Below are 144179 nucleotides of genomic sequence, written 5' to 3' on the forward strand. Positions count from 1 at the left end.
AAACTGGCAGAAAGTCTGTGGTAGGGAGTAGCTTTGGATACCGCCTCGATCTGATCATGCTACCTGGTGAGCGAGGTCAGTTGTGGCTTTCCAAGCTTGGTTCTGAAAACAGTAATTATTTGGCTTTGCTGTCTTGGTTGAATTCAAACAGTAACTTCATAAAAGTCCCTAAAATATTTTTATAATTGAAACTTTAGGGTTTTTTTAAACAGTTTTTTAAATATGGTCACTCAGATTTCCCCGGCAGGCAGCGGAGGGCCGCTCAGAGCGACCCTTTACAAGAAGAAGACCAGGGACGAACTGTCTGCGCGGATCAGAACGCACTCGAGTGCGTTAGGAACTTATTAGAGGCACCAAAGGACAAACAAACCAGACACAAACAAATGGCTAAAAGTCACAGCGTGACCGTTTTGGTGAATTAAAAGTAAAACATGACGCTGCATCTTTAGTGTATTTTTTGCTCATCTGCCCTCTCATCGTCATTCTTGGTTTTATGCACCAAAAATTCAGCTTAGATTTTATTCCGAAGGTCCCTGCTGACGAGACGTTTTATACTCTTTTAAAGACAAATTTAAAGTTTTTGTAATTTCTTTGTAGAGCTGAAGAAAAAAAATGTGAATTGATTTATTGGCAGTGTTAATTTCCATGTTGAATAAATTTTAAAGATTTTTTTTTGTTACTCTGATGCAAACAGTAAAGGTTGACCCTGTAATGTAAAAGCTTTCTGAGCTGTCATTCTGAAGGCACCTTGCCTGGGGAGCGTTTTCCCAGGAGCAAATCACCACTAAATTTGTTTTAATAAAAAAAAAGTTATTTTATTTTGCTTGAATCCATTCGGGAAGCTTTGTCCCTGAATTGCTGTCTCCTGAAAGTCCACTAAACACGAGATTGTAATTCTTAAATTGAGCCAGATAAAGTTGGGAGTCACACAGATGTTTCTTTGAGAGAGTCGCTCCAGGCGCAGGTCAGCGGTCGAGTATGGAGTTATATTTGTGTGTGCGTGTTATTGCACACGTGAAATCGTGCCGCTTCACATCACTGACGAATGAGCCACGAGAGAAACGCACGATCAGCTCTCAACTCTGTTGCATAGAAGCTCCCAGATTTTAAATTGAAACCAACATGGCTGCTCTGTTGGGCACCTGCTGTGCGTCTGGGTAACAGTTGGAAAACACCTATAAAAGCTGAGACAACTATAACTCAATACTCGAGTTAAACCTCCGAATCAAAGAACTCATTCGAGGTAAAATCCACCAAAATCCTAATTGGCCAAAAAATGTGCATCCATGAATGCAACTTCAGAGGTTTAATTAAACCCAAACCTGCCTCGAGGAGAAGTTCTGCCTCTGAGAAAAGTTTGTACAATTGCAAATTAACTCATTTCTTCTTCTCTACAATAAATTTCTACTTCTGGGCTGACGGTTTTCATGCATTAGTGTTAAAAGTCTGATATTTTGTACCTGTTCCTTTTGTTTTTAACTTTCCTGTACTCAAAGCATTCAAGTACTGAAATTCCTCCCAACATGTCACACGGGCAGGGTCCCCCTGATTTGGTCTGTGCCACAGAGTCAGCCCGGCAGCGCCTGCGATGGGCTCCCCGAGCATCTTTGTTTTTCTCTGCAGCTCGCATCACTTTCATGTGTCATCATTTAAGTCCGATCAGTGAAACTTAAGTGCAGAATAAAATATATTTTGATAAGAGCTTTGAGTTTTTATTTGTGTGTCTGTAGAGTGTCGGTGCTGAAATAGCGCCAAAGAATACGACTGAATGGCAATCATGAATACATGTTTTTTTTAATATATGTCAAACAAAAATAGCCGACTTTAATAAAACAGTAAATCTTTGATTTCAAACGTCCTCAGGCTGGTGCTTCTGCAGAAAGCAATCAAACCGAAGCGGCATGCTGCATTCCCCGCTAACCCTGACCCATCGAAATTAAATGAAAGCGAAGCGGTGAAATGCTCACAAGCCTGTACTATGAAGCTAGACCCTGGCTTTTCACTGCCACTGTCTTACCAGGACACATCTGCATATTAACTTGTGCTGCAGGCTTACCCTGCTCCGCGGCAGGTAAGATATCAACATGCACAAAATCACCGTCTACTGACCAATCGGTTCTCAGGAAAACAGCATCATCATTCCTGAAGATTCCTCAGAAACTCGCTGTTCCAGTTTTGTGAGGTTTCAGAGATAGGTTTGTCTTTCTCTGATGAGCATCGGTTAGAAATAGACTCAAAAGCAACTTTTTTTCTTTGCTCGCTGTTAACTAAAAGCGTAGGTTGAAGCTGAAAGAGTAGCTAAACCTTTCTTACATCAGACAACAGCCTGTTAATTTAAATAGCTGTAATGATGGGGTAGGAGAACTCAGAAATCAACAAGACGTGGATGTGCTGGACTTTGTAGGTTTACAGGTCCCAGGTAAACACGTCAAGCAACACAAAGCAAGTTCAACCTACCCCAGATATATCTTTTCCTTATGTAACAAGGATGGGAGTCATCCCAGAGTTTGGCATCATGTGACCAGACAAGTCAGCAGAGGCATTGATTGTAAAAATTAAATAATAAACTTGATTATTAGAGAAATTAAACAAGATTAAACTCACACTGTGGCCTAAACACAGCAGCTGCGTGGTAGGATAAGCCCCACATGAAAGTGTGTGGGCTTTCAAAGCTTTGCGTGGTCAGTAAAACCGGAAAGGTTGGGAAAAAACAGCAGCTCATGCCAGTAAGGAGGCTGACTTACAAATTTTATACAAGGTCAACAAGTAAAAGGCTTAAGTGCCCTGTCTGAGGATTATATCAGTATTTTAAGGCTTATGGAAAAATAGAGTGGCTTAAAAGTTGTTTGCAACCAGCACTTAAAAAAGCAGGTCAGGAGGTTGCTTCTAATACTCTCTATTTCTTATTGATGGTGTCACAGAGAGAAAGACTTCACATAGTCTCTTAAAACTAAAGATACAGTTATTTTGTGCCTACTGAGGTCTGAGGGATCTTCTGGGGGTGGTGATGGTAGGTGGTGATTTTTTTGCACTGCATGAGTTGATTTCTTATCTCCAACTTAACCTGCTGTGGCCTTAAACATCAGGCTAATCCTGAATCCCCAAATGCTTTATAGTACATGCCCTAGACATGAGTAATCAGTCAACTGGTTATAATAAAATACACATTTTTGTCAGGTTTAGCTTGTGTATTGGGAGGCTAAATGGAGCTCATGCCTGAACCAAAAGTTCTTGCATTTGTGAACATGCAAAGAGACCACTGGGAGCCTCTCTAGTCTAACTTTTCATTGTGCGTACTAATGCTGTGTGGAGTGCAGTGACACGCTGCCTTTAAGTCCTCTGTGTGTGTGTGTGTGTGTGTGTGTGTGTGTGTGTGCCTGTACTAGTTTACATATCTTTGTGGAGACCAAAAATTGGAAGTTTACTATACATGTGAGGACCAACAGCCCTTATGGGAACAAAATCCACGTTCCCACGAGTTTGAAGGTATTTTTGTGATTCAAAATGTGGTTTTTAGTTTCAGGGTTACAGAAAGCATTATATCAATTAGTTGTCCCCACATTGATATGAAAACATGATTGTGTGTAGGGCTGAACGATATATCGCATTTGCGATAATATCGCGACATGATCAAGTGCAATTTTCTAACCGCAAAGGCTGCTATTATACTCTGGACATGTCCAAATTCATGGGCTGCATCCTCCTGAGGCCGCATTTGTAGACCGATTACGTCACAGCGACGCGCCGAAGGCTGTCCAAATTACTACCATATCCCAGAATTCATAGCGCGGCCCAGCCAAACTCCAGTTTCCAGCAATGGCGGCCGCTACTAAGTTTTAAAATTACTCATACTAATCTTTCTGGGTCACAAAATAAACTTTTAAAATATTTTCAGGCGAGAAAGTAGTTGTGTAAACATCGAATATCTGCTCGGTTTATCAAGATATCCCATATTTTCAAAAGTGCTTCGACGTTTTCAGAGGCGTCTGCTACCCACCAGCTCGACAGCTAGCCGGGAGCTCGAGGGTTACTGATGCGGCCGAGAACGGCACAACTCCCGGCACATCATTTTCAGATCACCGCGGAGTTTCGCTGCTCGGGTTAAACGTAATATATAAGTCACTTAGACAACCTAAAAATGTTATTGTTGGGCTTTTTTCAGTGTTTTGTTTGTTCGTGAGTAAATCGGTTTGGCTGAGATTAAAGTTATTAGATTAGATAAAATAAAACTTTATTAATCCCCCGGGTGGGTTCCTCCTTGGTTTTCACACAGCTGACTAAACGTCAAACAGAAAACTTATTAAACAGAAGTATGAGACAGTCGAGAATTTACGCCAGTGTCTGGTTATATTTTAGATAGCAAGAAGCAGACGGCCGAGTTTATTAAACTCCACCGAGACAGCGGTGACGCTAATCAGAACTAGACCGTCCAATTTCACGCCTTTAAATTTTAAAGGCGTGTTTGTGTGTGTGTTTATACAATTGCTATTATGTTTGCACTTTATGTGTAATGTTACTGACTGCAGAGATCAGTAAGATGTGTGTATTTTTTATTTATTAGTTTTATTTATTTAATATTATTTTTTAATTGAATGACTGTCTAGTAGTTCACAGATGTCGAAAAACTGAGTGTGGTAAAGCCACTGATTTTGTTTATGTATATTTCTGCAATCTGCACATTGTACTGACTTTCATTTTAATGTTTACACCAGGGTTCCTTGTCAGCACTTTATGCTCAGATGTTTGTAAGCTAAAAATAAACTATTGTGTATGTTCAAATATACTGTTGTGATTGAAGAAGTTAAATAAAAATGTCAGTCATCAATTCATGCATCACCTCATGTCATCATAACAGAGGTCTGTCTTCCAGGAAAGAACAGTTTAAAATTAATGTAATATAGTATTGGCCATACTATATGATGTATTGCTTGTCTTTGTTTAATAATACAGAAGACAAAGACCTTAAAAAATAATCGCATATCGCATCGCAATCGCAATATTGGGGCAAAAAATCGCAATTAGATTATTTTCCATAATCGTTCAGCCCTAATTGTGTGTGCGTGTGCCTGTGTGTGCACTGCAATATTATTAGTATGAAAATAATGTAGACTGCAGCAAAGGCTGAAAAACCCTGAAGAAGAGATCTGCCTATGTCGTAACTATATAACTTACTCGACTATTATACATTACTGTTTAAATAAATGCCATTTTTATACTCTGCATAAGGCGTTAAGGAGTAAATCTATAACAAAGTAATAAATAGTACTGTGCAGAAGTTTCTGATGTTTAGTCCCATTTATCAGACAGCATATACAGCAAAGCAGCCCAGATTCATCATACAGCATGAAGATGTCTCGCAACAGCCAGTCATGAAAAACTAACTTCAGCCACAACAAGAACAAGAAGTCCTGTAACAGATGGTGTAACACCCACAGAACTCTGATCTCTACATCATGGAGTGAGTCTGGGATTACATGAAGAGACAGAAGACACAGGCAGTGGAAATCCACATGAGAACTGTTGGGATTCCTGGAACAACCTGCCTTCCAAATGACTTAAAAGAACTTTGTGCAAGTGTACCGACATGAACTGGTGCTGATTTAAAAGGCAAAGCACTGATTTGATTTAGGTTTCGCCCTACTTCACAATCTGTAAAACGTTAACAGCTGATAACTGCAAACTATCCTCACTTTACTTGCTTGAAACGTTTGCACAGCACTAAGAATTTCAAAGTGTATTTACCGTCAGACTGGATGCAAAAAACTAAGCACGCTGAAATGTTTCATCTCAGTAGGATTTAATCTGTCTCTCGCTTTTTGAACATTAATCTGATTTCCAATCTAAATATTACCCAGTTAGTCTGTGCTCTACCCATCACACAGACTGGCTGCAGCCTGGTTAAAAGGCTGTATAAAACACTCAAAATGAGAGTTAAGAGAAATCGACTCAATACGAACTAAGCACACCCAGAAAAATGGCACTATTGTACAGTAGAGACCAAAATTAGAGAATAAAGTCAAGGCTGTAACAATTCAAATTTAAAGTTACCCTAACACTAATAAAAATATGTCATTGAGGCATAGTGTCGAAATACTGTACAACAAAACTGCAAAAAAAAAACTTTCATGAGAATTTCTGAAGGAACCGTGATCAAAACTAGAGAACGCTTTGGGATCTGACAGACCCCCATAAAAATAGAGAACAATCATTTTGAAAGATGGGGAGCTGCTGGTTGTTGATGGCTGTGGTTCAAGTGGAGGCTGAATGTATTAGTGCTCTTTGGACAACCGGCTCCTCTGACTGCTAGAATATTCAAACAGTTTACCTCTAAAATGCTGGCCGTCTATACAAGCCGAAGGAGAAGAGGAGAAAAGTCTTAGTACAGATTTGATTCAACACTGATGCCGATTCTCGGCTGAAAAGGTGTAAGGTCCTTTCTCGGTATACAGAAATCAGACTGAAAGCCCGCAGGGACCAAACCAATCATGAAACAGGAGAAATCAAAAGCGTATACTGAAATCTGCAGAGGAACAGATCACGTGGACACAGAGGAACTGGTATAATAATAAGTTCACACAGCAAGCATCATGTTCTGCACTAAAACTGGAAAACAAATGCACCCACACCAGTGTGAAGAAGCCAGTTAAGTTTGGAGGAGGGAGGTTAATGGTTTGGTGGATGTTTTCTGCTGCAAAGTTTGAGCCTCTTACACATCCCCTCAGCAAGGTGAATGCTAATGTCCCGATGAAGCTCCTTCAACACAGATTATTCCCTCCCTGACATCAGCGTCTAATCAGCCAACAATATTTATGCAAGACAATGCTCCGTAATCACTCTGCAGAACCGGGAAAGCACTTCCTTGCAGCTGTTAAGCCTGAAATAATGAAATGGCAAACCCTGAATCCTGAACTAAACCCAATCGAGAATCTCCGGTTGACTGCTGAGGACAATGCTATGGCTAAGAAATCCACTACGGTTAGCAGACTGAGGACGAGATGAAGAAACAGCGGGACGAAATCAAACGGAGCAGTCGTGGAATTGGTAACATCCACGCTGCAGATCTGCCAGCCGCTCCAATTAAGACGGCTTCTGCAGTTCTTGATCATCAGGAATGTAATTTTTAGATGTCTATTATTTTATAGCAACAAAAACTTTTATCTAACTTTGATCACTTTAGTTACACACTGGGTCCACACTTCCTTATTTCCTTCCTAGATGAGTCCTAAATCTACAGCTAATATGCCATGAAGGCCACTGAAAGGAAAAAAAACAGTCTGAAATTTTGATCTCTACTGTGTCGCCAACTTGAGCAAGGACGGCCACCGTGAGATAACAAAAGAGAGCCCTCTTCAGCTGACTGTTAGATTGTTACGTACACGGTTTTTGGGAAAGTGCAGTGCACAAATAAAAACAAACAAAGGTGCGAAGCTTGTCATTTTGGCAATTTTAACTCCTACCAGTTTGTGCCTTAACTAGCTGCTTAGATCAGAGGAGGGTGGAGAGATTGGCTGCTGCTAAACTCCCCGTCAGATTGTAAATGTGTGGCTCCTGATCGTGGTTGTAGAAATGCAGATAATGCGCCAGATCCGCCAGGGTCTGCAGGACGTCGTAGGTTACTGCAAACAGGAAGTAGGTGGGCAGCAGCCAGCTGAGGCTGAACACGCAGTCGCCCAGTGGCAGAGGGATGGCAAGCTGTCTGGAAAGACAAGCAGAGAGAGCGAGGGAGAATTTATTATTCTCATTATCACGGTCGAACCGTTTCAGGAACGAAGAGCTGAAACAAGCTCCAACAGAAAGGGTGGAGCATGTATGCCAGTTAAACTGTGTGCTATGCCGCCAAAAATCCAACTCGAATCTGTTTCTGGAAACAAAATAAAGCCTTAAAGTTGTTTTTTAAGTTAATCCAATCCTGAACATCACAGGTACTCACTGGAATCTGTCCTCTCTGCATTCTCTCAGCATGATGAAGACAAACAGTCCCACTTCAGTGTTGAGGGAGAACGACACAACTTTGTCCAACATGACAACAAAACCCTGAAGCAGATGGAAAACACGGATGACTGGCAGAATTCCAGACAGCAGTCATTACTCCGTGTGTGTGTGTGTGTGTGTTATTTACCCTGGGATCACACACCGACACAATAAAGATGACAACGAACCCGAGCAGTGACATGAATCCTTTGGCCACGCTGGAAGGAAGAGGAAAAAAAAGGAGAAGCATGAAATTAACTTAATCAGTCGTCGTCTGAAGAGCGTTTCAGATGAATTATACGTCATGTCACAGATCGTCCTCTTCTTCATTTATGTGGAGGGGGAGAGAAAACACGCTGCAGATTAAATTATAAAGGAGAGAGGCAGAGACAGAGAGAACCTGAGTAAACAGCCTGTGAAATCGGTTCGAGTGGCTTTTTGGTGCAAATATGGTGCAAGAGGAGTGAAACTTCGAAGTCTTGTGCCCAAAGTGAATCTCCTCAATAGGCCGATGCAGTTTTTATGTTTGCTTTATACTAAAATCACGACGAGACAAATAAGTAATAACCTGCGGACGCGCCGCATGATTTCTGCAGTGACTCCTGGTAGTTCGAGTACTTTTTAACTGGATGTTTTAGACGTTTGCGAGAGTCTCCCCTGTAAATCCTGCAGTTATTTCAGGCTTTGAAGCTACAGGTCTGGGACCTGCTATTTCTCAGAGAGCAACTCGGTGTAAGGTTTGCTGTTAATTTTGATCTCCAGTGTTTGACGCTGCTATCCTGAATCAAAGGAATCATCATATACATCTTATAAGGATGTTAAACTGATGGCATGATAGGATGTCTGCAAATCTTAGCACCCTAAAGCAGAGATATTAAAGTCATTTTACATCATGGGCCACATACAGTCCAGATGAGAGAAAGTCCTTTCTTTCTCCAGCCTGCTGAATTATCCCCATAAGAGAGAAAACAAGTACTATTTCAAAATCATGTCTCAGTGTCCTTATATAGAAATCTGTCAGCACGACTCTGTAATAAACTGTAAGTAATAAATGTGTAAAATTACAGAAAAAGTAGCTCATTGCCCAGACTGTCCTCTAACAAAGAAACAAAGCTTTTGCTTCCTTTGTTCCCTTTTTCTTTCTTTTTTTAAGCTGTGTGGACCAACTGTTAAAAAAAACAAATCAATCGAAATTTCGAGTGTAGATAGTGAAAAATCGGAAACTTTTCTGCAGTTATTACTTCTTTGGTGTAGTATGAATGAATATGGTGGATTTCAAGCTTGCTTGCTCTTGAATCTCTTGACAAAGAAGGAGTGAGGGGCCACAAGACAAAAACAACTGAAAGTTAGATTGTCTTCTCTTTGCTCTGGTGTAAAAGAGAGGACACCAGCTGGAAGCCTTGTGGAGAGGAGCAGTGACCTGGGTGCCACTGCTCATCCACCAGCTGGAGAGTGTTGTGGATAAGGATCACACTCACTGCTGCGCTCAGCTTTGCTTCGCAGAGTTTCTAACTGAGTGAAGAGACCCAGAAGCATCTGCCAGACCCAGCTCAATCGTCTAAACGCAAAGAAATTAATTACGTCCTTCAGCGTAGGACCCACTGGACCATCCTTTATAAAAGTACAGAAGTGACACATACAGATGATGTAAATTACTGTCATGTTTCCATCAGATGTAGATACGTTGAGAACCTTCAATAAAAGGGACAAAAATGAATTCTAAGCTAAAATCTCTTTGATACGAAGAGGCCTGGTTTCCCATAATTACTGTTAAACCTGGATTAAAAATGTGCTCCATAATTAACTAGCTTCATTTAAACGATCAAAGAGAATTTGAGCTTTAGCATGCCATCATTTTGAGCGCTGTTGTGTTGTAGCCTTGGAGATTATTAATAACTGTATTTCAGTAACAAATGTTGAAAGCCTTAATGAAGCCAGGAGACACGCTGGATCATGGATCATCTGGATCATTCATCACAGTGAATGGACAGGACGAGCAGGTCATCTCAACGTGACGAGCATTTTATTTTATTTAACAGCCTCAAAATTAGTTTTTCTATTACGTTCCAACTGATGATGTGATAATCACCTGGATGTCTGCATGAAAGGTTCTGTGGAGCCCGGTTGTAATATGACATCTCTTTGTGTAATTATTTCTATTAAAGAAAAATATTACATTTATCATATAATTCCAAGAATAAGCCATTTTCAACCATGCTCTGCAGCCCTGAACTATGAATTCTGTGCACATCACCCAGAGGTCGTCCACATAAAAGCACAAACGTCTGATGTAATCAGCGGCGAATCTTGAACCACCCAGTTCCCAGTAGGCGGTGACTGTGCTGATGTGAGAATTGAGCAGCTTGCACTGCCAGCAAGAGGGAATCACATATTCTGCTTCCTCTGTGGTCTTCCCAGGCAGCACCCTCTCCTTAATCACATGGAGTATTTCCAGTAATATGCAAACCACTTCCTGCAAGGGGGCATGCATTAGAGAGCACAACCGTGGAAAACATCCCCACGTGATTCGCCAGAAAATGTCTAAAGTTTTTGTATGAAAAAGCAACTTCAACCAACTTTAACTTGTTTTTAAAGCAAAACTATAATTATAATTACATAACTGATTAAACTATTAACTTTTACATGTGAACAGCTGATGCTGATGATGCTCTCTGGCACATGAAAACTAAACGCTTTTACTCCCCATCATCACCTTCTTGCTGAGCAGATGTGCTGTTTATTTGGCAACTTTGGCTCCCAGGCTTTAGTCAGCCACTCCAGCTTGCTGCTCCACAGTGAGCTCACCAGACCATCGACTGAAAGAAACAGTCAAAACATAACATTACACAGCGTATTCCTTCAGTATAAATCACGACATAAACAAGAGAAACATCAACAATTGTGGCAGTACCACAGAGATGAACCACTAGTAAATAGCATACCCACAGCTTTCTGTTTTTCTCCTATAATATTAAATACAAAAGCAACAGCAACATCCAGAGCTGAAAGATGACGCTAATATCGAAGTTCCAAAAGATGCAGTTTTCTGAAACTGAAACCAACTTTCTTAAACCAATAGTGATGTCACAGGGTCTACCTTCGTCTTTCATGAGCAGTTTATGGGAATTAGTCAACTTACTGGTGTGCTTCATAGCAGATCCCATAACCAGGAAGGACACAGTGACGCTGATGGCTATAAACACCTGGATCAGCTCAGCCACCCATGAATAAGCCCTGTAACGTTCATTAATGATCTACAGGGAATGTCATGGGGGGCGATGGATGGCGGTGGGTGTGGAAAATGAGGACACAAGAAGAAGCTTAATACACCAAGCTGACCTAAGGTGACACCTACATGACGGTTAATTTCTTACGTTTATTGCCGGTGTTATTGCAACGTTTATAGGATTATGAATTTCACCTGAATAAAGTTCAGAACTTTTATGCAATCGCTGCATTTACAAGAATGTTTTAACGTTTTTTGTTGTTTTTTTTTTAAAAAGAAAGAAAGAAATTAATTTCCTGTTGCAGATACAGGTGATCAAACATAATGCAAAAGGCTAAATGAGAACGGCATCCCTCTGTAACATGTTGTATACTGAGCTCTGGTTCAGTAGCGCTGCGTCTGCTCGCCTTTATCGGCCCATCACAGCAAATGCAGCCAACAAACCAGAGGCCTCGCAATTCTTCAGAGATGGCCTGCACATCAAAGCTTTCTAGCAGGATGTCGCAGATAGCATCCCCACTACGTGGCTGAAATTAAAGTCGAAACAAGCTAGAGAGCTCACGTTCAGAGGGAATGTTGATGCTGGAGATCATGTTTTTGACCGCAGTAATGTTTCAGGGATTTTTAGGATGTTTTGTGAGGGCCTTGCAAAATATGAGGACCTGCTCCTCTGAAACCTTTTCACGTTTCTTTCATTTATAAAGGTATAGGTCTTCACATTGGAAAAGCTTATTGGTGCTTGTTTGTACACTGAAAAGCCGTGCATGCATAAAGGTAGACTTGGACCAGAATCCTCTCCGCTCACACTTTGTTGTGTCTATTGTCACGAGCTGTGACAGTAGAAGTCTATCTGTGATGTTATTGTTGGTTGCACTATAGACCACCATAAGTTGCAGTGCCAAAATGACACGATGACACAGGTGGATGCAGAACTGAATTTAGCAGATATCCTTGTTTGGTGAAACAATATCCTGCAGACTTTTGAACGTCTGTTTGTATAAAGTTTAATTTCAGTCAGGAAGCTTCATTTTTGCATTAGGTTGATAACGTGTGGATTTCTACATTACATTTTGCCTGGTGCAGCTTTATTCTCCTGAGTTATTTTCTCTCTAAAGAGATCAGGTCAGGATGGCTCCAAAGCGCGATCTGACTGCTAATTAGTTTTTGAGCTAGGCCAAGCCAAGCACTATAGCTAATTGCTGCATGTTTCCATTAGCTCCACAGGAAGCTGTTAGCAGGGTAAAATCACTGTTTCTTGTATTGTACTGAATACAAACACACTGTGATCACATCTTCCTGCAGTTGATCGCAACACAAACTATTATCTGGCCCAGCATGTGCTTCGAAGATGGGAATCTGCTACAACTCGCTGTCGTTTGCTGTCTTCAAAGAGATGCTGTTTTTTTTTCAAGGTGTTGATAAAATGGTAAAGACAGGGAGTCGGTCTGCTGTAGGTGTGCTACCCAGCAACCTACGGTAAATGGCCTGTATTTGTATAGCGCTTTACTCATCCCTAAGGACCCCAAAGCGCTTTACACATCCAGTCATTCACCCGTTCACCCACACATTGATGGCAAGCCACCCTGGGGCGCACTGACAGAGGCGAGGCTGCCGGACACTGGCGCCACCGGGCCCTCTGACCCTTGAGTAGGCAACTGGTAAAGTGTCTTGCCCAAGGACACAACAACCGAGACTGTCTAAGCCGGGGGTCGAACCAGCAACCTTCTGATTATAAGGCGAACTCCCAACTCTTGAGCCACAATCGCCCGGTGACTGAAGGGGTCACCGGGCACAAACAAGATCGCATGCAATCTTGTTTGTGATAACAGTGGATTACTGTGATGAGCAGGTGAAAATTGCATCTGCAGACACAAATGGCAACGTTGTTGCTGCAGGACAGCAATTTAACTACAAAAACAAAAACAAAAAAAGTCACTTGACAACCAGCTGAGTCAGATCCCCTATTGCAAAAGACAGATTGCAGACAAGTTGTGGTGATCAGTGCAGAGTTATTCTGAGTGATTGCAACATGTTAGCAATCTGTGTTCTGAGAGTAACTGCAGTCACTTCAAGTCAAACTGAGTTTGTTTAGAGACAGGTTGACGCTCCCCAGGGAATTTGTGCAGTTGCCTTGGTATTAAAAATGGTTGACCTGAGGTTGAGGGTGCTGCACGCTCCACCTCTGGTGAATCAGTTGGTTGTTGCAGCTACCTGTAATCTGTTTCAGACAGCAGAAAAATTCAATGGAACCAACGTGCAACCCTCGATTGTTGCCAGGAGGTTGCTGTTATTTATATCTAGCCTGCATGAGCCAAAGCACTTTATCAAATGAGATATGGGGTGTGTGATCTTTCTTTCAAATAGCTTCCTACAGGTAACAATTTATGCTTATTATTATTATTTAATCCACGATATCTGTAATATTTAAAAAAATATCTAAATTTTCCAGTTGACCAATACAAACACACAAAAAAGGTTTGGATAGTCATACCTTAGTCAGTGGAATAGTGGCAATCTCTCCTGCTTTTTCTGACCTGAGGGGAACAGACAAACAAATACATGGAAATAAAAAACAGAAAATAAGTTTATCTCAGTGTTACAGATCTGTGAGGAGGTGAGTTGACTGCTGTTAACCGGTCTCTCAGCCACAGCTGTAAATGTGCCACCGAGCAACAAAAATCTTTATCTAATGTTTAACGCCAGCAGTGACACTTTATCAGCATTTCTTAGAAATCTTATGAAATAACAAATAAACTACTTTTTAAGAGAAAAACCTTTAGCACACAATTCATCAGATTCCCCACAAAGAAGTAATAAAATGATTCAGTCTCAGTCAATTTCCTCTGATATATTTCATCTATGTAAACCTCACTGAACAGAGAAATTGAATCAGTGAGTAAGTCAGAAAGGGATTTGAATGTTATTAAGGGAGGATTTTCTCCCTGTTAACCCATACATACATATATATAGTCCGTGTGTCCTTTAAAGGTGAAGAAGTTTCTCTTCAAGGTTAGAGTGGCGTAAAACAAACCATACTATAATGCTAAATTAGGTTCACATCAATTGAAGCTTTTCATAACCACACCATAAATTCTAGCAGCACAGTTGCAATCCATTTCATTGTTCACTCAGAAACATTGTTGTCAACAAGCCGACCTCCACTTGCATTTCCAGAACCTTATTTTGTATGATGAGCAGGATTATCTACAGAGGAAGCGAAAGATAGAATGCACAATTCAGTTTAATTCACACATAGGACACAAAAAACTCTGATCTGCACTTCTTTTGCACATAAAAACCATGGATATGACCTGTGGCAGTGCATTAGCTTAACAGACACTGGCCACACCCCAGTATCATAGATAAACCAAGTAAAGGCTTACGTCTGAAAAATGTGTCTTGTGCACTGTTCATTTGACTGTTTTGAGTACAGACTGTATATAAAAGATGGAGGCACGTACCATCTGATAAAATCAGATGTCACAGAGGCGAGTTGGGGAGTTTTAACAGCCCCGCCTTTAACTGTACACTGCTCGTTTTACTTTAAATGCAACCATAATGATCAAATGTTGTATTCAGTAACACTTGTATGTATCTGTATATATGATAAGTTGCATGTCTTCATTTGACCGATTTCCTTTGATGTTTGTCTTTTGGGGAAACAACATTTAACACACTTGAAGCAGAGCATATGGTTTTGTACTGACATACCTGCGCTGTCTTATGCTACATTAATCTTTCTGACCCTTTACGTTTTTAATAGTAATTATCATTTATAAATGGCTCCCCTCTACATTAATTAATCTTCATTAGGAGTCAGTGAAATAGAGCCTGGCTCTCTCAGGTTTGCTGGGAGCTGGCCAACTCCCGGCCGGCAGAGGGATCTCCTGGGGAGAAACAAGAATACTACAGCAGGGGGAAAATATTGTCCTAAATATTAAATTAGCCACAAATGGTAGTAAAGCATATGGCAGGTCAGGGCTAAACCTATGAATCAGTGTTTCCATTTTAAACTCTAATTTCAGCCATTTGTCTGCTGCTGCTGTAATGTGCTGTAGGTTTCATTAGTTACTCTGTTTTTCTTTGCAGCCAAACTAACAGAACTAAATGTTGTGCTGTGAAAAGAGGTTAGAGAAAGTTAAAGACTCGAGAATATGACAACAACAGTCGGTGTGCACACGTGAAAACTTGGAGTTGCATCATAATTGCATAACAGTGAAATATAACATACCACCATAATGAAGAGAACAACCTTCAACTCAACTGAAACAAAACTAGGGAGCTGAATGAAACAATGAGACAAAGGTACGCCACATTGTTTACGTCACTGAAGCTGACGTACAGCAGCGTCTCCACCCTTAGAAGCAAATGCTTATCAATGAGACTGAAGAACTCAAAAAGTCTTATTAATCACTAAAGAGAAGAAATAGAAAGTTTTCTAACTGGAAGCTTCACACGATATGGGATGTGCACAGCCCAATATCAGAAAGCCCTGCTGTCGGGGGGATTGGAACCATCAGGGTTCCTGCCACATTTGTAAATTCAATCAATGACTCTAAAGACCTTTTAAAAACCTCAGTCTATTAAAAGAAACCTAGAACCAAATAAGACTGAAATCACAAGTTGGGATTTTAGGAAGAAAACACATAAACCTACATAAACTTCTGTTTTTTGTGGCAGACATGACAGTAAAGTCTTTGGATTTTGGACTGCTATGTAAAACAAGGAATCTTGGAGATAAAGTTAGGGAGGGCAGTCTGAGATGGCTGTAAGGAACGATAGTGGATATACTGAACAAAGAATGTTGAATATGGAGCTGCCATGTAGCGGAGGTTCAAGGATGTAGTGAAGGAGGACATGCTCACAGTTGCTGTGATAGAGGAGGATGCTAGGGATAAGGAGACACAGAGGCAGATGATCCACAGCATGGCAGTGCTTAAGGATGCGGCTGAAAAAAACTTGACGAAACAGTCACTGTTGTATGAGAAAGCTTAACCATGATTTGATGTTCTCTGGTTGATTGGGCCAAAACATCTTTCACTTCATGCTGAAAATAAACTTCCAGTTGTGTCTCTCTCATTCATATTTTTCCTTTGATGCAGGCAAACATCAGCAGCTGAATGCTGGAGTACTGAATGTTTCGGCGATGTTAAATGTTGAGGTTCTCCAGCCCTAAAAATCTTAGAACCATAGTGTCTAACCAGATTATTACTGTGTTACTGGCTTCCAGAAACATTGTGACATCCTATCTCAGAATGATGCTGATGCTGATGGAACTAGTTCAACTAGTTCAAGCATTTACTACTTCCAGGCTGGACTATTGTTATTCATTATTATCAGGTTGTTTTAAAAACATAAAAAGCCTTCAGTTGATCCAATATGCTGCAGTGAGACTGACAGGGACCAAAATAAGAGCATATTTGTCACTATATTGGCTCCCAAATAAATCCACAATTGAATATAAAATCCTTTTCCTCACAGACGAAGTCTTGAATAATTAGAACCTTAGCTTAAAGACCATATACTACCATATCACTCAAACAGTGCACTCTTTTCTCTGACTGCAGGCTTACTTGTTGTTCCTAGGATATTTAAAGAGTAGAATGGGAGGCAGAGTCTTCAGTTGTCATGCGCCTCTCCTGTGGAACCAGCTCCCAGTACGGATTTGCAAGACAAACTATTTATCTTTAAGACTGGGCTTAAAACTTTCCTCTTTGATAAAGCATATAGTTAGTCCTGGATTGGGTGACCCTGAATCGCTGCAATAGGCTTAGACTGCTGGGGCCTTCCGATGATGCACCGAGTGTCGTCTTAAATCACCTCTTTTACATTTTCACATGTGTTTAAACAGCACTGTGCATTTAATCATTAATTTCTGGGTGTCTTCCACAGTGTGTCTTATGTCTTGTCTCTCTCCCCTTACCCCCAACCAGTCGCAGATGGCGGCCCCGTCATGAGTCTGGTTCCACTGGAGGTTTCTTCCTGTTAAAAGGGAGTTTTTCCTTCCGACTGTCACCATGTGCTTGCTCATAGCAGGTCATGTCATAGTTGGAATGTTCTATATTTGTTCTGTATGATTGTTTTTTTCAACATTAAGTGCCTTGAGATGACTGTTGTGATTTGGTTCTATATAAATAAAATTGAAGTTAATTTATCACTTCTGTCGTGTCCTGTTGCTTAGGTAGAATTCTCACTTAAAGCATTTTTTTTAAAATGGAAAGAAGTGATTCAGCAGTGTCACTAAAGGAGGCGGCTTTGTGGTCACTTAACAAGTACAGTGTGAATGATCAGGCAACACTGGGGACTGACTGCTGCTCAAGTGTAGCATACACAGAGACAGAGCTTCTTAACAGCTACGGGAAGCTGCTGCTAGAGTGTCCTTTTCTTTACTGAAAACACAGGAGTTTTGGAGCTTTGACAGTCACTAGAAACACATTTATGGCCCTTTGGCAGATTTCCAGTGTGTGTTACTGTGCTGTAGTGAAGCCGGCTGCTTTATTACAAGAGGCTCTCTCACTGTGCGTCTGTGGAGGATTGTCAGTACAAGCTGGTTAATGTGGGATGCTTCCCCCCCTCTTAATTATCCGGAGAAGAAACACTACTTAAACATGTTAAAAATAAATTATGATTAATCGCACTGTGCACCCAGTGGCCAGTTCATTATTTTATTGCAGATTGTTTTTAAACTATGATTTATCTTTGTGTTCATTAGTTTACCTCCTATGTGAGGGGCAGAGGGCAGCAGTGTGTGTGTGTGTGTGTAGGTCTTTAAGCTTTGGTAAGCAGGTGACCCGTGGCTGCTCTATAATTGGTTGCTTCAGATTTCCCACAGCAGCTCTCTGTGCCCCAGACGCTCCCGTCTTTATTGGTAGTGCATTGGTATGTTTGCTGTTTTTTGACCTCGTGGGATTGAACTGCTGCCCCTCTTCCAAACATACAATTAACAGCGAACTGACCGGTACTGCTGCAGACTGACAGTTCAGGGATACCCTCACTTTTCAGAACAGGAGCCCGAGTATCTGTTTCACAACTCTCCCTGTTTGCTGTACTGTGATGTGTGTGACAATTGAGGCCGGGTTGCAAGACTTAAAAGAAAAAGAAAATGGCTACAGCCATCTAGAAAAACTGCTATGAGGCTAAATAACTATCTGAAGGCTAAAAAGCAATGAAGAGGTAAAAAAGCAAAAAACAAATCCCAAACCTCCAAAAACAAAATATATACATTTTGTTCAGAAAAACTTTAAAATATGGCTTTGCAAGAGAATTTTTCCCGTATATTGAAAGTCAACAGTGACACCACCGCTTACAGGAACTCTGAAAACTAAGCAGAATTAGTTCCTTGACTGTATGTTCTGAGAAAACAAAAAGGATCTACAAGGATATTTTTTTAAATTAATGCAGGCAGATGAAATGATCATACTGCCAAAACAGAGCCGAGCGTCACCCATGACAAAAATAGTGTGCTGGGATGATTATCAGTTTGCACCAGTCTGCTGCAACCAGTCCCTGTCATATAAATGAAAAGGAACCATGAGGAGAGAGTCGCATGCAAAGGAAACAAAAAAAAAGACAAACAGTTGATGTGTCAGAAAGGCAGTTCACATTAGTTATTTTGAGAATCCTCACGTCACACTTGCAGAATGTTTTGAATTCAGCACAGTCTTATTTCCACTGAGAACATTATGACACTGGCCTTGGATGTAACAGGTGACGTAGGAGTGCTAATCAGGAGCCACCTTCAACAACCTCTGCTTTCCTGATGACATCAACTTACTGGTAGGGTCATCAGCTGCACTGCAGCATCTGCTAAACTCAGTGAATACCAGGCAAAGCATGGAGCGACTCAAAAACACGTGCACGTGCACCAGCAAAGAGCATGAGCTTTTAAATATCAAGGTCAACGAAAGCAGCGATAATAATATTTTCAGCCTGTCTGAGCGTCATTATCAACCCCGCATGTGTTCTCTTAACACAATAAATCTTGACAGCGAGTCAGAGTTTCATGTTTTTGTTTGATTGTGGTGTCGCAAAATTATTTTGCAAAGATGTATTTCTTTTAAGCAAATTAAAATAAATGATTTTCATTTGTATCAAAGTCTTCATGAAAGTCAAATTTTACCTAACAGCAGTTTTTAATTTAAAAACAGGCAAATATAACTAGAGACGTGTCTCTTATGCATAAAGCCTGATGGATTTTCATCGGTGATTGACAACACTGATCTGCACCTCGCTGCATCCTTTTATACCAATGAGGGTGATAAAAATATTACAAATTTAACACTGTCCAGAGAAAAAAAACAACACCAGAAATCTGCTGCATAGCTTCATAGCTTTCATGCAGATTATAATTTATTAGACATTAGTTTTGGCTTTTTATACCCAACCAACTAACGCCTGGGCATCTAGGACAAAGCCAAATAAGCTTTCTATTATGATGTGAACAGGTTATCCCAAAAATAGATTTGTCATTGTGTGATCTCAGGAATTTGAATGCACGAACTTGAGAGAAAAGATCAAATACACACTGCTCCCATGCAGAATGTAAAAAACAAATATTCAATAAAGGTTGATCAAAGAAGAAGAACCTACTTTGACTGTTGCAATACCACAAGGGGTCACCACCGCAGCTAGCTCTGCATGTTTGACGTGGCAGACTTTTATACTGGATGCCTTTTCTGATGCCGGAACGAAACTTAAAAATGTTTGAGCGCTAAAGTAAACACCATTATATGTTCATTTAGCTGGGCTTCACATAATTTTAAAAATGCTTTGGAATCAGGTTAATCTAAAGCAAAATGATCCAGAAAACTCAGTTTACTGGTGAAACTTTACATAGTCATGTGATATTTGATGAACACAGATTATTCTTGCCTTTTCTTAAAGTATAACTTAACGTATTGCCAGACGGGCCTTAAATTAGCAACATCCTGGCTTTACAGCACAATAACTCACATCTGCCTTACTTTCTAATTCCTTTCACTTTTTTCCTCTGTCTTACTGCAGTGGCTGCGCAGCCAGTTTTGAAACTCTTGGTTGTGACATACTGAGTCACAGCGGGGGGATAAGGGAGACAAAGCTAATTAGAAGGACAAGCAACAGCAAAGACGACGCACCGTGCATCATTTGTGGTGTTTCAAATCACCAAAACTAATAAGCCTTAGACAGTCGGGGAACAGCTTTTGTTTCTCACTTTGAGCAAATTCTGTGAAAGGAAACAAGCTTCAGGACTGATGACAAATGTTCCACTTTTCAGATACACAGAGTCGCAGCACACACAACCAAATGGGGGACAATTTCTAAATAAACTGTGACATCAACACATGCACAGTCTGTGATCCAAGTCAAGGATGAGGACAGTTTTGAAACAGGGTGAGGGCCGCAGCTTTCTGCAGCCTTTTTTTCTGCAGTGGACAATTTGTCTGTGTTTCATGTAGTTGCAGAGCAGCCAAGTTGGCATTTTCACCACCCATCTTTTTCTGGCGCCACAGTATAAATCATAGACGGTATAAAAGATTGTCGTAGCCCTCTGATTTCACCCACTGAAGTATCAAGATTAGAATTTCAACTTCGTCATCTTGACTGTTGAAGCCAGATGTGACGAGCAAAGGCTGAACGTGTCCTTTGGCCAATTTATAACCAGCTATGTGAAATTTCTGGTTGATTGGATTGGTGATTGATTGGACTCCTTTGTTAGCCCAACCAATCACCAATCAGATATTAATTCAGATAGATAGTTATTAAGATAGGTAGATTTATTATTTTGTTTTTAGTTCATTTAGCAATTTCAAACATGTTAAAATTTAGATGAGATGTATTAGTTTGCCTCAACCCGAACAAGAATGTAAAACAATACAATTAAACTTCCTGCAGCCTCAGTGAGGTACGGGTAGTCCAGGTCTCAAATTAGGAGTCAACTTTCTAATTAACCTGGAGCATTAATTCCAGCTTTATATAGAAATATGCATGGAAATGGGTGCAGACGACCATGACCTCTTGCTGTACTTTGATGGCAGGTGGTTGAGGAAAGGTGCTGACCTGCTTGTTTTACCTTTTTCTGCACAAAGTGCCAAGCTGGCTTAACTGACGCTTGTACTCATCTGAATGAAAGCATGCAAGACTCAGGCACATCCATCCCAATGAACAGGGATCCATTTACAGCACTCACAGGCACGTGGGGCTTGTTTTCATGTTCTGACCTTGTAAAGTATGAAAGATGCAGTGTGTACTATGCTGCCAAAGGCAACTGTCACAACCATTTTAACCAACCCTGACATCCTGTTCAAGAAACCCACGGCTGAAGGCTCGGACTGCAGGTTCCACTGCTGTGAGAAATCCCACATACAGCCCAACACAAGACATGCTCTAAAGCATGAATGGAAATGAATATATTAATGCAATGAATATGGCCCAAAGCGACTAACAACAGTGGTTCCAACTTTGTGGCATCACAATGCTACCAGTTTTTTAGCATTGGCACCAAACTTTCTGAGTGGAAATACATGAAACTGATGTCAGGCTAGGCCTTGGCACTACTTTGGGTGAAAAAGAAGCAATCATCAGGTTGTCGTCCTGACAGAGACAAACCAACAAATGATGTTTAAAACAGACTTTTACCAAACTGAAAGTAAATCACCACTATGAACAGATGAGCAGATGTGTTTTCATTCATAACACAGAGTAAACATTTCTTTAAGCAAGAAATCGCCTTTTATCTTATTTCTACTATTAGATCAAGACCAATATCCATTTGCAGTTTGCATACATAACAAACAGCCACATTTAAGCTTCTTTCTTTTTGCTGATCATTCTTAACCCAGGTATGTTTTTCTTAAATGTGCAACAGTTAAAAAGCTATTTCAGAACAATTAGGAATTACATTGAAGTGGTTATTCACACAAAGGTATGGATTTTATAGCTTATAATGCCGTTTTTATTTGTTAATTTAGGGGCAAGTCAGTTGTGAAAGCTCTTTTTAACTTCATAGTGGCAACAAATCTAAACTGAGGAGTCAGTTGTCAACAAATTTCAAGAAAGCCCATGATTATCAAGGTGAAACTTCCTCAACAGCAAGGCCATTGGAACATTCAAAGGGATGTATCGACAGCATAAGTCACTGAAGGTGCCGTTTTCATATACATAAATATATATAAAGCACAAAGCACAACTAAAGGTGAAGGATGCATGGAAACTTTCTGTGTTTGCATGGACACTTCCAGCATGCACATCCTTTGATGAGCGAGCCAAGGACTTGATAAAGGCAGACTTATCAACAGCCCAGCACCTCAGGTGAGCCTTCCAACATTTTCCAGATGGACAAATGCTCTCCAATCACCTTTACTTTGACTTTCCAAGACTCCCAAATTGTCTTTTGTCTAATTGCAACAGTCTAAAAGCAAACAGTTGTTTCTGATCCCAGTGACACATGAGACTAGCGACAAGGCTGCAAAAATCCTCTGTCCTTACTTTTATCGTTTATATTCCATCCTTCATTCCACCATGGCTTTAAAAGCACAAAGCTGCTCTGAACGACTCAACAGATGAGGGGAACAAGGTTAGAGGACTGGGATTTGGAACAGTATAAACAACCATGTGATCTTAATAGATGATTTATAAAAAGCCACCAGGGGGCACTGTTGTCATAGAAAAGCTCTGCAAACGCAGAAGTGCAGGTACCTGTCACTGAGGTTGTCTCAACCATGTGGGTCACAGGAGCTCTGTTTTTTTCCTTTCCTTTTTTTTTTTTTTTTAAAGAGATGAACAATGAGCAGTGATGGGTAAGGGGGAAAGAATAACACAGAAATAAAAATTCATGCCAAGCAATCAGAATGAAAAATGGTTGTTCTGCAAATCAGTGTAATGAAAGAGGATTTAATGGAAAGGGAAAGCCTGAGCCAGGGAGCGATTACAATTCAAAGATGCTTTGAAATAATTACATATTCAGTACAAGAGCTGCTAATTGCACATATTCACACAATTCTCTGCTGATGTATCATCACTGTCAAACTTGGCCATCAACGAAATGGCATACTGTACAATGCTGATGACAAAAAGCCAACTTAGTATCAGAAATGGAAATCTGGTGCCATTTTTTGATGATCTCAGAATGGGTGTGGATAATGTAATAGCATAAAAAGAGCTTCATACCTGCCAAATTATTTAAAGGCTGACCTGAAATGACTGCTATTTGACACTGTTATTCTACTACAGATAACCCAGGACATTTAATCTGGAATATCTGCTATCCTCTGGTTCTCTCCTTTCAAGGTGCGGCATTTATGCCCTTCAACATCCAGATTTACATACTGTCCACTGAGTCTGTCTCTCAGTGCTTCATATGCTGGGATTAGAGTGGGATTTGGGAGGTGGGGACCAGAACTTCCAAGTAGCAATGCCTCAAGGTTAACTGACTCGAATAATCATTATTGTGAGCTCCGGTACATTTGCTCTCTTTATGTGAAGGCTATGACCACCTGACCGGTGCTGGTTTTGAGGTTTGCTTTAGCCACCAACATTCTACAATATACAGGCAGATGTTCCGTGAGCCTTTGTAGCTGCGTTCCAAATCATATTTTTAAAAGCGTCTTTCCTTCAAAGTTATACTTCGCCTTCATCTTTGCTGGTGAAAAACACTGTGGTCACAAAGGGATGGACATGATAAGCAACAATAATCTGACTTCCCGCTCCTCCACAACCACCCACACATGCAGGGCCTTGGAGTGGGGGTATGTCACCAGGGTGCAGAGGAGGCTACCCCCCCCCCCCCCCGTCCCCTTCTGGCTGCCTCTGCCTCAATTTTATCCCACAACTTAGACATTCACATTATTCACACTCTCATTACACATACATATAGGATCTTGGGGGTGGGCACAATCACGGAGTCCAAATCACCATCAGGGTGTACACCTCACCCCTGACGTCGTTGCCCACCTCTCAATTTTAAATACACGTAGACATTGAGGGCTAGCAGGAGGGACTATGCGCTTACCTGCTGCTCCTTGGCAGGTAGCTCCATGCCCTCCTGGGTTTTAATTGCACCTTAGAACACATATGCATCAACACTACAATGAGCGGGTGGAGGGAGGTTTGGAGTCTTCTCCCACCCCCATTCTCTGCGGCCTGCTGGAGCGGGAGGGCTAGTAGGAGGAGTTGGCCGTCCGACTGCGGTCTGGGGTGTGGGGCCTCCCTGCTGCTGCGGAGTCGGGGTGGTCTGCCTCTCCCCACCGCAGGGAAAAGGGTAACACCACCTGGGTCTGGGTGCAATTCCCCCCTCCAGGGGCAAGGGTACCTAGACCCGGTTTGTAGAGTACGCTTGGGGAGTGTGATTGTGTGTACAGCGTCTCTTTATGTCTGTCTCCACGTTGGTTGAGTGTGGAGTGAGTGCATATGAGAGCATGAGGGTGGGAATGGATGTTTGTGTCTGTGTGTGCCTGTATGTCTGTGTCTATATGTCAGGTTGGGTATCAGACGCCACCTCTCTGGGGACACCTCAGGCCCTCCAAGGTTTGGAGGCCTATCTCCACCCACCACCACTTCCCCTGCCGGTGGCGGACTCCCTCAGGTGTCGGTGTGTTGGTGGTTCTTTGTGTCTGGGGGTGGGCGTCCGGGTGCACACCGGCTCACTCCTTGGCGGCCGCTTGTCGGGGCCTGGGGCCTGGGGCTCGCTCGGGCCCCTTTGGAGGTGGGGTGCCCCCGGCCTCTCGGCCTGGGGCTCGGTCACTCAGGCACAGCTGGGGGCCGGCGGAGCTCACGGGCGCGTCACTGCAACTCCCCCTGACTTCTGCTCCGCGGCTGCTGGGCGAGCCCTCATCTGGGACTCTCCTCAGCTCTTACTGGAACAGTGGCGCGGCTGCCCCTCTGTTGGTCTTCCATGGTCTCTTGTGTTCTGGGGGCCTCTGGATGTCTGGAGTTTTGATCTCCTCCATACCCGCTTCACACCCTGGAGGACGGGGCTGTGGCCCCCCCACACTCCCTAGCAGATCATTACATGGAGAAACCTTTGGAATGCAAGCATGCTGATCCACACAGGTATGCACACATGGGTATTCACAGACGCGGACTAAAGCTTTCTTGGCTGCTGCCTCAAAGCACACTGTGCGCTGTCTATCTTGCGTGCTGCACAATATCGTTTATTACTTAGTAAATACTGATATCTATGACTAGCTAGTTTATTGTGATGGTGCTTTGTTTTCTCTATTATTATGTTGCTCTTTGTTGTTTGCTGTCTCCTCTGTTTGTTTTTGTTTGTTTGTTTTTTTTTTTTTTCTCTCTCTTCCCCCCCCTTCTCACCGTCTCTTCTCCCCTTTGGTTTTCTTTCTTTCTCTCCCCCTCTTTCTCTCATTCATTCCCCCTGTCCTATTTATTAAAAAAAAAAAAAAAAAAATGACAAAGGATGAACTGAAGCTCTGCCATCACGTAATGTCGCATACTGCTGTTTCTGATGTCATTTAGAAAAAAAAAAAAAAAAAAAAAAAAAAAAAAAAAAAAAACAATAATCTGACTGTTGTGTTTACACGATGCTCGGTTAGTATTAGCATTGCATAGAAAATATCCTCCTCCACCACCAGCCCGAACTGTTGATACAAAGCAGGATGGATCCATGCTTTCATGTTGTTTACACCAAATTCTGACCCCTCTATCTGAATGCTGACGCAAAATCAAGACTAATCAGACCAGACACCATTTTTCCAACCTTCTGTTGTCCAATTATGGTGAGCCTATGTGAACTGCAAGCTCAGTTTGCCGTTGTCAGCTGATAGAGTGCCACCAAGTGTGGTCTTCTGCTGGTATTCTAAACGCATTAGGTTTCTGCCATGTTATTAGCTCATTAACAAGCATTTGAACTGTGGCTGGAGTGCAGTTCATCACTATGAGCTGTACCACAGTACTGCAAACTGCCCAGTTAAGCCTGCACCTGCTGTCAGTATAACCTTCATAATCACTTCCAAGTTTGAATTAACTTCAGCAACACCTGTCCAGATCCACACTCTGAATGAAAAAATCCAACATAAATCAGGACGTTACATAGGTAAGCTTTAAATTACCAGCTGATCGGATGCCACTTGCTACCTTTGAACGTGATCTCTTATCTTCTTCTCTTAAATCGTTTGTGATTTCTGACAGCACAGTTATCACACATTGTTATAATTGCTTATTAAGTGAAGGTGAGAACAAAACCATCCCATGGCCCACTTTAACCCCTGTTCATATCTATTTCTAACTACTCTTAACTCTTTCTCAGCTATTGTTTCTCAAGGTCTATGAATCAACCATCAATATTCAAGCCAACATGAGTGGGAAATCTGAGTGTTCCTTGCATCCTGATGAGAGCCCTTTTTCTAAGCTAATATTAGCAAGATGGAAATCAAAGATGCACTGAGGCAAGGCACAAGCATGGACATCACTTCCTTTGGATTTTTATAGAAAATTTGTGTCTTTGTTTCATTCCAGTATCCAACACACAAAAAAGAGATTTTATGACAGCGAGAACGACACCCGCTGAAGAAACAACACTCGCACAAACTGAACCTCGACTGAATGTCCAACACCTGCTGTTTCTAAAGTAAATACTAAACGATTGGCCTGTATTTGAAACAAGTGATCTAGTGGTTCTGCAGTGAGCAGACGAATTTTGCAAAACCCGAGCAATAGGTTTACACATGAACATGCAGATAACAGTGAGCAAAGAGCTTTTTCTTGATAAAGAAACTTCCAAACAGCTGTTTAGGACAGATTTGAAACCCTGCTTTACATATTAGCACATATTTATTCAAAGGATACAACCATAAGTGTCAGGCTTGTGGCTAAAGATGGAAAGACAGAACAGGAGAGGTAAGCACTTTAAGTACAGACTCACTCTTCTAGCGAGATGTTAGAGTATTTCTGTGAGGAGACTGAGGATGGAGGACCAGAGGGGCTGCTGTAGTCAGGCCTGGTTGTTGTTGTTTCCGGTGTCATCCTCCTCTCTGGGAATGATGTCTGCGGGACAATTTCCAGCACTGCCCAGCACCTAACACACACAACAAAACCCTGTCATATTAATAAAGGGTATGTAATTTAGTGCTTGATGGTCTGTGACTTCTTTAACTTTGAATTAAATATTACAATTACACACAAAACCTAAAAGCATATATATGAAAAAACTCAGTGGTTTGTTAGCCGAGTAGTATTTCTATTACTCTGCAAGAAGCAAATGTATGCAAACCTTAAAAATGTAGGAAAACTGTTGAACAGTCCTACACACCAGCTTGGAGGACTTGTACACTTGAATTATCAGAACACATTCAGCTCTGGGATGTTTGTTAGTTTCATCACATGAATTGCTTGTTTCAGGCTGCTGGAAGAAGGTCAGGACTTTGACTCGGGCTTTCCAAAACATCATCTTGCTTCTTTGATCATTTTTTGGTAAAACAACTTGTATGCTGATGCTTTTTTTTTTTTTAACCCACTTTCTCTTAATGTTCAATTCATGAACAGATGTTGCTTCATTCTTTATAAATTTGCAGTAATATTCTATCGATGATGACCCGCCCTGGTGCAGATTAATTATAACCGTCTCAAACAGTCATAATGCGGCCACCACGTTTTACAGATGGGATAAGCTCCTGGTTCAAACAGCCTTCTGATTCATCCTTTAGTGTTAGTAAACTTCTCATTCATGAACATGTACACAATGTGAGAAGCTGCTTAGATGTTATCCTGGGCTCCCATGTGACCTTTCACACTATTAGACACCGTGCTCTGTGAGGGAACACTGGACACTCCAGTCGGGTGAAGCAATGTTCTTCATTTCCTTCATTTGTAGTCTGTCTGTTTGACTGCTGCTGAACATCAATAAGCCTTTTTTGAGGTCCATGGAGATCTTCTTTGTTCATGATTCACTTCCTAAAACAATGTTGTGAAGCTCAGACACTGGGCTGATCCCTGATCTTTACATAAACCAGGGCACACACTCACACCTGACTGTCATCCTGCTACCTGAAAACAATAGAATAATGTAAATAATAATAATAATAATAATAATAATAAGAAAGGTCAAAAACTTGAGAATTTTTTTCTACTAGGCTAATTATTGGAAGCATAAAATTGCTATATTATAATATTTAACACTTCAGAAAACTCTCTTTTGATAACTGATATATTAATAGACATGTACACAATGCATATTGTGACTGGCAGTTGCATTAGTAGAGAACAGCAGCCTTGGATCTTGGAAATCTCCTAACTGTAACTGCGCGAGCGTCCAAAAGTCTGCATTCCCTGACAACGACAGCAGTCGTACTTCTAACCGTAGCTTAATTTCTATCCTTTGGAAAATGAAACCAACCCCGAGTCTGAGTTGGAAACAGAGACTTTGTATCCTCTGTAGGCTTTAAAAGTAGTAGACAGCATGAATGAATGAATTAATTACAAATTTATCACAAAGACTGATATCATTTTAATTATTGATACATATTAAGCAGTGGCGAAGCCTCATTTTAGTTGGCAGAGCAATACATCAAGAAAATGAGGTGATCTTTAAAACCTGACAAAGCCTCTCATGATATTATTCTACACACATAACAGCTAGTTATACTATTTTCATCCAACTGCTAGACAACACCGTTACTGGGTGTGTTGATAATTTACTCTCTCCAACACCACAGGCTGCTGTTGTGCTAGTTTCCCATTGCTAAACTTGACAAGGGCATCTATTTCCTTGTGCATTATGTGTATAGGATCTCTCTGTGCAGCTTGTCTGCTGGGTTCTGTACTGCACAGCCTTGGAGCCGTGCCCCCTGCTGAAACTCCTGCTGCTCGATAGGTTGGGACAGAGTTTCAAAGGCATAGCTTATTCTGAAAAGAAACACAAGTTCTCGTGTGTAAATTTAGCAGTTTGTTTTATTTTAACTGGCTTCTTCCCCCCAAAGTAAATTTTTTTTAGTTATTATAAATATTAATGAAGCCATTTATTTGACAACAATGTGCCGAGATTAATTCTTTAATTGTTATAATTATAAATAATTCTTCTTTTGCTCATGTTTTAAACAAGATGACAACAAACAAACTAAAGAAAAGTCTGAAAAACTGAAATTGCCAATTTATGCTTACTCCAAAAGCAAGTCAGTCGCCAGGAACTCCCATGTTAAATTTTCCAGTATGCTTATAGCCCGCTGCAAAACGTTTGGTCTCTATAGCCAATTTCCCTGCTTGATGATAATTGGATAAGGGAGGAGTTGTATTATAACTCTCTTATGTTGTATTAAGGCTTGATCTGCCCACCAAACCTGGTTGTTAAAGTATTAAACATATAGAAATCCCTTGTTAATTTCTGATTGAAATAACTACGATTTACCAAAATTTTCGAAACACTTAGTTCAATTTCATTAGACAGATCCGGAGTGAGAACCATCAAACCTGTAGAATCAACAAATCACTTAAACAAAATCTGTCAGATAAACTAAAGTTTGCTAAAAGATCTAAACAAGCATCATATTAAAGCCACTGACATCTATCAGTGTGGAAAAGCCAAATCTAAGGCTTTGTGACTCCATCAAACCACAGGGAGCGTCATTATCCACAAATAGAGAAACTTGGAACAGTGGTGAACCATCCCAGGAGAGGCCAGCTCTAAGAGCACACGAATGACTCATCCAGGAGGTCACAAAAGAACATCGCTGAAAGAACTGAAGGCCTCACTTGCCTTTGTTAAGAACAGAGTTCATAATTCAACAATCAGAAAAAGTCCAGGCAAAAATGGCACCCATGGGAGATTTCCAAGGTGAAAACCACCACCGGCCAAAAAGAACAAAGGCTCGTTTCACATTTGAGCCTTTGTGTATGCAGTTTGAATCCTGCTACATCTGGCGTAAAACTAAAACTGCATTGTCTGATGTGTGCAGAATTATATAATGTTTTTTGCAGCTACCGTGTGCCACTGCATACGATTTAATCAATGTAAGCACGGTGGATTGCTGTGCAAAATAGCACTACCCTCTGGCGTGGCAATGCTGCAGATTTATGGACGTGAGTCACGCTGCCTTCAAAATGCTGCGGGGACCAAGTAAGAGAAACTTTTTATGCAGTATAAAGCTGCTGTGGACAACAGTAACAATCACTCAAATTAATATATGGATCAATATACTGGCATTCCTGATTTAACCACATTAAACATTAATATTTGATCCCTTTAAAGAAATCTACTGGTTCAGTAATGCTTAATTAAAATAGTTTATATCGGAGTCTCTACATAAAAATGGATTTCACATCACCAGCTTCTCTCAGTGCACAGAAATAAAGCTATAATATCTGCAGAAATGGGGACTGTCATCATGTGTTGGGGACTGCGTGTCGCTTAAAAAAAAAATCCAAGATCAATTGTGTGACCCAAGATGAGCTAGTTACGCTAATCTGCACGGTTCAGTTCTTCGAAGCCACAAGAGAATTAGATTAGCCAAGCTGGATTCAATCATCCAAGATGACTCAGCACTCTTGTGGTCACTGCCTGAGGGAAATATATCAATACTGGAAACCATCATCAGCAACACTGTGATTGGAGGAAGAATGAACGGTAAGGTTAAAAGTTAGAAGAGCTTCTAGGGGGGTTAAAGAGAGATAACAGATGTTTTACACACGAGTAGAAATCAAAAAAAGCAACAAAAATAAAAACATGTATGAGAAGCAAAAAGGCATCAAGTTTAATGCATTAGTAATCAATACTCCTGAAATTTTCAATGTACTTTTCTACTGCAGCAGAGGAGTCATCAGAAAAGAAAACTACATTACACTTCTCAGCTTCCATGCTCTAAAAGGGCATTAAAGTCATTCGTAAAAATCAACCTTAAGAGAATAAGACTCAGAGAAACTGAATAGCATGAAATTCCAAAAGCACACAGCAATGAGACGTATTTGTGTGCAATAAAGATCTTATTTCTTAATATTCAGAACAAGTAGCGGCACACTGAGGAGCTGGGAATTCACAAAATATTTAAACAGGTGTGTTGGATTTTTCAGCAGAACTTAATGGGCCGCAGAGCGATTAATGTTCTCTGTCCTTTTAAAGCAAAAGTGAAGAGGGAAAACGAGCTTAGTGTACACACTGATAATATTAATCTCTTCCTCTGAGGACTCCAAGGATAGAGCAGAGTCGACTTCTGAGGTAAAATAAGCTCACTGGACGCTTCTGCTGTTTGTGTATCACTCATCTCATAGCGTTACGTTATGTTGTGGGTAATTGGCAGAAAATACCACACTTTCCTCCTAATATGAAAGGTAATACATGTGAATGTAGTCCCTTTCAGCTGAAGCAGGACTTCTCTAAAGGACAAGGTGGAGGATCACGATGCACACTGTTTGTCCCCTTGAAATATTCCTTCCGATGCACCAGTCGCGGCTCGGTGATGCCTGTGAAGTCCTTCGCTTAATCTTGCTCTCAGGAAATTCTGACCTGATGCTGGTGTGACAACCAATCATCAAATGATTCAAAGAGCCTCTGACATAATTTGCAAGCAAATTTTGCGCAGTAGTGACGGGAGAAGGGAGATGAGATAACGCGATCCTGCTGTCGGCCAAAAATGCAAAAATGTAAGCACATTAAATTTCATTACATCAAACCAACAATGCAAAACTGTATGTCTGTTTTTTTTTTTTAGATTTATCATGAATTATATAAGTGCTATTTCATCACGGCTATACATATTCTCAACGTATTTGATTATCCTTGTTGACAAAAATCTGAATTTTAAACCAAGTTACCAACAGTTGTTTTTGCACAGGAAGAAAAATGTAAACATGAGGATTCTATTGCAATTCATCAAATCACCTTTTAAACTTTTACAGTTAAATGCACACAGCATTTCCCTTTGTTCTAATTAGGATATGTGATTTTACAGAAACTAAATAGAATTGCCTACATAAATTATTATTTCATTTGAATTATCAAATATATGATTGCTGTACCAACCTTTTGAATCTGTAAAGTTTGCAAATTACGTACTGCAAATTAGGGCGTAAGATGTTACATCTGTGCTAACAAGTCACTGTGTGACTGTGCCACACATGACAACGTTTATACTGTCATGTTACTCTAATTTCAACCACAGCCCAAGGCAACCGTCTCAGCTAGGAACCTTTTAATGAGCTGTCAGTCTGAAAATGCAGCCGTTTCACAAAGAATGAGTCGATCCAAAAGCTTTGTGAATAAAAGGGACCACAAGTTATTTGCTCATTTATAGCTCCATATTTTTGTTAATCTTTGTCTACTAGAGTAGCTTAATATGATTTACAGTTCAAAGTAATCTTTAAAAAAAAAAAAAAAATCTCATACAAGGCAACCCCTCAGTCTATCCACTGTTTGAAACAAGCTGTTCTAGCATCTCTGCTTTTAAACCTGGAACTGAGTGCATGAAAACCTGATCCATAAAACACCATACAGTTCTGAGAGTATTAATCTGTGTCCACACTGGAAGCGATCAATGGCAGCACATAGAAAGTCATTCAGAGTCACGTGGGTCCAAGAAGTGACCCTAAGGTGAGCGATTGATAAGACTAGCATTGAAAGGGCAGTATATCAGTGATCGGCATATGATGGACCCCCAGTAAATACATTAGATGGTTACCCTGGCAACCAGAGCCTGGTAGCTAGCAACCAAACATCAGCTTCAAAGTGATATCTGGTGGGGACAGCTGTAGTATGATCGAGTAACAGTTGAATTTTGGGTTTCCCATTGTCAGCACATGCGCCACAAGTCTGAAAAATATTATCCGACTCTGCACTGACCCACTGCAAAGACTTGTGCATCAGCTCTAGACATAAATCACAAGATCTAATAAGGAAGAATTGTTAATATTATAATATGTCAATATGCTATAGCACTGGTTATTAAACTTTGGTGCCCAAGTCCTATTTGTATTCATTATAGCCAAAAATAGCCTCTATGCCATCTGGCATGCTATCATTCTTTGGATTTAATTGTTAGATGACGGCACATTTAAAAGCCCATTTGCAACATCTGGACCTAGCATGACACTTTTTGCACGAGTGACATCATGGGATGAGGCTCTAGATGACCTCCATCAGCTGGTCAGGTATTTTCACACTGCCTAAACAGAAATACTGTCTGTCTGTTCAGATGCAGCACTCTTCTGAAGTAGTTTGTCTCAGAGGGAATATTCGATTACCAAGAATCTCTTTAACTCTCTTGGTATAATGTTAGCATTAGCCAAGGACTCCCCAAAGATGACACACTCAGGTTAAGAGAACTGATGCAGTTAGTAAATAAATGAGTTTTTGTGCAGTCATGTATTGTGATAATAACATATGGTTGTCAGAAAATGTCACAGCACACCTGAAAATGCCTCAGTGCACTTTAGTCATGACTCAGCATATTATTTGGAACCATATGTTCTTTAACATATATTTGAGAACTGGTGAAATTTCTCTGAAATAATCATTATATTTCTGCAATAATTCAAACTACACTAATATCTCAATTATGATATAAACAAACTGATACACTTCATTAATCTTGGTATCATGCTGAATAAAATAAAGCTATTTCCAGTCATAAAAACTACACAAATGGTGATGCCAGACACATTAAGACTCTTAATCTCACAAGGCATTGGTGTGCCCACTAAATGTGCTATTATTAGTGATAAACATGGCCGGCCAAAAGGCCGAATCAAGCCTCTGATGTGTATTTCCACTTGGATTGTCAAGGTTTTTAAAGTTTGGTGGAAATGAGCCTGATAATCCTTCAGGATATGAGTGGTCTTTGAAGATTTTTAAAACCAAACGGCAGGCTGTGAAACAGAAGACAAATCACAAGTTCTTTGTTTGAAACCAAAGGCCGTAAAGTTCAGCTGCAGAGAGAGAGAGAAAGCCAGTCACGAACAAGCAAGTTTTCTCCTCTCTCTGCGGCACTGACTGTTGGTCTCTTTGAATCGGCAGTGCCGAGTGCAGCTCTGAGAGATTTATCCATTCATTTGTTGTGGCTACGCTCGAATGCACCCAACAACACACCATTTCTATTTTATTCTACTAGTCTTTCACTCTGCAGGGTGGCTCAACAGAATTATGTCCCCAACGATAATTATCAATCAAAATTATGGTCTGAAAAATGGAGGCAGAGGAAATTGCTTACCAGGACGTCAAGCAGGAACAGGACCCCCAAAAGAAGTAGTGTGATAAGTGAGAGTGGTGAAAGAGAGCAAAGGGGAGAGAGCAGATTTGCATTCGTGCAGTAAAAGAGCGTTTTACCACCACACAACTTATAGTAACCAAGAGAAGTAGACTTTAAGCTTTTAAGAAACAAATAAGGTCAATTCATGGGCATTACATTAACTTTTGAGTTCAGCTCCAGCTGAGCTTTCAAATACTGGGAAATGTTTAAACCTTCAGCAGCATAGTGACATATGGGATTTAAAGAAAGCAATAACTCTTTTTAAAGGACGCGTTCAGTTAATTTGTTTTTCTAAGTCCCACATCAGTTTGAGGCAATGATTTATCCAGATCTCATTTCAGTGTGGGAGAAACTGCAAAAAAGAGTTAGCTACACACCTGAAAGGAGACAAATCATTTAAACTGAAAAACGCTATCTTTGCTGTAGCATTTCATCTGTTTCAAAGTAAAATGACTGCAGTTTGTTCCATTGTCTCTAAATGGAAACTGTTAATTTGTCCAATACGTTTTCTAAAACTAAAGGGCAAATGGACTGATTCTTATATAGTGGTTTTTTACTCCCCTGGAGCATTCAAAGCAGTTTATATGGCTTGTTCATACATATTTTTGTGCTTAACATTCACACTTTCATGGATGCATCCGGAGAGCAAGTTGGGTTTAGTATCTTATCCATGGACATTTAGTATGCAGATTGGAGCATCCAGGGACTGAACCACCAACGTTACGATTAGCAGATGACCTGCCCTACCTCCTGACTACAGCCACCCCGTGGCACCATAAGCAAGGACACAAATTACTGCATTCACTTAATTGAGAATTCTCTCCAAGTTCCAGTCATCCTGGAACCTCGAGAGCTTTTGCATCTTTTTACCTTCCTCTTAACTTTCCATTAATGCACCTCGACGCAGCGCTTTGCAAACAGTCAGGCTTTTCAGCAATGACCCTCCGCTGCTTACCCTTCTCACGGAGGGTGTCGATGCTCATTATCTGAATAACTATGCCTGCAGTCTTTCCCATGAGTGTAGTTGCATGTACAAAACTAGACAGATACATAGTACCTATACTGTAAATAGCAACCTAACTTAACTGATTGGGACCTGATGAATGTAAAAACAAAGACTTACCAGATTTTCATTTTTTACCTGATTTTTGTTTTTGAGAAAAATGACATATGAGGACATTTCTTTTAATTTCATTAGAACAGTGGCAGTATAACATCCTTGTAAGTGAATATCAGGCCCTTGTAGAGCTAAATTTAGTATTTTGGTCTAGACCAGCGGTCCCCAACCCCCGGGCCTCGGACCGGTATACCGGTCCATGAGTCGTTTGGTACCGGGCCGCGAGAGTTGAGGCTCAGGTGTGAAATGTTTGGTTTTCAGCGTTATTTTGTTATCGTTTTTATCGTTAACTCTGTTTTCCTGGGCCTTTTCACGTGTGTTATGAATAAATCTTATTTTTTTCGGTACCAGTGCTAGTTTTATTTTGTTGTATTTATCCGTGACACATTAAAGGCCGGTCCATGAAAAATATTGTCGGGCATAAACCGGTCCGTGGCGCAAAACAGGTTGGAGACCGCTGGTCTAGACAACCCAAACTGTGATGTCAGGTCCTAGGAAGTTACAACTAAAATGGCTCGTATGTGTTAGTTTTTGTGTAAAAAATATATTAAATAAAATGCAAAAAAACCCCTCCTTTCACAATATTCCTAATGTTTGAGATGCAATATATATATGTGTGTGTTGATTAATGTCACTGATACAGTAAGATACCAAGTGTCATCCCTCGGCAAAGGCACAGTCGGACTGCAGTGGCATCTTTTGGCAGGACAACGCACCCAGTTACACTACAAAAATGTCTCAGGATTACAGCTCGATCAGACCGAGCCCCAAATTTGGCCTCGCCTCCGCATTGCCCGGATCGGATTGAGCATACGTGGGCTGACCAGAGCAATCCTGATACCACAGCCTGATGGACACACTGCAAACGTCCCCATGCCTGATAACACCGTGCACTGTATCGCTGTGTTGATGCCCTGATGTGTCAGAGCTGTTTTATAGTACTGCTCGAGAACACAATTTTCTATGACAAGCTGAAGCTGAACTCTCGCAAAAGGACCAAATAAATTTACTTTACCTCTGTGAGAAAGGCCCTCAGACTGCATAAAGTAATCTCAGTGTGACTTATTTCCCATCAGTAAGAGGACTGTAGGCAAAAGAAACATTGTTGGGTGGTGACCTCCAGTAATGGCTGCACTAAACTGGGATCACACGCTTAAAACATAGCCTCTTGGCATGAAGATTTGCAGTGCTGCAAACAATCAGCATTAGCAAACACTCTTACCGTGCATTTCCTCTCACTCGGGTCTACTGCGAGTCATACTAAGTCAACATGGTGGAGGAAATAACCTCAGTGCTGCATGAAAATGCTTGTTTGTCTGTTCAACAATGCGTTCTGTAACCTGCAGCGACCGGAAAATAATGTAAAAGCCTGTTGTACCCATGTGAAGTATAACACTTAGCTGAGGTGCTATAGGTCTGTAAAAGTGCATTTATAAAACTAAAGGTATAAGCTGAGTTTAGGTTTTTTGCAGCGCACGTGTGTTGACCAAAGGGATCTATATATGTGGAAGGAAAAGCAAACCTGTTTGAAATAACTCTGAAATGTTATCATGATTCAATAAATGGAGCCCCTCTGTGAAAAACCTGTTATTATGGAGCATTATTTTGCCACGCAACACTGCTTTCAGATTCTGGTGTATAGCTTGAACACAAAACAACAAGAATAAAAAAAAAGAAAAGAAAAAAAATTCTGCCTGAAGCTCATAAATCTTAGAGAAGCATCCCAGAGGAGAGAGACTTATTGTGTGGAGCTGCTGCAAGTTGTTTTGCCAGAAGCCGATCAGTAAAGTACACCAAAGGTCAGATACAACCAATTGTGGGTTGTAGCTCAGTGAAATTTGTCATGGGTGTGCAGAGAGCATCTCATACAGCAGTGATACATTGTATTTGCTTAAGTTTCACATGTGTTCGCCTTGCCAAACCCAATTATTTCCAGATCGGAATTTCCAGATTTGATTGATTTTGCGCCGTGCATACCCGCCTCACTTTGTTTTAAGCTGTAGTGCCAGCACACATGAAAATGTGCCGTTAAAGGAGATACGATCAAGCACTGAAACATAGAAGAAAAGAAGACAGAAATGAGCCTGAGAGGCAGATTTAAAAAAACAATAGGGAGAGATGGAGTATCCTGACCTTTACAGCAGTGCTTAGTTATATCCTAGACTGCCCATAAGGCAAGCAGATAAAATGAAATTGGCAGAGTGCTCCTTTAAATTTCTCCATTTTTTCCCCTTAATAAAAAGTTGACTTTTTTCACAAATGGACGGGATGACACACACTGTGAGATACGACCAGATTTCCTCAGGTAATACTCTGGGAGAATATATTTCTGTTGTGCTGGGTGAAGAACAAAATTAACCACGCAGTGGCTGCCTACATTACTCACTATGTTTACAGACTTATTTACTGAGTAGAGGGAAGTTAAATACCAGTTTAAATATACACCAGGTGCAGTGTGACTCCAAACTCCATCCTGTTGAGGCTTGTTTCTCTGTCGCGAGAAGGGCACACTAAACATTCTTCCTAAATGCAACTGACTCTTCAGCTGCAAAGTGGGGGTTCAATAGACAGTGAAGGGTCTGTGCTCTCTGGTGCATTTCGAGTCCTTTGTGGATGGTTATTTTGCCAGATGGCCTTCTTAAACTCTGGGCCACCGTCCTTGCTGCTGCTGCTTTTACTCTTTGCTCTCTTCAAACGTCTGCTGAAGGTCTCAGAGGATCCCACCTTCAGAGCCAGCGTATGTGACCCTGAAGTGGTCATATGTGACCATCTGGCCATAATACCCTATGTCAATCATACTGGATCGTATACAGCTTTAACAGTTGACATTTGACATATGGCTTAAATCATTCTTTCTGAACTATTTCATTCTTTCTTAGGAAGACAGCCTTGCAGCCACTTATTCCTTACCTATGCGGAATTACCCAGTAAAAGCTTATTTGCTATAACTACTAGCAAAATTATAATAAACGACAAAGACTTTAAGCTTAATGATGATTGTGCCTAAAAGATCCTGCACAGTTTCCTTCCTCAATAGTACCTGACCCTCAACCAGGTTGAGAGTAGGTTGTGGGCAGGTTGTGGTCATTGTTCACAGAAATAGTCCAGCACCCTGTTGTGCTCTCTGGGTGATAATACACCAGATGGTCTTCTGGGGGAAGAGAATTTCTATAGTTAATGGTTAAGAAGCAGCAAAAGTGCCAATTGCTTGCCTTACATTTTAGTAAGTACTGAAAAAGCAATTTATTTCCACATAGACTGCAAAAGAAAGGGAAGGAGCTAAAGGATAATTAAATATAAATAGAGCTATAGCTTATAACTCTTAACCGACTGGAAAGTCTATCCATGCTTCTTTGTTAATCTCTTATTCTTCCAAGGTTGCAGTATGGCTGGACCATATCCCAACTGACATTGTGCTCAAGTCAAGGAACCCTGGAGCCTGGACTGGATGCCAGTCCATCACAGAGCTAAGAGAGAGGCCTACATACAGTCAACTTAGAATCCTCAATTAACCTGGCATACATGTCAGAATTGAAACCACAGCACCTGAAAAACTTCCTTTTTCAGACCACAGTTCTAACCATGATATGACTGTGCCAACCAATATCTGGAAAGGAATAAAGAATCAAAGATCAAATAACGAGTAAAGTGCTCACCAGAGGATGTTGAGCACAGTGCAGGTTGTCAGACCTCCAATCACTGCTCTCCGAAACCACAGGATCTAAAGATGAAGACAAGAGAACACGATAACCAACATCCGGCTCAAGCAGCGTAACAGGAGAACATTGTGGAACAATTGCACTACGTAATCACATAACTGCACAGGTGATAATACAGAGTTCCTCAAAAGCAAACTTAGTTGCTACTATTCCAGTCGTGCACTTCATCTAAATGATGCTTAGGCAAACTGATCAGTGGCAGAGAGAGAGCATCTTTGTGGGTCTGACTCTTTGTATATGGGCCGTGGATGTGACATGGCAGTTTTACTGTATCACAAGAAATAAAAATTTAATTACCTAGTACTGTCCTCATGGTTAAGAACTTCTCGTTTGGATTTAAATTGACCTATTGTTATAAAACCTCACTTCATTTTTCATTTTTAAAACCTTTTTTTGGCCTGATTTAAAAGGTATTTAACTGTAACTGTAAATATCATGTAATAACAACTGCATGTAACCATGTAATTGCCACCCATGAATTAAGAAGGGGCAGCTTTTATAAATAACATGCTTAAAAAAGCTGATACACACCTCTGGCATAACTGTAACTATTTTAGTAAATGACATTTTTTTTCCATACATGCATTTCTAAAAATGTAGTTATTTTAGGTTGAAACACAATATAAATGCTTCAAATTTTTTTATATACCTTTATATTTTTTAATTTTCTCTTTCAATATGATCTTTTATAAAACACAAATATTGTTAGTTATATATTTGTATATATATTTTTATATGACTCCAACTTAGATGCTAGCCTCTGTAGTCATGCAGGTGCTTGTTTATATGAACGATTCCATGTTATTCTGACAATGGCTTTGAAACATTACGGCAGCAAAATGCAGGCCTGTAGTCAGGAACCCTGTGATATGAAGATATTTACATCAGGATACTTTTTTCATTTCAGAGTAGCAAGTGTGTTTCTATTCTGTCTTTATGTATATTTTCAATTGGAGGATTTTGGAATGGCAACAAAGTTATATGGCATATCTCCACTTATGAAGAATGGAAAAAGCAATCAATCTGCATCTTCTGTACCTGGTTTTCTAGACGTGTAGTAAATGAATAGAATTTCTCATGTTATTTTTTGTTAATCACTAAGCCCTTTTACTCTTATTTATTTATATTAATAAATGCTTTTGCATGTGTCCAGATGATAGTCTGAGACAGGAGCTTGGTCAATAAAAGACTAGACTGTGTGGCTGGGAAAGAGCCGTGACCTAACAGCATTACTTCTGACCTGACCAATAAAGACTGACCCATCCTGCAGGTAGGGTTAGTGGCCTATCAGAAATGGTGAGATACAGAAAAAGAAACCTGAATTTTTCCTTCCACAAACAATACCTATCAAGAATTCTTTATTTTGAGACCTGGGGTCTAGTTTCCCGTCATTCTGTATGGAAGTGGGCAAAACTCTCAGCCGACTGTTATTCTGCATACACCACAATCTGCAGTGCATGCCTTTTAAACAGCAGAGAGACCGGCTGGAGGCAGTTTTCCTTCCTCTCGTAACACTCAATAGGAGATACTGGAAATACGACATTTGATTTAAGCGATTGAGTTTAACTGTTTTTTTCTTATATGCCATTTGGCACATGACCCTTGTAGTAGGAAGCCCGGCAAAGCTGTTTAATGTCCAACCTGAGCGTGCCAGACACCTGCATTTCCAAATGCACCATCATGAAGGTAACATCTCAAAATTTCAGGGCTGCAAAGCATATGTCTGGACCGTACTGGGGCCAGCTTACTGTGCATCCAATATCTAGATGCATGCAAAGTCATATATTAACATAAAATCAGAGTAAAACAGCTTAGTGTTGTGAAATGATTTTAAAAGGAATAAAATAATGGAGCAATTTTTGTCCCGATTATGACAGTGGGTCGACTCCAAACACTTCTATCTGATGCAAAATAGGCTTGATGAGTAAGGTCTCACAATAACTTAATATTTCTTTAATATTTCTACATGAACTGTTTGCATCAGCGTTAATTAAGGAGTTGAGATGTTCCAATTATCTAGTTAATCTAAGGAACACTTTGTTGTCAAACCTTTCTGCTTCAGTGCTGGAGCTTAATACCAGGAGCCATCAGTAGAATAATAATATGGTTGACCACCTGTGTAAGAGCCTTTCAGTCCTAATTCTTCTCCGAAATTCTAGTTTATTTCTCACAGTGATGCTCGCTCTCTCTTTCTACGACCAACTCATGTTGAAGAATACGAATACAGTGCTTCCCAAGCCATTTCTGAATTCAGTACACTGAGTCCACAGATCAGCGGGTAGTGCCAGGTGCAGTCCTAAGATTAGATTTACCTGTGTTCTGTTGTGTGAGATCTGTGAGAAAAGCAGAGGCATCACGTTTACAATCCCACCTGTCAAGACCAAAAACAGAGCAGCGCGTCATTCATATGATACCTCCGTCTGTAATCTGTGGGCTTTTTTACTGTTCCTCAGCACAAAAATGTTGATATTCAATATGAGAAGGGAGGCACAGAAAATACCCAAATAGGTTTCCAGATATCACTGCTTGAAATAAAAACATCCCAACAGTATTAACTTAGTAAGGAAGCAAAACGAAATTATGGAAATACTGGTATCATGAATCCCACCTTCTTTTATTAGCATTTTAAACATTTTTTTGTCAGAAACTTTAGTTTAAATTCAAGCAACTCAAAAATTAAGCAGAAAATATAAAGCTGAAAGTGTCAAAAGCTGTAGTTCATTGAGAGGCCTCTGGTTCCAAAAGTGAGTCCGGTCCTCTAGATTCCCATTTTAAAATGCACCTTTTACAGTAAAAGAAACTATGTTCTATATTTGGTTCAACTTCACATTTAACGACAGCTGTACAGCATTTATTAAGGCTTAGTTTGCATTATAAGGGGCGTGGCCATGTCAGATAGCTAGAGCAGCTCCCAAAGCTACCATGTGATTGGCTTATGCTCACTAAATATTTCATCATGAGAAGCAGCAGATATGTTGGGTCAATTTTTTGGAAAACTTAATTTCTGAAGATCTGAAGATGTGTCTTTGCAATTATGGTATTTTGTTTCTATATTAGCCAAATCAAGCGCTGTCACCAAGCTGCAAAAGTTTCCTTGCTTGTTTGCAGTTCAGTTCCTCAATATCATGGCACTTTCTCCCTTTAAAATTCCATTTAGAGAAATCAGTCTCCAAAGGTAGCAGAGAAATAGGTCCCACCCTGCTGAGCTGCACCGCATTAGTCTTGGTTTTGGGGGAGTAGTTTTAGAGTTTCAGCATAGTCTGAATGTTGTTTGAGAAGCTTTTAAAATCCTGACCGGATTTCAGAAGAAAAAGTAATCCACTTTTAATCTTGGGAAAATGATTTAAAGTTGTTCTGTATACTGTTCCACACAACTAGCAGTGACAAACTGCAAAGCAGCTGTCATAGCTGGCAGTTTGCATGTTCAAATGGCTCTCTGAAGTAATGGAAGCGGGTAGGAAGTACAGTCAGAGCTGTCACAGAGATGCTAATGAAACAGAGCAATCACCCCTTAGCCTGCCACAGCTGATGTGTTGCAGTTACTTCAGGAAGTCAGAGTACTCGCTGGTACCCAAACGCACACACTCACTGACACACACACACACACACACACACGACTCTCCATCCAGCTACCTCCATCTGTTAAGTGAGTCTTAACAGTTGTTCTGACTGAGCTTGCTCTAACTTTTGTTAGAATGCATTTTGGGATATTCCACCTTCTGTTTACTTTAGTCTGATATTTAAGGCTGTGCAGCGAAACCGACCGAAGACACTGACTCATCCTCTGAAAATGTGTTTTTGTGAAAGGAGAAGCTTAACATAAAATGTAGTGTAAATGTAAATTGCTGAAGTACTTCAAAGTTTGTCATTGCTTTGTGAATATTTAACACTGTATATAAAGATGGATGAAATTACGCCTTCCCAGAAGTGTTGCCAATATGCGCCCTAAATGGGCACAGGCTTCCTCTTCTAACAACAAGCTGGGATGTGGAGAAGTGGCAAAAATCTGTCTATGCAGACATATCGTTGGGTGGCTGGACAACTAGTAGGTAGTAGTAGTCCAGAATTTGATGGATGCACTACACAAAGTTCAACACACATCTGTGCCGGGCAGCAGGCAGGACTTTGATGTCTGGGCTCCATCTCCCAGTAATTCCTTAACAGACTTTGGTTTCAAATGACAGCCAATATTGCAGTGTTCATTTCTATTTCTTCCTCACTTCGAACAGTAGGAGAAGATGGCGATGGATCATCCATCTGTACAGTCTGTGGTTTAATGTTACAAAGTGAAGACAGACGGATGAAAAGAAAAATTTGAAAAGAGTGAAAAAGAGCAGACTGGACATATGGAGGTCACAAAGAGCAAAAATCAGCACAGACTACCATGACGTCACAGATCCATTACTAGCTGGTGCACTAGATTTTTAAAGAAGATTTATAAACAGTTTAATAGATTTGTATTCTAAAGGGAATTAAAGATATTCTCTGTCGACGCTAGATGTTTGTTCCTAAGTTTAAACAACGAACAATCAGAGGGCTGGACTTCAGAAGCAGTGCTTCTTATGTTCTTAATCGCATGTTTAAAAAGAAAATCTTTGATGTAAAGATGAAAGTTTGACTTTTCCAGCACTTTTATTGTTTGTATCATTTGACTGTAGAAAAGAGAGATTACAAAAAATGAAAAAAACAAAACAAAAACAAGAACAAGTGATAGAGAAACAGTTTTTGTTTTGGTTGTGTCTATTCTGAATATTTCCCTTCTGTTCGGATGTGCAGGATATGCGAGTATGCCTGCGTGCGTCTCCTCCAGCGTGTTAAATTGGCGATCCTCCAGCTAAATTTTCACTTGGGACAAAGTCACAGCGAGGCAAATCTGGTGAATACGGCAGCTGACAAGCAGACTGTGTTGGTGTGGGTTAAAAAAAACAAACCTAAAAGCACTCTGAGTCAGCACATGATGGCACTCTGCACACACCACAGTTCCCGTTGATTCTTCTGAATGTTCTGCAAATCACTCAAGACGCTACAGTAAATGCCCGTCAGTCCGACTCCGGGGAACAAAGATCAGGGTGAACAACTCGAAAAATGTTCCTGGTTTTGTCCCTTATTTGATGAGCTGCTTTCGTGCTTTAAAACTGGACTTTTCCACTGAAACTATTGAAAACTGCTCATCCTGGCCCACCTCATAGTTTTCTAGTATTATAACCATCCTAGTTTGTAAGATGACCTTGAACAATAAATTGACCAAATTTAAATTAGATAAGGTTCGTGATTTTTATGGTTCTGTTCCCAAATTCTGGGAATAACATTGAGCTGACAAGATCTACTTGGTGCAACTGTAGATTTGGCGTCCCTGCCAACTGTTATATCTGAAAAGACCAGAGGCTTTTCTTTTGTATTTCCTCTATTGAAAGAGATATTTGCACTTTCACAATTTTCTGGAAAACTGAATCAAGTAAGGTCTTCCCAGCTATACTGAAATGAGCAATTCCCTGTTGCACATATGACTTGGCTCACTATTATTTATGTTGCTATGTCTGTAAAGTCTCATTCTTCAGTGTATCTTTGCGGTAAAGAGAGACAAGAGTAAGTGGTGAAACAGCAGTGAAGTCAAATGATCAGTCAGAATTCAAATAGTCAGCCTGTGCAAACAGTAGCTTTGCACACATCAGGTGCAGTACTGGGCAAAAGTTTCGAGCTGGCTCTGATTTCTTTATATTTTCCTTGGAAATAGCATTAGAGGAACAAGTCTTAAAGATACATCTACTCCAAGTATTCATAATACAGTCTGAGGATCATGCAAACTGTGGGAGAAACCACAAGATGGGGTTCTGCCAGGAGTTCAAAGGTATGCTTTGGTTACACTTGAAGCCCATTTAAATAACTTGTTTTCTCATTTCTTAGGAGATCTGTTCATGTAATGAAATTCCAATTTTGGTAGCAGCTGGAATGGAAAGTCAGACCGTCATTATCTTCAACATCCTTTGCAGTACAACAGACTGGAAAAGGGCCACAAAGACACAATGATAAAAAGAAGAAGACAAAAAAAAGGAAGACTGTGAGCTTTATTGCACAAAGCTGAAGCTTACCCAGAGCCACTGTGCCCATTAGGAAAGGTTTTCCCATCTGACTGAAGTCACTGCTGCTCTGAAGGCCGACCTCTGACCCCACTGCAAATGTCACAGCCACCTGAGAGACACACAGACGAGTTCACACACACAGGCCTTCTGTTACATCTCAGGCAGTATATTTTTCCCTAGTTCTAAATAAAAGAAGAGAAACATCAAGTTTTTCTTTGTGCAGGAAGATAATTAATTCTTCCACCGTAACACAACCGAGACAGGACAGTTACATAAAAAAAAACAACAACATTCATTTCTTACTTCTAAAACAAGTTATGTATAAGCACTTTGGGTGACTTGTTATGGTGCACCTGCCCCGCTGTAGGTACCAAAGCACTTTTTAATCTCTTAAACTTGCGAACCCTGGAGAGATAGCAGGTTGGAAGTTTATATTGACATCGAGTGAAACAACTCTGCTATCTAACAAACTTTCAGCATTGCTGTTAGTTTCTCATGCTGACACCACAACATGTGCAAAGGGAAAAAAAACGCAAACATATGAAGAGCACCAACATTTCATCAGCAATCAGACAAGCAAAGCTGTGCAAATTATGACATTTTTTTGTGTGTGTTAGTCATACTTCCCATCTAATATTTCAGATGCTATCAACTGTTTCTAAATTGCAAAAATACTTTAGGGCAAATTTACCACACAGCCCAAATTAGTAGGTTGGAAACATCTGGGGTTGATCTACTAGTAATATGCCAAATTATGAACTGAGGTGTACCAGTAATGACCAAGGCACTTTAAGAAGACCACAAAAATTGCATGGAGCCACGAACAAGAAGAACTGTGTCAGGAACCGAGACTGTGCTGGCAACACATATTCAGCTTGTAACTCGCCATCCAACAAAATACTCCAAGCGTACGTTTCCTGAATGAGTTTTTCTTGGAAAACAGCAGAGCAGCACAGACTGAGAGAGACAGGAAAAGAAAAAAAAAATCTGCAGTATAATTGGAGGTCTTAGTGGACAAATTGAACAATTTTAGTAACATCAAAATTGCAATGTCCAGCCTGGCCACAAAAGGGACGCATGAAACACGACTGAGGGCAGTGTGACTGCAGCAGAAGGAAATTTCTAAAAGGATATCACAAAATTACAACAGCAATGGATGACTTGAAGTGACACAAGTAGTAAATAGTCATTTTTTCTACTTTCACACAGCCCGTGTAGACTAATGTCTTTTTTCCAAACCAAGTTTAGCAAGCTGGAGGTCTGTGGTTCTGATGAAGTCATTTTCTGGCCTGAACAATAAGCCTCTTGCTAGTTTTCTTGCAGTTATGGGACAGCATTTGAAATAGTTATAATCGCGACAGATCATCACTACATTATCAGTAGTGTTAAAGCACTGGAACTTGTTTTTTCAAAATATCCAGACTATACCTGTAAGCATCTCAGAATAGTTTAGACAGGGGTGTCCAACTCCAGGCCTTGAGGGCCGGTGTCCTGCAGGTTTTAGATATCACCCTGGGCCAGCACACCAGAATCAAATGATTAGTTCAATACCAGGCCTCAGGCCACTTCAAGATATGTTGAGGAGGTAATTTAGCCATTTAAATCAACTGTGTTGGATCAAGGACACATCTAAAACCTGCAGGACACCAGCCTTGAGGCCTGGAGTTGGACACCCCTGGTTTAGAGCATTTGCACAGCCTTCCTCATAGTCATCCCAACTCATCAGAAGTCAGTCACCTCTTCCTTTGCTGGTTTTGAACAGTTTTATCCTTCTTAATAATGGCCTATTAAATGTAGACCAAGTGTAAAATGTAAAAAGTGTATAGATAAGAAAATATGAAAAGCATTGATATTTCAAGTTGGACAACAGACAGAGATTTCTTTTATTATATTAAGATTTTAGAATTATGCTACATGATAAAAAAGCATAACTTATCATGTTTATAATCACACCACAGACATGTCGTATGAGCCATGTAATACATACAGTGAATGCATATGTTTTATACATTTCTCCCCCCACATGTGGCCTGAGGGACACAGGATAAAGACTAAAACACAAATCTCAGCAGATTCTTTTGCGTTTATATTGTTCTATGTTTTGAAGTAGTGTGTAATGAATGCTCAGTATCGGTGCTGTGATTACAGGCTGTGAATTCTGAAAATGTGTGATTCTGACCACAGATGAAGCTGTTTTGTTGTGCTGGTTTGATTGTTTGGGAACACTTTGAGTTTTGTGAATGTAGTTTGAAAATTGAACTTGATGTTTACAGTTTAGAGAAGAGGGTTGAAGGTTTCAAGAAATGCGTCTTTGCAATCGTGAAAAAACTGTAACCCAGAAATAAAGAGTTGAATTGAGAACTGTCCACATTTGAAAGAAATGAGCTGGTTCAGTTTTTCCAGCGCTGACCGTAACCGCCAACATAACAGAGTGCTCATAAAGAAAGTGTACAGAGCACACTTTGTGCTGAATCAAGCTGGAGGGTAGGCTTTGACTTGATCTTTCATCCCTCCTCAAAGATGTTGTGCCGACATGACTCACTTGTTGACTTTGATTTTTAGGTTACATTGTGCTGTGTGATGCTTTCAGCAACACTCCAGTTTTGGCCTTTGGCTTTTTGAAGTACACAATATTTGCAGTATGCAAATATCGACTCCACAGAGAACAGCTGTAGTTACTGTACGCAGTATCTAAATTCTCTTACTGACCTTTGGTTATTTTTTCAAGAATGCAAAATACATTAACTTTATCATCAAACCATAAACTTTTACAGTCGCCTCATGCCCTGAAATTCTTTTTCTATATTATGATGTACCATATGCTCAGTGAGGTTTTTATTTGGCCTGAGCCACTTGGTTTTTAAACACAGATGAAATTGCTTTGAGGATATCGTTTGATTATTTTCCCGGAAAAGTCAATCATTCCATGAATGTCGTTTGAAAAATGGGTTTCTTGTTTACCGTTTGGAGTAAAAGATGGAAGGTTTCAATGAAAGAAATTCAAGAACTGAAAAACTTTCTGCAATTTCATGTCAGGCGGAAGAGGAAATTGGGGTGAAGGAGACCGGTAGTGTTAAAAACAAATGAAAAAAATAATAATAATAGCAGCAAGTTAATTAGAGGTGAGAAAAAAAAAGGGATGGGCTGAAAAGCAAAATGTGGAGAAAGACTAGAAAAAATGGGAAAGAGAGAGGAGGACACAGAACTGGTTTTAATGACTTCAAAGTCCTAGACACATATTTCAGCTGATGCTTTTAGGTTATTTCATAGTTGTTTGATCTAATGTTAGTCCTAAGAATTAAAAAATTAAAAAAAATCTCCCCCTCCTTAGTGACATGGCACCTGACTGTGTCCATGAAAGTAGCATAAGATTATGAAAAATAAATGCGGTTCAAATAAACCTGACCATAAGTTCCATAAATTCTGCCTCCTCTCACCCTATCCCTAACATCCTCCTCTGTCACACCAATCCTCTTTTCCTCCTGTCTAGCAGCTCCATCTTCAACATCTTTTGTCCGATACATCAACAAACCCCTTTGTACATGTCCAAAGCATCTGGGCCCTGCCTTTCAAACTAACTTTGTCTCTGAACGACTCAACCATGTACTCATTTTTAATCCCGTCCATCCTGGTCAATCCCACTGAAAATCTTTAGCTTCTTCAACTCCACCACCTCCTGTCTTTCTGTCAGTACAATAGTCTCCAAACCATACATCACAGCAGGTCTCACTACTTTCTTGTAAAGGCAAAATAATAGTCTGATCCAAAATTTTCCCCAATTTCTAGTCACGCACATGAAATGAAACAAAACTCCAGCTTTCTCAGCAATCCACAAATGCACAGCTTTAAAACAAGGAAGGATTTCCAAGTTCTGTTTTGTTCACCTCAACCAAGGAAAAATAAAAATTTGGAAAAAAAAGTAATGAAAGAAAAGAAAGCTAAACATTTTTAGGTGCAGGATATCTAAGACTTTGAAGCAGCGGTCAAGTCACTGGAGAGCTCCCATCGAGGAGATGATCACCCAGGTTACGCAAACCATCGTGAGGTTTGTGTAAGAACAAAATAATTGGTAATATTTCGAGAAATTTCCTCATCGTTCCACAGGTGGAGCACGTTACATTAGAGAGAATGGGTGAGTCTGTGGGGTGACTGCTTAAGTAAAATATGGTCCACCCTAACACAAATGCACCACAGGCCTAACTACATTGTCCTCTTCCAAGTGATTTGACCCCCTTGCACCAGGCTGCAATATTCCCTTGCTGTCATGGGAGCGAGTAGCATTAAAGGTTCAATGACAACTTTATTAGAGGTGAGGGTCTGGAATCTTAACCAATTATAAAGCCTGAATAAATGTCACGCTAATTATTTCCAGAAAACCGTGAAATTGTAGTCGATTCTCCGTGAATAATCTACCTTCAAACATAATTCCACAGCTCAGTGCATGAGATTCATTTAAAAGTGTGTGTGTGTGTGTGTGTGTGTGTGTGTGTGTGTGTGTGTGTGTGTGTGTGTGTGTGTGTGTGTGTAGCATTGCTATGTCTAGCTGATGTAATGGCTAAAGCTACATTCAAGCCTATTTCACAATGACTTAATAGAGCTCTTATCAAGGTGCATAAACTTCATTTAGGCTGCCCTGTTATTTTATTTAGCTGCAGGTTTTTGTGTGGAGCAATCAGTCAGACGTCAGGCCTGAAGGAGCTGCTGGAGCAGCACATCGATTCGGATGAAATTACATAAAGGAGGGAAGAGAGAAGGAATGAAAAAGAAAGGAGAAGAGGAGTGGAGAGGAGGAACAAAGAGGAGAGAATGTGTTTTCATTACAAAGTGAGAGATCCCATGTGAGTGAAGCAAGTGTGACTTTACACACTGTATGTGTAGTTTTTGCGTTTCCTGGCAACTGAGAGGGACATGCTATGATATGAATGGGAGATAAAAGTTGAATAATATGTCCAAAAGTACGCAACCAGGAAAGGGGTCAAAACAGTTTTCATATGTTGTGGGGAATCAGATTGAGATGAGCAACATGGCTTAACCGGAGTTGCATGCTAGCATCTGCTATCTATAGTAGCACTAAGAGGCAAGCTCTGGGAATACCAAAAACTGCAATTCTTAGAATGTCAATGAGGGTGGCACCAATCTAAGCCAAATTAAAGACCCCTAAGTTGAAATGCTCCACTTCAGCATGAAAACATATGTTTCCAGCTTTGTAGAAAACTAATTTAAGCCTTTAATACTAATCTTGCCCTTCATGACTTTTGAACTAGAGTAAATTTAAGTGCAATAAAGCTTAAGGCTACGCCCTTTGAAGGGTGAATGACAAGTAGGTGCCATTTCAGTATTTAATTAGACTAAGAGTTAGAGGCTCTCTTTCACCAGACAAAATTGGCATCATTTTATAGCACAGTGACATTGATACAACCTGTCAGCCAAGCTAGCTAGCAGCACAACAATTAGTTTGTACCCTCCTATCATACTCTGGTCAAGCTTGGTTTCAAAATAAGCAGGATGGTGAGGGCGTCCTGCCTACAGTATGTGCATCTTCCAGACTGTTTAGCAGAAGGTGGCAGCAATGTTACCGTTTATGTACCTGATCATAAACTATTGGGCAAATAAAAGTGTTTGATGATTTCATTTCCTGGGAGTCAGGATTGTTGTAACAATAAATTTCAGTTCATCTAACAGACAACTGGCCAAACAAATCTTTGACCACTGCTGCTAGCATGCAAGGAATACAGCGAGCTAAACATTCACTATTAATGCCGCCATCAGGTTACTTAAATAGACCTTTGTCTCACCAGAATCAATCCAAATCAACATGCCTTAAGGGCTTACTTACATACTCCCCACTCTGCCTCTCAACAGACCCCAAAACAAACAGTTATTTAAAGCCTCCTCAAAACATCACTCAACTTCATAAGTTGTTTACTGCCAAGGTTTCACATTGACTTTTCATGAATTTGACTTAAAAAAGCCCAGATGCAAAGTGAAAGTGGTTTTGCAGTGGAAAAACATCTCCCTGCGGCCACCATTTCTAATGTGGAATAAATTATGGATGGCTTTATTTAGGATTATGCTCCTGCAAAGGGAAGCAATCAAAGAGACTGCAGCGCTGATTTTGTTCTGAGAATGTCTGGAAATCCTGGTAAACGCTGCAAAAGACTTCTATAAACTGACTGTAAATGTGGAAAATACACAGATTTGAGGTCTGTTAGAGTTTAACCACAAACCATAAATGGATGAGTCCCATCAGCCACTGAAATATACATATACATCCATAGAGTGATTTTATTGTACACATGCAACACTTAAAAGTATTCATGCACCAGTGACAGATTGAGTGCAGTTTTGGTATTTTAACAACTTCGTTTTAAAAACAATCGTGAAAGGACCTCACCGATAGCCTGATGAAGTAATCGCCGAGTTGTGGCAGCAGTTTGTTGCATTAAGTATTAATTCAGTCAGTTTACCCTTTTGGTTTCGCCCACTTACCAAATAATGCCAATTGTAAGCATCTAATGCTCTGTATGCTTTTTTAATAAACACGGCAAAGAATTGAATAAAAAAAATGTTTGAAAAACATTTTGTTTATGTCTGTTACATTGGCTTTGATGTTTTACAGTGGTCACTGAGTGAAGGTCATACTTTATCCACCCTTTTATTTGCCAATGCATTACTTGTTAAATTCTCCAGTCTACCTCTTTTCATGCCCTTCTATCCTGGCAGCTCAGGGCCTGGAAACTGCTGTTTTCTTTCTAAGTATACCAAGATAGAAACATTAATATTTCAGCTATAAAGAGAAAAATCACATTTGGTGGGCCATAAATGGACGGTGCTTGACGACAGTGTTTTATTCTGGTGCAGTCGGCCTTGCCCGCCCAGCTCTCTCTCATATTGATGCAGAGTAGAGGGAATGGCTCTCAGTGCCCTGCTCCAGAACTGAGCCTCTAAATCTTAACGCCTCCCCCTGTTTGGGATTTGGCTTTAGGTCACATTTCTTTCATACTGTGTGTGTGTGTGTGTGTGTGTGTGTGTGTGTGTGTGTGTGTGTGTGTGTGTGTTTGTACACATCTCCATCTACAGGACGTGCAGGAAAAGGCGGCTTTCCAAAACAGCATCACAGAGGAAGCATCACCTCACAGAGGTGTCAGGATGATTTTATCTATTTCCTTTTAAAATTCGGCCTCAGTAACGACGGCAAAATTGAACCACAACTTCTGTGACGCACGCTCAGTTGACATTAGTGTGGGTTTGTGCATGAAAGCGCTTATGGACTTGTGTGCTATCAATGCAATCTAAAATCAATCTGCGCAGTTTCTCCATTGTTCTTCAAGGACAGAAGATCCTTTGGGGAGACATAAAGGTTCCACTGAACGCCTTCTGCTCTGGAGGGACGTCATTGATCTGATTCCGGTGTCTGGATAGCTGCTCACCAACAACCCTGACATTTATTCTTATATTCCCATAGTTTTAAAACATATCTTAATACTTAGGCTAGGGGATGTCAGATATTTTTGTCATATTTTTTACTGTAAAATATGCAAAGGGAAAAATATTTACATGTCCTACTAATGGCTAATAAGAAGTAACTCTATAAAAACAAATAGCTATCAATTTGCTACTGCTGAACTGTACTCCTACTATATTGTACACATTTTGCATGTGAATTAGCTTATTCATTTCAACATTTTCCCCTTGTTTTTCAATTTTTCCATGGCATATTGAAATTAGTATGACTCCAGCATTTCAGTTATACTCAAGGGTTCACGCCCTGTGAGATTCATTCAGACAGAAATAAAGATAAGGCGGAAGTAAACAAGCAAATAGCTGAGAGTGAGTTTGAACTCAAACCTTTTGTTTGGGAAAGAGCTGTTCAAACAGCATCAAGCTTAGAAACTCAAACCAGCAGCTCCCCATGGAGAGGTTTCAATTGTAAAATACTACCGAAGTCAAATACATCGCTTTTTTGGACGAGGACTTGAAGGAACAATGCGAGTTTCCACTAGTGTGATGTATATTTCTTCATCAGAGAGTGCAGCAAAAGTAATAAAGACATACCAAAAGTAGTAAAATTAACAAACTATCATTGTATGGCACCATCCTACAAACTGAGTGTGCTTGAATCCTGGGCTGTGCAGCAAAGTTGCATCTTTAGAAAACTAAAAAAATAAATAAGCAAAGTTGTCTCACAGCTTCCTTTTGTTTAAAAAAACATCCTGGTCTATCTAAAGACGTATAAAAGTGTCTTGTAAATTTGAACTGTGTATATTTTTCATTTAAAAAAAAAAAAGGTTTAAGCTACAAGACAGCAAGTCCTTTCAGAACATGTGGATCAGCGTTTGTTAAAACTAGTCTCAAATTCATCCGGTAATTCTATACACTTATGGTCAAACACCCCAATTCAACACATTTATGAGTACAATGCCGACATTATTTTTATTTATATTTATATAGCCACCTGTGACGGGTACCTCTCAAAAGACCGTGAGCTGCTGTAGCACAAAACCCACACCTCACTCTCTTGCTGCCAGCAAGATAAGACTGAATAACACTGGCATCGATCGCCGCTGTTACTAATCCTCGCTGCATTAGTTCATCTGCCAATACGTCAATAATTGAGCTGAACTAATGTAGAATATAAACACATTTACAGGGTACACAAAAAAGACATTTCTGTCCTTGGGAAGAACGAATATCATGGAAAAAAAAAAAAAAGTCTTCAGCAACAATAGTGGAGAGAAGTGAAACCTTTAGAAAGATGGTGAAAAGCTGTCGAAGTATTTCTTCCAGAGACATTTCTTTTGCCAATTAGGCAGTGATTTTTAAGAAGATGGGGGAGAGAAAAGTGTCAAAAAGGACACATTTAATATTTTCTATCACTGATTGGCTGCAATTTTGAAAAATCTGCATCCATTTGATTTTAAAGAGACACTGGGGATTTTCCTGTGCCACGCTAGGAAAGAGCTGAAGGGAAAGGCACATTAAATACAGAAATTTTTATCCATTAACTAGCATGAATATCCCTGAAATTGTTTAAATGCAAATTTTCCGACATAATTGCTCACATTGCATAATCACAGAAAGTTGTTCCCTGGTCCTAAACATAGGCTCCAGTTACATGGACATTCAAATATAGCGATTTGGTTACTCACAGAGAATTGTGAGGCACTGCGATGATACTTTTATCGACTATACACGAAGAACTGTATATTGTCCCATAAGAAAAGCTTTAATTTACATATAAATAAAATGAGCTTGCTAGGATTACGCTAATGTAGGCGTTCAAAGTATTATTATTAATCATTTGTGTCGCAAAGGGTTGTGTCCATCAAAAGCTTGGCTAACACTGAATATAATACATTTCCCTGCAGCAGATGTACAATTCACTGAGGCAGTGTAATCTTGTGGGATGTGATGGTGGTGTTAAATGGACTCTGAGCCAAGCCTAAAAATGTCTTTAAAGAGCACCTACTGAGATGCTGACATGCCAAGATGTTGGCAGGAACTGACCTGGAAAGGCCCAAAACTGCCACAGACACACTGGGAGCTCCTTAAGTACAAAGCTTCTGCATAGAGTAGAAGTGTAGAGTGCCACCTCCATCCATTTTACCAGCATGACCTTTCATTTGCTGCAGAAACCAGCATTTCTTATGTCACTGCAGTCATCAAAAAATATACAAAGCATATTTTTAGGCGGCGAATAAGCACAAAGTGCAAAGTATGTCACGTAAAGGTGATAAACTCCTGAAACTTTTTTTTGTTAATATAATTAATCTCAAATCTTTTTACCTTTAAATATCCTCTCTCAGTTGATACTGAATATACTGTAATTTCTCCCTTTAAAATTCTTACCAGGATCTACGATTAAAAAAACCAAATGAATAAATATGATATTTACTTTTCTTTTATTTGTCACACAAAAATATATTAATTTGATATTAAGTGTGAATTTACAACTCCAAACTGAATTGTGTGTGCTAAGTAGAACGTTTGTATGCTTTTGAGAAACATCCAAGCATAACTTCAGGAAAATGAACCAAGTTAGATGCAGAATCTCAAGCTCAAAGAAAAGCAAACTTCTAATTCTGTTTCAAACTTAAGAAATTTGACTTTGAAATACTTACAAAGATTCAAGTCAGTGAAGTAATGAGCTTGACAAGATGTTCTGAGTGGCATTCTTGTAGTAAAAAGGGCAGAACATCACGGGAATGTGGCACACAGTCAGGCAACCTTCCACAGTAACAACTGCTAAAATTGTTAGATATCGAGCAGACTGTGCGTCAGGATTGTTGCACAACAATCAGAGAAACTGTTGACATTCTTTACTTTTCATTAAGAGCAGTTCTCACAATAAATTTGAAAGTCACCACATTGTTGCCAAGTGTGTGTCACAATTGAAAAGGCACTACATCCAAGACAACCTTCACTGGTGATGAGAGGTGGAGGTAGAGCTACGTGCCAAAACCAAACAAAGGCAAAGTTGAAGGGTCTGTAACTTGAGACTAAAGAAAGCACATCAGCTAGAAATGCAAACAAGCCTCGTTATGCGATGAATGAATATCCAGGTGGATCTCCCATCAGAGGGTGTTAAAAACGCTTACTGCAGTGGGGACAAAATCTTCCAGTGTAGTCAGCCTGTGGTTAGGGACCAGTCCAGCTTGTCATCCAGTAGGACCTCCAGATATTTATGAGTTCACCACCTCAGTGTCCTGGCTATATACGGAGACTGGCAGATAGTCAGAAGATCTAGGCTATCCTATCTTCTTGGTTTTTGCAGTACTGAGATGGAGGCAACTCCTACTGCACCAATTCTGAATGCCTCAACAAGAACACCTTTGCTCTTGTTGCTCGTCTTCTGATCACATAATAGTGAAGCTCAATAAGTCTACACAGGAGTCAGGTATTTTTCCACAAAGCACAGCAGACAACATTCCCGGTAGCATCTCAATATTTCTCAACAGTGCCACCAAATCATCAAGGTTGTCTACTAGTGAGTTGACATTTCCCCATCAGAAGCGACAGCAGAAACAGCTTACACTTCCACCTGCTAGCCTTTAGTTTAGCTTAGCTCCTGCTCTGTAACCTTGGGAGGGCTTCCTGAACTCCGGTGGCATCTGGTATCTGACTCCAGTTTGCAAAGCCACAAGACTGTCCTTTGTGTGCAGTACTGGGATTTGCCCCCACTTGGTACACTGCATGATCTAATCTTTATATTATTGCCTATCAGTGGCAACCATAGCTTAGACCAGTGTTTCCCAACCTTTTGGAGCCATGCCACATATTTCACATTAGAAAAATCACACGGCATACCACCAGACAAAAATGTCACAAAAAGCATATTGATAATTTTTTTGCTTTCTTCTGACCACTATTCATGCTAGAGCCTTAATCTGAGTCAGATTAAGGCTCTAGCAGATCTGGGTCAATGTGAGACCCATGTCACATTGACTACTTTTTCTTTTCAAATATTTATCTATTCCTATTACGCACTGCATCGCCTCACAGTATGACTATTATGTAATTTCTTCTTCGTCTTCTTCTGTTTTACTGGAAGTTGGCAACCCATTTAATTAGAGCAGGTAGTTGTACTGCCCTCTAGTGGAAATAGAATGTAATTGTTCTGCCCATTACTCACGCCGGGAACCAGATAATCTTCCCCGGCACACCTATGTGCTGCAGCACAGTGGGTGGGAAACACTGGCTTAGGCAGGCCGAGAGAAATTTCACTATTTAACAGACGGCTTTCCATTTAAATCACAAATTATACTTCATATAAGAAATGTATAAACCCTTACTGAAGAGTTGTAATGGCAGTCATTACTACACCCTTCAACACTTTGCGTGTACAGAGTGATACTTGCATCAAATTATATTTCATATAAGAATGTAAAACAAACAAACTTACGGAGCAGTTGTCATGACAATTAGTATGGCTACATCACTCAGAAGTTTGTATGCAGAGAGTGTACAGTTCATCCCACTTTAAAACTGACAAAGTAATTGAAAAAAGTGATAAAAGCAAGGTACACAAGCAAAGAGTTTGTGCAAGTCAGAAATGAGTTTCTTTCTTCTTTTTTTCAAACTGAGATGAGATTACGAACATAAAAGAATAAACTGATTTTGAGAGTTTTATTTTCTCAGAAGTTTGGAAGCTGCAATACATGATTGATCTCTCCTTTATCTGTCTTGATCTTCTCTTCTTTGTCTTGTTTTTGTCTCCTTTAGTGCCGGTACAAAGTATAGCTGTACAGTATAAATCTTTTCATTGCTTTCCTAGTTTTTCTAGAATAACACTTTAGATATGAATTATCTTTTGAATCCCCTTTGACATGTGTTGTAGAAAGTCTTCATTATTATGCCAGCGGACTTTATAAATTCAAAGTATTCATTTTCTGATACAAGTAGAGTTGTCTTGATATATTGTAATTCATCTCTTGCCTTTCCTACGTGCTATTTCATGTAATAGCAAATAAGCTTAAAGTACTGTGATTAATTCCTTTTCTACCCAATATTTAAATCATCTTCGGTGACTCTTTCTGCTTTTCAAAAACTGTAAGCTACATGGTGTAATATAAGACTCATTTGTGAAGAAATGTTTTTTCTGTAATTTCCTTGAGGATCATGTTGCATAATGTATACTGCAGGCTGGATAAAAAAGTCTGAAAACCTGTTGTTTATCCAAGGTAATTTCTGTATGAATTTTGCCTGGTGAAGTTCTTATTCACAAAGTTGTGCACAAATGAAGTAAGCTCAAGTGATGGACAGTGTGTGGGATTTTCAGCTATCAAAAGTCAACCACAATAAATCAAAATGTTTTTTCCCTTCGCTAATGAACACAGAAAAATCCACGGGAGGAATTGTATTTAACAACTGGAAGGATTGTAGTGGTCAGAAGTTTACATAAACCCATCATGGCCATGAGTGTAACAGTGATTTGAAGCTTTTAATGACTTCCTTGAACTGTTCTTTTTCCCAGCTGCAGAGTGATTGTACACTTTAATGACTTTAAAAACAAAAATTTGATATTGAAGTTATAATTTATTATCTATTTCCTCTAATCTGGATTACTTCTGGGTTGTACTGATACATAAGGTATCTTTTTTCCTTTATCAGCCAGTATATCTGTGATGTACTGATCAGCCATATCACTCACTGTATTTCTATGGCTGCCCCTCCTTGACCTTCATAATGCCTGCGCTCTTTTCCTGTTAAATGGCTGTTCTTGGTTCCCACCACACCCAAGGGCTTGCATATATTACAGTGTCTTTACATTACAATATAAAGCAAACGAGCTAAACTGGTGCTAGAAAAATTAAACTGAAATGATTAATATCCAACATCTCACATTTATTTTTACACAAATCTTTACACAACAAAGGCACAGAAACATGTACATCATCTATGCTTTCAGTGTTTGCCGCAGTGGTGTGGTAATAAAGAAGCAGTACAGAGAAGTAGTAGAACAAGATAACAGGACTCATAACTACTCTTTTAAAACTCCACCATTGTGCAGGCACAAAAACCCTGAAACAGCTTTCCCATGTAAATTTTTTTTTAACCCAAATTAGAGTTCAACGATTTTTCCATTGTGTGGTCATGCTGTCTTCCATGTTATCAGAGCCACTACTGTTGGTAAGATAGAGAGCGAGACACACTTGGGGACTTCTTCCCCACTTCCCCAAGAGGAGAACCTCATTCAGACTTACGTCCTATGAATTACTGACTTGCAGTTCTGCTAATTTCATTCAGCCCATTTAATTTTTTCCCAGGCACATCGTCTTCCTCACACTGACTGGCAAAACAAAAAGGTGGGAGATGTAGCAGCAACTCTGAAAACGTACATTTCCATCGAGCTTTAAAGTCCAAGCAACAAGCAAAAAAAACCCTAATTTAGTTTTTTTTTTCCTTTTGACAATTTCTTTCACTTATCAAATTCCAGACTAACGGGAAGGCTGAAGCCTATCCAAGCTGTCACAGGGCAAGAGGTGGGGTACATGCTGGACAGGTCACCAGTCTGTCTCAGGCAGAACACAGAGAGAACAATAATTTACACTCATGTTCAAAGACTAGAGAGCTGCAAGCAACAACTTAAAGTCCTGAGTTGAAATTCTCAGCTGTATGCGGAGAGGCTATGATGAAACTATCATGAGACAGATAAAATTTTATATGAATAACCAATATGAATCTAGTAATACTTTTAACACCGATTATAAACATTTATAGGATAATAAGCTGAATATCAGTTCTTGGAAAGTCATGGAAAATCACTGGTGAGGGAAAGCATACCTGTACAAAAAGTATGACCCATAATAACACATTATGGAAACAGGTGAACTTTATGCAGAGTCTGAGATGAGTGTGTCATTTCACCTCATCAAAATTCCAACAAGCTGCAGTATTTACACTAACAAACCAGAACTACTTCACAGGCATCATTCAACTAGAAAACACATCAAACAACTCCAACCTCACATCAAATTCTGTTTGATATTTCATGTCTCACATTTATCATTTATGTTTCCTTTATTTTGTCCATCCCATTCAAATCAATAAAAGCAGGCTGTATAACAGAAACACCTCCCTGCATAATGCAATACAACAGCACAAGCTGCAGCTGCCAAAATGATCTTACTGTTGAAACAACACCTTCTACATCAAATCAGCGCTTTCATGAAGAGAGAATCCATTTTAGATAAGTGAACACCGTCACATAAATATCGAACAGATGGATAGTCAGGACATGACACAGCCATCAGACGCCTTTATCATTAGCGACATTCCCAAATATGTTTTTTCCTTTACATGAATTCTCCTTTTTCTAATGATAAAAAGCTATTCCCAGTAAAGCCCTGTGTCATTATTGCAAATGCTTGAAAATTATGCCAAAATGTATCAAAATGAAGAGAATCACTGTTACCGTGACAATGAGGAGGATTCCTTTCAGGAGGGTGAGCACTGAAGTGATTGGCTGAATAACTGTGTGGGCCAGTAAAATAGCAAGAGTCAGGGTCCAGGTGAAGACTGGGATCACATAGATGTGGCTGTGGAGAGAAAAAAAACCCATAACACACATAATTAAACTCTATGCTATAAAAATCTGCACAATTTGACTGTTGACTAAACACAAGCGCTCTGCATTGATAGATAATCAAGATGCAAGTCTAGTACTTCATAAGCTTGTGGTTCAATTAACAGTCATCCTCCAAAACAAACACCTGTTTGCTGCTTATTAACAATGAAAACATCTGGAGTTTTAGCAACTACTGTTGACTGAGGGAAAACACCTCCTGGATATTCACTGTCACAGCCAAAGTAACCAAACATACAGTAAGTCAACAATTTTGTAAAACGTCCAAACAAATGATTGAAGTTCATGCATTATTATACTTAAAACTGCTCTTAGCTACTTCACTGAAACAGACATTTTTCCCAGTAGATGCAACTTAATACTACTATTAATCCACCACTGCATACACAGAGCACAAAATACATTTTATAGTAAACTTTATGCAGTGCTTAAAGTTACTACTTAAGCTCTAGATTAAATATTCAATACAAACGCATCATATTTATAATATAAAATAATTATACGCAAAATGACCATATAATGATTGTTTTTTTTAAATATTATTTAAAAAATGTGTTGCAGCACATAAAGCTGCTATAAAGGACAAAGACTTATGCAACAGTGCAAGAATACAACAATAAACCTCTTTCGTTCTCAAAACAGGATATCAAATACTGCTGTCAGAAGCTGGTTGCCTTTTAGACAAGGACCTTCAGCCTACCTACTATCTATGTAGAGGACAGTACCTTAAGATAAGGTACTAAAGTACATTCATGAATTTGACCTGATGTAAGGATGACTAGTAATACAATTAATGAGAGCAAATGGTTTAAAAGTGGGGATCTTCCAGGCAACTAGATAGCTAACAAGTATAAAAGTACTCAGAAAACAGCAAAAACTGCTCTGCATACAATTTAAAGTCCTGCAGTTTGTTTTTCTTTGTTTTCAGTGAATACATTTTACTAAATGTTGGATTAGTTTTATGCAACAAACTTACTTTGCTAGGCTTTAATCAGCCCCTTCACAACAACAACAACCATGTACACCGAAAAGAAACAGCAGTTAACTGTACAATACAGCATTATATTTAAAACTGTATCCTGTACTGTAGACTTAGGTCTGTTTGCATGTTGTGCAGTCACAGTTTTCATTTCAATTCAATTCAGTTTTATTTACCAAGTGCCAAATCTCAACAACAGTGACCCCCAAGGAGCTTTACGCTGTAAGGTAAAGACCCTACAATAATGGAGAGAAAACCCCAGATATCAGGCACGCCTCGTTGGACAAAAGACACACTGTGGAAGAGAGCCAAAGAATAACAACTAAGGTTTAAATGCAAAGTAGCGTTAAAGAGTGAAAAAAAGGTGAGAGAAGAAACGCTCAGTGCATCATGGGAAGCCCCCAGCAGCCTAAGCCTATTGCAGCATAACTAAGCAACGGTTCAGGGTCACCTGATCAAGCTCTAAATATATGCTTTGTCAAAAAGCAACGTTTTAAGCCAGTGGAAGAAAGGGCAACAGTGCTTGCCTTATCAAATCTAAGAATAAGCATAAATTAAAACATACCAATGTAAGGCAATCTTTTTCCGACAGAGCTGTCATAAAGCTCAGCCACTCAGACGCCAGCAGCTCAGTTACGACCTGCCCTCCCTATGAAAACACAGCTGGCATTAGCAAGTAAATAACCCTCAGTGATTTAACCTCGCAACAGAAGAGTTTGGTCTTGCTAAGCATGACTAACATGTGTGATGTAGATAAGATGGAGTTTGAAAAAGCTGTTAATAACTCCCTTAAGGCATTAACAAGGAATGCTGTGACGATGATGGAGATGAAGGCAGCTCTGACCATGTCCATAAAAATGGTAAGTGGAGCAGGTGCAGGCTCAGCAGTACTTTGAGACTAACATCTATGAGAATGACTGAATGTCATAAGCTTAACTACCTGTTTTGCCAACAGCCCACCTTCATTTTTCATTCATATTTTAATCCCCTCGGTGGATATTGACAGTTAACCATGTCACACTCTGCACAAGCCTTTTAATTCAGCTGATTTTTTTTCTAAATGAATATTTAATATACCAAGACGTATGCCTGTATTTCTAAGCTCATGAACAGTTTTTTCTTCATAGATATGTGGTTCTCACAGGACAGCCAATACAAACGAGTGATCTCTAGAATACGACACTGAACATTAAACAGTATTTAAAATGAGCTCAACCTTAAACATATGCAGTAGTAATATACATCCGTTTAGCAGTGCTAGAGAACATTTTTCTGCAGAACAATTATTTTTACTTTCAATATTTTAAGCACAATTTCTTAATAATACAGTTTATGTGTAGTGAGGTGTTTTCAGAGTCTTATTGCACAGAGGGGTAATGCCTCCATGAAGCAAAATGAAATAGCCTATCAGGTTTGGTCAGTATGCTTATTGTAAAAGTAACTGTTGCTATATTAACAGTAAGATAAAAAATATATTTAAAATTAGTTCATTTTGCCAACTGTATGAATTATGAGGAACAAGACTATTAAGATTTAAGTTCAACAGACATAAGGATGAGCTTTTGCTCCTCTTAATTAAACGCTTGCAATTTAAACTGTATTTATTGGTTACACATAGCTCAAAGCCTGTAATGATTCCAACTAGATAGAAAATTAATATTTTCTTTATCTAAAGTGCTAAAATATAATCTGGCCATTGGTTTGAGAGTGAGGTGCTGATGCGCAATTCCTGTAGAGCTCAGTGAGATTCACTCTCTGGGATTCGTGTCCGCTATCCTACAGCAGTATTGACGAGAGTTTTTACACAGAGATCTGCAGTAACCTATTGATTGGGGAGAGGGAATATGGTAGTTTATCCAAAGGAGGTCTCCTAAGGTGTTTTCACTCCAGTAACCCTGTCTCCCCACAACACATCGCAGAATCCCCCCCGGCACCGAGCGGCCCGATAATGAAGCCCCCAGGTGTGCCGACGAAGCAGTCCAACCATCCTGTAGAGTGTGAATAATATTATTTGGGTTAAGTATTTACTGGGGCATGACAAAATAAATTAGCTCCGTTAACTGATAAGGGTAATTATAGGCTTGGGAAAGGAAAGGAGAGGGAGGCGCGAGGTCGAGACAACGATTACTTGAAGAGCTGGTTGGAGTTGCTGCAACGATTTTTGCTGCTTCAAGTTTAGTTTAAACAAAGTTGCTTTATTTAATACTTCACATTATCTGACAGTTCTAACAAGTAGTACACTAAGTTGAATTACTAACAATCATTTTTTTAATAAGGCTAACCTCTGACGCGGCCAAAGTGGATTTTAAACTCCTCCAGCGCTTCCCCACCTAATGGCACATCTTACCGTGTGTTTGGGGGGGGATTGTAAACAGTTTAAAAAGCTGTTTACAGTCTGCTTTACTCCAGTGACCGTGAGGACTTCACTGAAGTGGCATGTGCAGTGAGCCTCTAACTCAGACTAAAATGTCTGTAGACTGCAGCAAGGCAGCAAAGAATACAGGGTATGTAAACACAACTCTGGGGTTATGGTGTTGCATTCCTGTTTGTTTCAGCAGGTCCACTGAAAACAAAGACTTAAGAAAAGATGGTCTAAAGCAATCTTAATAACATTACAATAATTTACAATGTGTTTCCTAAGTGGGTGTGGTTGAAAGCTTTATGGACACTGTTCACCTGGCTGACCATGTTGTACTTGTTTGGTTATGGATGGATATGAGGACTTACAAGTAGGAATTACTATTAGACTGCTACATTATTACAGATATTTCATCTCCATATAGGTAAAGCTTTGAAACCAGGATGCAACATCTGAGATTTTGCTGATAAAACAGAATGCTGCTCTGCAGCCCCAAATTAAGAAGTCTCAAGCTGCGTACATACTGAAGGAGATTTGCTCCAATGTGACAACCACAGATCATAAAAAGTGAATGATATGTGGTGCCTTTAAGTGACTTTGGGCGAAATAACTGCTGGCAAAGTGGGCAGGACCCGCAATCAACTTTCACGTGACAGTTAGAGTGAAGAATAGATCGTGATTTCAAAAGAAAGCTGCAGGAAGAAAAATCTATGTGTATCAGAAAGATGCATTTTTCCAGCATTTATCATGCTACTGCAGCATGAAAGCAGCACCTAAATATGCATAAATTTCAAACTTGGCAAGACAAGTCCAGAATAGCTCGTAATGATCTAGGTGAGATTATGTCAACTTCAAGAGAGACACCTAAACCTGACATATTTAGAAATACTGAAACATGTTATCCATTTAGCTTTCACTAGCATAAATTACTTTGAGACTATACTGAATAATCTACAACAGAAAATAAATCCTTAATGCCTGATAATGGGATGTTTTCCCTCTCATCTCTGCAGTGTGTGCAGCCTGTACGTGTTTGTTTGCTTTGATTAAAAGCAATGCTGTAACTTCATGCAATCCTTTCAGGGCCTCCCTCTCCTGTGGTCAGCTCTCGGGGTTGCATCAGTGTTTCTTTCCCCTTTTAAATCAATATCAAATAAAAATATTTTTGTGTGAACTCATGTCACCCTAACAACACAACCCTGAAGTGACAATTCGCTTTCAATTTTGTGCTAACTGAGAAGGGGGAACGGGGAGCCAGACTGATGTGCAAAATTTCTGGCAGCCCTGCATGACGTTTGGCTTTCTTTGCACATTATTTATTTTTTCAGTGACATTTTTCCCTGCTGTTAATTGTGTTTGAATGGCACTCTCTCTGAGCTGGAACCCCTTAAAGAATTTAAGTAATTTATATGTAGAAGGAACCCAAGCTTAGAATTAAAGCAACTCATATGTCAGGCTAAGCCATCTTGATCCCCTCACCATACTGCATGTAAACTATGTAGAGGATAGCATACATAAGGCCCATTAGGCTAAATCGGAAAGCCTAGCACCCCAGATAATGCAAGCAAAAACTGACAGAGGCAGCCACATAAAAGCTAATTAACAGATGTTGAAAGCAGAGCCTAAAAAGATATGATGAAAGGATTCCCATCCCTTGTGCATGGTTTGAAACTGGATTTAGGTTTGATTAAAGAGAAGTGTAACGTGAAATTAATCAGAATAACCTAAAAAGCTACAGTTTAACCAAGTAGCATGATCGTAAGACTTACCTGACATTAAGAAGTGCAGCGTAGGCCTCACTGCCAGCTAAGACATAACTAATTCCAATTGAAATGCTGGAGAAAGACAGTAATAGAAAAAGACAGAAAAGGGGAAAAACAGAGATACAGGCAGAGGAAAGCAGGGAAGGAAAAGGAGAGAAAGAGAGGCGCTTAGGTATTAAGTAGTGATCAGTCATCCTCTACAGTCTTAGTGACAAGCACTCCTCCGTTGTATTAAACATTAGGTTGTTACTGCATCATAGCGCCCGAGGCAATGAAGAGATTTAATTTTATATAAGTTTCTTGTTTACCATGCAGTGCCTTGATCCTCCACAACTTTTCGATTTTATATTTTCTCCAAACAAAAAAAGGTGCCTTCGGGGGCTACTTAAAGCAAATGTTTTGGTTGTATATTTTACATGTACTTTGAACATCACACACCCACATCAAGCCAGAAATCTGCTTGCAAAATGCTGTACCATCACGAAGAAGCCGGATGTTGCTAAACATTAGAAGTGAGTGTCTTTACAGTACGTTTCAATCCCACGTGAATGACAAGACAGGTTTTTGGAGCTCAACATCTGTTCCATTCCTTATAAGTCTAAGCTCCTGTAATCTCTCAACAGTTGGTTGTTGAGACTGCAAATCTATTAGTGGTTTCTCCAGACAGCTAAATGTTATTTTGGAGCGCGGCGTTACGCCCACTCTTTCATATCTCCCCGCTTTCAAATCTTGAAAGGAAATGCCAACAAATTTAGGAAGTTTTATGCAGCCTAGTCCTCTCATCTACAGCAGTTTAAACCATATTTTTGAACATAAGAAAAAAAAAAAAAACTTGCCAGAGTTGAAAAGCATAGAACAGAGAAGCAGTGATGTCAATGTTGCAGCGAGAGATTTCAAAGTCAAGATATAACATGTGGACTTAAAAAGGCAAAATACAAAGAAAAACAACGTTTACTTCTATCATTCTGAATACGTGAACATTTCTGCTAACCTGTGGTGCCACAGTAATACAGTTGTATACACATGAAAACACAACATCCACACAACATAAGTCAAAAACATATGAAATCACACAACTTGCGCAGCACAAATGTCCTCATCAACCTCTGGTATGAGGTTAGACCAAAAAGTTTCCCCCTTAAAACGAAAAATGTTTGCTCAATATAAATTTGGCCAACTTCTCCCCTTCAAACCCTCTGATCCTCTACCTCTGGACAACATCCAGCCTTATAAAAGACTCTGGGATAAAGTTGGGATTCCTCAGATCCAATCACTTGCAAATGCACATGTGAAATACAGACTAGATCTTCTAAACTGTGTCCAAAACGGGGGGCCTTCATTTGGGGTAGATGGTAATATTTGTGCTCGTTTACTGGGAGAACACTGGTTTCTAAACTCATGTCCACACAAACTCTTACACAAGCTATGAACAGTCATGGAAATTATGATGCAACCAGGTCTGAACTCGTACAGGAACAATTGTTCAGGAGATGCACACGAATGGTATGAAATATATTTCTCTAATATCTTTCTCATTTGCACATTCCTGTTACCAGTCATATCTTTTATCACATCCAAAACACAATGATCTGATTAAGGCCTGGTGCCTGAGCAGGAGGGTAAAGGATTTCTGAGACACCATCACTAGCCTGGGTTGTTAACATGCGGCAGGGTGAGTCCATGGAGTCATACTGTTGATGCCAAATATAGAGGCTAGCATATGAATATGTCAACCCAATTTTGATGTGAGCAGTGTAGCCTCATATTAGGCCTACAAAACATATTTGTGAGAAACATTTTTTCTTAAAAAAAAAAAAAAAAAAAAATACAATATTTCCTTATTCATTTACATCAGTATTTTTAAGCTTTCTTTAGGTTAAAAGACATGATAATATAATGTTAAAAATCTGACATATGGCTACAATGAATAAAGGTTATTACTGTGTTAACTTTTTCAAAGCTTCCAGACAAAATCAGATATCTACTAAACTGAAAATGTTGGTCGCTCCTCCTTTTATGATGTTAGTTTGCAAAATAAACAATGAAAATGCTAAAGATCCACAAAAAGCACCCAACCAATCTGATATTTTCACAAGTAAAAGTCCTGTTTCTGTAAATAGAGTCTGGTGGAGTGTAATCATTTCACTTTCTTGATGGAAAGCGCAGTCCAACAGCAGATAATGAGATGAAAATGTTTTAAGCATAGTATATACTCAAACTGATACGGATTTCTTTAGGTTGCCAATATCTATTCGGCTGTGACAGCGTTCACAGCAGTACATGTGTTTAGTTTCTATGCTAGTCGTGCACTTGTCTGCTTGGGGATGTTGCTTAGTTCTGTCTACTGCAAGTAAAACACAGACTGTGGACAGTAACATTGCAACCCACTTAAAATGAAATATACCCAGCTACAGTATGTGAGCATTCAAAAAAAGGTTAGAAGAAATATGTGGTTCCTGAAAAACTCCAGAGGCATTATCTTAGTTCTCTAGTTATTTAGTAATTTTTGACATCTCATGTGTTGTTTTCATTGAAGAAAAAAAATGGATGTCTGTATTTGTCTATCACCTTCCACTACCTCAAATTCCTTTTTTTGTTTTGATTGACAGGGGTCTATCTGCTTCAGTGTGCTGTGCAGTGTGAGATGCTTACACTTGGTTGTAAGGTGTGCTTATCTGAGTGACCCTTCTGTCAGAGCCAACCGACCTGGCTGTTCTCCTCTACCAATACAGTGATTCTCTCCACAGAACATCAGCGAGATCACCGTTTTCCTCCAGTGTTTGCCATGAACGGTAACTCCAGCTCCTGACCTGTATCTGGATGATTTTATGTACGTCGGCCACACGATTGGCTGTTTGTATAGTGTTTCTAATAATATTTTAATAAAACGTCTGGCCTTTGGTAAAGCATTTTAAAATGACAAAGATTCTGCAGACTGTGTACTTCCCCTTAAACTCACAAAAATGTAAAGGAGATTTGGTAGAGGTTCAGTAAGGCAGATATTTCACACATTTTATCTTTACGACTTGGCTATATAATCCACTCATTAGTCTGCATGTGTGGGTGTGTACGGATCTCTGGGGGAGACAAGAGAGAAGTTTGAGAGTTTCATCCTTAAATTCCAGTTTTATAAAGTCAAAAAAAGTACATGGGTACATGAAATTAATAAAGCGCAAACACATTTCATCAAGCAATTTGTGTTAGATTACTTATATGTACTCATACATTCTGTGTGCATAAGGTGCCCTGCATGGCTGTGCCAAAATGCACATTTTACAGCAGCTCTACCGTGTAGGGCAGTACATAAAGAGCGAGGGGCGCCAAGGGTAAAAGATGCAGGTCGTGTGTTGTGTGTGCGTTAGCGGGGCTGAGCCTCTGCATTGATCGACCACTAAGCCTCCTTGAACACAATGAGGGAACTATCGATTGTCCAGGTGTTTCAGAGCTGTTCACACACTGATAACAAGACCTTCCACCGACGATGTTAAATGCCCTGTGCCCCTCCTCTGTGCCCATAAGGACACACACATGGACACACAAATCTGTCAATGGTGCAAACAAATAATTCAAACCTAAACTGATTAACAGCACACTGGTGTATTTCTGTTAAGAATAAAAAAAAGAAAAACAATGCAGGATACAACAGGATGGACAAGTCAAAGTACTTACACTGGCAACATTTGGTCATTACTTTAATTGAAGACACTTATTTGGAGGGTGATGCATCAGTGTTTTTCCTCAAATTAAAAATAAATAAATATTAGCAAAAAGAATGACTTTTCTAGACCATTACTTCCACAGACTGACCCAGACAGATCATTCGTTTTGAGCCAGAGGAGAAATTGATAAGGAACAGAAATTTCCATTAGGGAAATCAAACATTACATTCCCATTATTTTTGCAGGAAATATACTGTGTGTTTTTCTACAATATGCATATAATTAAAATTAATGGTCAGTATTTTTGCGTCAGCTGTGATTGTGCTTTGCTTTCATGCATAATCAGGAGATTTCGACCTCAGCCAGCCACAGCAGCTTCCATGTTTAAGCATTTCAATGCAAAGTTTCATTTACCAGCTGTCACATTTAAATTAAGGACAGACAACTGAAAACAGGTTACTTAAAAAAGTTGGTGGACTGCAGATGGTGCAGCAGTGATCATATTTTATCACTATTTGGCTCAGGCTTGTAACTCAATATTTCAAGACTATGCAGCAGAAGCCAGTGATATAAAGTCTGAACCTCAAGGACAGTTTTTACACAAGTCTGCTGTGCTCGCTCAGTTAAGAGTAGTTGTGCTGGTGCAGGACACTGAAATGAAATTACTCGACAATATCACTGTGTAACAACGCCCGAAGGGGGAAAACCAAAAAACAATGGCCAAATATGATATTCGGATTTATTCTAATGTGACTTTTAAAGGGACGGGTGTGAAAAACAAGTTATGAAGCCTGTTCTAGGAAAACTCAGCGTTGTGTCACTAATCTGAAAGAGTAACTATAAAAAAACAAAACAAAACCTTGAAAACATTCATGAACCTAGCAACTATGAGACTACAAAAAAAATAATAAAATAAAAATCCATAATGCACCTTTACAGAACAGTCTTACTAGACTTGGAAAGTAACCTACTGCATGTGTGGGGCTGTGATAATGTTTATAATTCACAGGAAAAACAATTGTGTAGTTTCTCCTTCTTTGGACCCATCACAACACAACACTTTGGGTTTTTCCATTGAGTTGGATCTTAAATGAATGTCTACAAACTACAGCAGACTGTGGAATGCTACTCCACCACCCCAACCGCTTCATTTCTTATGTCATTTCCTACAAATGGGTAGTTCAGAGATAAGTGCACACACCTCGAGTAAAAACAAAACAAAACAAAACAAACAAAAAAACAGACGATGGAAGGCTTCCTTACATTTGTAGAAAAATGCCCCTCTTATACCTTGCACTTTGTGCAGCATCTTTCACTCATTACAGTAAGAGTGTGTGAGTCAACAATATAAGGATCTGGTGATATTCCCAATTCTTATAGAAGTATTATATAATACTTTTGCCATTTCCAGGATTTTTTAGAAATGAGTTACATTTTTAGAAAGAACTTACTTTCATAATTGTGACATGTACACATTAGGGGGCCGTAATGACTGGGTGGTTTTTACCCGAGGAAAGCATATTTGGTTATTTTCAAGTTTTTATTAATCTAATAAATAACTTATTTACAAAATAAGTTATTTCAGAAGCTTGCTTGGCAGCATTAAGTTTTCATGGGAAACTCTGAACAAGCTATGCACTCTTGGTATGTGTAGTTTATCCCAGATGCTGACAGGCACTCTAAGCACTGTCATACTCCATGGTCAGTTTCTCAGTGAATGAGAAGAATCCGAACTACTAGTAACTTTAGCCTCCTCCACAGATTCAAACCAACTTGAATAAAAGTTCCCATGGCTTCAGACTTCTGCCATTCCACATGTACTGAGGTCCTTATCTCCCAAGGGACATTGAGTGCTTTGGAAGTGGGTTTATACCCTCACCCTGACCTGTGCTATCTCAAGAGAGTTCCAAGCCACGGCTTGAGGTAGGCTTGGGGTAGGCATGGCGGACCTAGCCTGGTGACCCTTACTGAATACATGCCCTGGCTGGAATCCCTTACCAATTGTTCCAGAGGTTGTAATGGTGCCACTATACTATTCAGCTTCTTAAAATCAGAAGGAGCATAAGAAAACAAACACCACAGGCTGAAGAAACAGCTGGAGCAGTCTAAGAGTGATCAGCCCTTCAAAAAGGAAAGAAAAGGAAACTAAACTAAAACAAAAAATGCTTACAGCTCATTAACAAAGGTTGAACTTATTCTCCATCACATGTAGAGCGAAGTGCTGCAAAACACTGAATTCAACCACATTCCGCCCACACTCAGTGGTACTTAATGTGTGACTGGTAAATGATGCAACTTTAAGAACCTGCAAAGATCATTGCCATGGTAACTTACAATTGGAAGAGGAGAATGCAGTTAAAAGCATGGCTCATGGGGCGGGAGAGGAAGATTCGCCCAAGCAGATGAAGGTTCGGCTGCAGACTGCCGGCTTGGTCATGCAGAGCTGCTCCATCCGGCTGTAGTAAACCTGTATCTAAAAGACACAGACAAATGCAGGAGGCAATCAATTCACCGAACCTCAAACTGCTACAGTAAAAAAAAAAAAAAGCTGCCAAATGTTCAGCTTAGCACATCATTTCCAAAGAAAGTAGACTCGTGGCCCTTTTATCACAGGTTATAGCCTCAATGTAGACATGAATGATAGTTTCCCCTCTCAGATTTTCATTTTTCATGTTATTTGCACTTTTTCAAGCCTCCTGAAGGTGAATAGCACTAAAGAACATATCCAGGAATTTTAAACATAAAAATAATCCATCCATCCATCAGTTTTCTTATCCAATTCAGTCACAACTAAGCTAGAGCCTATTCTAGCTGTCATAGGGCAGACAGGAGAACACACCCTATATAGGTTACCAATGTATCAGAGGGTTAACACAGGGACAGACAACCATTCACACTCACATTCACACCTACAATCACCAATTAATCTAACAAGCGTGTCTTTGGCCTCTGAGACGAAGCAGGAGTACCCAGACAAAACCCACACACAACACAACAAGAGAGTTTAAGGTCACGAACCCCCACAGAATCTTTTCATTGTTTTCATGATAACCCCCAAGAGACAAAAAATGAGTGAAGACAACATATCAAAAGAAGGGTGTTTAAAAAGTTCTTTGGAGGCTTGACGGTCCTTACTACAGCCCATCACTTTTTTAATATTCTGTTTCAACTACCGATTATGCTATGCATTGTTCTTTTGAAGCTTATTTCAGCTTCCTTAAAGTGCTGACTTGAACACTGAGCTTGAAGAATGCTGCAGCTATTGCCATAGATTCTGCTCTTCAAGTAACCCACAGTCTTTGTTGCTGCTGTTCTGGGTTTGAACTCACATGCATGTTGCAAGGACAGATGATAATAACTTTGATGAAAGTGGACCTGGCAGAGTGTACATTATTAAATGTGACAGTTAAAACCAGCATGTTAAATTAATGGCAAACATGCCTGTTAAATGAATAGCAATGCAGAAGTCCATTAAGTAAGAGTAGGGCACTGAAACACAAACACAACAGCATCACTATACAAAAAAAAAAAAAAAAAAAAAAATTCCAAACCAGAACCAAGCAACTGCATAGCATTAACATGCAGCTTTCATGGTGAAGAGGAATTTTTGTCTGATTTGATAATGACGGCTGGTTTATACTGGGACACATCAAATTTTAAAAACAAATCTCCTTTGACTGTTTTTTTAAGCTTGTTAACCGTTTTACTGATGCATAAATGTATAAGGTGCATTTCAATGCTGTAGCTGGCCAAGACAAGGCTAACATCCATTTGCAGGTTAACAACAATCTATATACATATACAGAATACATTATGTAAATATGTCCAACACGCCACTTTTCTGTTTTTTATTTGCAAATAGGGCTGCCACGATTAGTCGACCAGTCTCGATTACGTCGATTATCAAAATCGTTGACGAGTAATTTAATAGTCGATGCGTTGTTTGAAGCTTTGCAAGATCACAAAAGACGCAGGAATAAGTAGTAGGATTTTAAGAGTGTAATAACAGACTGAAACAGAAGATGGCAGCACTGCATATACAAGGATGCCAGCTGCCGTTAAACCCCGAAGAAGAAGAAGAAGCTGGGTCCAGTGTTGCCAACTTAGCGACTTTGTCGCTATATTTAGCGAGTTTTCAGACGTGAAAAAAGACGTGAAAGCGTGTATCGCTTTTACTCTCAACAAGCAGCGGGTGCTGTAACGCAGTCAGTTCTTTTACTCTTTTACTCTTATGCTGTTTTGTGGATCACAAGGTTTAAAACTACTTATAAACTGTTAAATTATAATATTATTTTATGCCATGTTATACCCCTAATTAAAGATTGTGAATTATTATGTAGTTTTAGTTTGCAGTATTCTCCTGAATTAGAAGAAGCTGATAACTATTGCATTAGTTAAACTGATTTGCATTACATTAGACTGCTGATTTATTGTGGATGAATGATATTGTTTTATGATGTTATAAGAAACACTGTTTGCAGAAAGTCATTGCCTTATTTGTCTGATTAGAAGAGAACAGAGCATGCTGGAGTTTTCTGCCCCATCTCAGCAGGAGCAGATAAACGGGGAGCCAAGGTCGTAGCTTAGGCGCCGTGTGAGAGAAAAGCATGTGAATGTTTAGGCTTTTATGATAAGGTGGGGGCACCAGAGGCTATAAGAGTTTGATTAATGCTCCACCATTTTGAGATCTGAGGCTGTCTGCATACAGTGTCCATCTCCCACGCGTGTGACTATTAAAATCATCGTTTGACTTAACCCGGCCGGACCAGTGTTGTTATTGTGGTTTTTTTCTCTTGTCTCCATCCCCAATATTTGAACTCGTAACAGCTTGGGTTACGGTGGAGTTACACACAAAGTAAAGGAGCAGGGTTGGAATTGTGACATTAAAATAAAACAATAATTGCTAAAAGAAATTTAATTTGTAGTTCTAAATAAACTCTAAATGCATTTAGGATGTTTTTTACTCACTTTATGTCTCTTCCACGATGTTATTTCTCTCTCCAACAACATAGGTTACAATTAGATTAGCATGACCAATTATGCAAATTAGGCGATGACGTCATTTAGCGACTTCAAGGACAACCAATAGCGATTTTCCTTACTGAAGAGTTGGCAACACTGGCTGGGTCCCAGAATTCATAGCGCAGCCCAGCTCAGTTTCCAACAAAGGTGGCAGCTAGTTAGTTTTAATATTACTCTTATTATTCTTTCCGGGTCACAAAATAAACGTTTAACATATTTTCAGGCGAGAATGTAGCTGTGTAAACCTCAAATACCTGCTCAGTTTATCAAGACACCACATATTTTCAAAAGCGCTCCGACGTTTTCAGGGACGTCTGTTACCCACCAGCTCGATAGCGAGCCGGGGGCAAGGCTCACTAGAGCCTGTGAGAACGCTGGACTCCCGGCAAATCGTTTTCAAACCCACCGCCGTCTTTCGCTGCTCAGGTTAAACACATATAAGTCACTTAGATAACTTAAAAATGTTATTGTTTGGCTTTTTTCAGTATTTTATTTGTTCCTGAGTAAATCAGTTCGGTGAGATTAAAGTTATAGTTTTCACACAGCTGAATAAACGTCCAGCAGACAACTGACTATCAGAAGTGTGAGATGCTCGAGAGTATATACTCCGGTGTCCCGTTATATTTTAGATAGCAAGGAGTTTATTAAACTTCACCAAAATAATCTGCAAATTTCATTAAAATTTAATAAACTATCATCTTGTCTTTATTTTTAGTTAGCACAGACCTTAAACACTTAAAGCTGTAAGCTAATGATAGTTATATAAGAGCAGATGCTGCTGGTGCAATAAGCTGTACGTTTTACATCCAATGGATGCATGATCTGATCGGTCGACTAATCGCAAAAATAATCTGTGACTAGTCATCTATCAAAATAATCGTTTGTGGCAGCCCTATTTGCAAATAATCCATAAACTGCAGAAGGCATAATTCAGAGACCCAATAGATCTTTCAATTACTGAGAGCCACATCCTGAGTATGTACTTGAACTTTTTCTAAATCATGGTTTATGTATTGACGTTTCCTTTTTATCTCCACAATTTAGGTATACTGACGAGTTTATCTATGACTCTACTCACGCAGTACTTAGAGAGGTCAGTCATACATTTAAGTCAAGGTAAAGCTAGATACTAAAGATATTATACAGATGATATATGTAAATGTAGTAATGCTTGTGATATCTACAGCTCCTCTCAGAGTATTCCAAGCAGCACTGGAGAGGAATGTGATTAATTGCAAGAGATCTTTAGTAAACAAACCCAAGCAATGAATGCAGAGAATTTATGAGAAATGTGTTTATTTCTATACATGTATGTGTAAACATGCAGCACAAGCATCAATTTAGAAATGCAAAAAGAAAGCTTTGAAAAGCAACCTTGAATATGCCTTATCAATAATCAAAAAATAATTATAGTTCAAAGAATTAAGCAGCAGGTTCTCACTAATGCATAGTGACACCAAGCATCATTTTATGATGCGCAGGGTAGTATGTTACTGAATTTGGCAGTATAAAACCAAAGTAAGTCAGAATTTGGGGGTAGACAGAGCAGGGAGTGGTATTTTGAAAAACATCACAATTTAGGTTAAAATACACCTTTCACATGTAAAAAGGCAAATTTCTCCCATCTCTAGCAAGTGCTTCCTTATTTTCCATTACCACAGCCTCACAAAGCCAAGATCAAGGCTTTAACTTGTTTTTAGAAATTTTTTAAAGAGTAGACATTAAGCAATATTTCTGTGCACAATATCACACAAATACCACAAATAATGTATTTGTGTGATGGTTTAAAACCATCACACAAATACATTGTTGAACCATTTGCAAATTAGTACATTTGCAGTGGTCTTGAATTAACAGGCAAGCATTTAGCAGAAGTTTTACTATCAAACAACTACAGTGCAGATCAGAAAACACAGAATTCTTAGTAAATTATGATTATATTCCTGAAAAACTGGCTTGCAAATTAGTGTTAGTGTCATCGCTAATATTTAAAAATGATTCCTCTACTTTAGGTTATAACAAATTAGGCTTCATAAATTAGCACACATGCATATCTCCTGTTTAACACCAGTTTAATTAGTATTCCTGAATGTAATTAGTGATCTGAAAAATTTAGTCAACAGAATAATATAATTCAAATCTGTCCTGCCCCAATGTATTAGTTTAAGTCCATTTAAAACACTGGGAAAAATTCCTATGGAAAAAATCAGTAACTGCCTCCCACATGAGCCGCTCAGAAACAGAATGTTTTTTTTCTTTTTGTACAACAACTTGAGCACAGCTATTAAAGCCTGCAAAATGTGACCTTCATATTATAAGAAATGTTCTAGTTACAGGCCCTCAAAGTACATAGCAGTGGGTTGAAATTTGGCACTTTTTAAGTAGACTTCTTTTTTCTTTTTTTATAACTGGTAACATCTTGAGTACAAAAGATACACGTGAAATTTTCAAAGTTGAAAAACACATTTAGAGTCTAAACTCTGCAGAAAAATCTATTTTACACCCACTCCAAATGTTACAATCTAAAGCTAAAAGCTCTCTTTTCCCCCCAGAACATCTTTTTCTATAACTAAGTTTGAGCATAAATGTCATGGGGCATTTCAAAGTTTTAATAGCAAAATATATTTAAAAAATATACACAAAAATATATACACACACGCAAACACGCACTTTGTTATAGTATACGAAATGTCTCATTTTTAGCTACATTTTGATGGAAGAATCGTGTTCCAGGTTTGGTTCCTTTAGCAACAAAATTACTTCTAAAGAATTTAAGTTTGTATAACGGGCTTCTCACCTGCTTCTGCATTTTCACTGTCATCATCTTCTTCCTCAGTATGAACTGGATCCTCCACACCCACCTGATCCATGACTATACACTCTGCAACACCTGTCTATGATTACCACAGAAAGTAGAGTCATTTAGCTTTCCACTTGACCAAAACGAAACCAGAAAATGATGAATAAGTAAGGTAAGCTTTAATACACTTCTTCGTTTGACATGCAGGGAAAGTATCAGGGTAAAGATTTGTGTTTAAAAAAAAGTTCTAAATCCATGCTCTGTATCATGTTTCTGTATCAAGTTTTCATTCCCTTAATCCCTAATCCTTCCTAAAGGCTCCAGCTATATTCCGTGTCTTTGATTATTATTAGTGCAGAATGAAGCTTCTAGCTTCTTGCCAGTTAAGTACTTTTGGACAGCAAAACATAAAATGTAGGCACTACACAGGTTTAATTCAGTTACTGACCTTTAAGGATTCCAGCTGCATCACCTGACATTTCTGAAGAAGCTCCACAAACAGGTAGATCAGCAAGGCCTGCATGGGAAAGAATACGGAAAATACATGTAGGTTTTGTGGTTGAAATGGTTGTGGTCGTTTCATGAACTATAAAACAATAAAATCAGAGGTTGTGTATTACTTACCTGGACAAAGAAGCCAACAATAAAGGAGAACAGGAAAGGCACCAGTCCAGCATGGGCTATCGTTACTGGAAGACCTGCAAATTAAAACGAGGTGAAACTATTTCTGAATTTCATTCCCATCTAAGCTTACCAGAAGATATGTGCTAGACAATGTCTGACTCTTTGTCAGCATATCCACCTGCCTGTCTATCACCATCTCGGCTCGTTTTTCGCTCTCTCAGACACTCCTTTGTACTCTGGCTCAAACTTCCCATAAAATTTAATGGATGGTGCTGATTTCAATATGAGATTTAAGTGACTGAACAAGTATTAACTTGGAAGGGCTCCACCTTTGTGGAACTACATGAAGACCCTGCTGAAAACAAAGTACTTAAATGTAATGTTCCATGTAATTTCCACCTCTACAAAAATCTCTCTGGTGTTAACTACACTTCATAAACCACACTTAAATTTGCACTGCCAATGACAGCCAGGAGATGGACAGCGCTTTAATTATGCTTCAAGTTATATTAGAAAAGTCCATCCAGTAGAAAGAAAAAATACAGCTCTCTAAAGTTTCGACCACTGTGTTAGCCAAGTCACAATACTCCAGTGCAGTAAACTTTTAATAAATCCTTCTGTGAAGAGTCGGGTTTATTTTGAGACTGTGTGTGAAGGATCTTGTTTCTACTATTCAGTAAATTCTCAGAGCAGTTTGTAGTGTTGTTCATCTCATACTGAAATGTACGATATTCCTTCTTTTGTCTCATCCAGAACTCTGGTTGTTTTAAACGCTGCCTCTGAATTTGTCTTGTTTTTCCAATAGTTTTTTTTGCTTGCCACCAAATTACCTTCAGTCTCAACATTAAGTATTAAGTCACTTGACTTACTGTTCTGACTCATCATCCAATTCCAAGTGTCCTCAAGAAATGTGTATTCTGAATCCCTGCAGATTTTTTTTTGCACAAGGATTCAGCATATGTCAAACAGGAGCAGCAGGGAAGGATAACATGGAAACAACTATGTACGTAAAAGTATGTAAAATTTTGCTTTTGAGGTGTTCATCTGCCCTGATAAGAGTTCACTTGAACATTTACTTTGTCATTCAGAGCGTTATTCTCACTCCGAATAGTGATTTAAGTTTCAGCGTTTTGTTTCATAAAAACCTCCCGCTGAGATTGGCTCTACATGTGTTCCATAAGCAGAAATGAGTGCATCTCACAAAGAGCTTACTGAAGATGTCAACTCATTAACCTACTCTATGTGCATCAAAGCAAGTGTTAATTCATCTAAAAACAAATATGGTCAAGTGCTGAGCCAACATAATAAACCCAAGGCTGATGACTCAGAAAAACCAGCAAACAAACAGAGAAGAACAGGCTTTAACCTTAATTTCCGAAGTAGACCTTTCAGAAGAGGAAGAACAACTACTCACTGTCCAACCATTTTTAGTACAGAAACAAACAAGCGCACACACAGAAAAAACAAAACCATAATAGCTAAAGTGCTATTGTTGCTGCGGACTATACACCCTAGCCCAAGATGTTAACCTCCAGGGCCCTGTTTCAGGAAGCCGGTTTAGAAAACTCAGAGTGAAAAACGATACGCAGGGTTGAGTAACCCCGAACTGTCCAACTCGGAATATTCGGTTTCAGAAAGGCTGATAACAATTAGTTCAATCAACGCGGAGTTGCGTCAACCCCAAGTGAAGCGCGCGGACGAGGATACATAAAGCCCTGATAAGCGGAGCAGAGATTAAGCGAGTCACCATGGAGACGGAGGGAAAGAAGGCGCGGTCAATGTATTTCACAGCGCTTGAGGCCGAAATTCTGATGGCAGCATATGCCGATAACATGCAAATTCCGCGGAAAAAAGTAACACAGCCACAGCTGCAAAAGAAAGGGAGCATGCATGGCAAAACATAGCCGACAGAGTCAATGCGTGAGTGTTAATTTAAACATTGATCTAGGGATTTCCACCCATTTAACACGTTATTTTATCATATGTTATTTTATCATATGTTATTTTATTTGTTATTTTATACATTTTATTTTGTGACGTGATGTGAGCCAAACGTTCCTGGCAGCAAGTAAAAATGAAATATAAAAATATAGTCCAAACAGGTAAGGTGTAATTGTATTATGAGCCATAGTGCTTGGTCTGTTTGTCCGATGTAAATCAATTGCAGTTAGAGGCTACATTAATTTTCTTTCTGTAAGCACTTATTGAAATTATCTGAGCACATTACAAGTACATATTTGCTTACTCTGTATGCTCAAATGTGACCCGTTATAGCCAACAGAAAAAAAGCGGAGGCCCGAAAAACAGGTGGGGGTCCTCCACCACTCACAGAGGCTGAGCAGTTGGCCCTCAGCCAAAACAGTGGGCGCCCTGTGGCCGAAGGCATCTCTGCGGGGACATCCTCTGAGTCAATAACCCCGCAAGACACAAGTGCCTACATAGGGGGTAAATTCAAAATAATACATGATGTGCATACATCCTTTCTTCACAGTCACCTTTGCAGTGCGACACATTCATTTGATAAACTCTTTACCATAATGGATTATTTTGTAGTGAAGTTATTTTCCTACTGATTTTGCCTTCCCTCAGTCTTGGTTGTCTTTGAGAGCATAATGACAATGAAGTGTAAGGTGATTGGTATGTTTGTTAATTGCCATTTGGTCCCTTGTAAGTTATAAGTGACCTGTATAAACCTCATATTCTATCAGTTGATGGTGGTGGTGTACTGCATCTGGTGCAGCCTCCTGTTGAGCCAGACCAACATGCAGTTGTGAGTAATACTCCACAGATTATATGAGTTTACAGTAGAACAGCAATGTTGTTTATTTCTTTACTACAGGAAAATAATGAAGAAACATTGACAGCTGTTACAGAGGAGGAAGCAACAGAGACACTTTATGAGGTTTACATCTTTTAATACTTTGTGTACAGGAAACACAGGCGACCAATAAAGCCAGTTGAACAAAAAATCTGTTTATTCTTCTTTCAACATGTTGAGGTGATGGGTCAAAAGAAATGATTGTGACATATGGTGTCTCTGACTGCTCTTCCATCTTGTATGTCCGTGGGAGGGTCAGGATGTTCATGGTTTGGATCACTGCTGATGTTTGGTTCAGAAGGACAGTGTTCTCCTCTAATTGTGGCAATGTTGTGAAGAATCACACATGCCACAATAATGTCACATGCCCTTTCTGGGGTGACCCTGAGTCTTTGCAGGCACTGGAACCGGGCCTTAAGCATTCCGATAGTCATTTCAATTCTGGCTCTTGTCCTGCAATGAGCCAGATTATATCGCTGCTGTGGGCCCGGTTCAGGGTCAGGGTAAGGGGTAAGCAAATAGGGTAAACATGGATACCCCCTATCACCAAGCAAGTAGCCAGTGAACTCTCCTAAGACAGAAGGATACACTTCAGTTCAAATGTCCCTGAAGCAATTGGTCTTTATATATTTTACAGTATTCTCAACTCACCATGTCCAAATTTTGTGCTCAGTGTACATTCACGGAATATTTGTGAGTCATGGACAGAGCCTGGCCACTTGGCTTCCACATTTGTGATAATGTTGGCAGCATCATATATGATCTTCACAGTGCAGAGAACACAAATTAGCATCCATTACTATAATGAAATAATTTGTTAGTTTGAAATGCTACAGGGAACTATGTACCTGTACATTAATGCTGTGGAAAGACTTCCTGTTCACATAGTCTCCTTCATTTACTGAAGGAGCAATGATTGGAATGTGAGTGCCATCTATACAGCCAATCACGCCTGGGAACCGTGAAAATAAATGTAAAATTTAAGTAGTAGTTCAAGTATCACCACATCATAAATTAAGTTTTGGTCATCCTGATACCTGCAATTTTGTGGCATCCCTCTTTGATAAATCTTGTGGGTCTATGACCGGGGAACACCACAGACGAGGAGACGTTTCAGTGCAACTGTAACATTCCTGACTGCCCGACAGACGGTAGCCTTGGAAACGTGCTCAGCGTCACCAATATTATATAGAAAGCTCCCGTTTGCAAAAAACGAAGTGCAATACAAATAATATGCAATGAACTGAGAGCATGTCCGCGATGTGTCACATGCGTAATATATGGCCTGAGGATGTTATCCAAATAACTTATAGATTGTGCTGAGAAACGGTGACGTTCACACAGAAAATCATCAGGAAATGATAAAATGTCCAAACGCGCTCTAATCACTCTCTCCCGGCGGAGAGCTCTGCGGAGAATTTGGGCTTCACGATCTACTGGCTCTTCAAGGACGGGGCACGCCATGTCCGACACTTCCTACTGTCAGGTTTCCGACAAAGGGGCGGAGACAGTCAGGGTTAGTTGTAGTAAACCTGCTAGGGGGTAGGTTAGCTTCACGGAGTGTGTCGTCATAGTAACTCACTGAGGCTTCATCTGAACTCGCTTTGTGAAACCGAAAACCCAGAGTTTTCGTTAACTCAGGGTATACTTACTCAGTTTTTCCACTAAACCGGCTTCCTGAAACAGGGCCCAGGACAGACTGACGTGTGTTTGCTTATCAGACGTTTTACTTGATGTTGTAAAAACTGTGATTCATGCACCTCAAGAAAAAAAAAGCTGTGAATATGTGAATACTCACCTAAGATTCCAGTTCCCAGTATTGTTGCAATGGTCAAAAAGTCTGGGAAGACAGAAAGTGATTATTTGAGTGATTATTATTATGATTATTTCTTGTTCTACTTGTAGGAACAAAATGTTTGACTTGAACATACAAAATAACACCGAGGTTCACAGAAAGACAAAATTAAATATATTGCAAATACCAACTGAGTTGGGTGAAACAAATCAGGAGGAATGTCTGCAACAGCCTTAAGCTGAGAACGCATGGTCAAAGGTGGCCTCTTCCTGCCCAGGCCACACCCTCCAGGGTAGCATTACTTGCTGCAGCTTCGGTTCATAAACAGCTTTTGCCCTGTTTGGTGGATGTCTTCGAAGTGCAACCCAAACAACACACATTTGGTACAGAAACTATGCCATCTTACAAAAAGTAGTGCATGCAAGGATCAGCTGCTATAGGGCCAAAACTTACTAAATATAACAGTGTTCAACACACACCATGAAACTGAACACAGCCAGGACCTTCTTTACTTTCATTCATTAGATTGGGGTGGGGGAACTCCAGGCCTCAAGGGCCGGTGTCCTGCAGGTTTTAGACGTGTTGTTGATCCAACATAGCTGATTTAAATGGCTTCAAGTTCTCCAGAGGCCTGTTAATGAACCAATCATTTGATTCAGGTGTGTTGATGCAGGATGATACCTAAAACCTGCAGGACACCGGCCCTTGAGGCCTGGAGTTCCCCACCCTTGGATTTGATGGAGCTGACTCAACACTAAAGGTTATATAAGAGACAGCAAAACTAGGGCTGCACGATTTTGCATAAAATGAGAATCACGATTTTTTGGCTTAGAATTGAGATCACGATTTTCTTTTCCAGTATAAACATTTATTGCACTTATTAACTGCACATCAACTTCGTAACAGTTGAGACTGAACATAAAAACAATAAATAAACATAAAAACAACAAATGTCTCACATTTTGTCGTTGCCGCAAAATGTTGTACTGCTTGAAATTCCGTCTCCACCGTTGCTCGACACTGCGTGTATAGAGCAGGTAGTGCAACAATAGAAAAATAGTTGCGGGACGGCACTGTGTAGCGTTTGTCTAGGGTGTTGATCATTTTCCTAAATCCCTCGTTTTGCAGTGTTGATGGGAGCCATATCTTTGGTCAGGTGATAAATAATAGCCTCCGCAATTTCTTTGTGCCTGCGGAAGTTCGACGTGTATAGGGAAGCGCTGTATAAGGTTCCCGTTATTGATGTTTGGGTGGTTGTCCGGGACGGATTTTCTCCTGTCACTTTCTCGTCATCCCTGACGTGCTCTCCGTTGTTTTTCCTGCTAATTTTAGCATCACACGGCACAGCTTCTGTATCACGTGGTATAAGGCTCCGCCCTTGTCATTTGTTGAGCAGGAAGAGTGAGCGCTTGTTTTCATGCAGATTACGTCCCGGATCAAAATGCGGTACAATCGTCGTCGTCTTTTTTTTTTTTTTTTTTTTTTTAATCGTTGTCATTTGGAAATGAGATCGCACATAAGTATGAATCGAGATCGCAATTTTCTAACGATTAATCGTGCAGCCCTAAGCAAAACCATACGATATTTTTTTAGATTTGACATGACAACTCCAGACCAAAGAAGTAGGGGTTCTACTTATATATCCCCAAAACTTACATTACAGAGTCTTCAATATTTGTCGAGCACCTCTCAATTAACAGTTTCGATTTATATATATATATATATATATATATATATATATATATATATATATATATATATATATATATATATATATTAGTGCCTTCCCACTCTACAGCTATTTTTAAGGCTAAATTAAATTGACAAATCACACTGACTCACATTATCATTTCCTAAGCATACGGATACTGAATAGAAAAGCAGATGAACGCATTGAGTGTATGGTCTAGCATAAAAGACAAAGAAATAAACCAGGCAGCACAAATTCAAATAACTGAAGCACCCTTCCTGATATCTCAGCAGAGCTTTCACTGTAACTCCACTGTGCAATTGGCCTTTTCAGTGCAATCACAGCTGTGGAAGGAACTACATTTTTCAGAGCTGCACACATCATCTCCGAGCTCACTCGGGCTCACATAAACAACCCGTTCTATGTAACCGCTATCACTCTGAGATTTAAATTCAGGATTACAGTGAATAACCCCAAACGATCCTTCACACTGTCTCCATCAAGCAGCAGATATCACAGATATCAACGTACACTAAAATGTTAAACAGCAAAATGAAGCTGTTAGCATTTTCCATAATTATAATGTACCACTAACTCAAATGAATGGTCCTGGTCAGTGTTATGGAGTTTGCAATCTTTATGTTTGGGAAGCGCAGTTTTTGCTTATTGGGAATAATATTAGTATCAATTGGTATTAATTAGCAATTAATACTGCTGCACTTTCATGTTGGTATCTCTGCACAATCTGCAACATGGATAAGGACATTTTTAGGTGAGGACAACTTTGCACTCTTTGAAATTAATGTGCACACAAGAAGCCACAACATCACATGAGAAGAGAGAACAGAAAGAGGGTAACTCTGCTGGCCAAATAAGGAGGGAGGACCAGGGAAAATAACAGTAAAGGACCATGAAATGTTATGCCTTTATGCAGTGCAAGCTCCATCTGATCCACTTTTAGTCACTACTCACTGTAGTCAACCAAGCTCTCCTGCGGGTATAGTCTACATTTTGTCTCATCATGCTTAAAATGTGTGTGTGTGTGTTGAGGGGGGGAACTCCTAGGTACTTCTTTTTCACTAGTCACAAAAATAGTTTTGTTTTGGGACCACATAGTATGTATTTTGGTGGGCGGGTAATTCTACGTTTACTAGAGCAGGGGGGTGTTCAAACCTGGCTACAGAGAAAATCACTCAGCCATACGATTTGTCACACATCACCACCATGAGGGAATGAGACTGTCTCAGATTCATTCTTCACTGCATAACGGTTAGTCCAAACTAAGGTCTGACCAATACCAGGACTGTGGAAAGAACTCAAACAGTGGAACAGTGTCAGTAGAACCAGTGTACTCCATACACCACACAGTAGCAGGATTTATTTAGCATATGGCCACACCCACCTTATATAAAACTGTATATATATATCAAACACTGTATTTAAAAGAGAGAGAAAAAAGCTACAGGCCACTATGTCGACATCTGAATTTTTATAATTATGTGAACTACTTTTAGTATTTGAATTACTTTTTTTTGACTCTGTACACAACCAGTTGATTTTAAATCAAACAATAAACATGTGATTGAAATGCACCATCTCAGCTTTAACTCACAGGGTTTAACAAAAGTGCTGCATTCACTTTTTCTAAATCACAGCCATTTGTATACATAATTCTCCGTTTTCAAAGACTCAAAAGCAACTGGACAATTGACTCAGGTGAGGCCTTCACCTTTGGAATACATTGAGCACATAAAAGATCTGGATTTGATTACTTGTTGCCACATCAACAATACAGACACTCTTAAAAAAAGAAATCCAATGGCCAACTTAGCAACACCAAAAGGCCTGAAAGACCAAGGAAGAAAATTGAAGTTGATGATGGCATATTTTATTCTTTGGTTAAAAAAATAACAAACAAATAAATAAACCTTCACAGCATCTAGCAAAGTCAAGAGCACTCTCAAGGAGGTAAACGTGTCAATGCCAAAGTCTACAATCAAGACGTGTTCTCATGAATATAACCACAGAGGTTTTACAGCACTGTGATTACACTCAAGAACCGAACGGTCATCTAAAGAAATTCTTTGAATAGCTGCAACCAAAGTTAAGAGTGATGGGAGGAGAAACGCATTGAGAAGGGGAAGAACAGCTCTTGATCAAAAACACACCACATTATCTGAAGGTGGAGATGGACATGGCTATGCATGGCTGCCAGTGGATCCAGTGGAACAAGATCACTAGTGTTTATTGATAATGTGACTGCTGATATAGAAAGTAAGACTAATTGTGATGTGAACAAGGCCATACTCTCTGCTCAGATTCAGCCAAATGCAGAACTCATCAGACAGTTTCACATACAAGGTATATGAAGGCATAATTTAAAAAACTGTGCCGCTGTCCAAATATTTATGGACCCAACAGTAACCCTAACCCAGTTTAGTTTTAGTAGCTCAAACTATACTTCAAAAACAACACCTGAAGCCTTACCATCACATAAAAGCTTTTACATTTGTGCTACATATTACCAGAGAGTAGTCAGAAAGCTATGAAACCTTTTTGGGTAATTACAATAAACACCATCAACCAGCCTCGCCAACCACAAGCTGATGGTTGTATTGACGAGGCAGGTCATTTTTCTGTCGAATTCAGATCCATCACTTGGACTCTAAGGACCTCCCATCATCACTAGAAATAGGCTGTCATTTTCAATCAGCCTGGTCGTTTTTTACGATTCTCTTATCAGTCCTCTTCTGTACTCTTTCAATGCCGTCCAAAGATGAGTGAGGCACATATGGTGACGGTAATCAGACATGTCATGAAAATCTTTCATATTGTCTGCGTTCTCACAGCTGGGCAGGCATGTAATATAACAACTCAATAACTCATTTTAGACAGATATAGACTGTAACCGCAGGAAAGGAACATGGAACTTGGACAGAGTGACCCTAATATTCATAAATAGCACTTTGATTTGGATGCTTCATTTTTGATTGACCCCTGTCTTTATTCATGCAAACAGTTTGACACTTCTTACTCACAAAATACAAACAAACAACTTTCTTTATATAGAAAGTGCATGGAAAAAACTTTGCCACAGTGACACTGGCAAAAAGAGAAAGCTTAGAGAAAAGTACAGCGGTGGGAGGCTTTAATAAGCTATAATACGTGACATGTCTCGCGATGTGGACATGAACCTAACCTCTGAACGTTGATGACTTAGGACTTAACCTAACCTTAAAGATTCCCTCAAGACAATATTTGAAGATATATGAAAGACCTGCTTCGAATGATAATTTGTGTGTGATGAGGTTTTCAATGCAATTTAATAATAACATAATAAGAAATTCAAAAATGACATTTACACCTTGTTTTAAAAAAAAACCAAAAAAAACAGAATGTATGAATATGTTCAAAAATATCATTGCAGATGTTTAGGGTGTCGACAAGCTGTCTCATACATCACATAAAGTCAATTTTTGATATTTTTTGCAAAGGAGCCATTATGGAAAAGATATATATAAATCTTATAAAGTTTGTATCTGTCTTGTGTGAAACTTGTATGAAAAGCATACAAGAGTGAAAACAGATATAAGATCCCTTGAAAAATTATATAATGAAACTTGTATGTTTTGGATACTTACTAAAACAATATATGAAAGTAATGAGAAAGTGGCCACTTTCATGAGTAAATCATATAAGTTTTTACTATTTCTTTTCCATATGGGAGGCATCGGGTTCCCAAAGCTCCCTGGTCTATGATGCTTGCTGGACTCAAACTGGCTTCCAGTCATGATGTCAGAAAATCTAATTTTGATTTTAGGAGAAACTTTCCACTTTCAGTAGAAGAATTTTAAAACAGCATAAATTATTTGTACGGGTAAGATCAAATATCAACAGGGCTACCAGCTCTCAGACTTTTGGTGTGAGTCTCTGTCAAATAAAAGAGAAAAATCTTGCCCAATATAGGATAGGAAGAAAAAAAAACACATACAGAGTGGAAATGATGGAGTTTGTGTAGCCTGACAAAGGCAAAGGAACCCTCACTAACATCACACAATACCCTATATTGAGTTTTGATTCAGTCAATTTGAAATGGTCACATAAATGCAAAATTTGCTCAAAACATTATCCATTTGTGTTTAAATTTGTGAATTTCATAAACACAGTTTTGCCTTCAAATGTAATCCCTGTTTTGCCAAAATGATAATACCTGCCATAGTATCAATAGGATTTATATAAGCATATAAGTACACCACCAGCAACTTAATTGTCAAACATAACTGAAATTCAAATGTAACCACTAAATCTGAGATGTCTGCCTCTGTCATCTTAATTCAGGAAGAAGTAGGCAATTTTACCCTGGATACACAAAAATATGTATTTTTCCCCTGTAATGTTTATTACATATATTTTTGTTGTTTCAATTCAATGCAGTTAGATCTATCTATCTATCTATCTATCTATCTATCTATCTATCTATCTATCTATCTATCTATCTATCTATCTATCTTCACATCATCTAGTAGAGATGGGGTGAAAGGGGGATTTTAAAATTCCCCACTTGCCCTGCGGGTGGTCTTTATCCTCCCCCAGAGTGCTGGGAGCTTGAGGGTTCTACACAGTATCTTTGCTGTTCCTAGACCTGTGCTCTACATTTCTGGCGCTTCTTATGTTCCTTCTTCCCAATGTTGCTACAACTCAGTAAATCTATCAGTATGGCTGTCTTCCTCTGCTTGTCCACTACTATGTTCGGTTGGTTTACCATCCCTAGTTTGTCCAGCCGTCCCACACGATCTTAGTTTGGTCATTCGCAACCACCCTAGGGGGCAAATCCCATTTTGACCTCGGGACCTCCATGCCATACTCGCACAGATGTTCCTGTAGACCAGGGGTCCCCAATCCCAGTCCACGAGGGCCGGTGTCCCTGCAGGTTTTAGATCTCACCCTGGGTCAACACACCTGAATCACATGATTAGTTCATTACCAGGCCTCTGGAGAACTTCAAGACATGTTGAGACGGTAATTTATCCATTTAAATCAGCTGTGATGGATCAAGGACACATCTAAAACGTGCAGGGACACCGGCCCTAGTGGACTGGGATTGGGGACCCGTGCTGTAGACTATGCCAGCTACTTTGTTATGGTGTTCCATATATGCCCTGCCTGCTAGCATCTTGTTCCTGATGAAGGCTCTTAGGGTCCTGTTAATCTTGTATAATTCTAGGCCTTCATGTGTGAGACACTGAGTCATAGCTGTCTTTTGCTCAATCCAGGGAGCGCACAGGTTGGTCAGTCTCCTCTTAAAGTCTTGACACGAGCGTTCTATCTACCAGGAGCTGGTGTTTCTGCCAATTCCTTTCTGTGCCCTGCTCATGTTATGAGCCATGTGCCTGTTAATCTTAGCTCCTATGATATCTGACAGGTGTGGTGCTGAAGCGGGTTATTGACCACGAGGTGGATGCGACTAATCCATTCTAGGGATCCTTGGGGATCAGGACTGTCTGGCATTTGGTTAACCATTCTGGTTGCATCTCATCCATTAGCAGCTGGTTCATATGTGCTGCCAGACACGTATGCCTTCTTGTTGTACTAGCCCACTTCTCAGCACTGTGTCCTGATTCCTTCCTGAAGTGGACCTTGTTAATCTGGGCAACACTGACTGCTGAATTTACAGGGTAATAGCTTTGGTGGTTACAGTCTGATGGTCACTGGAAAAACAAGCTTGTCAACATTGGAGGCCATCTCAATGCAGAGAAATATTGAGATAATATTCTCCAACCAGTGGCAATCCCATATGTCCACAGTCTAGGCGTGCTGTTCATGCCAGGGTGACCAAATCAACCACATTGGCTGACTTGAGACAAATGCTGGGTGACTAATGAGACGCCATCCCACAGCAGTGTGGGCCCAAGCAGGTGGCCACCACAAGGAGGAGGTGGCAAGCTGCTATGGCTGTATATGGTTCTTCCACATACTACTGAGGCCCCTGTTTGTTTAATGAATGATGGGTTAAATTGTCAGTATATGTTGTTTCTGGAGACTTTCATCATCTAATTGAATAAAGGACACCAAACACGCGTCCACAGCAGAATAAAGTGCTTGGAATTGGCAGAGAAGATTTGGCCAATTTGTAATGGTCACAACCCACATACTCAACACTGCTGCTTCACTGATAGGAAGTGGTGACAGCCTGTAGACCAACACTAAACTTTCACTGCAGTGCAAAATTTTACTGGTTGGGAATATTAAATATCCTGTCAGACACTGTAGTGTGGAGTGTGGCTTCATTTTTCTTGCGTAGAAATATGACTCTATAGCATATATTTCCATGAAACTTCTCTCACATAACTTGCTACTTAGTACTTCAAATTTAATTTGAAGTAGTAAGTAAATATATATATAAACATATATTTCCTTTGTTAAATGCATGCCGAAGTGAAATGTAAAGTTGTAAAACACAAGGTTTTGCAAAGCTAGGTATGTATGTTTACTGCCTTATGAACAGGAATTATTTTTTAATTTTTCTAGTGGAAACAGCGTCCTCCCCGTGCCTGTCCTTCGGGGCGTTTATCCGCCTCCTCCACCCCCTCTGTAACATGAATGGAGGCTCGGCTCTTCAAATGTGTTTATATGATAAATTTATTCGGCTGCGACAAACCAAACGTCGCCTAAAACAGGGATGCGGCACATTTTCCATGATTTTCTGAGCGGACTTGTGTAGCCTGTGTTCGGTGTTTGACTCTAAACGTCGTGGTGTGTGTCGGTACTCACAGCACTGCAGATAAATAAACCGCAACTTCCAGTGTCTGTCCTGGTTTTTCCGCGTTATTTTGATGGACAGAGTGCTGAGACTGTTGTCAGGGATGGGACAGGGGCTCGTTTGGTTTCTTATCTCCACTGAATCGGTCGCCATCATTTTTACTACCCTATCTCTGTCCCCCCCAATCTCCTCTCTCACTCTCTCTCCTCCTCTCCCTCCCTTCTCTCCCAGCGCGCGAACACGCGTTGTCGTCGGGATGCTGCGCGCGCTCGATGGTCTTTCTTTCTGTTTGGAGCATGATCCACCCAAAGGACGTTTGAGTCAAAGCTAGCTCAAAACAGGTATGGTGAATAATATAATGAGCATTTAAAGAGGAAGCAGCCTGCAAAAGACAGATTTAATGTGATAAAAGAGGAGATGGGAGCACACAGACAGAAGCAGCGCTTTTATACAATATTTTATACAATATTTCAGAAAATACTGCTGAGGCATGATGTGGGATGATTCAGTAGATGTGACAAAATTACTTGAAAGAGTGCTGGCATTTAACATGATATTGATAAAGACAAATTGGTAATAAATATTGTGTATGTACAATGGCTAAAAAAGCATTGATGTCCATGTACTGATTTCTATTTGAAGCAGAGATTTATGGGAAACAAAAGGGTAGTTTGTGCATTTAGATAGGATGAGGAGCTCGATAATTTTGTTCATTCAGTAATGCGGCTCCTCCACATCAAAAGGAACCAGATGAGATCGTTTGGGCATCTGGCTTAGGCTACGTCCACACTTACATGTGTATCTTGGGACATAACGTAGCTTTTTCTATGCATTTTGGCCTTTTGTCTTTAAGGAGATGGACAAACTGAGCCTTCAGAAAAGCCCTGTTAGGGTGAAGATTTGCAGAAAAGGAAAACAGAGGTTTTGTCTTGTAAGGTGGGCATCTTTATCAAATTTTTTGACATCAGAATGTGCTGTGTGTTATTGTTTGTGAGCTTTTGATTGGCCAGCATTTCTTCCTGGTGTTGTAACAACTCCTGTTGCTTTAGCATGCTCTTGACAGGAACACGCTACACCTTTTCATCTTTGTGTTGAAAGATCTGCACTGCAGCATGATAATCAGCCAAGTACACATTAGAGCTCTCTCTTACACGAAGCAGAAGAACTGCTGACTGTCATGGACGTTCACCCAAAAGTTGTCTGACCTCAACCACACCCAACATTTGTGGCTGCTTGAAGACTAAAAACTCCCTTACAGCACAAGCTGTTTACAGCATTGGAGCATCATGCTGAAATAAATGAGCTGTAGGTCAACTCCATATAGCTCAACATGGAGTAAAGCTAAGGATGGAAAGCATGTCTGTGTAGGTGCTGTCATCCAGATTCCGTTGCCTTAATAGCTTGAACAAAGAAAGTACATGGACTTATTTAAGTTTGTAAACAAGTTTCATCTCTCAGGCTTCTGAGTTCTGAGAGCTCTGACAGTGGAAAGCCAAATACCAATATAACAATAAAAGCTTAAGAAATCCATGCACATTAATAATAATAACAACACCCATAACCCAGCTTCTCCTAACCTGAACCTATCAGAAGCAAGGGGAACCTTGAAAGCAAGTGTTGTGTTGGTAAAGTTGGGAATTCATATCAGTGTACCCTATGCACATAAAAAAGTTAAAACTCTGTTTCACAGGTGACACTGAGCTGGGTGGATGTGAGCAGGCACCCGAAATGTTAAAATCTGTTTTTGCCCACTCTCCAGTAATACCTCCACCCTCCAGCTCTTCAGAGAGTATACCAAAGCATTGCTGAGAGACATAATCTCTCTTTAACATATCCTGTGTTTGCCCCAGGGCCTGCTGCCAGTTGGACATGCCCCAAACACACATATTAGGTGTCAAGGAGGCATAATGACCAACTCAACTGACTTCTTGCAATGCGGAGGAATAGCAACTCTACTCTGAACCCTTTCTGAATGATTAAACTCCTCACTATGTCTTGGAGCTCCTCTCAGGAAGCTCATTTCTCCTCTTCACTACCTATAGCTTGTGGCCATAGGTCAGGCTAGGAATACAGATTGATTGTTGAACTGACAGCTTTATTGTCACACTCATTTTGCAGGCAAATAATAGTTGACAAAAAAGTGTATTGACCTTCAAGTGTTTCTTTTCATTTATTCAGTTTATTCCTTATCCAACCATATTACTTTCCCTAATTTAGTTTGCTTTCATCTTAATAATCACTCTTAATAATAGAGCTACATTTTTGGTTGTGTTTTAACCATTTAGCCATATTCTAAACAAGCACATATTCCTACATGTATTTCAGAATTGCAGTTCTACTTTCATAAGTTTTCCGGTGTGAGTATTTTTTATAGGTGACAATTTCATGAACAGAGATAACCTAACCTTATCCCTATTGTCACCCTAATTTGGAATTAAAGTGACTAACTTAGCTACTACTCTAACATTATTCCAGATGTTGAAAACATAATGGCACATGTAAGTTTACAGTTGCAGAAATGAAGGCAGAAGTTTAAAACTGTTTTTATTGCATTGAAAATTCAACAAGACTTTACATAGTGAAGAGGACAAAAAATTCATGCCAACAACCTGCATAAGCGGGTTAGTGTTAATATGTCATGCATAAGAAACCAGGTCATTCTAAATATACAATTAAGAAAAACAATAACAACACAGTGTGATTAATAATTGCAGAATGCAAATGTTGAGAATTAGAAAACAGAACATTCAGATTTTGTGCAAATTCCACAATACAGCAGTTTCCAGTATTGTCTAATTTTATTAAAAATATATATTTCACATTGCATATCAGTTTAGCCTAACTGTCCAAAATTTCAAATAAATACTGTACACAGTAGACAGCTCACAGTTCAGCCAGGTCAAGTATTTTTAAACCTGTGGGTTGAGACCTCTTAAGAGGTAGGGTGAATCTGTGTTTGTGCAATTATGCAATTTGTACTGCAATAATCATGTTTACGTGATATTTTATCCTCGTACCCTTATTATCTTGTCATGCCTGTAACCTTTTCATTTAAAAAAAAGTTGGTGAACCTCTGGTTGTTTATGTACAATGTATTAACAGACAATAGCAACTGCCAAAAACAATAATCCATGTACAAAATTGTGAAGTAATGATGACACTCTGCATGGCTCATGCAATTACTGTATAAACCAAAACTAAAAAAGATGAAAACATATGCTGTGAAGCAGACTGACCATACTGTAACCCATCAGACCAAATGGAATCAAACTGACCTTTTAGTTTGTCAAAATTGGATTAACTGTATGTGGTAGATAATTAGGTAATTTACAGTGTAATTAAATAATGTGTAGTATCACTCAATAATATTTGTGTCGGTCATGCATAGAGCTAAGTGACAATGTTTGAATAGCTTTTAAGGTGAGACCTACTTTCTGTCCATCTAGGACGGTAGTCTGCTTACTGTATGTTAAGTCTGTGACACAGTGACAGGATCAGTATGTCTCATGCATGGACAATACACAACAGACAATACATTTACTTTACAAAGTGTACAAAGACTAATCAAACAACAACGAAACTCTTTAAAAAAAAAGGGAAGATACGTCTTTTAAATATTCAAAATAAAGACCTGAACCGGAGCAGGCATAACATGCTTATTGTATTGGTAGTCCACTGATGTGCCTGGTTTGTATGTAATGCACAGCATGCATGATAGTTTAAAACCTTTAGCCATTTGTAATGACTGAATTTCTGATTAATTACATGACATATGTATTATCATATCTGTTAACTAGCTAAAACAGCAAGCTAGTTAAAAAATAAAAATCTTAGTAACAACAATCAGTTTTCAAAAGTTGGATTTAACAAAATTCAACAGATGTTACAGTTACAGCTGTTGGTCCAGTCTGTTTACCACAAGCAGCCAGTCCATAATCTATAGCTAAGCTAGCTACAGGCAGAATGGGTTTTCTGTGTTTACTCTTAAACAATTACATCACCACTAAAACTTGTTTTGCATATAGTCAAAATGCAGTGTAATGCTACTCCAATAAACGATCGTGATAATCAGATATATTAATGCCACATCAGTAACTTATTGATGAGATTCCACGGTCAGTCAATTAAAGTTTTTGGTATGCCATTTAAATAAATTAAAGCATTTTCTCCTCTGATAAAAGGCACGTTATTTAAAGCATTCGACATTTACATTTTTTGATCCCTGAAGAGTTTTTTTTTCTTATCAAATCAGTATTGCATTTCTGCTTATTTACAAACTGGATAGTAACATGTGTAGAAATGATCAGTTTAGCTTACAAAAATTTTGCGTATCAAATATTTTCTAGAAATTGAGAGGAAATAATAAAAAAAAAAAGCACGAGATTTGAAAGGTTGTAATTCAACTATTTGAGTGCATCGCAATTAATGCAAAAACACTAAAACACATGAGAGAGCAGACAGATTATCTGGGGAAGAAAAACAATTGTAGTCAACACTGTTGGTATCTCTCCAGATGCTTAATTATTTCTCAGAACATTTTATAAGTGTGTAATCTGTACAAATCTCCAATTTAATAAGAAATTACAAGATGTAAACTCTAAGCCCATCCATTACCCTCCCACCCCTTAATTATGCTACAAAAGTCTATCACATTCAAACTAATTTAAATAAGTCAAGATAAGAAATATTACGTATAAAATTGTTATCTTTTCCCCATTGCTATAATCACAGACACCACTATTACAAACATCATGCCTAACTACAAAAAACCTGAAACCAGTTATTTTTCTATAATTTATATCTCATGATTCTTGTTATTTCAAGGATTATTGAGCTGTTGATCTGTCATTCACAGCTTTAGATTGGTTCCAGCTTAAAAACCACAAACCAGGATATACTATTGCTCTTGCTCACAACAATCCTCTACTTGTTTCCCAAACAATTTCACGATATTAATTAAAAACGCTAATGAAAAAAGAGATTTATTGCTCAGCTCTCCATCCATGCATGTGCAGGCTGTTAAAAAGAGCACATCAGCCTTAGACTCAGAAGTGTCTTGTCGTGTGAGCAAACTGATGCAGAATGAGAGAGATTGCTTGACTGTGATAATAATTAGTGAGAGAATGTGTGAAGAATAAAGAGACAGAGGACTGTTGTCACTTAGAACACTAGGAGTTTGCAGTATGTTGTGCACACACTGAGAAAATGGGATAAATGACAAATGGAGATAGAAAGCAACTGTCAAACAGGGCATAATGGTTGTAAACATTCATCCAGCTGCCATTACAGTGTGTGCTGCTGCTCATTCTGCTTTAAACTAAATGAATGTATGCTAAAATATTTCACTTATTTTCCAATATATTTACCTGATGTAGACACTGAGATTGTCAGCAATACTACACTGGACTGGTTTTCTGAGTAGTCAAACAGGATATCTGGTTCAGCTGATTAAAAATGCCTTTTACACTAACGTTGACTGTGTTAGTCTATTGATTGCCCCTCTTCTAATCTTGCATTTCTCTTACTTGTCTTTCTCATATGGCGTTTGCATGACACAGCCAGTCCCAGCTTTAAGCCACCATTCATACTTCAAAATAAGGATTACACAACCGCTTCTTTTCACCTGACACTGAGGAGCTATATTGGTTTTATCAGCAGGAGAAATTAATGGCATTGCACATAGTCATCTATGAAGACATATTTAAAACAGCTACCTTTAAGATCCTTTTTGTTGACTATGCTACAACATGGAAATTGTAGAAGAGCTGATTTTATTTGTGTTATTGTGTCAAGTTGAGTTGTGTTGATGCGCTTCATCAAATGCAGCAGACACTGCTTACAGTGTCAGCAAAAGGGTGATTGTTGGGTAGGCTGATACTAGAATGGCTTTTTGCTACACGAAGCCACACGGAGAGCTGAGTTTTAAGAATATTTCAATTTGCATCTAACTTTGCTAATGCTAACGTTGCATTCCCCTGCCCCAAAGCAAAAACTTTATTTATAAACTGTTTGCATCCTGAGGCAAAATCTATATTACATTCAATTAATTATTATTAATTCTTATAATATTTTTTAATAAAACAGAAAAAGGCCTCTGGATTAGCTAAAAAATATTGGCTGCTTTTTAATTAACCAAGCAAACTAGCCATTTGGTTGGGCAGCTAGTATTTGGTTTGACGCCAAATGAAAAATCGGATTTGGAACATTTTAGGGAGCAGCTTTCCCAAATTTTGTTGTCCCAGCAATTGTGCTCGCAGTGAGTGCAAAGTTAACTGTTTTCTAGTATAAACAAGATTTCAAGGTTGTCAAAGTTACCCTGACCCAAACCATTTTTGCCCACTGGCTTTACAACAGCTTTTAGTAATGTGTCTACAGCTCGTAATCTTGTGCAGGGATTTGCTCCTGATGAAAACTTTTCAGGCACAAATTACATACCTGGTGTAAACTACTAAGAAAGTACTAATGCTGTTTATTACGTTCACTGGAAGAGAATTTATTGCAATTTAAAGAACCTCACTGTCTAAGCATCATATGCATGTATAAGCCCTAGTGTGTGTTAAATTTGTTTCAATACATTCATCAGTCAAGTCTCTGAAATGTCTCTCTACAATATGAACTGCATATCGCTGTCATTCGTTTGACACTAATTACTGGAGAGGTGTGGAAGTGAACACCTTTATACTTTACACATTGTAGACTGGTGATACTATGGAATGGCAGCTCCAATGTCTTTGAGCATTGTTTTTTCAATAGATGGATTTCCTATGACCTTAAACCCTTTTCAGGACTATAGTATGATGGGTAAGATTGGTTAGAAGATCAGCTGTCTTCTGCTATTTGCATTGAATTAAACGTAATTAATTTAATATGTGCCAGTTACGTCCGTTTCAGCAAAAATCCTCATTCACTTGAATAATTCTCAAACAAGTCCAAACCAAAGCACACAAGCCTCTCAGCTGACTGGATGGCCCTGAGGATGAGAGACAGAGACTGGTTTGTGGCGCTATGGAAAAGTACTTCTTTGTTTGCGGAGTTGTGTTTGATTGTTTTGCTGGGGATGTTGCAAGGCAGGACAGCTTCCCGAGGGAACTTCAAGATGGAAAACTGAGGAGTCTTTCCTGGAAGGCTGTATAACAGATTCCTGTTGAAGGACATAAAGACAAGAGAGTGTCACTAAATACCTCAGGCATGTTTTAAAATGTATATATCTAACATCCATACTAATCCGTTTTAGGACCCCCAGGCCTACCCAGTCTAAAGCTCAGTGGTAGGCAATAACTTTGGGAACTTTGGTGCAGACAACCATATTCACTGAGTAAAATCAGTCACTTCTTTTTCACCGATTCAGGAAGACAACAGAAACATCATCATTCACCATCAGTGGTTAATTAAACATAAAAAGTTACAGGGGTTGCTGAGCTCATTCTCTATAGAGGAGCAGCTGCTGTGCATTTATGCATTTAACATGAAAACGTGTGCATGAATAGTCATGTGATATCTTCAGGTGTTTCGTGGAGAATACGTCTGAAATGCTGCTATGTGCACCTTTAGTTTATCTGAAGTTACATCTAAGTTCATAATAGCAGAATGTAGCACGACAATTCAATTAAATTAATGATTACATTTATCCAGTATGGCAGTTTTATTTGTGAAGCACATTTCATATTTGTATTTTTCAAAATGCAAAAAGAAATAATAATAATAATAAAAGCAACAGCCATCAAAACAATAACCTTTTTACAACAAATTAAAAACTGAAAAAGACAGGCAGTAAAGAGGCGTTCTGTGAGTTAGTCTTTCAAGTAATTCCGGTTTAGTTAAAGGCATAAAATCTTTTTAACATGGATATAAATTTGGTAAAAGTGGGAGCAAGCCCATTAAAACTCCAAATGCTAGTTACATACATAATGTAATGTTCTATTAATTCTAGATGACTGCCAGATGTACTGGATTTTTAACATCTGTGTTGAACAGTAACAATGAAATGGAGCACTCATTGTGCTGACAGCTCATAATTTTTTCATATATTTTCATAAGTCTTTATAGGGACACACAGAGTAAGCATAACAACATAATGCTGTTTTATACTTGGCACAGGGTTTTTGTTTGATTTGTTGGGAAAGATGAAAGAGATTCCCTGGGAACAGAAAAGCTCATTGCCATCAACACCACAGAGCTCTACCTCATGTGATATCGTGGATCTGTGTATAACAAGATGGCACTTTAGGCCGGCCCATTTTGCATGTCATGTTTTTGCATTTTTGCGAGAAGTCACGACAATAACAGAATTATCAAACGTTTTGTCACATGAAATTCATTAGCGTACTATAAAACACAAACTACTGTCCTTAAACAATTGCATTCTGTTTCTCTTTGTGGTTTTGTCACATTTGCTACTCGCTGCCACACACCTAAAGCAAAGCATGTATATAAATAGAGATGAGCCTTTGAGGGTAGCAGAATACTCATTTGTAGGTCAGAAAGGCAGTGACTGCGGAGTGTTGCGCTCCTCGGGGCTCAAGTACATTGATTTCTCTTAAAGTGGCTGAACTGCCAGTCTCAAAAAGTAAATGGAGTGATTCTTCATGTGTTAAGACACAGGTCGTGGGCTGCAGGGTGTGAAGGAGCATTGACCTTCAGTACACAATTTAGACTCAAAGTCAGAGTGCTATGAAGATTCTGTATCTGCTCTACAACATAAAACCAGTATATGACACCAGTGACGCTTCTCCTCCAAGTTAAGGATGGTTAGGTGCAATATTTACAAAGGTACAATAGGGTCATAGAATATATGATACATGGAATATCAAAATGTAAAATTTGGCTCCTGCATGTGAGACACTTTGATATATTCCAAAAATCATTGGAATAGGTGTCAAAATATTTGGCAGTGACTTAGTATGAAAATCTGGCCAGCAATAACTACTCTACTACTAAACGAAACTTTCCTTTCAAGTCAATTACAACCTCCCTCATACTTTTTTGTTTTGTCTTGTTATTTGGAAGCATTCTCTAATGCAGTGATAGAAGTTAAATTGGCAGAGAAGTTAAAATAATTGTGCATATGATGTGTGGAGATTGCCCTGCACTAACTTTAGATTTGTGTCCTGAGTTTGATGTTTTAATATCAACATTGCAGCTTTATGTCTATATGAGCTGCAGGCCTTTTCTTTTCAATGTACTGTACCCCATGAGTGGCTGTGGAAGGGAGGGAGTGGAAAAGTCTTTCCTCCTCTGGAGGAATTCGAGATCTGAGTGATTCATATAATCCTTAATCACAGTTAGTACCGCCACCTCCTTTCGTGTCCCAGTGATATTACAGTCAAAATAAACTTGAAAGCCAACATCAATCAGTTACAGTTCCACCCAAGTCTGATGCTTTGCAGTTGGTTTAATCGGCCAGTCAGTGGGGGTTACTGCATGTAGTGCCTCAGATAAATTCTACTTAAATCAACACCTGGGGTATAAATGTAACATGAGTGAATGGAAAGAGGAAGTTTGACTGGACTCGACTGATGTTTCACTCTTACCATTGCCGATGCCGTTAGAAGGAGTCAAAGTTGTCCTACGCATAACTCAACACGTTTTCCCAAAGTTAAAAGATCATGTAAGGGTTTTACCTGGAATGTACTTTTTGGCTTAAACATTGAAAGCATCTTAAGTCTGCTCACAGCATTAAAAGGATATTCCAAGTGTTGACTCGTTCATCATGTTCATTAGTAAAGATAAATACTCTCCCAAAAGCTCTTAACGTTCAATTTCACCAGCATAGCAAATGTATATCTGACAAACATTTTTCCGCCCAGTTTTTAGTTCACATCACACTTATGTTATGTTCTATGTTGTTATTTTAATGAGACCTTTCCAGTTGTTTTGCCTCCGAGTTCCTCCACATTGGTATTATGATTAGTTTTATTTCAATTAATGTATGATATTGTAAGCACAGCACATTGCCACAGGTGTATAAAATCAAGCACCTACAGTAGCCATACAGTTTTACTTACAAACATTTGAGAAACTGTGAGCTGTTCTAAAAAGCTCATTACCCTCTTAGATAGTCTTTGATCAACTGTAAGTGATGACACATCCAAGGAGGCAGAAGTGTTTGACAGAGTGGGCTTGCCCAGTTCTGAGGGACATTGGCGTAAAATTTGCCACCACTCTACTGAATCAGAGTTCCAAACCACAGCACAAAGGCCGTAAACTGGGAGCTTTATGGCATGGACTATCATGGCTGAGCTACTGGATTTTCGTACTTCTGAAAGCCCTGAAAAAAAGAATTGGTTTTAGAAACTATCAGCTGATGGATTCCCAGAACTATATACGTAAAGACAGAAACTGGGAAAGATGAAGTGTTCTATCTGTCAAGTATCTCCAAAAACTGTTTCTGGATGTATCTACAGAACTGGGTTTGGTTTAGTGGTCACCAGATATTGATTACAATTAGATTTTTTTTCTATTGTCTGTAGTATTTTATATTGTAACTATATAACACTCACAGACAGTATAAAAGATGCATGTAGCTATGTGACATCATCCACTATAGTCCTGTCTTAAGGCCTTGAGTTTAGGACTGTCTTTACAAAAAATGGATGTAATGAAGAACGGTGGGTCTGACTGTAAATTTATTGGCTATTCAGAATCAGAATCAGAATACTTTATTAATCCCGAAGGAAATTAGGACTTTTGATCAACAATAAATTAGCCAGATAACTCCCATTAGTGAAAATGGTAAATGGCCTGTATTTGTATAGCGCTTTACTCGTCCCTAAGGACCCCAAAGCGCTTTGCACATCCAGTCATCCACCCATTCACACACTGGTGATGGCAAGCTACATTGTAGCCACAGCCACCCTGGGGCGCACTGACAGAGGCGAGGCTGCCGGACACTGGCGCCACCGGGCCCTCTGACCACCACCAGTAAGCAACGGGTGAAGTGTCTTGCCCAAGGACACAATGACCGAGACTGTTGGAGCCGGGGCTCGAACCAGCAACCTTCCGATTACAAGACGAACTGCCAACTCTTGAGCCACAATCGAAAAATAGCATAACAAAACAGACTTAATTATTTATTTAGGATAACCAAAATAGGTGACTGAGCCCATAAACTGAGCAGGAAAGTGTTCACAGAGGAGACGTCAGAAAGCTGTGTTTCTCTAGACTTGGGACTGAAAGTCTTTTTGCAGCATCTTGCGGCCTTCATATGGAATACACGTTTTTAGTCTCCTATGTACTGGTTTAATTTTTCAGATCCAGAAGCTACGTCCATGTGTCCATGATCACAATCTGCCCTCAGGCTGTGTTGCAATAATAATACAGCAAAACCAGGAAATTCCAAAAGGCTCAATCCCAAATTTCTTTAATTCAGATTTTTTTTTAAATTTCTTCAAAAAAAGACATTTTCTCCTTTTAATTTTGAGACTATCAGCTGTACTGTACATGTTGGTTTTCCTCACGTTACGCTTTTTTATATTGATTAAACCTTGTGTTACTGGAACAGATTTTCCTCTTTGGTATTACATGCCTTTCACTGTCGCTGGTGATCCTTGTAGTAATTTAATCAGAAGAGGTGGAATCATTTTCTCTACAACCCAAGCAAAAAAACATCACACCAAATATAAAGTTCAGAATTTTTGCATGTGCGGTTGCAAGAGACAAACACACACTTTGAGTTTAAGGCTGCAGGACTTCACAGACCTCCCAGTGATAGTGTGCGCACATTTGTGGTTATTATCACTTCTGTTAACAAGGAGCCAGGTGTCATTATCTTGCATGTTAATGGAAAAGACATTACAAGTGCTTTAAGAATAAACAGCAAAGTGAACAGAATGAATCAAATCAAATCAAATCAAATCACTTTTATTGTCACATCACATGTGCAGGCACACTGGCACAGCACATGCGAGTGAAATTCTTGTGTGCGAGCCCCACAAGCAACAGAGATGTGCAAACACAACAACACAAACGAGCAAAATACAAGAATGGCCAACCTGAAACTAATAAATATATGTACAATATATAATAGTGTATGCATTTCTGGATGTGTATACTAAATATTTTCCTACGTGTGTGTGTGTGTGTGTGTGTGTGTGTATACACATTTTTACAAATTAAATAGTAAAAAAAAAAAAAAAAAAAAAAAAAAAAAAAAAAAATAATAATAATAATAATAATAAAATATATAAAATATACAGAGTTGAATATGTGCAAAACAAGTGGCATTTATATACAGTGTGGAGTGCATAATGTTAAAGTTCCAGTAGTGAAGCTGAGGTGTCTATGACGTGTTCAGCAGTCTGATGGCCTGATGGAAAAAGCTGTCTCTCAGTCTGCTGGTACGGGACCGGATGCTGCAGAACCTCCTTCCTGATGGAAGTAGTCTGAACAGTTTATGGCTGGGGTGACTGGAGTCCTTGATGATCCTCCCCGCTTTCCTCAGGCAGCGCTTCCTGTAGATGTCTTGGAGGGAGGGAAGCTCACCTCCAATTATCCGTTCAGAGCACCGCACTACTCGCTGGAGAGCTTTGCAGTTGTAGGCGGTGCTGTTGCCATACCAGGTGGTGATGCATCCAGTGAGGATGCTCTCAATGGCACAGTGATAGAAGGTCCTGAGGATGCGGGGGCTCATGCCGAATCTTTTCAGTCTCCTGAGAAAGAAGAGGCGCTGCTGCGCCTTCTTCACTGTTTTGTTTGTGTGTACTGACCACGTAAGATCCTCAGCCAGATGTACACCAAGGAACCGGAAGCTGCTCACTCTCTCCACAGCAGCGCCGTTGATGGTGATGGGGGTGTGTACTTCTCTGCACCTCCGGAAGTCCACTATCAACTCCTTTGTCTTTGCGACGTTGAGGGTGAGATGGTTGTCTTGACACCAGTGGGTCAGGGCGCTGACCTCCTCCCTGTAAGCCGTCTCATCACCGTTGGTGATAAGACCCACCACTGTAGTGTCGTCCGCAAACTTCACAATGATGTTGGAGCTGTTAGTGGCTGTGCAGTCGTAGGTGTAGAGTGAGTACAGGAGAGGGCTCAGTACACACCCCTGTGGAGCACCAGTGTTCAGTGTGATGGGGGATGAGGTGATGCTGCCCAGTCTGACCACCTGGCGTCTGTCAGACAGGAAGCTAAGGATCCAGCTGCAGAGGGAGCTGCTCAGTCCTAGATCCTGCAGTTTCCTGTCCAGCTTCGAGGGAACGATGGTATTGAATGCTGAGCTGTAATCTACAAACAGCATCCTCACATACGTGTCTCTCTTCTCCAGGTGTGACAGGGCAGTATGTAGTGTCAGGGCTATGGCATCATCAGTGGACCTGTTGTGGCGGTATGCAAACTGTAGAGGGTCCAGTGAGTCGGGTAGTGCAGAGCAGATGAAGTCCCTGACCAGCTTCTCGAAGCATTTGCTTACGATGGGGGTCAGGGCTACAGGTCGCCAGTCGTTCAATGAGGAGATGGTGGAGGATTTGGGTACAGGGACGATGGTGGCCATTTTGAAGCAGGCTGGGACTACAGACAGAGAGAGGGAAAGGTTGAAGATGTGTGTGAACACTCCAGCCAGCTGAGCCGCGCATGACCTGAGGACGCGGCCGGGAATCCCGTCCGGACCAGTAGCTTTGCGTGTGTTCACCTTCCTGAAGCACTTCCGCACATCCTCCTCAGACACAGTGTGCGCACTGACGTCATCCGCGGTGCGCACACTGTCCGGTCTCATGGTGTTCGCTGTGTCGAATCTAGCGTAGAATACGTTTAGATCCTCACACAGAGAGGCCGTGGTCTGCGGTGTGCTGGTTTTCCCTCTAAAGTCTGCGATCGTGTTTAGTCCCTGCCACATACTCCGAGGGTTGTCAAACTGTTGCTCCACCCTGTCCCTGTACTCACGTTTGGCTGCTTTGATCGTCTTCCGGAGTTGGTAATGTGCGTGTTTGTAGTCCGATGTGTTCGCGGAGGCAAAGGCGGTGTTCCGTGCCGCCAGTGCCGCGCGAACATCTCCGTTAATCCAGGGTTTTTGATTTGGGAAGGATTTGACTGTTCTGGATGGGACGACATCTTCCACGCATTTCCTGATAAATCCACAGACTGAGTCTGTGTATTCATCAATGTCTCTGGCGGCCACGTGAAACATTTCCCAGTCCGCGTGATCAAAACAGTCCCGCAGCGCAGACTCCGATTGGTCCGTCCAACAGTGCACCGCCCTCCGGGTTGGAGCTTCCTGTTTCAGCTTCTGCCTGTAGGCGGGCAGGAGCAGGATGGAGCAGTGATCTGATTGGCCGAATGGGGCGCGGGGGAGGGCTTTGTACGCATCCCGGAAAGAGGTGTAACAGTGGTCGAGTAGCCGGTTTCCACGTGTGTTGAAAAGGATGTGTTGATGGAGTTTTGGTGAGACTTTCTTCAGGTTTCCCTTATTAAAGTCTCCGGCTGTGATAAACGCTGCCTCTGGGTGTGCGGTTTCCTCGCTGCTGATCGCGCTGTACAGTTCCCTGAGTGCTCGGTCAGTGTCGGCTTGTGGGGGAATGTAAACAGCCGTAATAATCACTGCTGTAAATTCCCTCGGTAGCCAGAATGGCCGGCACTTAATCATCAGGTACTCCAGGTCCGGTGAGCAGAAGGATTTGACCGGGTGCACGTTCGCATAATCACACCAGCTGTTGTTGATCATGAAACACACACCACCGCCTCTGCTTTTCCCAGTAAGATCCTGTGACCTGTCCGCGCGGTGCACAGAGAACCCCGGCAGTTGTATTGCGGAGTCCGGTACTTTGTCCGATAGCCAGGTTTCTGTGAGGCAGATCACGCAGCAGTCCCGCATCTCTCGCTGGAATGAGATCCGTGCCCGAAGCTCGCACAGCTTGTTCTCCAGAGACTGCATATTAGCCAGTAATAAACTGGGTAACGGTGGTCTGTAAGTGCGCCGTCTCAGTCGAACCAGAACGCCAGATCTTCTCCCTCTGCGTCGGCGTGAACAGAGTTAACCTGTGCATCAATTCTCCAGCACTTTAGTACGTAAGTATTTTCATAATGCAGCTATTGTAGACGTTATTGACTTAAGGTTCATGGTTTAAGATTGTCCTCATTTTATGATTATAGGAGACGTTTTTTCTTACACAGGAGTTTGTGTAAAACACACACACACACACACACACACACACACACACACACACACACACACACACACACACACACACACACACACACACACACACACACACACACAACCCCGTTCAGCTATCTTAGTGAGGACCCTCATTGACATAATGGTTTCCCTAATTCCTTACCCTAACGCTAACTATTAAAAATGAATGCCTAACCCTAACCATAACCCAATTGTAACCCTGATACTAAAACCCCATTTTGAGCCTCAAAAATGCCTTTAAATGCCTTCAAAAATGTGAGGACCGGGTTGTGTGTCCTCACAAGTGACTGTTGGTTCTCACAAGTATAGCAGAATGCAGATTTCGGTCCTCACAAAGATAGCTAGACAGGAACACACACACACACACACACACACACACACACACACACACACACACACACACACACAAATTGCAATACAGATTAGAGAGAAAAGAGTATCACAAGAAGCACAGTTAAAGTGTTATCCAAAGTGCTTTTCCGTGAGCATAGTAAAAGCAATAGAGTGAATGACAGATGGACTCCATTAGTTTATCCATGTAAGTCTCTCAAAAGCCAAATCTAAAGTCACTATTGCAAATTATCTACAGGCTAGATGGTTCAGATTATCTGCTATCGCATTAAATTCAGAAGGACCTGCTTTTTTTTTAAAATGTCCACACAATTTGTCTCCTTTTGAGTATATTTTAAGATACTAGTATCTTTTAAGAACACTTACGGGCTGGTTGTTAAATTTCCAAACAATGCAACGTTATTGGCTATTTGTACAGCAGCAACCTACACAACCAAAAAAAAAAAAAAAGAGTCTCAGATTCAAGGACAGTTCTGTAAAATAATTACCTCATCTCAGAATAATGAAAAAGGTATTTGTCTTTGGACTGTTTAGCTCAAGCATCAACATGTAATTCACACTGAAGTTTGTTATCGAGGGTAATATCTAAATAATTGTACCTCTGCAACCGCTGAGTGTGAGCTCCAGTCATCATGTTGGACACATTTAGGTGGAGCAAAGAATTATTACAGTGAGTCATCAAGTCTAGACCATCATGATACACTTCCTTCCCTTAGAAATATAGTCAAAGAACAGAAATATTAAGCAAATGTTAAGGTGTGTGTTGTGTTATTGTGGTAGAGCTGTGTTTGGGGATTTTTTTGTGATGCATACACAGCAGCATTCTGCTACAAAGTAGCGGTTGCAGTTGCAAATTAGTTGGATTATCAATTGGATTAAAAATTATGCCTAGAGTTGAACATAAGCCCACCCTCTTTGCCAGGGCTAATCATTATCCTGGATTTCTTTCCTGTTTCAAGACCAAGTTCATTTTTGAACTGAGACGACATAAGGCTGCAATAACTTCCTAAATTCTCAAATGATATTTTATAGCAGAAACACAGTGTATGGAATTCAATGGCAATTTAATGCTTATTCCATCTTTCTATGTGAAAGCAACACTCTCATACAAACAAATCACAGACATTTTTAAGACTTAGTTAGCATTACTGCCTCACTGAGCAGACAAAATGTCCTAATTATGTGTTTCGGTTGCATATAATGCACCTCATGTTGTCAAAGTAAACATTTTAAAGACTGTTTAGCACTCTTAGACTAATAGTCTTAGTCCTGTGAGTGAATGGTAACTTCCTTTATAAATGAGTGCTATTAAGCCTTAATGCTTTCCAGGCATGATGGAGCAGCTAATTTTAGCTTGGATGCTAATGGCAGTCTAGAACAATTAACATGTCTATTACTGCCATAAACTGTGAATAACACTGAACAGCAGAAGCCATTTATTCTGTTGGAATCTAGTGGAAAAGTAGACAGCTAAAGAGGTGTCGGGGGAGACAGTGTACACCCCAGACACTGTGTGGATGCTAAAATCAAACATCACTGAGGTGTTACTGTTACGAGACAGAAATATAGTTGGCGAGAAAAGTCCTCACTATCAGTCAAGGTCAGCTGTCTCCAAGTAAATGTAATTTGATATGATTCATTGTGTTTATTCTTAAGCTGGACAGTTTGACTAAAATAAATTCATCAATTAATCCAGGAGCGCTCACTTTCTTGCACATGCACTGAGCAGAGCCAATGAATTACTGCTGCTCTGCCCTGAAAAGCTGCCGCCTGGGAAAAAAAGGGGGTGAAAAAGGAAAATCAAACACTGTGGATTGTAAATTATTCCCCTTTTCACTTTTTTTGTCAGAAGGAATAAATATGTGTGAAATACTGTGAAGCAAGTTTTATGTTGCATTATTGCTGTTCTGCTCCATATGTATAAGAACTTGAAAAAGAAGTGGATCCACTCAATCCAAGATACATGGCTAATGGGGATTTAAATCATGCCTGCCCAAATGAGGAACTGCATGTGATTTAGAGACTGTGTAAAATTATTAGTGTGAGGGTTACTTGTATGTATATTCTTCTTGGATGGTCTTCTAAATTTGTAGCTTTTTGTTGTCCTGCTTTACAATGTGATCACTAGTCAAAGGTCCAAAGTGGGGGTGTAATCAAAAGCTTTCTGTATATTCTCCCCCTGAAGGGAGGAATATGAAATCGGTTCCTTTTCTTTGTCTGTCTGTCTGTTGGGAGTCTAGGATCCACAGTTTTCAAGATATCATGTTCAAATGTTCTCTGAAGGAAGATACCAATAAAAGCTCGGGCTGATTTAATTTAGGTGAAAACTAGGTCAAGGTCACGTCCTTATCGCGCTTGTTTGATTTGTATCTGTAGTCAGATCTGGTTACTTACAACCACAACTATGATGGAAGGCCACAGTGACAGTGTCGACTGCTGTCTGGTTGGTTAGTTATATTGACCTTGTCAGAACAGCTGATTTTATATTTCACAAAAGGCTAAAATATTTAATCAGTGTGACCATTGCAGTCCCTTGATAGCTTCTTAACCGGTGCTTGAGCTAGCGACCCAGAATTGCGCTCCGGCACCTGCATTTAAAAAGTAATTAAATCTAATACATAATAAATACAAAGTAAGTTCATTTTTCATGTGCTGCAGCCTTTTGTTCCTTCCAGTTGATGGCATGGCACTCAATAACTAAAAGAGTAATATCATTCCACAGCCTCCCCGGTGCACACTGCAGACATCCCTTTTTCCTTCTCAGTAGATGTCAGTCGGAGTAGTTGTGAAAAAGAAAGTTTTCACAGGACTGTGTGCCATCCATGGAAGTAGACCCCATTATCCAAACATCTGTAGGTCCATGTCTGTTATCAGTCTCTCTCACATGGTTGAAGATGAATTTTGATCTCCTTTGCTCTACAATGTTACTTCAAGTTCATTCAGGTTTGTTTGGATTCATTTATGCACAGCTCTGTCATGTAAGTTCCTGCCACAGCATTTTGGGTTTAAGGTCTGGACTTATCTAATCTGTCCCATTGCTACACTTTGATTCTTTTCTTTTTAAACATAGTGCTGGTGCGCTTGACTTCTTTGTTCTTTTGTGTCACTCATTTTCAGCTAAGCTTTAGTTGTTGAACAGATACTTTGGTTTACAGAGGAGTTCATGGTGCACACAGTGACTGCAAGATGCCTGTGGCCACAAAACAAGCCCACATCATCGCCTCCTGACAGTTGAGCTGAGTAGTATTTGAGATTTAGCTTGTTGGTTTGAGCAATTTCTCAGAGCACGGTCTGACCTTGGGGTGAATTTTCTGGGAGGTCCACTCATGGGAGGTTTGTGGCATTGTGCTAATACCTGAGCAGGCTAGACCAACAAACTGTCAAAACTTCTACTTTTATAGAGGTGGTCACATTTGCTGATGCATTTGATCAGAAGCACATAGCTGGTACTTACCTTCTTAAATCCTAAGGCAGCAGTACGGGTGTACTAGTGGACTGCATAGACCCGTGAAAAGTTTCTTTTTCATTTAACTGCATAACAGAGAACTGAGTTGCTTTTTATTTTTTTGAGAAGTGTAGATTAATTTAAAATTTCAAATGTGCAAATTTCAACACTTCAAAAAGATCAAGAAATATTAGAAACATAAGCTGATTATTTGCCAAATTGCACACAAACAAACTCTGGAACTGTTTTTTTTCCTCAAGAAAGTTGAAGAAAACAGATTCTTTTCAAAGGTAAGGCCTGCTTAGCAAGTGAAATTTGATAAAGTTCAAATTTAAGACATAGATGTAATATTACAAATGCAATGTTCTGGGTTTTTTTTTTAAAATAATTTCGATTTGCTCTGTACATGATATGTTAATTATTTTTTGATATTTTGAAATATTTTTGAAAACAGATTAAATGACATTGATTTTATGTCACTCATGAAGGTTATATATTAGTGAACTCAGCTGGTTTAATCTAGAAAGAGCAGCACAGGATAGCTCCAGTGCAGAACATACTACAAGTCACAAATGAATTTGTTCATGAATCAGTTTAAACTGCCATACAGGATCCTAGTTTGCCAACACACCAAACCTGCCTCACTAACTTCTCTTCTTGACTAACATTAGTCTAATCACTATTAAATGAAGCTTAGCCTAATTTCAATAAGGAACATCTGTAATCACTGATCTTCCTGCTTTCTTGGTTGTTATGCTGCTTTTCTGTTCTTTACATGACTACTGGTTTCCCACACTGTCAATCGCAATACTGACATCGTTACCCTAGTCCAATGATCTTCTCGTCTACCTGTGAGCCAATCAGCCTCCGCTTCACATGGTTTAAATCTATGCTCTCCATCACTCTCCCTTTCGGACTCTTTCGTGCAAACCACCTTCTCCTCATCTCCAGTGAGAGGTGTAAGGGGCCCATCCGGGACTCCTAGTATTACTTGAATATATTTGGATGTAGTATTGTAGGGTCAACCTTACAATATAAAGTGGCTGTTGTTGTGATTTGTTGCTGTATAAATAACATTGAATTGAATTGAACTTGAAGTGGAGAGTAGTGGACCCAAATCCAGACAAACGAAACGTGGACAAAACAGGAATCTTAACGAGATTAAGGGCGAGACGTTTATTGTGGCTGATAAAGACTACAAAACAAAGGGTGAGGCAAAACAATTCGACACTAAACTAAACCCAAACTGGGAAAACTAGAAAATATATGTGACAACTTTAAACATGAAAACCTGGGGTGGATATGAGGAAACCTGGAGACATCGCGTGACAACGAATAACAGAAAACTGACACGCTAAATACACAGAGAGGAGACGAGGGGAGTGGAAAGACATGGGGAACATAGCTGATACGAATGAAGATGACGCCAGAGGGGAAGCAAAATTAAACACATTGAACATGGAACACGAGACTGTCACAATAAAACAGGAAACATAAAGATGCAGACCTAAGACACACAGAGGGGAGGTGAACTTAACACTGAAGACATGACAGACTCACATGGGCGACACGGGAGTGAGACAAACACACAACCTCAGGGAATAAATCATAATGAAGGCAAACCACAAAACTCAAATATATCAGAATATAATACATGACTAAACTGTGTTTAAACAGGATCTAAATCATCATGATACCAAGATAATACACAATTAGCTCAGGATGCTGAGTGAAAAGACCCAGCACCCTGATGGAACCAAAACACCCTACTCCCAAGCTTTCAAATAAATCGAACAAAGAAACAAGCCAACGAAAGTCAACTTCTCCATGGTTTAACATGTATGATTTGATACTAAGATCACTAAAGGAGACAAGTCTAATTTATTTTATCTGGGGAAAAATGATTTTCTTGTTTTTTTTTTTACATAAATCATGAAAAGGATAATCATTTTGATTTTCAATTTTATATAAAGTGTATATACCAAGTTAGGTACTTGTATCCATCTGTGAATGATTTATCCGTAACGTTATCTTGTGCATGAAGAGGCTTGTGCAGTTCAAATTCAGGTTTGTGCCAACACTACTGGCGAAGTTATAAGAACTTGTTGACTTCACATACTTTTCCGATTTATTATATTCAAACTTTTCCAGGAGAAGGTATGTGCCTTATTAAGAAGTTGTTTAAATGTGTGGTCCAGTTTATATGATGCATTTGTGTGTTTCTAATACAACATTGTAGTTTCCTTTCATATTATCAGAGGAGGTCTAAATGAAAATGAGCTTCGTTTGAAGTTAAAAGAGGTCTCTTGGCCATTTGAATGGACTTTTGAATCCGTAGCTAGCTTCAGCTCCTCAGCTTCTATCGACTGCAGTATTGAATCATGATGAATAAATAAATAAATAGCATAGGGTACATGAGTAAATTTTTATCCTGCACTGCACAACCAATCTTGTGAGGATTGACGAAAAGCTAGTGAGGATAAACTTTTCTGAATGTTAGAATTATTATACCTAAAACTGCAAAATAAAACCTACAACTCATACAGAAGCTGCTTGTGAAGCCGATGTAAAAAGAGACACTTAAAGCGCTAAAAACAAACCAAAAAAACCCCTCGGTTTACGGAGTAGTTATCCTTGATGAGCATTGGAAATCCCACCACCAGTAGAAGGGTGTTAACGAGTGTACCTGCACCTATGTGCTCCTTGTGTCATCTAATTTTGGACTGAGTTACAACTTCAAGAGGACAAAAGTTTGAGTTCAGCCAACTGGTTGGAATGAGAGGGATGGAAAAAAAATACATCATTACAGTTTTCTATAGTTTAGAAGAAAAAGGAATCCAAACAGTGAAGTAACACATATGGGATAGTAAGTAAAGTTTTCACACAAAAACAGCACCTTAAATGGCTCCCAGGAGTCACAGGGAATCGTTTTTAGTTAAAACGTGAGAGTAGTTAAACGTTAATTCATTGAATTTCTTGCCTAGTAAAAATGTTTAAGACTAATTTTGCTTTGCAGAGGTGGTGCTGTTATCCAGCAAACTGGCATCCTCTTCTTTACTTTATATTTATATTTTGTATGTGACTATCAGTGAGAACTTGTTTTCTCTCCACTAGACTGTACTTGTTCTACTTTGCCCTCGCCCTGCACATTTCTGCATGCACCTTTGGCTCTGTGGGCTGACGTTTTCTGACCTGTAGTTACTGACCCCACCAACCTGCTCACTTTTTATTGTCTGTTGTCTCCTGGCTCCTCTCTCACCCTAAGATTCCAAGTACATGGCCTCACTTCATTTCTTTTTCTTTTCTTTTACTTTTTTTTCCCCGTTCTGTTGAAATTCTTCCCCCACTTTTGCAAAGTTCTTCCTCAAAGGTGTTTGTTGGGTTGCCTCTGTAATATTGAGAAACTCTGCTGAGACTACTTATGTTAGGATTTGTTAGTATATAAAGTTCTTTAATGTAATAACATTTTTTCTGCTATTTAAAAAACAAAACACAAAAAACAAAAGAATAATGCACGTTAAGACGGAAACGACATTAAGGTTAGCCAATCCAAAAGTAATTTGGTGGTTTGTATAACTGCACCAGCTCCTATAAGAGGTTTTCTGCTGCAGAGGACAAGTTAGTCTTACCAGCTTCAGAACAAGAACCACATTTAATGCTTACCAGAGTTAAAGAAGCAGCAACAATAACATCAAATGTTGGGAGAGACAGAAATCAGAACTTTATGACCAAAATGCTGAAAAACAATCCAATACTGAAAATCTGTCAATAAGTAGTTAATACAAGATTATGTAAAAAGCTTCAGGAGCTGAAACATGAAGCTGTTCAGAGAATAAACATAGTGCACAGCTGACTTACCCACTTACAAAGGTATCGAAGCAAAAGGATGCTAATTTGAAGAACCTGTGTGTGTTACAGTATTACAAATGCTGACAGGGTCTCTCTTATCCAAAATGAAATGAGATTAGACTATCCGTGATAAAGTATCTTTCCTGTAATCCCTTACTGTCGCTGCTCTATTCATCAGCAAATTTGAATTCCTGGATTTGGCCTCCGGAGTTGCCACGTGTTCCAAATGTTTCCCAGGCATAGTGGGAACTGTTTAGATGAGTCATTGCTATGCAGGCTACAGGCCATTGTGTTCAAACAGGTGTAACCTACAAGCTTGTTCTTTGCCTGCCAGGATTTTCTGAATAAGCTAGTGATTGAACCACTTTCATTCAGCTGCACTGGGCCACCACTACACAGCAAATTCAAAAGTGTTAAATTTTTTGGTGTTAATAGTCTCCTTGCAAAAGTAGAGTTAATTTTACTCTAAGCAGAGTCACATTCTTTTAATGTAACTCTGAGGTGTAAAATGATAGTAGTTAAAATCGAGTGTTAAAAATGAGTGTTTCTCTGTCAAATCTGGAGGTGTTACAATGGAAACATTAACTCTTGACCTCTTAACTCTGAACTCCTAGAGGGGCTATGACACCAACAGAGTAAATTCACAGACTCCGCCCCCAGCACCATAGGCTCCAATCGAAGCTGAAGTGAAGCCGTTTCAGAACATTTTGCTCTACATATTTGAGTTGTTTGCCATGCTTGGTAAGTCATTTTTTCAAAGATTGTTTCAATTGTTATTAGCCTTTACTTCTGTGGCTCTTTGGAGTTGAGACAAAGCTGTGTGAAAGGCATTAGCCATGTTGCTCGCTGATAGCATAATATTCTGTTTTAGCTAGCTGAAAGGTATTGTTTGCGGGCAAATACCACAGCCTTGAAAAAAGCTTCCATGTGAATTTTCAGTCAAACGTTTGGTCAAATACACCTAAAACAATGTCTAGAATGTGAAATGTTGGTATAATGGTGCTGCTTGAAGCCTGAAAACGATCGCCCATAAAAAAAAAACGAGCAAACAGCAGTAGCAGACGTCCTGACTGGGTTCTACGTTAGAATTTAGATCCCTCCAGAGTTTTGTGCACACGGTTTAGGTAAAAATGAAAAAGGTTGAGGTTTTACATTTAGTTCAGTATTACCTGTTGCCTGTGTCCTTGTCTTTTGGGAAAATACTTTACACAAGTAATGGCTCAAAGAGGATTCCTTTTTTTTTTTACTGTGCTGCAATTGTTTACTGGATTATTTGTGCCGTTAATTAGTGTCAACTAATTTTTATTCAATCTCCGCACAGGATATGCTTGTGAAGATGGAATATGGGGGAGAGCAGAAGTGCGTTGAAGTTCCACAAAGGGATGAATGAAGGACATGCATATTGTATTGAAGAAATAAGTGATGAGAATGCTGTTATTTGCATTTACCATGTCAGACCTTTTGATAAACAAAATTCTAATGAAAGTGAGAACATGTACACTGTTACATCTTTCAGAAAATGTTTTGAAATTGTGGTGCACAGTTCAGAATAAATGTTTTTCAAAAACCATTGCATCTTTTTAGTAAATGTTTATTTCCAAAAGAAATTTCTAGAAGTTCAGAACAGTAAAATTCCCGCTTTTTAGAATGAATTAGAAGATAACTCTTACGTAGTTAAACTAAAATACTCTTTGAGAGTTAATATATAAACTCTTAACACCAAGTGTTAAATTATCAACTCCAGACAGATTTGGTGTTTAACACTAAATCAGAGTTAACGTACCAACTCTCCAAAAAGAGTTAAATTAACACTCTCTGGTGTGGACCCATATAGACACTTTAATAGTGTTGAAATCAAATCCGACAGTGTTAATTTGGACATGCTGGATTTGCTGTGTACAATCAATGTGTACAGTTTTGGGATATTTCTCATGATCACACGCACAATGAAGAGTTCTGCACGCTAAACAGGTGACATTTAATAAAGGCCTCTCTAATTATCTGTTTAATGACAGCTCACCAGAAGACCTTTTCAAATGAAGTCATGAATTTAAATAACTCCAGGGTATATATACCAAGCAATGTGACTGCCTCATTCTCTGTATGTTATTAAACATATGAATTCCAGTTCAGATCATTCAAGACCGATCGAACGAGAACAAATAAGATCGGCTGAGGGATTCCTAAACAAAATAAATACAGAACACATTCACAGATGCTCGTTTACCTTCCTCTTTGTTATATAGGGACATCGAAATGCGTTATGTAAGAAGGAGTTGATATGGCAACGAAAGATTGGACTGAAGTGGATTAGATTTAATGCCGCCTCTTAGGAGTGAACATACTTCTGTGTTCATTAGGCCTTGTGCTGCGATGATAGTGGTTGCTAGCTAGTGGTTGAGGAAAAAAACTTTTAAACAAATAAACTAATGGAGTGACAAAACTTAAAAGTCCAGACAGAAAAAAGAGACACAATGAGAGGAGTCAAAATGGCAGGAATTTAATTAGACATCCTTGGTTGGATGTACCAAAGTGATGTCAATACAATATTTGTACACTGTATTTTTTTTGTTCTGCGTGTGAATTTTATGCACTCTGTCATATGGACTTTATGGTTTTAATGACCACTTATGTTGAGTTGAGTTCACAATTTGGCTGCACCTACCAGTGATGGAGGGCAGAGCATTTGATTGTTCACTTCATCATCTTTAATAAAAAAGTTAACTTGTTAATACAGAATCAACATTTCTGCTCATGCCATAAAGTTTTCACAAAAAACAAAGGAAAAATCAAAAATGCAGAAACCCAACTTCCAACAACTAAAAGAGGGCGACAGAAGGCACATGCAGACAAACAGGGAGGCACATTTTGGAAAAGGATGTGTAAAAGAAACACACTTTCATTTCAGGATAGAACACAATAAACTTGTTTCGAGTATTGCTCACATGAGCTTTGCTCAAGTAGTTTTTCATCCCTGTGGAATTTTTGACCACTAATAATGCCTTACAGCAGTGTTTAACCAGTTTTTTTTTTTTATCATCTTGTAAACCAACAAATGTGCAAACCACATATTCCTACTAGTGGAGTCGACTGATAACAGCTGGCAAAAATGCTACGCAAAGACCTCAACGGCATTTTTTGTGAACAAAGGCAGGAAAGAACACTGCCGGTCAACAAATACGCATATTTCTAACTATTCAAAAATTCCAGTTTGCAAAGACTTCATCAATAGGGAAACTTTATCACACACAACTTTCTTTTTTAATGAGAAAATGCCATCTAGTATCATTGATAAGTGGTATGTGATGCTGGAGCGCACAGCAAATGCAATGGCTTGGCTGTATCTGGGGAGCTGAGTAGGTATGTGAGAACATGCAAACTAAACCACGCTAACAAGGAGGTAGGAGGACCAACTGTGCCATCGGTGATGTGGAGGAGGCAACTGTGAGTGAGCCAAAGGTGGAAAAGGTTTCTGAGAAGAATGTTGTTCCAGTCATCTCCAAGTTTGCTTAGCTTAGATTTAAGACCTTTTAATGCCATGTGGAATAAATAATAAACTTTAACAATGTAAAAAGGCAAAGAAATGAACTGGTGACCCATAAAAACACAGAGAAAACAGCCACATTGATATAGGATGAAACTTCTAATGTCAAACAATTAATTAAAATATATTCAAGATTGTGGAGATTTAATTATGTAACATAATCTTGCAGGTCTTGAAACTGAAAGCATCGGTATCCTGGGGGTGCATTGGCTAACGGTAAATGGAATGCTTATACCTCCTTACACCAATGTTGCAACTCTGAAGCAATAACTCTTCTCCTACCTGTACACTCCAGGCGGTGTCTGTGGGATGATGAAGCTCTTCTCCAGGTCACGGAGTACATCATTCAGCATCCGCACGTGGGAGGGGTCACGCTCTTTTGGGTCATTTGCCGGCCGCATAGTTTCTGACTGGAAGAAAGCTGCATGGTCTCTGAGAGCGGAGGCTGAGGAAAGCAAGGGCAGCGATAGTGCACTCTTGTCTAGACGGATATGTACAAAAAGAAAGAAAGAAAAACAACAGGAACAATGGATGAAAAAGAATATCGCGTTTAAGCTATGCCCACAAAAAAATATTAGCCTAAAAAGAGAGACGATATGGAGTCACTAGGTTGTGGTTTGAAAGTTTGAGAACCAAAATCTCGGAGTAAATGTCTCAACAAGACCTGTGAAATGAACAATTTACACCTTAAGGGCTGTTTCAGGACTGGACTGCCTGTAACAAGGACCAAATCACTATCTTATAAGCCACATCACATTTGAAGGTGATCTTATGTATAAAATACAGACAAAATTAATGCATGGCAACACAAGTTTACATCACATGTCAAAGCATAAACCCCATGGGTCAGCTGTCAGGATCGACACGGTATCAAATATAACACAATAAAACACTGCGGTGCATTGTCTGGAGTCTCGTGCATGTCAGATGCCCTTGCTGGGAACAGCAGCCTTTGCAGTATTAGCTGGAGCAAAATAAGTGGTGCAATCATAGATTTTCATAAAACTGCACGTGTGAGTGGTCAGAACAGGGCTTCCATGGAGCAATCTAAAAATAACAGCAGCACTGGAAATCAGAAATTCACAAAGACCTTGAAAGTCAAAATAAGGCAAGGTTTTTGATTTTAATGAGCAGAGTCAGAGGTTTGTCTGATTGCACCTTATAGCCAGAATCAGATGGGAAATTGCCCTGTTATAACCGGTGCCTTCTTCAGCATATACCACAATAATAGAAGTCATTTAGGGATAAACTTAAACCACATATTAAACTGATACAGCTCATGGACGGATGAAAGAAGAGTCATGAAATACTTCTCTAAATAGTTAAAGCTGCTAGCCTTTGCATGCTGTTTTCACAAGTTTAAAGATCAGGAATGAGCTGCGTCACATGCTCAGATGCTGCTGGTCACGTCTATGCATTGCGGATATCAGCTGCGGGTATTAGAAAAATCAGAAATCAGTTATTTTCTTATTTTATCTAATCAATAGAAAATTATTACTTCTTCTTCTCATAGCATAGCAAAAAGTTTAGACCATACATCTGTTCCCTATCTGGCTTCAAAATTAGTTTGTGACCTGAGCAGTCTCTCTTTTAAACCTTCCACCAACTGGGCACTAAACACACTAAATTAAACAGATTCCCCCTATCGAGCTAACGCGCATACATATCCAGTAACGATGCAATGTTGTCCTCATTAGGCTGTCAACACAAAGCAGGCTTGTTTTACAGTACATTTGGCACCGCAAATCAATTACCTTTCATTTACAGTTAATTGCCTTGTATTCTTGGCTCTATTAAATGATATCTGGCTGGATTCAATGGGCCTGTTTTGGAAAGGCTGAAATCTGCCATGCAACTGTTTGCATGAGGACAAAGGTTCTTGTTCAGGTGTTCAGCTCTTAATGGTCAACTGTCAGTTAGCAATAAGCAGTACACAGCAGTAAGCACAGCAGTAACACTGTTGCCAAATAGCGACTGAGGAAAATACAGAGGTCATTTTTAATTTGTTCTATTATACGAGCTGATTATGTCCTTTATGCTTTCCATGTTTGCATATGTAGAAAAACAATGATGACCCATGCATTCCAGAGGAAACACAAAACTTCATTGTTAACATTTCCATTAAAGAATAACAATAAAATAAACCACTGCAAGATTTGCTATTTTTGATACTTATACATAAGTATTCTCATATGGTTACTATTACTATTACTACCTGTTATGACAGACATCTAAAAAAGAAAAACGAAAAAAGAAAACAACTGGGCAGGGGTGAGCTTAAGCTAGAATTACCCTAATTTACCATTAATCTAAAGGGGATCTATCTGGCGATTGCGGACTTCACTGAACCCATAAAAGGAGATGAAAGATACAGACATCGTGCAAGGTTCAGCTGTATGAAAGTTGTTCCTGGATTCGGAGAATGTGAAGAGCTGACTGCCTGGGATGACAGAAGAGAGAAGGGCAGACTTCTTGAGGATTATGTGTTATTATTCTAAAGAACAGCATAAACTAATGCCTTCCAAGATATTAATCGACAGACCTTCCCGCGTGTTTGTGCTCCTTCAGATAAGAGTGTGTCACAGTAGGTTTGAGAACAGAGCGTGACTCATTGCAGAGGAGAGTGGAAGACAGAGGGGACAAAAATAGACAACGAGCGCAGTTCTCTCCTACAAATTTAAATGGCTCTGGCTTCTCGCAGCCAGCTGGGACTCATGAAATATTGTTTGATTGTTGTAATCCATCACATCTTTTGACACACAGGGATGTGTGTGAGTGTGTTTGTGTTTGGGTATACAGTTGGGACATGGCCTCATGCGATGACAGAGGCAGAGAGAAGAAGTAAAGGAAAGAGCTTTAAAGTGATGTTTTTTTTCAACATTCATTTATATCAGAATCTACAAATATTCAGGGAAATTATTCTCATTTTCACGTATTCTTCAAGAATTATGGCTTTCTGATTTTGCATTTGTCTTTATTTAGTTTTTAATTAAAGTGTTTTATGTCTGTTGCTGTTTTTTGAAATTACACTTGCATTAGGACCAAGTAGGTAATATAACTAAACCTACATTACCTTCCTGTGTTCTGTCAAAGATACCAAGTATCAAACTGTATCAGTATCAAGCTTTGTTACTAAAACTCTGTATACATAATAACTAAAATGTAAATTTTCTTTCTGTCAGGTTTGTAAACCAGTGGATATTCTTTAGTGCTTCCTTATAAGTAGTAATTATTGAGCTCACATGAAGAAAGATAATATCTGCTCCCAGTCGGAGGTTGAAGTGGACACTCTCTTAACTAGCTGCATGTTTTTTTTTAAATCTCAGAAGAGGTAGTGTAATGTACCTTTCAGCGCTGTAAAGATTTTCAGTTGTACCAGAGCTGTCATTTTATTTATAGCTCTTATAGCGTCAATAAAATATTCATCATAGGGTGTATCTGTAAGGGATCACTGGTGTCTTATCTCAGTCATCGTCACCAAATGTCACCAATAGACTGAAACCTCTGAAAGGAAACAGTAAAGGAGCACATGTAATGACACGTGGAAATGATGACAAAGAGAAACTACACAAAAAATAAAATAAATGACAGCTACAAGGTCATTTTTAAACCCCTTAAGCCCACCAAGGTTTATGCCATATTTCACAATCTTACAGCAAGTCATCCAAATCTGCACCAAGATGCTCCACCTTATGTTCATGAAATCCACAAATACATACACAAAACAACACTAATAACACTGTGCTGTGTATATATAAAGACATTACTTATATACTGTATATTGTGGAACCTTTTATAATATAATTTTCCATATCAATCTCTTTGCATTTAATTTATTTTTTGTGTGTGTGGAAAAAAAACACCACTTTGTTCATTGGAAGGGTGAAAAAAAAGTGTAAAGCACACAGCAACTCAAATAAATACATTGTAAATAAAAAACATTCAGCTGCGCACACAGTCTTGTTGCTGTGGCATTTGTGTCTTCCAATAGTTCACACAATTTGGAAAGAAAGGCTGTGTGGTTTCAAATAATGATTTAGAATATATATCTACCATGTCATGTCATGTCATGTCAATTCAGTTCGGCTCTGGTATATTGAGAACATGAACTGCAATTAATCCACAAGCAGTTCCCTTTTTACAGATAAATTACATGTTAAATCTCAAACATTTTCAAGCTCTTCTTTTCAAACTTTCACTCATTATTCAATTAATAACTAACTACTGAGCACACAAAGATAGCTCATCGTCGTATTCACAAAGCCTCAGAGCACATAGGTGATGTTCATGTCACATGACTGTGGAGGACTACAGGACGCCTAAAACTCAGAGGGTCGTGTCAGGTTGCAACAGATTTGACGTCTGTTTCACTTTTCCAGAAAATAAAACTAAAAGAAATCTGATTTGTTTTCAATATAAGCATGATAAGTCATAAAATAACTATCAGATTGCATCAAATGTTGCAATCAAATTCTGCACAGAATTGAAGAATCATTTCTTCCTTTTAACTAAATCCCCCAACTCTTTGAGTACTTCATCTCAATCTTTTAAAATTTCTTTTCTTTTTTCCATTCAAAATCATGTGGCTATGACTGTGTTGCCAGTGCCACCAGGCACACAAACAGAGACACCACCAACACATTCGCTACCTTCTCCAACTCACCCTACGCCTCTCTACCACCTGCACTTAACACCGACTGTGACAATGAGAAAATGTGCTTCTTTTGGTTATTATTAGAATTTAGATACTGAATATATGATTTTATTAGCTCTGTATGTGTCTAAATAACATGCTGTGCAGATGAAAGTGGTTAGTGTCCACCTGATTTCACCAGAGCACATTATGATAGCATCCAGCAAAGCATACCTCATGCCTGCTATTTTCTGCATGAACAACACATACTCCTAATCCGGTCGTTAAGTGATGACGTGACGAATCCTACTTCCGGGCCTAAAGTAGTCTGCGTTTAATATGGCTTTTGTGTTGTTAACATGTTTAATGTTATGTATTTTCTTCTACTTAATCTCAAAAAGCTCCTAAAACAGTCAGTGATCACTGTTGACCTCCCTCGGCTTTTATTACCACTAATCATTTATTTAAGCTCAGTTTTTAAAACCTTAGGATGTAACTACAGCCCAGCCCATGCAGCAATATATGAATGACTAACCTCGTATTGTGGATGGATTATCTCAGTTGTTCTCCTGGCTGAAGTTTGGTCCTTTTACAGCATCCTGCCATGCGATTACACTCACGTTAACTTTTATTGAGTGGAAAAAAAGTTAGCTTGTTTATATTATGCTAACATAGCTGTGTCACTAGCGGTCACGTAGCACATCATTATATACCAGCTAGCCAAACTTCAGTAACCCTACAAACGTCACTGCTGTTTAGTTTTCTGTCTTCATTTATGTTGGAAGTGATAACAGAGCTGTACGTTTTAATTTGTTTCCAAAACCCCGCAGTCAGGACATGCTATATTGTATTTAGATAGAAGCTAGCGAGCTAACTTCCTGCTAACTTCTAACTCCGTTAAATGTCATAAATTCCATTTTCATGGATGCCTGGATGTTAAACTCAATTGTTACACCTGGTAGAGCAGAACGCTGATCATTTTATTAAAGATGAAAGACTTTAGACAGTTTTTCAACTCTCAGTAATGCCATAGTGATCGTTTGATATATGGACCTGCAGCGGAGTTTAGGCCCAGACACGGCTAGTGACGTTAGACTTAACAACATAGTGGTTAATGATGAGGTGAAATGAGGTTAAAAAATTGAAGACTTGAGGCATCAACATAGTTTTATAAACCATTTTTGTCTTTGCAGAAAAATGTTGGCCGAATTCATTTATGCAAGGCTGAACAGACATTATTCTTCTCAAGGCCTTCTGACTGTGAAGCCATCCTGATAAAGTGGAGAATAAGAGTGTCCTTATGGTGACGGGCAAGTGCGTGGAACTGAAAGCACACAGAGCAGTAAATATGTTCTGTAACTGGCTTGAGAATAGAAATTTTTTTAGTGAAAGAAAACTTTGATGTTTTGTTAATATTAGTGGCTGTGGTGTCCTTGGTGATCACTGATTGGACAGTCAGAATGTAACTCTCTGTCCATTTAATGTTCTTTCACTGATTACAAGCAGAGCCCTGAGTGTTTCACAGCTAAATGTTCATTAAAGTACTTTTTTAGAATGTGTTCAAATTGAATGTCCATTAAAGCCAAGGTCAGTCCACGACAAATTCTGAAAGAAACTTTCCTCCTCTCTGTTAATCATATAGTGGATCAACCTCTTGTGCAAGTGCAACAAAGAATCCATTACAAGTGGATTTTTAATTTTTGGCTACGAATCGGAATTAATTAGCAGCTCAAACCTTGTACAATCAAAGCTGCAAGACAAAGTGTTTAGCAATGTCATTTGGAGTTTGTGTTTTTGCTCTAAAGCAGAGGAATCTGGGAAATGATAACTAAATTTCCATAACTGAGCAAAGTCAAAGACATACATGAAGAAATATACATGCCTTTGGAACAGGAGTCACAAGTTCCATTCCCACCTGGGATGTCTGTATGCAGTAAGGGTGCTCGGGTATGAGGTGCCGTAAGGGACATTATTACTGAAACGCTCTCACACACACTACTGAAATTTTAGCTCTCACACACACTACTGAAACGCTCTCACACACACTACTGAAACGCTCTCACACACACTACTGAAACGCTCACACACACACTACTGAAATTTTAGCTCTCACACACACTACTGAAACGCTCTCACACACACAACTGAAATTTTAGCTCTCACACACACAACTGAAATTTTAGCTCTCACACACACAACTGAAACGCTCTCACACACACAACTGAAACGCTCTCACACACACAACTGAAACGCTCTCACACACAGTACTGAAACGCTCTCACACACACTACTGAAATTTTAGCTCTCACACACACTACTGAAACGCTCTCACACACACTACTGAAATTTTAGCTCTCACACACACTACTGAAACGCTCTCACACACACAACTGAAATTTTAGCTCTCACACACAGTACTGAAACGCTCTCACACACACTACTGAAATTTTAGCTCTCACACACACTACTGAAACGCTCTCACACACACTACTGAAACGCTCTCACACACACTACTGAAATTTTAGCTCTCACACACACTACTGAAACGCTCTCACACACACAACTGAAATTTTAGCTCTCACACACACAACTGAAACGCTCTCACACACACAACTGAAACGCTCTCACACACACTACTGAAATTTTAGCTCTCACACACACTACTGAAACGCTCTCACACACACTACTGAAACGCTCTCACACACACTACTGAAACACTCTCACACACACTACTGAAACGCTCTCACACACACAACTGAAATTTTAGCTCTCACACACACAACTGAAACGCTCTCACACACACAACTGAAACGCTCTCACACACACTACTGAAACGCTCTCACACACACTACTGAAACGCTCTCACACACACTACTGAAATTTTAGCTCTCACACACACTACTGAAACGCTCTCACACACACTACTGAAATTTTAGCTCTCACACACACAACTGAAACGCTCTCACACACACAACTGAAACGCTCTCACACACACTACTGAAACGCTCTCACACACACTACTGAAATTTTAGCTCTCACACACACTACTGAAACGCTCTCACACACACTACTGAAACGCTCTCACACACTACTGAAATTTTAGCTCTCACACACACTACTGAAACGCTCTCACACACACAACTGAAACGCTCTCACACACACTACTGAAACGCTCTCACACACACTACTGAAATTTTAGCTCTCACACACACTACTGAAACGCTCTCACACACACTACTGAAACGCTCTCACACACACTACTGAAACGCTCTCACACACTACTGAAATTTTAGCTCTCACACACACTACTGAAACGCTCTCACACACACTACTGAAACGCTCTCATACACACTACTGAAACGCTCTCACACACACTACTGAAAAACCAAGGCATTTCAGTTGAACAGGAAGGCATTTCAGTTAAACAGGAAGGCATTTCAGTTGAACAGGAAGGCATTTCAGTTAAACAGGAAGGTGTTTCAGTTGAACAGGAAGGCATTTCAGTTGAACAGGAAGGCATTTCAGTTAAACAGGAAGGTGTTTCAGTCGAACAGGAAGGCGTTTCAGTTGAACAGGAAGGCATTTCAGTTAAACAGGAAGGCATTTCAGTTAAACAGGAAGGCGTTTCAGTTGAACAGGAAGGCATTTCAGTTAAACAGGAAGGCATTTCAGTTAAACAGGAAGTTAATTCTTGACAAGGAAACTGAAGGAAAAAGTGTTAGATTTCAAACAAACCACTACACAGATGTCTACTCAGCAACCTGTTAGTTAGGGGTGGGTTTTTATAATCGATTTATTGATTAAAACCGATTCTGGCTTGGATAACGTGAAATCGATTCATTAAAATCCTGAATCGATTTTTTAATATAAATTTATTTTGCCCGAAATGCCAGAAAAATCTGGTGAAACCTCACAAAATTTCAACAACCACCAAACAGCTAAGACAGTAAATGAGAGCAGGTACACGGCTTCTGCACAAAGACGTAAACACACAGCGCGGACCCGCGGATCAGAATCAGTGAGATGTCGCCTTTCTCACCCGACAGCACGGACACGGTCGAGGCTGAAAGCCGACAGCTCGCTGACTCTGATCTGTCGGCAGGTCCGCGCTTTGTTTTCACGCCGTTTTTGCGCCGATTCTAAAGCTGTTAGTTTTATCTCTCTCCAAACAATATTGACTGAACCAGCAGCAAAAGAAGATCCAAACTGCGCTTCACATAAACATCGTCATGAATTCCCTCACTGTTTTGCTTCCACCACGATAAAATCGCACGTCATGCACAGCCCTCTCTCTCTCTTTCTCTCTCTCTGTACTTCAAGAACAGTTTCCCGTCTAAAAATCTGTTTTCTGCATTATTCGCTTGCTTGTTAGGCACAAGTCTACTGTTGTTTACAGCGCAGTCGGCCGCTGTTTTTTTTTTTTTCATTTTACATACTTTCGAAAAGAAAACCTAATTTCTGCCGTTCAATACTGAATAAATTTAAACTTTTTTAAATTATGCAAAATGCAAAACGTTAGCCGTGTCTCTAATAAAACCGCTGTAATGTCAGAGGTAACGTTCATATGTTGATTAATGGTTTTCTTTCGTTTTTGATGTACTGCAGAATATTTTTTATAAAATCCCAGGCCAGGAAAACCACCTTCATGTTTTTATGTGTTTTATCTTCAGCTACTTTGACACAAAGGCATCTGCTGTGATGCTCACACCTTTGATAAAGTCTTGCGTGTGTCAGCTTCCTTTTTTTAAATACAAAAATATGTAAATGTACTGATCTGAATTATAATATTTCTGACTGTCAAAATTCCCCATAATCAAATCGAATTGAATTGAATCGAATCGTGGAACAAATCGATTCTGGACCTTAGTGAGACAGCTGCATTACTTAACAATATATTAGCCTCAGCATAAGTCAAAATTTCGAATAGCGGGAGACGTGCATTATCCTGGTTATTTTTTTGGCATATGTGCTTTTTGTCTTTTTTTAGCAAAGAAAAATATCTTAAAATCATCAATAAAACCAGGGAGAGAAGGCTTAGTGTTCCTCCATTTAGCACAATGGATATGATATTTACTCAAAAGTATGATGATGTTAATAATGTCTGAGACATCCAATGCTAGATGATCCATATAAAAAAAATTATGATGTAATTCAAACAGTGGCACATCATTAATATTTAGGGAAATCCAATTTTTTAAGTTGCACCAAATACATTGTGTGATAGGGCATAGAAAAAAAAAGATGTTCTAGGGTTTCATTTTCATCAGTACAAAAAGAACACTGATCCACCTCAAAGCCAAATCTCTTTTTTTTAGAAATTCTGCCACAGTATTAGTTTTGTTTAAAGTGTGTTTCTTTAACTTTAGGTAGAATAGGCTATTTCATAAATTTTTAGTATGCTTTATCCAGTGTATATGAAATAACTAAATTAGAACCATGCCATGTAACCATTCTGTTGTAACTATGAAATATTTTGTCTTTGAAGAAACTACTAACAAATTTCTTATTGCATTTTTATCAAACAGCTGACATTGCCCTAGCAATAAATTTGGGAGCACTGATGAGAAATTATTGTATATCATAAAAATTTTAATCAAATGAAGCAGAGGCAGTGGGACCAGTTCACAAAATTTGTTATATTCTCTTTGAGAACAGTTTAGACAATATTTTTCTGAAAAGTCTGTGTAACTTAGAATGACACTGTTATCATCCAACAAATCTGTTATGAATATAATATTTTTGTTCAAACCAGTCACTCTTGAAAATTGATTTTTGATTAAGTGTTATTACCCTATTATTCCATAAGGTTGAATTATGGGGAGAAGTTGTGGGTAAATCTCATTTTCCCAAAAATGCAATGTCTGTTTTATAAAGTTTGATATCTTTATGGGGATTTTATTTGCCGCAAAATCACATTTCGAATAAAGTCTAATCCTGTATACTATTTTATTAAACAAGAATCATGGGATGTGGAGCTAAGTAGAGTCTGGCTGTGACAGACAAGATTTTAACCATTTAATTCTAAGGGTGCCAACCATAAATTCCAATTCTGGAGTTTTGATACCACCTTTATTGTATCCCTTCACAAGCTGAGATCTTTCTATGTAATGGGTTTTATTCCTCCACAAAAATTCGAACACATTGCTATTTATGGTTTTCATGGTATTTATCGTTTTTTTATTTTTATATCGTTTACGTGGCGCAAAAAAGGTTGGGGACTGCTGTACTAGCAGGTTGCTGAGTAGACATCCTTGTAGTGTTTTGAAATATACCACTTTTTCCATCAGTTTCCTTGTCAGGAAACAACTTCCTGTTCAGCAGAAATGCCTCTGGTTTCAGTAGTGTGTGTGAGAGCGTTTCAGTAGTGTGCGTGAGAGCTAAAATTTCAGTAGTGTGTGTGAGAGCCTTTCAGTAGTGTGTGTGAGAGCATTTCAGTTGTGTGTGTGAGAGCGTTTCAGTAGTGTGTGTGAGAGCTAAAATTTCAGTAGTGTGTGTGAGAGCGTTTCAGTAGTGTGTGTGAGAGCGTTTCAGTAGTGTGTGTGAGAGCTAAAATTTCAGTTGTGTGTGTGAGAGCGTTTCAGTAGTGTGTGTGAGAGCTAAAATTTCAGTAGTGTGTGTGAGAGCGTTTCAGTAGTGTGTGTGAGAGCTAAAATTTCAGTAGTGTGTGTGAGAGCGTTTCAGTAGTGTGTGTGAGAGCTAAAATTTCAGTAGTGTGTGTGAGAGCTAAAATTTCAGTTGTGTGTGTGAGAGCGTTTCAGTAGTGTGTGTGAGAGCGTTTCAGTAGTGTGTGTGAGAGCTAAAATTTCAGTAGTGTGTGTGAGAGCGTTTCAGTAGTGTGTGTGAGAGCGTTTCAGTAGTGTGTGTGAGAGCATTTCAGTAGTGTGTGTGAGAGCGTTTCAGTTGTGTGTGTGAGAGCTAAAATTTCAGTAGTGTGTGTGAGAGCGTTTCAGTAGTGTGTGTGAGAGCGTTTCAGTAGTGTGTGTGAGAGCGTTTCAGTAGTGTGTGTGAGAGCTAAAATTTCAGTTGTGTGTGTGAGAGCGTTTCAGTAGTGTGTGTGAGAGCGTTTCAGTAGTGTGTGTGAGAGCGTTTCAGTAGTGTGTGTGAGAGCTAAAATTTCAGTAGTGTGTGTGAGAGCGTTTCAGTAGTGTGTGTGAGAGCGTTTCAGTAGTGTGTGTGAGAGCGTTTCAGTAGTGTGTGTGAGAGCGTTTCAGTAGTGTGTGTGAGAGCGTTTCAGTAATAATGTCCCTTACGGCACCTCATATGTTGGAATGCTACTAAGCAAGTAACCCCAGCAGAAGGGGGTACAAGAATAGGAGCATTAGGTGCAGTTACTCCAGCAGATCCCAGGAACAACATCTGAGATCTCTGACCAGAAGAGCGCAGTCCTATGAACAGCTAAGATACTGCACAGGACCCTCAAGGACCCCATCATCATGGTTTGATATGCCATGATGATTGTTGACAGCGCAGATGAAGAATGATTTTTATTATTATTATTTTTCTGGAGTTTGGACTGGACACATGAATATTGGTTACATGGCTTTGGTTACATATTTGATTAGAAATATGACACATTTGCAACGTTTGCACTGAGCCTCATGTCCCCCTACTGATGATAAAATGTGATATTGCTTAGACCTGAGCAAAGTCCTTGGGCACTTGCAGATGTGGAAGTCTACCATGGTAACTAACTCAGTGTGTGCTAAGCAAGTAGCCCCCCACTTATTTAGACCACCATTGGCTTGAACTGAACTACAGACTGTCATATCCCCAAAACATTAAAAATCTTCTGTATAGTTAAGGTTTTACTTCGTAGTTGAAATGTTGGAAGTTTCAGAGTGGAGAAACGCAGCAGAATAAAGCCTCATTTACGTAATTCTTCACATACTTAATTTCACAGTTTTAAGCCCTAAATTCATATATGATTGCACTGTCATCAAGAATGTGGGGATATTGTTATCTTGCCAGAGAGACTAGATGGTTAGCACTGTGTAGACTGATGAGATGATAGATAGGAATATACTCACCAGTGGGATTTTCAAGGATAGAAGGGAGCCATCATAAAGAGTATAAAAATGTGAAAAGTGTACCATACAGAATATCCATCGACAGTCTCCTTGTGTGAACAAAGGCCACTTATACATCTGAAAAGTCTGTCTATAGAGACATCTTTTCACAACATAAGTAAGATGCCCATGTTGGTCTTGTTTGAAATCTGAGAGCAGAGAGCACACAAGGTCACCATCTTCTACGCTTTTTGTGGAAAAAAAAGGTTACATGGACACGTGCCATTATATATACTGAAGTCAGAGGTTCATAATAGTGGTTACCTTCTCTCTTTACTCTATCTCCAGACTTAAATGTAATTAAAGAGTGAAAGGAAGCTATTTGGCTTTGCCACTGATATGCCTAATTAATCCTGAAAATGTACAATGGATTTTAAGTGTCAGTCAGGTATAAGGTGTAATTCCTTCATAGACACACACATTTAGTTTGATTTCCTCAGTGTATACTAGTAATTCTCAGTGCTGAAATTAGAAATGATCTACCTATCTTTGAGCACTGCTGTTGAGGACCAAAGGAAGCCTTGATACTGGGCGCTATCTGAACAGTAAATTAATGGAGATTTATGTCAGATCAGACTAGACCAAAGGCAGTTTTGTATAAAGGGAGAAAAAAGGAGCATAGTGATTAAAAAAAAGTTGAACAAAACGTGTTGGGTGGGGGGTTCAATTAGCTCTGGTTGTTTGATCTGAGTACCCTCCATAACTGCCAGTCATGAATACTGCTGTGCTCCATGCTGGCTGTGAAGAATCCATTAAATATCACTGGTCCTTTGCTGCAGGGGGCTGCTAAAACACCCAGAAACTCACTCACACAGCCGTTTCACATCCCCTAAATGTGCTCACAGTGAGCATTTAGAAAACTCAAAAAAACCCAAACAAAAACAACCAACAGCACGAGTTACCAACCATTTAGCCTATACATAAAGAAAGACACAACAAATGTCCTGATAGCACACTCGAAATAATAATCACTAACAGTACTCTCTCGCACAAGTGTAAAAAAACCCTTTTCATATACAAAAGCTTTCAGCAACTGCACTTTTTTCTGTCACCCCCATTTCCAGTGAATGTGAAATTCAGAACAGCACTTTATTGTGGCTCCTGCTCTCTTAGTCTTGTTAATAGCCTGTTTACTTCTACTTTGCTTCGCTTCTGTCAGTCAATGGCTACAACCAGGGAAAACCTACAAAACCACGAAGCAGCAACAAAAAAGCAGAACCAAGTAACATGACTTCAGTCTGCTTGTCTATCAGTCTCCTCTTCTTTATTTCAGTAACACGTACACACACGCTGACTTAGCTGTTTATTGAGCTAACATTTTAGTGTTTTCTGTTTGGCCTTTTTCCTCATCTAACTGTACATTTGTTGTTTAAAATATAACCAGTTTTCAAATGTTGAAACAAGTTTAGCAACAGCGGTGGCAGCAAAGAATCATCATAGTTTGTTGTTAGGAAACCATCACACATGCTCATGTGAATTTTTAGAACTCAAAACACTTTTATTGACATGTGAAAGGCTCTCCTGGATCATGTTTCATGTCAGTTCTTCTCAATTCCTTGAAATTTCCTTTGCTGTCAGCAAATTAACATGAGCAGTAAACCTCCTCTATAAAACGCTGCTTTGCAGTAGATTGATACGTTGGCCATATGGTAACAAATGAGCCATCTTTGGAAAGGCGTCGAATTTGACAAACCCAAACAAACCAAAACAGCAGAACGACTTTGGAGCGGAACTTCGCAGCTGGGTTATGATTATGTGTTTCTATTCGATTATACGTTTCTGACTATGAGAATCAATATGAGCACAACCTAACATACAAGATATTAATTCAAATTCACTTCAAAAAACAATTTATTTATCCCCAAGGGGGTGATTAAAAAAGAACAGAGAGCATCATATGAGACATAGAACATCAAACAAATATAAAAATAAATACAAAAAGTCAATATAAGAAAAAGTCAAAATAAATGCGATCTCGGGAGGAGGGGGGGTTTAAATGGAGTTTAAACTAACTTTAAAATGGTTATTTTTATGAGCTACTATCAGAATCAGGGGCTCAAGTGAATTGTTCCTAATCCTCTTATTTTTTTTATCTTGGTTAAAATTATAAGGTGTTCAAATTATACTATTTACGTGCCAGCTTTATCTACAACCACTGCCATTAACCAACCCACACACAACAGCAGCCCCGCACCAGGGATTATTTATCATCATTCACTATCTGTTAACACACGCACACATCAAAAAGTATTTATTTCACTGTCCTATTCCTCCTCCTCTTCTTTCTCTCCATCTGGTGCTTCTCTGTATTTTTAAACAGCAGAGATAAGAGCCCTCTCCCACCTGTTTTCTGACTAAGCAGGAGAGGCTTGTAAAAAAAAAAAAAAAAGCATTGAGAAAATCAGCACGTTCACCAAAGTCAAATTTATAACTTTAGGACATTTATAATGCCACCTGGAATTAAATTTAATATCAATTTAATAACCACAATAAAAAGCCCCAAATCTGTCACAGCCAGTCTCTTTCTGATTAGACACAGCTGATGAGAATAGTAAAATTACATGTAGGCATAAGGAAAGATGACACTGGATGACAGTCTAAGAACAGGGTGTCCAATTGTGTATTAAAAAAAGAGATAAAAAATAAAATAAAGCTTGTTCCAAAAATGAGTAGCAGCACCACTCTGTTTCCATTCATCCTTAGCACCGTACACAATTCAGTTGATTTATTTAATCTTTTTAAATAATCTTTAATTTATTTAATTTACCTCTTTCTCACTCATAGCATCCAAGCAAAAATAACATATAACACATAACATAAAACATAATAAATAGAAAAAAGTGTAAATAACTGCATTTAATACAAAATGTTTAAAATTAAGATATTTAATATAAATATATAGATTGTTTTTGTTTATGTTCTTGTTTTTTTGGTAGTCTAGCACAGTGGTCCCCAACCCCCGGGCCTCGGACCGGTACCGGTCCGTGAGTTGTTTGGTACCGGGCCGCTAGAGTTGAGGCTCAGGAGTGAAATGTATGGTTTTCAGGGTTTTTATTGGTTTTCAGCGTTATTTTGTTATCGTTTTTATCGTTAAATCGGTTTTCCTGGGTCTTGTCACGTGTGTTATGAATAAATCAAATTTTTTTCTGTACCGGTACTAGTTTTATTTTGTTGTATTTATCCACGACACCTTAAAGTCCGGTCCGTGAAAATTATGTCGGGCATAAACCGGCCCGTGGCGCAAAAAAGGTTGGGGACCGCTGGTCTAGCAGACAGCTCCTTAACCGCCACTGACAGCAGCCTCATAGCAATCAAAGGCCACGTCCCTAATATCATATTTCAAATGTTAACCTTTGAACAAAATAGGATTATTATAATCATTATGATTAATCAGTTCACTGTAATGGGACCTCAGGCCACTAAAAATATAACAAGTGAACTTTTTGAAAAATTAGCCCCAATGCTCATAAACTTAACAAACATGTTAACATACACAGTGAATTATTCGGGTAAAGTTTTTTACTTGTATATGACTGATTTTATACAAACTTATTTGGATAATACACGCTCTATTACTTAAGTTTCTTAAGCATTTAAATAATGATGCAACTTCAGACTAACAGTGTCTTAGTGAACAGATTTGTGTTTTTGCTCTTTTTCTAATTTAACACATGATCTAATGGTCAGAGGCAGCATTCAGAATATAGCTAGCTAAACCCACAGCAGAAAATAAAAACTCCTAAATATACCTTTAGTAACCATAGTAACGGTTGCTCCATCTTTCCAACAACACATATAATTAACGAAATATTAGACTGATGACTGAAGAGCAAATAAATAAATAAATAAGAAACATGATCTACTTATCCAAACAGGTTGTTCTAATGATGGAAAAATGCCAAAGATTTGTGTTTTTTTTAGAATATGGACAGAACTTAGACTGTTATAAAGTCCTACAGTAGGTTTAGAAGGATGGCTGCAGTGGGTGATATTACCTTTTTTGACAAAAAAAGATTAAGTAGGAATTGAGTAGCGAGAGTAGCCGAATTAAATATCGGAAGCTTCACGTATGAATTATATAAAACTCAACAGTCTGGACCAGCGAAACCACAGCACATTTCTTTCAACTTTTCTTGTTCTGTGCTACTAATTGATGGTGTAATTTCCTGCTGCTGTTTGTTTCTTTGTTGGATGGTTCACCTTTTAGCTACAAAGAAATGACACTCATTTCTAGTACGGTTCTTCAGCACACCACTTATGTGCAAAGTTGCCAAGACGGTGTAGCTTTCATGCTCATAAAGTGCTTTTGAATTGAAATGACAGAGAAGAGAATCAGTGGAACAGACATATGGGTGATGAAGAAATAGACATAGGGGCTACAGGCAGGTATAATAATCAGTCATCTCTCTCTCTCAGGTTATAATCTGTCCATTAGTCTCAGATGAGGAAGCATAACCACTCAATCTAGGCATTAATGGGACAATGCTTACATACTTAGACAGAGCCACTGAACCCGAGCCACTGAGTGATTGCCTTAGTGGTACAATGAATGAGACTTGAAGTTAGAGCTACAGTACGTGTCATGAAGAGCATCTCTCCATCTCCATCTCTTTCAATCTCTGATCATAGTGTGTGAATGATTGATACACCTTGGCTTATAGATTTATTTTATCACGAGTCTGAAGAATCAGCTCGGTACAGTGTGCACCAATCAAAATGTATTCATAGAACTCACTCGGTTCGACAGCGTGCTTGTTTTCCTCATGCATAACAAAACTAACATTGCATTATTTTTTTATTTTTGACTTTGAGGCTGTGTGAAGGCCGCGTGCAGGGTAAATGTATTAAAGCCTTTGTTGTCCATCCTCTTTGAATAGTCATCTTAATATTCAAGGACAGTCTTTGCATGTTTGGAGACTGTGACTGAATAAGCTGATTTTGGCTCAGAAGGCCGGAGCTGTGCAGCATGCTAACCGCTGAGTATTTGACAATGTACATTTTCATGGGTTTCAATTCATCCCTTGACAAAACTGCTATGTTTTCTAGCTAACGGCACACATTTTTTAGGTTTTATAAATGCAAGTGTGTTTATGCAAGTCATACAACAGGGCCATTTAATTTAGTCAATTAATTTAGCTTCGAATTGATAGATTATTAACTTGACCTACAGTACAAGATACCTGCTCGCTCTAGCCAGATTCCACACAACATTTATTCAGTATAATCCAAAATATCCATTCCTAATGTTAATTATATCTTATAATTAGATTGCTTAGTGAATGAAATTGATTTTTTGGAATAACAGAGGATCGGCTGCATGCACAGAACAGATAACCCTAACCCTAACCTGACGATCCACAGGAAATGAAGTTTAATAAATTAAAGTAAAAAATGACCAGAGATTTCAAGGAAAAAAAAAACCTGCTTTACTGCAAATGATCTCTCAAAGTGAACGTGGAATCTGTATGAAACACCTCAGTGGTTTACTACAGTCCATTAGCCAAGGCATTACAGCCATACTGGACTGTTATGAATCTGGTGTTTACATCCATTACAGATTTCTAATTTCTTTTCAGTTTCTACACACACACACACACACACACACACACACACACACACACACACACACACACACACACACACACACACACACACACACACACACACACACACACTGATACAGATTCAAGACCACCTTTTCGATACAAGGATATATACTGTGCTGAAAGAGGAGAACCAAGAACAGTAAGAGCAGAAGAATGAGAGGGTGCAGAAAAAGCTATGGGAGTTACAACAAAAGGACAACTCAAGAAGACTTAGTTTTCTCAGGGCTGATGTAAAAGTCTGAGAGGGATTACATTTGACACTTTACTGGATTTACAAATTAAAATAATCAAAGTCAGTATGTTGTGTAATCATGAGAGAAAGACTTTGGTTTAATCAGCTGAAACAGTTCTTCATTATTCTGCATGTCCATGTGTATGTGCCTGCATGGAGAAACATTCTGCAACTCTTTTGTTGCATGTTGAAATTGTTGTGCATCCTTATGATATCCTTTTTTCCAAATGGGGTTTAAGTTAACTTTGTAGATTGTTTTTCCTTTTAAAAAATATGAAAATCTTTTTGAGAGTCACAGTAATTAAGTAATTGGTCACTGAAATATATTAACACATATGTTCTCTGGCAGCCACATCACTGTTAATATCTTCTTCAATGGTTGCAATATGGGACCAAATTTGTATTATGTATTTAAAAAGCTATAGAAAGGTGTGGACAGAGTTTTTGTATCCTTATTGTGTCTTTCTAGGAGTTTCCCTTTGATAGCTCAAAACTTTTGGGAAGAGCATATTTAAATGAAACCTACAAATCTGATTTACTAAGGTGTGCTGCAGGCAATTTGTTGCAAATTGCATTGAAGTCAGTGCAGTAAAAAGCATGTCTTTTTTTGCGCCTGAAGTGACTGTGATAGTTGCTGCTAGGACTGTGGATTTATTTGAAATGCCAGGGGAGGATGTTGTCAGGAAAAGCATGTAACTGGTGTGGGTGGATGGCTCGGTGCTCTGAGAGCGTTGCCAAAGCTTTGGATCTGTCATGTAACTCTTTACTGAGTCCAATGTTTTAAATGCACATGCAGCTTTTTTTAAACCTTGGATATATATAACACTGAAATGTCTGTCAACTTGCAGAAATTCATGATGTGTTAAATCGATATATAATATCGACTTTCATAAATACATGCTGCCTCATAGAGGAAAACAAAAGCAATGCATGGATTTACATCCACGGCAGAGTAAGGGTAACTCATTCTAAATAATGTTTCAAGTTTGTCTGCACATCATGCAGCTCAAATTTTACACACTTATTTCAGGTTTATCACATTTATCCAGAGAAACCTATAATGCCTACCTATAAAGTCCCCTGCAAATTTTACCCTTATACCAAAAACACATGGACTCTCCTCAGCGGAGAAACACTAAAACCTGTGCTTACGCGGTATTATTTTGGTAGGTACATTATTCGCTCATTCTTTGAGTCTGATAGCGAATTTTTGCTACTCTTTACTGGCTGGCTGTGTTAGAATTTAATGCATTGTTAGTAGATCACCCACAGAACTGTCCACTCTCATCAGTGCATTTTTGAGATTGTGGTCTCAGGTAAGTCTGCCACTTAGTGAATCTGACTCTTAGTCTGTCCTGGTCAAAATTTGGACAAAAGTTACTTAATGCATTATTTCAATGAGCATCCTGACAAAGGGGTTCTACAGTTTTGCAGTTTGAATGGTGATATTTTAGCCTGCACTGTGTGAAACTACAGAAAGCTCTGCGGTGTGTGTGTGTGTGTGTGTAGTAGCTGCTGTCATGGACTTCTGTGCAGATGCATAACTCATTTCCACAGACCAGCCACCTTATGCATCATTTCCTAATTTACACTCCCCAACAACCAACATGAACACTCCCACAGATACATAAAACAAAATGCTTTAAGTAGGCTATCTTTTACAGCTGCACCGCTGCAGGCCTGTGGGTCTCAACACATTGTATGAACTGGTCTTTGGCTTGTTAGCTAAACACACAGACAGCAACTCCACAATTTTGACATAAAGAGCTGAAAAGCAGACTACAGAGCCCTTTGCTTAAATATTAGCTACCTTGGATTCAGAACAAAGAAATACAGTTATTGAACTCAGATTCTTATTATTCCTAACTCATTGTTATGTCTGTCTAAAGCGGTAGATACTCAGGCATAACTGCTACTTGTTTTCAATCTGAATGATCATCTTATGCCAAATAATTAGTCTCTTTTTAAAATAAAAACCACAACTAAAAACTTTTTATTGTTATTTTTCCTTTTTCCTTTGCACACTACTATATGTGGATATGAAGAAGCAAATCTTTTTACTCATCCAGCAGACAAATATAAAGTCATATTATGATATTATCTTGCTTATGCCCACTTTTCTTCTTTGACTGTTTTGTTCTCCATAACAACTGAAAGAAATACGAAACTCTTCATCTTCAAAATGCGCCACACTTTTTTGCTACCTTTGTTTGTGTGCTTTTTAGTGGAAGTCAGTCAGTATATAGTACACCTAGCCTCATCATTCTCTCCATGCACATACCACTAGACTGTATTTTATCATCACCGCAGTTGAAAACACATGATCATCAGTGTTACCTTTGAGCTTGTTTTGAACATCCAGGGCGATGTCTAGAGGGTAAAATGGCAGCACGGGATCATTGACCAGTCGGAGAATTGCTTCTGCAGTCATCTGTGGAAACACAGCCAAACAAATGGTTTAGTAAGTTAGCTCCACTTTCTTTTTTCTTGCCATTCCCGCATTCAGACATGACACCAGCATAGGTGGATAATTTTCTCAATTAAAAAAACCCAAAACAAAACAAACAAAAAAACCAAAAAAAGAACTAAAACAGTAGTGGGCCAGTTAGGCTTTCTACTGTGCCAGTCATAAGGCTTACATGTGTGCTACACCTTTTACTAAGTAATTCTTCTGTCAGATTATGATTGCCAGTTGATTGGGTTTTTCTTTACTTTATGTTTTCCTGTCAAAGTTCTCTTGTCAAATGAATTTTAAATGAGAGATTACAGATTTGTAATGGGTGGTTGGTTGGCTGAAGTCCTTGTGACTGTCATCACTAAAAAAAAAGCTCACTTAATGACTTGTCACTTTGTATCAGTCCCATGCATATTGCTAATAGGAAGCTCCTCTACGTTTGAGCAGCTTCAGGGGCCATTATTATCTACTTATAATCACTGATGAACACAGAGTGGCACAGATAATGTAGCCATCTAATGGTTATGTGAAAACCTATGTGAAAAATTTGGTTTCCAAATGTTATTGTAAGCTAGCAAACTCAGCTAAATAGTATGGAAGCCCATTTCTGCCACTAAAAAAAAAAGTATCCATAACTCGAAATTTCGAGTTCTCTTTCTCGAAATTTCGAGTTAGCTCTGCTAGTCAGTAATCTACGTGAATGATATCATTTTCTTGTTACCCAGAAGGATATGGTGCAGATGAATGTGCATTTAAAACTGGATCACAACAAATTGGCGCTTTCGAGAGTACGTTGGCTGATAGTAATGCCATGTGATTCAGCTAATAACACAAAGATTTCATCATTTGTGAAGCCACGCTGAAAATACTCAGCAATTTGTGCAATTTGTGCATTCATGGCTGTAATACTGGTAGCTTAGCTGTAGCATTTGTAGCTGAGGGCTTCAGCTTCCGGGTAACAAGGAAATGACGTCATTCATGTAGATTACTGATTGGCAGAGCTAACTCGAAATTTTGAGAAAAGTAAGTCAAAATTTCAAGGTACTTTTCTTGAAATTTTGAGTTAATAAGTTCAAATTTCATGTTATGGATACTTTTTTTTTTTTTTTTAGTGGCGGAAACAGCCTTCCATACAATAGAGCCCAAATAATGTATTGCATGTATTGCAAACTTTGAACTGTTACAGTTCAATGTCAACTTCCATTGATCCAGTTGACTATCTCTTCTAACTCTTACTGTCTGCTTCTGTTGGCACTTAAACCTAGAAACACTTTTCAACAGCCACCACTGAATGTGTTCACAGCAACTTAGCAGTAAGTCACCTTCTGGTGGAATGTATGTTACTGATAACATTCAAAAAAGGTAACCTCTTTTCAGGTTGGTTGCTTTCTTCTTCTAGGATTTGGTATACATCATAGTCCTATCCAGCTGGAAAATTGCAACATGTTTTTGCTCTTTCAGTGCCTTTAAGAGTATAATCCACATTCAGCGACAACACAAAATCAAAAACAATGAAGCTTAAATGAAAGAAATGAATCACCTTCACTTTCACGCCAACATTTTAACATCAGATTTTTAACACCTTTCGGTTATGTGTGTAGAATGTAATTGGTGCTGAGGAGGATGTAAAATTTCAATGAGTCAGATCATGTCTTGTCCTTTAAGCTATTGCCAGCCACAGATCTGATTCTGCACCCAATAACCTGGTGGTCCAGATTGTAAATTAAAAATCTGACACTCTATGCAACATTGTGCTTTTCATACTGATTAGATAACAGCTGTCTTGTGAGGGAAAATAAATAATTGGGACACCTCTGGCTGCAATGTGAGCAAGCATTTATGGAGATTCCCGCTTGTTCTGGCACCCCATACTGAGAAGCATCATCCAAATTACAGAGAGTGTCTGTCTGGCTCTGCTCTCACACTGAAGTGTCTGTCATCTTGATGCAAACAGATCACTGCCACTGATTCAGCCACTCTCTTCACAGGTAGAGGACTTGGCATGGCTTCCACTTGTTTTTTATTGGGTGTATAACATCACAGTGAGCTAACCAATTACTTGGTATAACATCACAGCTGTGATTATGGATATATCGACTCTTACTCTCCACCTAGACTATATTCTTCCCACAGAAAGTAAACCCAAGTACATCCTATTTTGTATTTCAGTGACACGTCGTAACTAGAATCACTTTTATCAGCCAAAGACATCACAAGAAAGATTTAATCTGAGCCATGTTCATTCGCACATTAAGATGCCAGATAGAGAACGCGGTCTGTTCCTCTTTTTTTCACCTTTCTTTTTGGTGGAAAACTAAAAAAGGCACCAACCTTTTTCAAACCTGCTTTAATTTTTCTGTGTTTACTGGAGAGATGTAACAAAAAAAACTAAGTGAGTGGACGGCACGGAGTGCTACCGTTCCAGGTGGAATCACATCGTGGATGTTTGATTACCATATTATTAAAGAATTTCAAATTAGCACCAGAATCTTACTGTAGATTATTTTATGTCTCTCAGCCAAAACAGATGAACTCAGTATCATTGATTATCATCTTTTAATGGCACCTTTATAAGGCTCTGTGATCCTTGGAGAAGTGTTGCGTGCATTCATGCAGGTGAAACTTTGACCTGCACCACCTAACTTAGCATTCATTTCAACCACTTCACGGAATAAAGCCTCGTTTAGCAAGTTAATAATGCAACAAGAGCAAAAAAAAGAAAAAGTTCAGAAATGATCAGAAACATGTCAAAGACTTCAAGTGGGTAATCTTGCAAAGCCAGCTGAGCATCTCTAGTATGGGAAAAACTGAAGTGGCAAAAACTCAGTAACCACCTGCACTGCCAATGGAAACTATATTTGCTTTGCAAGTTTAGTTGATGTCATGTAAGAGCAGAAAAGTCAAAAGCATTTGTGTGCACAAGACTGCATATGACTAATTCTTGGAGGCATTAAGCACCAGTGAAGATCTAAAAAGTTTTAACAGAAAGAAACTGAAAATGATTCATTTGTTTTTTTCCCCAGTTATTTGTGAGTAAAAGCTGCAAAGTTTTCTTGTTTCCAATTTTTGAGCAGAATACAATGACGGCTCCTTCTGAAATCAACAGATGGCCCAAACTGGTAGCGGCTGGTACTTAGTAATGCCAACAGAACACGAATGTATGCACCCTTTTAGTGTCGGGAGTTTATCAAACCAGTCTAAAAGTATATTTTTGACTAAGAGAGAGCTTATGACCGGAGATGCTTCAGGAGTATGAAGAACTCGCAGCACAAAGGCGGCATGTATGTATACATATATCTGTGTGTGTGTGTGATAAATATATATTATTATATATTATTGTCTGAAATGTGCTTTGAAAATAAAGTTGCCGCTTGTAAAATGTAGAAAAAGAATAGATAAGTAAAGGTCAGTATGCAATACGTCTCTCTCTCCCTGTTTGTGTGTGTCTGTGTGTTCCAGTTGACCTGTTTCATTTCTGGCCAGTGAGCCTCAAGTCTGACTCCAGTTGAGCAGACGCTTGGATGATAACCTCACTACCAGGTTCATCCGCTCAGAGGCACACATCACTCATGCAAGTGTGAACACGCCCTCTCCGGGCCCTCACAGGTTGAATGTGTTGGAGGTCAGCTTGGCTAAGACTGGATTGAGGAGGAAGGGCAGACTGCCAGAAACTACAGCTCTCGCATTCACACATCCCTTGTGTAACTTGTTAACATCAGTATTTGACTTTCATCTGAATGTTTGCCATCTTAATGGAATTGTTGGAAAAACCCAAATCATGTAAGGGTGGTAGTGGACCACAAGCTCACATGAGCATCTCTCATGCTTATAATGTAAGCTAATATGTTTTTCACTTTATTTAAAACGGATGATTTCCACTTTACAGTTAAGTCTATTTTTTGAGTCTTCCTGTAAGAATGGCTGAAAGGTATCACTGTAAAAAATAAAAACCACTGATTTCAATTGAATACAGACACAAGATTACATAGTGGAGGTAAGTCTTTTCTCCTGTAAAGTGAGCAAAAACACAGTTAAATCTTCAGGTTATTCATGATCAATGTATTAAAATAAGTAAATAAATGTTGCAAGTCTTGCTTCTCAGTCTCAGGTCACACAAATATACATTAACTTTCACTTAGTTTTGAGCAACAAAAGTCGACATCACGCTGCTGACGTAATAAGCTTGCAAAGTGTCCTTCACTCAACACTTAGCAGGCAGCTAAAAATGCATAACTTAATATCTTTGTATTTGTTTTTAAACAACTCGGATTTAAACCATTTTAAACTGTGGTTCTGATAAACTAAACTGGAAATACACATACAGAAAATACGACAAATTAAATAAAAACGCCACTAAGTGTCTTGATTAGATGTTGGGCAATTACCAGAAAAGCTTGCCTGACATTGACTCTGTAAGTCTCTGGATCTCCACTGAAGGAAAGGAACAACTCTTCTTAGAGATATTTCCTCTTTTGGAGTCAACTGATTACGCTGCTGAAGTAGTCTGCTGATTTTCCCCACCAGCTTCAAGGACGTGGATTTATTATCCACACATTAACAAACAGTGATTACACAGTTGCCATCACAACAATGAAGGTGGAGAACACAGTCTAAACGCTGGTCCAAAATCTTCCATACATGTTTAGACTAGTTTATATCTAGAAGCCTGTTACAGGAAAAATGATTCTATGTTTCTTTACCTTCTTTTAAATGTACAAAGATGCCTTTTGTCTGCCCTTTGCCTATGGTTAGATTAGTTTAGAATTATCTTTTTAGACTTTCCCAGCAAAGACATCTTGTTTCTGGGACATACACTGCAAAAACTCAAAATCTTACCAAGTATATTTGTCTTATTTCTAGTCAAAATTATCTCATTACACTTAAAATAAGACACAATCAGCTACAGGGCAACATTTCAGTAAGCTAAAGGAACTTGTTTCAAGACAGTGAATCTTGAAACTAGAGAAAAACTAGAGATTTTTCACTTGTTCCACTGGCAGATTTTTTCACTTAATACAAGATATTTTAGCTTAAAATAAGTGAAAAAATCTGCCAGTGGAACAAGTGAAAAATCTCTAGTTTTTCTCTAGTTTCAAGATTCACTGTCTTGAAACAAGTTCCTTTAGCTTACTGAAATGTTGCCCTGTAGCTGATTGTGTCTTATTTTAAGTGTAATGAGATAATTTTGACTAGAAATAAGACAAATATACTTGGTAAGATTTTGAGTTTTTGCAGTGTATTGTTTTAGATTGTTTTATCTCTCACAGCTTTCTCCCAGCTCTCTGCTGACGAGACTAGCGCCACATATGGAGTTGTTTATTTTATCTGTTTTGTATTTTCTTATCCTGTTCTCACTGTCTTTCCTATAAAAAGTGCCCAGCCTCTGTACACGTTGTGAGTTGTTCTTGGCAGCTCACCCGTGTACACGTTTGATAAAGAAAGTAACTTTGTCTCATTGTGTCTTTATTTCTCCTGGGTCTTTTACAGAGTTTTCCCCCAACATTTCTTGGTCCTTCGGAGCCGGAGCGCCTCCATCGTGTCCCATCTCCGTGACCAGTCCACGTTGCTCGCCTGTCGACAGCTCACATACTAGGTGTGTGATAAAAGACCAAGAGCGTTAAATTCGAGTCTTGGCCAACGTTCTTAGAAAGCGACCCACGGTGGTGGGGCCCGATCGAGGTGGACCAGACCCGGCGACATTGACCAGGTAGATACAGACACACTGACACAATCTTGCGTAAAAGCGCATTTTGAATTCAGGGAATTTAAAATAGCGGAAGTAGCTCGTCGACTGGTAGCTTTGGAAGCTCGTCGACTGGTAGCTTTGGAAGCTCGTCGACTGGTAGCTTTGGAGCTCTGGGTAGCTCCCCCAGCTGGGTCTAGACTGGGTCTAGGGAGTAAGTAGCTCTGGGAGCTCCCCTTATCATAAGGGTTCCGGTCGCGCGCGCGTCGAAGCTGTGAATGTGTGTGTGTGTGTGTGTGTGTGTGTGTGTGTGTGTGTGTGTATTGTTTTAATTAATGGAGCAAGCTGAATTTTCACGGTCCAATAAGAGACTGAGCTGCTCCTCCTGTGTTTTTTCTTTTACTGCTGTTCACTGACGTGCTGGTGAGTTGAGAGAACGGTCGAGTTCCGTCTCGTAAAGTTCACACCGCTTTTGGAAATAGTCCGAAAGTAGAAGGGCGTGTGAGCAACCACTCTCGTCTCTAATACCAGCGAAGGTGATAGCAGCTGTATTGTGTATATATTA

The 144179-nt window shown here is 39.3% G+C and overlaps 2 protein-coding genes and 1 long non-coding RNA gene across 3 annotated transcripts in view; 1 reads left to right on the plus strand and 2 right to left on the minus strand.

The window, feature by feature from the left end:
- Window positions 1-1551: 1551 nt before the first annotated feature.
- LOC146641527 (uncharacterized) lies at window positions 1552-90801 on the minus strand. The gene is made up of 18 exons (XM_085398532.1): window positions 90638-90801; window positions 82180-82221; window positions 77564-77637; window positions 77388-77456; window positions 76937-77033; window positions 71452-71590; window positions 65465-65530; window positions 60187-60310; window positions 45282-45381; window positions 41505-41563; window positions 39130-39194; window positions 27051-27203; window positions 13689-13731; window positions 11111-11225; window positions 10685-10787; window positions 8120-8189; window positions 7931-8034; window positions 1552-7696 (listed from the first exon to the last, which is right to left on the minus strand). Exons 1-18 carry the CDS (start codon window positions 90780-90782, stop codon window positions 7486-7488), a joined length of 1779 nt encoding a protein of 592 aa, XP_085254658.1. The 5' UTR covers window positions 90783-90801; the 3' UTR covers window positions 1552-7485.
- Window positions 90802-97526: 6725 nt separating this feature from the next.
- naaladl2 (N-acetylated alpha-linked acidic dipeptidase like 2) overlaps window positions 97527-144179 on the minus strand; it is a 341685-nt gene continuing 295032 nt past the window's right edge. The window contains exons 13-15 of the mRNA XM_085399238.1: window positions 137814-137907; window positions 117222-117420; window positions 97527-97767 (exon numbers count right to left, since the gene is read on the minus strand). Coding sequence (XP_085255364.1) covers window positions 97527-97767; window positions 117222-117420; window positions 137814-137907 — 534 coding nt within the window. The remainder of the gene's footprint in view (window positions 97768-117221; window positions 117421-137813; window positions 137908-144179) is intronic.
- On the plus strand, window positions 113800-114965 carry LOC146641529 (uncharacterized). The gene is made up of 2 exons (XR_014909738.1): window positions 113800-114136; window positions 114717-114965. It is a non-coding gene; the product is annotated as an uncharacterized LOC146641529 (long non-coding RNA).

The sequence above is a fragment of the Rhamphochromis longiceps genome, linkage group LG23 (genome assembly GCF_057381845.1).
Source record: "Rhamphochromis longiceps isolate RC_006_pf linkage group LG23, R_longiceps_female_GT1.1, whole genome shotgun sequence".
Lineage (NCBI taxonomy): Eukaryota > Metazoa > Chordata > Actinopteri > Cichliformes > Cichlidae > Rhamphochromis > Rhamphochromis longiceps.

Bases quoted from the DNA above. Each gene is read 5' to 3' on its own strand.
- LOC146641527 (XM_085398532.1), bottom strand. From the start codon at position 90,782: ATGATGGCGACCGATTCAGTGGAGATAAGAAACCAAACGAGCCCCTGT. The intron at 82,222-90,637 runs GTGAGTACCGAC...CTGTCTTCCCAG, and splicing joins GTTTATTTATCTGCAGTGCT to ACTTTTTGACCATTGCAACA. The intron at 65,531-71,451 runs GTAAGTTACCAT...GTCTTTCTCCAG, and splicing joins TGCATTCTCCTCTTCCAATT to CATTTCAATTGGAATTAGTT.